The sequence below is a fragment of the Labrus bergylta genome, chromosome 17, assembly GCF_963930695.1.
Source record: "Labrus bergylta chromosome 17, fLabBer1.1, whole genome shotgun sequence".
NCBI classification, from domain to species: domain Eukaryota; kingdom Metazoa; phylum Chordata; class Actinopteri; order Labriformes; family Labridae; genus Labrus; species Labrus bergylta.
In genome coordinates this window covers 5,873,785-5,986,206 of record NC_089211.1, presented here as the reverse complement: position 1 = coordinate 5,986,206, position 112,422 = coordinate 5,873,785, and the positions used below count along the sequence as shown (strand labels likewise).

The 112,422-nt window shown below is 40.8% G+C and overlaps 4 protein-coding genes across 5 annotated transcripts; 1 reads left to right on the top strand and 3 right to left on the bottom strand.

Moving 5' to 3' along the window:
• Nucleotides 1-4,002: 4,002 nt before the first annotated feature.
• Nucleotides 4,003-21,141, bottom strand: fech (ferrochelatase). The gene is made up of 11 exons (XM_020656085.3): nt 20,943-21,141; nt 19,248-19,332; nt 16,587-16,706; nt 15,189-15,337; nt 14,770-14,904; nt 14,029-14,135; nt 13,563-13,661; nt 13,180-13,287; nt 11,011-11,175; nt 10,014-10,073; nt 4,003-7,991 (listed from the first exon to the last, which is right to left on the bottom strand). The coding sequence occupies exons 1-11, from the start codon at nt 20,986-20,988 to the stop codon at nt 7,854-7,856; spliced, it is 1,212 nt and encodes a 403-aa protein (XP_020511741.1). The 5' UTR covers nt 20,989-21,141; the 3' UTR covers nt 4,003-7,853.
• A 3,571-nt stretch (nt 21,142-24,712) lies between these two features.
• Nucleotides 24,713-33,869, bottom strand: nars1 (asparaginyl-tRNA synthetase 1). Of its 2 annotated transcripts, none has more exons than XM_020656082.3 (15): nt 33,689-33,869; nt 31,939-32,021; nt 31,723-31,788; nt 30,853-30,945; nt 30,636-30,725; nt 29,975-30,053; nt 29,798-29,868; nt 29,332-29,418; nt 28,796-29,017; nt 28,328-28,527; nt 27,371-27,506; nt 27,051-27,164; nt 26,777-26,908; nt 26,210-26,341; nt 24,713-25,934 (listed from the first exon to the last, which is right to left on the bottom strand). In XM_020656082.3, the coding sequence occupies exons 1-15, from the start codon at nt 33,729-33,731 to the stop codon at nt 25,803-25,805; spliced, it is 1,680 nt and encodes a 559-aa protein (XP_020511738.2). In that variant the 5' UTR covers nt 33,732-33,869; the 3' UTR covers nt 24,713-25,802. The 2 variants fall into 2 exon arrangements, with proteins under 2 accessions (XP_020511738.2, XP_020511740.2); XM_020656084.3 differs by having other exon boundaries at nt 33,710-33,865.
• Nucleotides 33,870-35,331: 1,462 nt separating this feature from the next.
• txnl1 (thioredoxin-like 1) lies at nt 35,332-40,842 on the bottom strand. The gene is made up of 8 exons (XM_020656079.3): nt 40,569-40,842; nt 39,086-39,182; nt 37,945-38,118; nt 37,304-37,426; nt 37,062-37,131; nt 36,722-36,894; nt 35,727-35,831; nt 35,332-35,626 (listed from the first exon to the last, which is right to left on the bottom strand). The coding sequence occupies exons 1-8, from the start codon at nt 40,664-40,666 to the stop codon at nt 35,597-35,599; spliced, it is 870 nt and encodes a 289-aa protein (XP_020511735.1). The 5' UTR covers nt 40,667-40,842; the 3' UTR covers nt 35,332-35,596.
• A 17,201-nt stretch (nt 40,843-58,043) lies between these two features.
• Nucleotides 58,044-92,945, top strand: atp8b1 (ATPase phospholipid transporting 8B1). The gene is made up of 30 exons (XM_020655815.3): nt 58,044-58,184; nt 72,034-72,218; nt 72,532-72,629; nt 74,929-75,042; nt 75,121-75,219; nt 75,493-75,554; nt 76,368-76,440; nt 77,041-77,111; nt 79,353-79,435; nt 80,102-80,260; nt 80,977-81,065; nt 81,162-81,352; nt 82,422-82,506; nt 82,754-82,877; nt 83,799-83,842; nt 84,462-84,618; nt 84,834-85,022; nt 85,296-85,408; nt 85,524-85,688; nt 86,315-86,426; nt 86,903-86,978; nt 87,075-87,207; nt 87,543-87,671; nt 87,749-87,905; nt 88,008-88,231; nt 88,708-88,791; nt 89,154-89,399; nt 89,709-89,847; nt 90,375-90,505; nt 91,362-92,945. Exons 2-30 carry the CDS (start codon nt 72,053-72,055, stop codon nt 91,596-91,598), a joined length of 3,750 nt encoding a protein of 1,249 aa, XP_020511471.2. The 5' UTR covers nt 58,044-58,184; nt 72,034-72,052; the 3' UTR covers nt 91,599-92,945.
• The last annotated feature ends 19,477 nt before the right edge of the window (nt 92,946-112,422 follow it).

Genomic DNA, 112,422 nt, shown 5'->3' with positions numbered 1-112,422 from the left:
GGAAACCGGAGAGCGACTCACTCTTAAACGTTTGTAAAATGTTGGTCTTCATTAAGGCGAGTGACAGAGCAGCCTGCAGGGGAACATGTTAACTGTGCTAAACTACATTATTCTCACATGCAGGCGTGTAAACGAGCCGTTATTCTGTCTTTATGACGGTGATTATGTTCAGTTTCTGTGACACCATCTGACAGAACCTGAACCCACCCTGAGGCTGTGTGAGAGCCGCCCTTGACATTAGATTTGTCTTTTATATTACATCAATCCCACATCCTTTGTACTCCTTCAAACACTCAGAATCAAACACTGCAAACTCAACAGGATTTATTTCATTTCAGATCCAGCCCAACAATCGCTGTGCAAAGATTTAAGTCTCCCATTGGACAACAACTGGAACCCTAACTACACATAAACATCTTAAACAGAGTTTCCAAAAGGCACAAGTTTAGTGACATGAAATGTGTTTGTGTACGAAAGGCCAAAACACACAGAAAAACAGAAGTTTTCAAAAATACCTGCCTAGGCCTATAATAAAAACCCGCTAGGAACACGAGGGAAACACTAAGAACTGACAACATGAGGGGGAACACACTGGGATTAAATAAACAGACAATTAAAGGATAACGAGACACAGGTGAGGGTAAACAGGGCGGTGCTGATACACAAGGCGGGAACAAGAGGAGCAGGATCTTTAAAGACAGAGACAAGGGTGAGTAAAGGCTACAAAATAAAACAGGAAGTAATGAAAATATACAAAAAAACAAAGAACATGACCTGTTTAATGGAGCGTGTCATCGCCATCATGACGATGGTTATGACTGACAAAGGCAACTCATGAAAATGTCAGGGGCCGACTGTTCTGAAATTTTCAGCACATTTTCAAACATCCTGACTGACAGATCACACTAAGTGGTCGTATTGTCTATATTAAGTCAACACATCATCATATTTTACAAACTTGCGGTCTGTCTCTTCATCCTGCAGAGTTTAAATAGAGCATGTCACTGAGACTGGGGAGACTGACCTCGAACACACTTCATTTTCTCCTGTTGGACCCTCTCTGTGTTTCTTTTCTACCTTTCTTTGCTGAGTAAGCATGAATGCCACATTTCTTACCTTTCCTGTTTTTTTCTCCTCCTTTTTTTCCCCCAACTGTTATAATTTTTCCTCCTTCGATCGCTCACTACTCTACTTCTTCTGCAAATTTACATAATATTTTCTCCATCCTCCCTTTTCTGTTTTTCAACTCCTTTACACTCTCCTCCCCTCATGCATCTTAGCCTGTTCTGTTCCAATTTTTTTCATTTTTAAATGTCTCTCTGACTTCCTCACTCTCTCTCTCTTGTAGAAATCAATGGTCATTCTCTCAATAGGAGGTCACGCGGGTTGCAGGCGCTGACGTCCCAGCTTTTCAATTACAAGCAGCCTGCAGTCAACACACACCTTTCGTCCTGAACAGCAACCCCCCCCTCCCACTTCCCAAGCCGAGCTTCATGGCCACTAGCTTGAGAAGAAAAGAAGAGATCTTTCTCAGGCTGAATGTGAATGACCCGCTCTGAACTTGAGGACTGCGACTACATTCATAAACCTCCGCTACTTAACTATTTAGTTGCCAATGAGAAAATAGATTTGTAATAATAAATGGTGGTAATTAAACGTTAAGGTCCAATAGAGTTATCGCCGCAAGCAGGTAAGAGTCTGCTGAAAGTCCTCATTGAGACCCCCATGGAGGTGGTTTTGACAGCCATCAGAACCTCCAGAGACGAGTCTGAAGGATCAGTGAAGCTTTCTTGTTTGTTTCAGTATTCTCATAAAGATCAACCAATACTACCAATGTATCTTTATCTACTGCATGTTTCCCCACTATAGATGGCAAACGGACATTTTATAATAAAGCCAACTCTGGGACATTTAAAAAAGTTATTTCAAACAGCGACTGTCCGAATGGTTTGCAGAAGTCTGCAGCATGTCCACCCTACTACACTGCGAAGAAATCCATGAGTCAAACCTCACTTTGCATTTTAACCTTCAGAAGGTTTATTTGTCTGAAACGGAGAAACCAAAAGAGACCTCTGTTTCTGTCCGACACTAAACTCAAATTGAAATAAGAAGAAGTCTGGTGCTTAAACTTGACCAAAGACAAATGTGGAGTGGACTCAGTTAGGTTAAGACAACAGAACTAGTCAGTTAGGATCAATGACATCATTTGAATTTGGCTTTAATAATACAACTCTGTTTAGTTTGGCTTCTGGGGACTTGAACCCTGTTCTCTGGATCCAGATTTAGCTCATCTTTATGCCACAGAACAAAATAACAAATACATAAAATCATATGATATTTAATACAATTCAAGCTGTAACATTAGACTTTCAGCTAACACGGGTACGTTTATGTCCGTCTGAATGTTGATTAATGTACCCTGTCCCTCTTCAAATAAAGGATAACATCTCTGATAATGAACAGAGACTGAAACAAAAAACATACAACTTAAAAATACGACTTGACATAAAGGTAACGTTATGATTCTTTAGAGAGCGCCAAATATGTTAACTTACAACGAGCAATGTATACGTTATTTTTCTCCATAGATTTCAGGGGAACAACTGCTGTTTGTGTTGCACTATTTCCTGGTTTAATGTGAAAAAGACAATAAATGGAGCCTAAAGTTATATCAACCCATGTGCCAGTGTTTGACAGAGTTAGAGCTCAAAGAAAGGTGAGACGAGAGGAGGAAAGGAGGCAAGGGGAGGCCTGAGGAAACTTGTAAAAAGGAGGGATTTAAAGAAAGCGATAAGAAAGGTCAGAGGAGAATGAGGAAAGGAGAAAGACCACCGTTGATAGCACATGGAGGAGAAATTAAATGAAGTTAAGAGATGAGGAAGAGACAAAACAAGGAGAAGAAAAATAAAATGAACATGAAAAGAAAAAAGCAGAGATAAAACAGGAAGGAAATTAAGAGAAAACAAGAGGTGAGGAGGGAGGAGAGGAAGAGCAGACGGAAGAGATGAAAGGAGAAAAGGAGGTCAGGGAGGTGGACAAGACAAAAGAGAAGGTAAGGAGAAAATAAAATGAAAGGAGAGATTGTAGCTGGCTCAGATGCAGGGAGGGAGAGAGGAAGAGGGGGAGGAGGCGCCCAGCCTGGCGCCCTCAGGGGTTATTGGGTCGTGGACAGCCAATCTCTCTCAGCTTAATCAACAGCAGCAGAGGTGATTGCAACACCGCAGGGGACTGCTGGGAAAAAAAGATGGAGGGAAGTTGGGAGGAGGAGAGGGGGAAGAGGGGAGAGAACGAGATAGGCATGAATGGGAAGGAGGGGGTAGGGGGGAGGGCTGGAAGATGAGGAGAAGATTGGAAAAGGAGGAAAAATGGGGGTGAGGATGGAGAGGGAGGGGAGGGGGAGGGGGGAGGACAGCAGATTGGAAACGATAAGAGGGAGAGAAAGGTAAGGAGGGGAGAGAAGAGGGAGGGAGGGAGGATAGGTGAAAGGGAAACATGGGACAAACTGAGGAGACATTGTAGTCGCTTGTCAGGAGGTGTCACTTCAGCCTAACCTCTTAAAACTGCTTTGTGTTGTTTTCATGGTTTGGAATATGTAAGCTAGATGATGAAGCCGTTGTCAAACAGAGACGGGCTAACTGGCTTCTTCTTATAACTAAAGGTTTATGTGTGAATTAGTGCCATAAAGCCGAACACACTTCTTGCAGGTTGACCTCTGCATGCTGCTGAAGTTACATAGTGCAGTAAACAAGTGTTTGGTCGCTCTGTGGGCATGAGAGAGACGCCCTTCTCCCCCATGTTGAAAGTTATTTTGCTCATAAATCGACCTCTGAAAGTACTGTTTGAAGGTGGAAAAGTGATATATTGTTGCTTTAAGACTGCGAGGCTACATGCGATTGTAATGTGCAGGCGAAGGTAGATTTAGCAGATTTCTCTTTGGTGCAAACACAGAACAGGAGGTAGGCAAACCGTGTTACGTTTTTCACAAAGAAGACACACAAATACTTTGTTTATCAGTCGCAAATAGTTTTATTTTAGAGGAAGACTCATTATGCGTTATCCCACTGTAAATACAGTGACTCTCAAATATCAAAAAAAGACGTCAAACAGTGGAGATAGATGGTTTGTGTGGTCTGGAACACGTCAAAAAAACATGAATAAATAAATCCAAGAAAAAAATACAAAACAAAAATGAAGTATGCCGAGACTGAAACAAAGCTTTTAGCGACTTTGTAGTATGTACAAACTGAGTTCAATTCACTGCTCACTACACCCCCCCCACACACAGAATTCTTACACATCGTTGTAAAACTGACACACAGAGGATAATCAAGAAATAAATAAGAAACATGTTAATGGAGGAAAAACCCGCCCATCACAGGCATTAGCATGTCTTCCTGCTGTGAGCTAAACATGAAGTCATCCCTGCACTCATTTCCAAATTTTAAATGTATTAAAGGGATCGTTTTGATTCTGGAGGAAAAACATTTTTCTCAACAGTACAGAAACAAAGGTCACATATGATCCTCCTCTCCAACCAGTTTAAATAAGTCTCAGAGCTCCTCAAAACATGTCTGTGAAGTTTCTTGTTCTAAATCCACTCTGATCCTGTATGTGATCATGTCTATAAACCCCTCTATTTCAGCCCTGCTCAGAACAGGTTGTTTCTGTGTCTGTACCTTTAAATATGCAAATGAGCTGTGTCTGACCACACCCCCTCTCTGGAAGGGCTTGGATGTCTTTATTTGCTCCATGTCCTATTGTTTACGGTGAGAAGAAAGACTCAGGACAGAACAAACACCTAGCTGTGGGAGTGTCACCCACCTGGGGGAGGGGTTACTGCCCTTTGTGATGTCATGAAGGGAAACTCTCCAAAAGGCCTGTTTGAGCACACATTTTCTGAAAAGTGGAGCAGGTAAAAGACGGAGAGGATGGACTTTTCTCATAATTGAAGGGTTTGTAGACAGACTAGAGACACATTAGTGTTAGAGAAACATGGTGAAGTGGATTTTGAATAATATGTGACCTTTAAAGTTTAGTCTGGCTTGAGTCCTCACTACGTGTGAGATAAACCAGCCAAAATTAGAGAAATGCTCCTCTAAAATTCATTTAGATCTTCCTCAAAAAATCAAAAGAATCCCTTTTGAAGTCCGTGGAAGAGTTCTGAAAATAATGCTGTTTGTGGTGTATGACAGTTGATAAAAGTGCATTGCTGTATGAATGACACAGTGGAAGAAGAAACTGTACCCCTTAAAAACAACTGTACAACTCATGAAAACATTGTTGGAAATTTTAAATGCTTGTAGGAGGTTTGATGAGGCTACACATGCAAAGTGAAGACTTAGATTTAGGTTTTTAAGTCTTCAAGCTTCACATTAACATGGTGACGTTTAGATGGTGTTCAAAAGCTCGATACAGATCGCCTGTTCAAGGCACGATATTTCACCCCTGTGACTTCCTGCCCTTATTATGAATGTCACAGAGGCCTACCAAGTCATCCCACCTCTGTACCGCCATCAGAGACGCTACAAGGGGTGAAATCACAGACTGGGGCACCAATATCACGCCTTTGCAGAATCAATATGAAAGTACAAAGACGTTATAAATGGTGGATCCTTGTTACAGTGCGTGTTGTGGGAACATAGTCTCAACAAAGGCAACCACGTCCAACAGCACCAAAATCAAGCAACTAGTACCGTGCATGCTCTCTGTGCTGCCATGAAACAAGGATGACCTGAGTGTTAGCAACAAGCTTCATGCCTTTTAATGTCACCAAGATGACACAAAGACAAGAGGGGAATGAGAGACTCTGGTCTTTTTTAGGTCTTGGATGGTGTTGGAACAACTTCAACATCACACCAACAAGAAGTGTATTGGCGTCTTTTTGCTTGCTCTGTATCGTCACTAAAGCGAGCATGAAGACTCAGACTAAAAGTGAAGCAAATGTTTTGCCTTTCTGTCCTTGCACAAAGTTTGTTTGCAGGATTATTCGTCTTTAATTCCCTCGGTCGGTTATGTGTGGACGAGTGAGTTTTCTGAGGTTGGTATGTGGGATCTCAACATAATCTCGAGGCACACAAGGTCCTCTTAATTTGACCAATTTCAAGAACTGTATCTGGATTCACTTTGCTGCCTCTTCAAGCTACCCGAGGATAAACCCAGGGTTTCTCAGGATGTGCGCCTGTTTTCCTTTATCTCGCTGATGAAGGTAAGCTTCTTCGTTTAGCTTCGTTCTGAACACTTCGGTCAGGACCTTTTTTTCACAGCAGGCACATGAAAATTCAGATTTGTGGGAGGATTTTTCCTGTTAATATTTGGCTAAGCACTCTAAAACAAAAAAAATAACATGAAGACACACAACTCCAGTTTTTCTAGTTTAGCCAGTGTTAAAGGCACATTATCGTTGCAAAAAAAAAAAAACAGGACAAAAAGAGTAAAGGGGCAGCAGGATCAGATGTCATAACATACCCATGTAAACGGGTCACATATTTACACATTGTTAGGGAGTCGCATCCAAACCAACAGGACGTGAGATCGGATCAAACCTCCAATGTTTCAGCATTTCTATGGAGGTGTAGCACCTGAATGTGAAACTATGTTAGCATTCTTTAATAACCAAAAGGAGCTGTCAATCAAACGTTTCTCACATTGAGTAACTGCAATGTGATCGAGGAGGTCTGAGTGTACAAAGCAACATGAAGAACTGTATCAGACAGAAGTCTGAAAAAAAAACTAGTTCTACACCTGCCGTCTGCGATGTTTGACACGACTGTGCTACTTAAAAATGTCCGCCTCGCTGAACCTTTGTGCTATTCTTTTTTGCTTATTGTGCAGCTAAACAAAGATGAAGATCTGAATTGTACGAGTGAAATACAATATCATCTTTTAGTCAGCGTGCACGCAGTGATAGAACTTTAAAGGCCTGAAGTCATCGCTGAAGGTTTTACACAGTCCAAAGTGTAGTTTGTGATCCATGCATGGTTTAAGTGGCACTGCTTAAGTCAATTACCTAAAGAAGCCGTGCAATCCTGGCTTCAATCTATAAAGCAGCAGCACTTTAGGAGAACTAACCTCGTCCAATCACATTGCAGGGATTGCAGCAGGATGGCACCGCAGTCATTACGGCCAACTGTTTATTAATTAGCGCCAGCAGTAGGAGCAACAGGGTCTCTGTAGGGGTTTTGCAGGGGCTTAGTGAAAGGAATGTAAGCAGGGAAGCAATATTAAAAAAATAAACTTGTGTAAAGCGTCTTTTTCCTGAAGCTTTGATTCAACGTGGGCTGTTTCTGCAGACCGTCAGCTCATCGAGTTTTACCAAATAGTTTCTGCAAATTCTAACTTTTGTTTAAGTTTTTTTAAATATTATCAATCCATTCAATTTTAGGGGTCTGTCTGAACGATAAATTCATTTTTCAAGTCTGCCTGCAAGACAACAAGGACTCAACCTTTGCAATGCTTGTTTTTTTTAATCTGGTTCAAGTTAAAAGTTTTGATGCAAGTGCAGGATTTTTAAATAATTTCAGTGCTCATTGGTCTCCTCTATTTCTCTCTGAAAGTTCTGACTCAGGACAATCACATCTATGCGCTAAGTATCCACTCCCATACGACCGGAACTAATGTATGAATTAACTTTATCACAGACATGCTGTGATTCTCCAGAGCGACATGAAGGCCGGGTAAAACAAACGTCGACAGGAATTTGCAGAAACTATTTGGACAGTTCTTTGTATTCTTTGTAAACGACAATCTTTCTGGAGAGACTGTGTGCGCTTATTTGTGTGTATGAGTCTTCTGCTTACTCAACAAGGCCTTGAGAGAGAGTGTGTGTGTGTGTGTGTGTGTGTGTGTGTGTGATTCTATGAGAGCGTCTGGTTGGCGAAGAAGGCCTTGGTCTCTCCACAGGTGGGGTTGGTGCACAGCGGGCAGCGAAGGGTCAGCTGGCGGGAACACGGCTGGTTGGACTTCAGGTGGGACTGGACCAGGTCTGCCAAAGCCTGAACAAGAAGAACATCAGATATACTCAATACAGAGACAGAAAACAGCCATGAACACACTGAGCTGAGAGAGACACGACCCTCCCTCGAAGGCCTTGTTTTGAGCAGCTGGTGGTCTGATGCACTTCCTTATAGTGTTTTAACCCCTTGTTTCCTCTGGCTTGAATCATGGACCGATTTGTTACCCTGTTTCATATGTAGGACTTAAATGTGTGATGTGTGAGGACAACACTCTCTGATTGATCAGAAAGTCCTTCATGAATAATCCTGGTAGTCAACATACTACAACAGACAAGACTAGTCGACTCCTGATTGGCTGTTGCTGCTCCAAAGACACTTTACAATTAGTTTTTATATTGTTTGTATTTCATCACTGTAGGCAAAAGATAGTAATAAGTTGGTGTACTGGAGTCACTCAAGGTGCTTATCAAGGCAGTTCAGAAGAAGGAGCATGTGAATCCTCCTGAACCACGACCTGCTCCTCAGCCAAAAGTCTCCACTTTGATTTGTTATCTAACAAACATCACACTACATGATAGTTTGTGCTCGTAAATAACATGACAACATGTTCACAGATAGAACTTGCACGATAATATCAGCGTGATCGATTTAATTACACAAAAAGATAAACTAAGCTGCTATTAAATATAAAAGTTACAGCTTAAACATTACTGCTGATGCATGGAGCGGCCATGTTGGATTTTCTGACACTTCCTTTTGACTGAAATCTGTCAAGAAACTTCTTTAGTTGATTACATAAAGGTTCTCAGAGTTTCCAAGTCAGATTTCAGACTTCAGGGGGCGTTACTGATGACATATCAGACCTGCTACTCTGAATTTTTCAGCTTCCCAGATCAAATGGGACGCACCATAAACCCATGTTGTGTTTTCTTTACGGCAATCAGAAAAAAAGAACAAGTATGTCTAAAAGATGAGTGAAATAAATGGTGTTAGATTATTTTTGATTAAAGGTTGATAAGAACATCAACACGTCTCTGCAGCTAAAATGATTTTGAAAGTAATTTTTACTTCCAGCTTGCAGACGGCAACAGACTGATGCAGCTCAGTGAGAAACTAAAACTACACCGAGGAAACCATCCTTCAGTAACTACCAACTAATCATCCTCTGGATATTGATTTGTACACACACACACACACACACACTCTCTCAGAGACCTGGCGAGGGGTCTCTGAGCGCGGCGGGTTTGACCAGCCAGCCAGCCGGGCGGTTCAGTTCTACTGTAGTCAGCTCTAAAGGTTCCCATTGATCTGCCCCCTTCCTTTAATAAACCCTGCACACACACACTAACACACACTAACACACTCTAACACACACACACACACACACACACACACAGAGCTGTTACAGCTGGAGGAGTTGCCTGTTGTATGAAAGGTTGCTGGGCTGAGGATGAAGGAGAGGAGAGTGGTGGAATGGGAGAGGAAGGAAGAAAGGACACAAGGCAGAGGTGAGGAAGGAAGGAAGGAAGGAAGGAGGAATCTATGTAGTGACCACATCTTGTCTTTCCTCTTTTTGAATTTCACTGTATAGTTTTTTTTTTGTGAGAACTTTATCATCTTCATTTGTCCTAACTTAGTATTTTTCTGTTTGTATTGTTCGGAGTTAAAATCATCTTGTTCACACAAAAGATCAGGTTGAAACAATCCAACCTGATCTGTTTTTAAAGATCCCATATTATACCCTGCAGGGCTGCCAGGAGAGAGCTGCTCCCCAGTGCTGGGAGAAGAGAGCCTATGTAAGAGGTTTCAACAGCTTACAAAGCTTGAAGCCGTTTCATATCGGGGAACTATCACATGATTTTCAGAACAAGAGGTTAAGCACCATCTGCAGACTTGTCCTGGTATGACTCCAACATCCGTTTTCTGAAACTTCGCCCACATTCAGTATGGACATCCAGCATTGTGAGTTTTAAAACAGGGATCAGGATAATAGAATTTGCCAGCAGTAAACATCAATCTTTCTAATGTCTGTAGATTTGATTCAGCTTGGTGTGAACTCACCTTCATAAAAAGAGGGTTTCCATTCAGAGACTCTGCTCTCCTCAGGTTCTCCGCCCCACACTGCACACAGAGGAGGAGGAAGACAGAAAGGGAGAAAGTCAAACATGTAAACCATGATGATAATATGAGGTGAAAAAAGAACCCATGGAGTTTATATGCATTTATAAACAACTTCAGCAGGAAATATTGTTACAGGAAGTTCAACCTTCAGGATCAAGATGTGAAAAAGTTTATTATCTTGTCAGTTAAGAATAAGCATTTCTATCTTTTCTAATTATCTCAAACATCAGTCTGAGTAAAAATTGAAAGTCATTCTGACTGTGGACACAGTGTGTGTGTGTGTGTGTGTGTGTGTGTGTGGTCTGCTTCCTCTGTCTTTGTGAGGACACTTGGTGAATAGTGACGACATGTTAGGATGGTAAGGACATATTTAGAAAATAAGGACACATTTTGAAAGTGAGGACCTTTCAGAGATGACATGTTTGAAAAGTGAACATTTGGGAAAACCAGGATTTCTTTTTTGAAGGATAAATTAAAGGCTTTGGATATAATTGTGGACTATTTCTAAATTTTTCTCACACGTATAGTAGTGCAAGTGTGTGTGTGTGTGTATTTGTGGCACTAGTCACATTGATTAGTGGTCACCTCACCGGTGCCTGCACACAGACAGAGGATGCACACATACACATACACACACCTTTACTAACCTACTAACCCAACACCTCATGCATATAAACAGCCTTTGTTTATATTATTCTGTGCAGAAATACACAATGAGTGATATATTTGGCGGTTGAGAGGAAGCAGGGTCACATGTTCCTTCAGAAAACGATATGTTTAACACTTACATTAGTAAAGAGATGACACTGTAAAATCGACTGAAAGTTCCTCACAGGATCTTTAACATTAACATGGGGGGAAATGGCTGAATGGAACCGATGGACAATCATGCAGACAGAAGCAAATAGAAGAGCCTGGAGGCTTCTCCTCCTCTTACCTCCTCCCCCAGCACCTGTCCGTACTCGATGTCCAGCTCGTGTAAAGTCTCTATGTGGTCGGAGGTGAAGGCGATGGGCACCAGCAGGAGGTTCTTCTTCCCTCGTTCGCACAGACCTTTGATCACGTCGTCTGTCTGGGGGCCGAGCCACGCCATGGGACCCACCTGAAGAACCAAAACACAACATGTGACAACAGTTAGGGTTGATTGTTACAGACAGAACAAAGCCTTTCTGATCCAACCCCTTGAAACAGGCCGAAGTCTCAGCTACTGCCGGAGGCTTCATTAAGGAGAGAGGACGCACAAATGATTGTCAGAGAAAGAAACCCTTCTCTTGTTAGATCATGTTAAGAAGCTAAAACTATACATTTGGTTACAGAAAGCCATCAACCCCTTCCTGTCCTCTTTTATTGTGAGCAGCTGATTGGCTGGGAGATCTACTCATGTGATATTAGTTTTGTAAAGTGTCAGCCTTTGTGACCTGCGGACTAAAAGCTGATTCCTGCTAGAGGCAGCTCTAATATTAGATGGAGAGGTGGCTCCATCTTGTGGTGACATTGGTTACAGCAGCACAGACTAAAGAGGGTTCTTCCAGAATAAACAGGAAACTGCTCTGAAAACTGTTTATGGATGTAGTTACATAGTTAAACAAACTACTGAGAACAGTTTCCACACTGTTGTAAACTTATCTTACAGATTGCTGTGATATACAACACTTCTTTGTGAATACTGGAGGTCTGATTTTGTGATGACTTGGCTGCAAAAGAAACACAACTAACATCCTCACAATGCTCTAAAATACCAGGAAGTACACTTCAGATGTCAGCCATGTACGGTATGAGATAAAAACATTAAAAAAGAAAATGTAAATAATTGAAGATGAAGATAAAAAAATCGACACAAAAAAATGGTTTCAGCAAGAGTTTAGAGATCACTCTGTAAAATTAATGCACAACCAGGAGCAGGAAATGATGTCATCTTTTGTCCTGTAGCTCCTGAGTCTCTATCTTTCACTGTGTCTACTGCTGTATCTGTTGACGTCAGCCAAGCCGACCAACCTGCAGCGTGTGCAGTTACAGTCCTGCAAGATGGCGACAAGGCAGCATCCTGTTTCCTTTCCTTCATGTCTTAAAACTCCAAATCCAGTTAAAAATCATTCTTACTTTGGGGCGCAAGTGGTTAGGTCTCAACCCATGTACAGAGGTTATAGTCACACAAGAGGGCGGCTTGTTCACACCTGACCTGTGACTCCCCCCCCCTCTCTCTACTCTATCCAGTTTCCTATCTAAATAAATGAACAAAACCAAGATTATCCATAAGTAGCAAGAGCCTGTTAGTATTTCACTGTCAGCTTAATGACATAACTAAACTTATTTCCAGATCAGCTCACGGTGCTTTAAGACATGGTCCAACTCTCTGGAATTTTATTTTTTAATGTTTATTTTTGGGGCTTTTTATGTCTTTATCTATAGACAGGACAGAGGGTAGAGTAAGGCATCAGGGAGAGAGCGAGTGCGAGAGAGAGAGAGAGAGAGAAAGAGAAAGAGAAAGAGAAAGAGAAAGAGAGAGAGAGAGAGAGAGAAAGAGAAAGAGAGAGAGGAAAGGAGGCCCAGGTCGGATTCAAACCCGGGCAGGATTTGAGCCTCCATACATGGGGGGCGCGCACATCAACCTCTGGGCTTCCGTCACTCTCTGGAAACACATCTTTACCACATGGACTAAGGTCTGCTACACCTGTGTCTTCATTTAAAGACAGACTTACAGGATCTCTCTTTGCACAAGCTTTTGGCTAAATCCTAAATAACTGGAGTACATCTTGCACTTTATCTGCAACATTTTATTAATATTTAAATATGTATACTCCTTCTTATTGTGTTGCTGTTTCCTGCGTTTTTATCTTGAGTTACCATTGTGTTTTTAAGCACATTGAGTCTATGCTTGTCATATGAAATGTTCCATATGAATAAACTTGATATGAATATGAACTAAATGTGTCACTAGAAGAAGGTAAGCAGCATTTTTACTCATATCAGATTTGAAGTCACTTTGCAGTTTAATCAAACAACCACCAGAGGGCAGCACTGATTTATTTATAACACTGAAGGGACAGGTCAAAGTCTCAGCTCCTGTGTTGTGTGGAGGTGTGTGTGTGTGTGTGTGTGTGCTCACCCTGGACTGCCACACCAGTCTGTAAGGATTACAGTGTCCCAGTCTCTCCATGACTCTCTGAACTGTGGCTCCGACCTCCTGAGGATACGGGTCTCCTCTGTTTACAACCTGCACACAGAAACACAGCAGGAGCACTGTGGGTTATATGACTGAACTGAAGTGACAGCATGTTTATCATACCAGACTAAAATTCAAACATATGTCAAACGAAAACCAGAACACTTAGAACTCAAGTCGAGCAAACCGAGTGCAGATTCTACTTTTTTATGCAGTATCTGTAAATATAGATGAGTATGTATCAAACACATCATCAGCATCTTCAGGAGGAGTAGCAGGCAGCAGTTCTATTATCAGCAGTCCTTGTAGGAGTTCATGGTACTCACAGCCATGGGGAGCGAGTGTGCAGAGAACAGAATGACCACGTCGTCTCTCTTGTCTTCTGGAAACTTGAGCAGCTCGTTACTGATGTGTTCTGCAAAACACTGAACACACACACACACAAAAGTTAGCTTTCAAACATCTTCCTTATTTCCTATTTGACTTTAATTTCACACAACTCGTCTGTGCTTTCCACCAGGGAGACAAGATGCCTTGGTCTAAGAAAAAAAACCAGTAATGCTTCTTGGTTGCTATGATAACCATTCATGGTCACTCTGAGCTCATTAGTTGCTATGACGACTTCTTGCCTTTGTCAATTTATTTTCACAAACCCTGATGTGAACTTTGGTTATACTGTGAGGACATATTTGTGTGTGTGTGTGTGTGTGTGTGTGTGTGTGTGTGTGTGTGTGTGTGTGTGTGTGTGTGTGTGTGTGTGTGTGTGTGTGTGTGTGTGTGTGTGTGTCTAACCTCCACCAGCAGAGGGTGTGTGGGCCATCGGTCAATGACACTCCAGTTCATTTTCGGCCTCTCGCCTCTGTTGCTGTAGTAACGGTAGATGGCGTTCAGACTGCTCCCTGTGTGGATATCAATCAAACACATTAATACATCATATTATCTACACATAGACCTTCCTCTTCCCGCCCACCAAGCTGCCTTGCTCAAAAGCAGGACTGTCAAAGCAAGCAAACATGATGAGTCTATAACTCTTTTTATAACTCGAGTTTTTCTTGCAATTTTAATTAGCGTAGCATTTCTTGGCAATTGCATCAATACAATCTGGGGTAACTTTGAAAACAGCTGACAGAAGCTATTTGAATCAACAAAAAGAAGATGTGCGGTCTGAGTTGTTATTCAAAGATGGATTCTGGACTTGTAAACTAATCCCTACACTCACAGACTTCCTGGTCTGCAGAATCGGTTTGCTTCTTGTTCCAAGAACTCTGCTCATTGTTTTTTTTCCTCCTTTATGACTTTTCCTCTTAATTACTGACAGCAATCTTGCAACACCCTAAAACTGGTTTCTCTGTAAGTTTATCAGAGGGTAACAGGCAAAACGGCGCTCTGGGTGTGGCAACACCAACGGGCTCAGCGATATTGTCTTTCTTGGAAAAAGTGTTAAGTACCTCTGAGCAGCCTTAGGGCAGAAAGTGAGCGTTATAGCTGCTTAAAGGAGCTACACGTTAGATATTTAATGTTTGAGACAGGCACCTGTTGTGGAACAGCTGTACTGAGGATACTGCGTGAAGGCCACAGCTCTCTCCACTCCGTCTTTCTCCATCTCCTCGATGGCTTCCTCCGTCAGAGGGTGAACATACCGGAAACCGATGTAGAACTTGTGAGGCGCTGGAGAGAGAGAGAGATTCATTTATGTAGCATGATTCAAATTCTGGTAAGCAGATGTAGATATGATCAGTTTTCAAACAGCTGCACACTGTTTGTGCTTTTATCAGTGAGGTGTTAGCGGGCGTGTGCAGACACACCCTCACTATCTGAACTTCACACATGTTCCTCTGCTAACAGATGAACTGACCAGTAGGACACAAAGCAGCGTTTTGAAAGCAGCGTTACGCAGCTCTGAGCGCTCACATGTGCAGGATGACCCTCCCTGCCTGTTAAAACCGTCTCACCTGTCTCGGGACTTATCTCGTCCAGCAGCTTCACCATCCCCTCGCCCTGCATGGAGGTCCAGTGTTTGATGGGCGAGCCTCCTCCGATCTTACTGTACTGCTCCTGGATCTTTGGCGTTCGACGTTTTGCGATGAACGGGCCGAGCTTACTGCAGAGCAAAAGGAAGGATCTATTAACTCCTGAGTTTTTGTTATAGCAGATTGATGTGAAGATGAAAGCACCAAAAGAAAAGACTTTGAAGTGGCATCATTATGAGAGTGAAAACTAACACAAAGAGAAATAAATTCCCTAAAGCTTTCAATGAAGTCAAAGATTTAATTTCATCACATTTGTACAAGAAAACGTCTGTCACATGGATGAAGAGATAATACACAGATCAGCGTCTCTCTGGGCTCATCTCTGTGCATTTTGGTAATTGTTTCCACGGTGATGTGTTAGACATGTTACCCATAAGACTCATAAAAAGAAGAAACACTTGAACTGAAAACCAATAGTCTTAAAGCGTGCCTGGTAGCCGCACCTCTTAGCATGTGCTGAGATTACTTCAATGCAAATAAATGTAAGCCAATCAGCATGCTTAAAACAGCTGTGTAAACATGTTAATTGTTGCTGTCTGAATGGGCGTTTTTGAATGGGTGTGTATGTGACTCCCGGCGCTTTTGGGATCAAGCCTCAAGTGGACACTTGAGGAACTGCATGTTTTTTTGCATTTCTGCATATTGAAACAAAAGCGTCTTTGTAGTCATGGTCTCAGCCCCACACGGTGAACTGTGGTCACATAGTTCCTGTTACATCACCGTCAAAATAAAAGCTTCGATCAAATCATAATCTTCTTATTCTTTGGTGAAGTCAGAGTAACAGTGAGGGAAGATAAACGTGTGGGGTTACAAGATGTCTTTGTTCATAGTGCTTAGAAATCACAGCTATGCTAAAGCCATACCACCTGACATGAGGGGGAAAAAGCGAATATTTATTCCTGTCTCGTTTAAAAGCACAGAAAAATCCTGGAAAGAGCTCGGTGTTGTGAAAGGAGGAACCGAGGTGCAACAGGAAACACTTTGTTCGTTCACAGTCAGTTATTGTGAAACAGGCAGAAGAGCAGCAGAGCGCTCTGTGACCCAACAACCTTCACCATCAGCGGACCCCTCGGATCTCTAAAAGCTTTCACATGTGCTTTTCTTTGCCACATTTGCAGCGAGTTCAAGACCAAACATGCTGCATTTGGGCTGAGTACTTTGTGAATATAACACATGCTTAATGACTGGCTGCTGATCACTGGGACGCCTTTTATCATGAAACAAGAAGAGACGTGCAGGTGTTGACTATTATCTACTTGTGCTGAGAGAGTGTGTGTGTGTGTGTGTGTGTGTGTGTGTGTGTGCGTCCATTGTGCATACTTCTGTACAGGGAGTTTCATCAGGTCTGTGTCCATGAAGAGCCGCAGCAGGAAGTCGTGAACATCTTCCAGTTTCTCTGGTCCTCCCATGTTCAGCATCAAGATTCCCGTCTTGGGTTTCCTGCACAGAAAAAGAGATCAGTAACACATTATTCAAGAGAATCTTTGTAAAATATGTTCTGTTGTTGTGTATTATCAAATGTTCATTATTTGTTTATTCTAGACTGTGCTCTCTCTTTCTCTCACGCTGCAGCTTTGGGTTGAATTTGAAAACCGGACGGTCGTTGCTGCTTCCTGTTTGAATTTGAAAGTTCAGATACATTTCTTTGGAAGCTTTTTTATGCATTTGTTTTTCTCTTTTAATAAAAAAAGGAAAAGCAGGGTTTACTACAGATGTGTGTTAGCGTACAAATAGAAGCAACAACAACAGCATTAATTCTGATTTGATTTTTTTTTGAATATATCAGAATCAGTTTCGTTATCGGGAACTGAAAAAAGGGGATGGGCACCTCTACTTTTCTTTAAAGCTTTGGTACTTCTCGTTATGAAAGAAAAGAGAACTGCTACTCTGATGCTCAAATATAATGCTACGTGACTGGTGAATAGCTCTAGTAATATCAGCTCATATCTGCCATAACATTTGCAGATACAATAGTCAGTTGATATGCTAATATCGGGTGATATTATCGGCTGGCTGATTAATCGGTCGGGCTCTAATTATTGTTAGTCCAAGCAGCTCATGTGAAGCTTCATCAGTCATTTGAGCAGCATGTGTGAGCTTGTCCTGTTAATGAAACTCAAGATGGCTCAAGTCCCGAATAAGACCTCGTCTTGCCTTGTTGAGCCAACTTTAGCACAAGCAGCTAATATTAGCTTGTCAGTAAGTTCAGCTGGGTGCTGCACAGGCTTCAGCCGTGCTCCCTGACCTTAACTGTACTCAGAGTGATTATGTGACGACGGCTCTGGCTTTGAACACGTTCGAGCCTCGTTAATGCTCCTGAAGAATCTGCAATCTCATTCATAACTACTGTTTGGCGGCCATCTTCAAAATGACTGATAAGAGAGAAAAAAAGCCAAGAGAGCAGAGAAGAAATCAGCAGAGAGCAGAAGCTACCAACAGACGCCTGGCACAGATCCAGACGGTTACATTTCTAATGAAAAGCAGCAGGAAGGTGAAATCAGGACATCTGTGTGCCGACTGCTCTGCTGTGAGAGCTCCACTCACTGTTTCTTTACAACGTTTTAACAACGTGTTGATACAAACTACAAGGTTCACATCGAAGATTAGGTGAATTAATGAGGAGTTTGGAAAATCACAACTGTATCAACACAGGAAAGCTGCAACTAGAGATTCATTATGTAATTTAACAATCTGCAGATTAAATTCTTCATTGTTGGATTTATTGTTTAGCCAATCAAACATCACTGAGTTTCCACAAAGCACACCACAGTTTATCAGAAGCTGAAGCCTTTAAATTGATTTTTTTGTTGTTGTTGTGTTGAACCAACAATTTAACCTCAAAGACCTTTCATTCACGACGGAGATGACTTTGGGACGTCCCGCCCTCTCTGCCTCTCTGCTTGGGTTTTTGTTGGTTTGGCTTCCTGGCTCAGCAGTCGGCCTTACATCAGGAGTCGGGAAGGACATCAGGAAAGTGTGTACACCCGAGTTCATCAGGCTTCATCTTCTTTGAGTATCTTCCACTCTTAACACTCTAACTTTGGTTTTGTTTCCACTTCACAACACTTTACTCATCCATACACTACATTCATGACTGAGTTCATTATGATTGTTGTCAGTTTAGGTTCTAATTTAGTTTATTTGAATCAGGGAAACTGTACAAACAAAAACATTAGTCTCAGAAGAGAAGAGATGCTTTGTACCAGATTTAGCTAACTAGCTTCCATCTGTTGTAACTGGGCAGATGATAAATGAACCTTCTTCAAACCATGTTTCATGTGTGATACCTATCTTTCCAACTGAAAAGAGAGAGAGGAAATGTTGGGAGGAGAGAGGGGGGGGGGGGGGTTGAAATAAAGCAAAAGGACTAGGTTGGATTCGAACCCACGGCCGCTGCTATGGAGGCTACAGCCACCGTACATGAGGCGTGACAAATAACTGTTTGGCTATCCGGGGCCCAATCTTCAGTTTGAAGTAACTGGTACAGATTGCTTTGTTCCTGACTCAAACGGTCACACTGAGGGATTAACATTTAGCTTTAAAAGTCACCAAACTGATTCAATGACTGTGAAAATATTTGGCCTTTTCTCAACTGTTAAACGTTGCTCAACAGGTTTTAAACCTTAAGCCAAAACCTACTGTCGAAAGTAATCTTCAGAAAGCCCTTTAATTTGATTAATTTAAGTTCCCACAACAGCAGACAAAAAAAACAAGAGACTGACAGTCAGTCACAGACGCTCAACGACGTCAGAACAGCACTCAGACGGCTGAAGGTCAACTGCTGTGTTGTTGTGTCAGGGTTGTTGCATGTGTCATTACAGTACTCTCACAGAATGTATTCATTGATCTCTACTTGTTAGAAAGCTGCCAGTGGGATACCAGACTCACTGTGTGTGTGTGTGTGTGTGTGTGTGTGTGTGTGTGTGTGTGTGTGTGTGTGTGTGTGTGTGTGTGTGTGTGTGTGTGTGATAAGTGCCTCACCTGCTCTCCTGTGTGTCTGGAGTCTGGGCTAAAGCAGCAGCAGTGGATCGTCTCCTCAAACTCAGACTGACGCTGCTCCTGGCGACTAAAGGAAGAGAGAAGATGGGTTATGGTGGACACGCCGTTTGTTTTTCTTCATGAACATTTGTACACTTCATACCTCCTCAAGGCCGGACCCGAGACTCATTTTGAAGGCCTCGGTCTCATCTCGGAATCAGAGCATTTATACTGGGTCTTGTCTCGGTCTCAGACTGGGCGGACTCCAGATTTTGAGAAGTTTGAGACTAAATGAATGTAAAGTTAACTACTCGCCCATCAACATTCGCTACCCTTTGTATTAAGTGTTGATAGCATGTTAGGATGCTATCAACACTTACACATCACAGACAGGAAACAAAACCAGTCTCAGAAATTATCCAACAGTTTTTAGTGAAAAAGGGGAGCTTCAGGGGCTTTCTCAACTCCATGAATGGTTCTTTATTTAATCTTATTTTAGGCAGTGCATTGTGGGAAAACTGTGCGCTTCAGAGAGAACAAAATATGCCCGCACACGAACTGGAATGCCACAAAAAAACATTCTTGCATAATAATAAAAACTTTTCGTGGCATTCGAGGATGCTGGAGAGGACTAACCACTAGGCTACCAGCTGACCTGATTAAAACTTTTTAATTGCATGTGTAGACCTGATACATTTGTAAGCATTAAACTGCACTATAACTTTAATTCAGCAAGTCTAAAAAATGAATGACGTAAAGTCACATGAGAACACACAGTGACCTTACACACACTTTAATAACCAGCAGCCCAGGGATCAAGAACAGGGTGTGAAATAACACTTATGTGTATACAATAAGCTTAAAGGACAAACAGAAGCTAATCAGTACTGAATTATGTGAACCCAGTCACAGTAAATGCATTTAAACATCGTCTGTATCCTCAGATTAACTTTAAACTTGAGCTGCAGTACCGACAGGCGCCACCAGGGGACCCAGCTATTACACAAGTTCACAACATTGGAATTGTGTAACTACGAGACAATGTTAAATTGTTTCTAATACGCTGCGGACACGAACCGTGAACGGATAACGTATTGAATCAACTGCCTGTTAGTTAATTCAGCACAAGTCCTGGATAAGTATATTATGTAACATTAACATTAAACTGTAACAAAGTGTAATGTTGAGGCTGCGGCAAGTCAACGGAAGTTAGCTCATGACTAACTACGGATGTTAAACAAAAATAAAGCAAATCAACGATGTTGCCTTCAGCAAAGGGAGAGTTTTGTCGTCGTCATTTGACAAATAATGACAAAAACAAAAAAACTAGGTGGTTAAAGTGAGCATTAATGGGTTTTCAACGTTTAACATGTCAAATATACACCATATCACGCGTTAAAGATACAGCGCGAGTTTTATTGTGAAAGTCAAGACAGGAAGCTGCCCCACTACATCCTTGTTAACTTAACGATAGGTTTACGAAATCATCCCAATGTCAGCGTGTTGTTGAGTTTACGTTCACGTAACATTACACCAAACAACGCCGACCCGTCACTAGACTCAGCATTTAAACAGTAGTGCACAAACATAGTAGTGCAGCGGCGTGTGAAATGTTCAAATAATACGCGTATTCGTGACAGCGAGATATTTCAGTGCACAGCATTGAGTAGGCTAACTTAGCTGCAGAGTCACACTCACATTGAATCAGGCGACCGGCGCTGCCAAGGACAGCCATCATGGTCATTTCCTGTTTTTACAGCCGATAAAAGACTCTCTTCCCGCTGAAATAGAGGCCAGACTCTTGTGCTCACAGCGGCTGAATCCACGAGTACTTCCCCGGTGTGCGTGTGTGACTCGGTGCCCAGTGAGCCAGATTCCTTCAGCTACCACCGGCTGCCTGTCAAGCGTCATAACGTCAACCTCTACACTTCCGGTTTGCACATTCAAAATAAAACCATCAATGACGAGAGGGTTGGATGCAATGTTTTTAAAGGTGTAGTTTTGGTAAAGACATTTGAAAGTTAGAGAAGTGTACAGATTCTGTGGTAGGCCTATATGTCCATAACTCTAGAAACAAACTGTCCTCAGAGGAAAAGTTGTTCCCTGTAAGACTGAAGATAAAATGCTGTGAGAAGTTATATTGGGGGTCCGCAACAGTGAAACCGTAACGCTCCTGGTAGCTTTTAAGCTCTAAACAGTGTTCCAGGGACCAATTCTTTCTTGGAGTAAGTTTGTGTATTCAGTTTAGAAAATATAACATAGAAGTGTTTCACTTCTTCAACTTTCAAATTTCACTACCAAATCTACATATTGCACCTTTTAAAGAATCATTTATTTACCATTTGTCTGTTTATTTAACATGGACATACAGCACATAAGTGCTGTAAAATTTAACCACACACAAGTCCTAGATGCACTGCTCATAGTCTTTATAGCAAAATTGCTCATTTGCAACACATGTCCCAGGGAAGGTTTTTAGACGTAACAGATGGAAATAAAGAAAGAGAAAAAGGGAAGGCTATACAGCACAGATCATCAAAGAGATAAAATGTCATGCTTTGTCCTTAGGCCAGGGGAAGCCTAATTGACATAATCAAAAGTTCCTCTTAGGAGCTTTACATTTTTAATCTATGAGTCTGAAGTTTGCAGAAAGGTGTTAAAAACATAATAGCAATCTGAGAGGACAAAAATAGAGTTGGTGTGAAACTGTACTTTTATCTTTCATTATATTTTTAAAATATTTATTGAAACTCATTTGAGAAAATTTAGAGATAGGATGAAATGACGTGCTTTTATTTGAGAGACATATTTGACTTCAATTCCGGTCTAGGGCGTGCTAACCTTGAATCTCTTGACGTGGAGCTGGTGTCTTGGTACGACGTCACAACTACGTTGTTATTAAATGATCAGCAAGCCCCGCCCCCTACTCGTGCCGATGACGACCCACGTCATAGAGCCTGCCACTTTAGTAAAGTTTTGTGTGTGTGTGTGTGTGTGTGTGTGTGTGTGTGTGTGTGTGTGTGTGTGTGTGTGTGTGTGTGTGTGTGTGTCATTTTACTGCTTCAGTAAGGATGTGTAAGGTGTAGTTTATAATATTCACCAATAACAGTGATTGTTTAAACCTGTTTAAGATGTAGGACAGAAGCCAGGGAAGGAGAATGGAGGATTAAAAATACATGAGAGTGTTGAAAAGAGGAAAGGATTTTTTTTAAGGAAGAAGGAAAAGAGAAACACAAGCCTACCAAAAAACTATGAATGGAATCTGGCGTGCTCACTGTGTGTCTGAGATTTGTAATACAAGGTGTGCTGTAGGGACAAAACTGGTCCACTGTTGTTGATTTTTTTAAATAGCCTACACATATTTTAAACAGTGCTTATATTTTCATGTTCTACTTCCTGGTTCGTGAAGCAGCTAGACACACCTGTTCACATTACTCTTTATGTGCTATTATTGTGCACACACGTTTGGCCTGGTGGTCATTTATCAGAAATAAATAAAGCACGATGGACAGTCAGTTACATTCAATTACAATAAAATAAAAAGCTAAAGGAAAATTGTAAAAAAAAAAAAAAAAAAAAAGTAATAAACAAAATCCGAACGTTAAAAAAAGATGTAATAGAAATAATATTTGATTCAACATCTGGAAAAAAAAGGTCATGCTATGAAAATAAAAACTTATGCTGAAAAGCTTTAATCAACTGAACGGCTTCAGGATGAAGAAATCTTCTGTCTTTGTTGGATCGTTTCCTTCTCACATTTCATTCAACCCGAACCAGTTTGTCCATAACTCAGGTTGAAAGCATTGTTTCCTTCCCTGTAAAAAACACCTGAGAGTGAGACTGATGCCTAGAGCTCAGAGGAAGCAGAAACTGGACCATATTTAATTCAATATAATTAAAATAAAAACATGAAACAGAAGCCCAAACACAGACAAACATACATGATACACCTTCTATGATAAATATGTTGATAATTTTGATGACTGGTGATGATGTTTGAAAACAACCTAGTGCAGTATGTTATTACACATGTATACAGAGCTTACCCACTTCTTTTTCTGTCTCCATATAGGGTATAAATCCCTTCTGGTTCACAATATTTACTCGTGAGCTTGGCTGTCACTCTCCATCAGCTTCTCTCCCTCATAGTGTGAAATCTATCCATTCAAAGAAAACACTGAACTACTGTAAAGGGAGACGAAAACTGTCCAGAGGCTGTAGTCCTCTAAGCGGCCGGCTCAGGTTTGAGTCCGACCTGTGGCTTTATTCCCGCATGTCATTCCTCACTCTTTATGCCAGATCTCTAACTAAAGACTTAAAAAGCCCCAAAAATAACTTATGAAATAAAGTTTTTTATATGAAGGGCTCTAGTCCTCTTAACTGTTAGTGTTTTTACTCTGTGTCTATATGTTTTGGTTTGTTTCAATAGAGGCAACAAGCTGTCTATTATTAATGTGATTATTCTCTTAGCCACATTTAATTTACACAAATCCAAATGTAATAACTTGTAAACCCTGCTTTTTGTTTTGGAACATGAAACTAAACAATTCATTCAAATCGTTCTCTCTTCCCTAAACAAAAACAAAATCCGTTCCTCTTATAATATAATTATCTAAATCTGTATTTTCTCTGGCTTTGCTGTTGCATAATGTTTATCCCCTAGCATCTGCTATTTTGTCTCGTTCACCCTGCACAGTGCACACATCTGTGGAGGTGAACTTGTGATTTCTATGTGAAATAAAGAAGAGAGAGAGAGGGAAAGAGTGAGATTTTAACCTGGACGCCAGTTTCTTTTACTCCACATTGAAGGAGAGAGTTGAGTTTCCTTCTCTTCATTGTTTACTGCAGACAGAGTTCACGGGGCACCATCTAGCGGCCGTTCGAGGAACTGCAGCCTCACTAATGTCACCACTCGTCTCCTCTTTTTCTCTGCTTGAGTAATAAAAGTGTTGCTAACACACAGTAAGCCTCAAACAGAATTTGAAAAGTCGCTTTTTTCATAAAGGCAAATAATATAACAAATCCTGAATAATAAATGTCTTCCCCTCTGCTGCCAGCCTCATTAATAAGGTCCCTGACCAGCCTCCTAGCCCCGCCCCCCGACATAACACGGACGCTCCTCCATCACACCTTCTGTACATCTTGTTCTTTATATCATGTTTTTAGGAAGTTGCTTTTCATCTTCTGAGCCCTCATGTCTCGTAGGCTCCATGTGATGGTGAGTGGCCTGCTGCTATTGAGGGGACGGTGAAGCCTTTGCAGATAAATTTTATTGCTTTTCTATTAAAAAGCTGCAACATTAACAAACCTGCTTTAAGATGAAGGGATGTACAATCAGGATGATAAACAATTCAAACCTGTGAGCAGTGAGCGACACGTTTGGCTCAGACAGACGAGGCAGGTTGTGTCTGAGAGGAAATGATTGAAATGAGGACGGACTAAAAGACACCCTCGTACACTCTGATTGATTCAGATTCTATTGAAGTGCAGTGTTTATTGAGGCATGAAGAGGCAGAGCACATACACATGATGATTTCTGAACCACCAAAGACTGAACAAATCGTGCGACAGGCCTTCAGCTCCATCTTTGATCTCCAGAGTCCGCTCCGTTGAAGTCAGGTAGGAAGTGTCATGTTCCCAGGTACAAGAAAAGAGCACGAAAGCAGAGCACAGGGGGTCTGTGACTTCAATTTGAACCAAGCAATGTGACCAAGATAAAAATGTAAACACAAGAAGCAAATCGGGGATGTTTTTTTCCGATTTTATATTGATTTTAGAAAAACACTGTACTTTAGCATCTTCAAATTACAGGATCATTTCGTCCTTCAGTTCTTTCTGTCGTCTTCAGACAAATCAAGGTGATCCTTTAATTTTCAGTACAAACTCAGCCTTACTTCACTTTTTAAAAGCAACTTTTTTGTGCAACTTAATTGTATTTGCTCCAAGATTGGATGTGAATTCCTGCGTTTCTTTTCCAAGCATGGTGTGATGTAGAAAACTACAAACGCCCGGCTGTAAATTCAACCTTCTTATTCTTAAGATTTCTTTTGAATGCTTTTTGCAGAGTAACACAGAACATGTGACACTTTACTGAATCTTTTTTAGAAGGGATTTGTAAAAACAGGAACAAGCTGTTGTGTAGAAGCAATCAAGACCACATTTGCAATATTTAGGCTTTTTTTTTTATCAAGACTGGCAGATGTTCTGTACGATCACAGGAAACTACTTCAAGCTGCTTTTTCTTACTATTTAAGTAACGAGCCAAGAGCGCGAGCAGAGGACGAGAATGATCCATGTTCAGGGTTTAAGTGACAGGTCAAACAAGGAGGAAGCTGTGAAGATTTCTAACTTTATGAGATGATGGAGTTCAGCGTGACGATCTGAACTCTGCAGAAAATTAAACAGCTGAAGGAAAAAAAGAATTTGTGGATTAAAAAAAAAGATGGCACACATTTGAGAGGGCACAGAGTGCTGCCACATGCCAGGTCAAAGACATACATACAGAATGTGTGTAACACAATGTGTGTGTGTTTGAGATATTAATGCGCGTGTGTGTGTTCATGGTCGGCAGCGCTGGATGAATCGAGGGTACAGGCAGACGTCTCGGATGTGATGTCTGTTCAGCAGCCAGGTGAGGAAACGCTCCAGACCCAGACCGTAGCCGCCGTGAGGACAAGTGCCGTATTTCCTCTGAAACACACAAACACACACCGTCCTGTTAACACACACACTGACAACAAAGTACGCCAACCCAGGACAGGTTCTCGACAGATTGATGCAATCCTCAATTCAGCAGGGCTTTTGTCCATTCTCAACTTCTGCAAGCACGTGTCTTTTTGTCTTAAGACGGAGCGTGTTCCTTTTAGTGTTTTGCACATAGACTAAATCTGACAACCACTGGTCTATGGTACACTGCATCACAAATTATTTCTTCCTCCACACACACAAGAGCACTTCTCTGTTACCTGGTCGGTGTACCAGTAGTACGGGGTCGGGTCGATCCCTTCCCTCTTGTACCCCTCCAGCAGCTCCTCAGAGTCCCAGATACGCATGGAGCCTCCGACGATCTCACCCACATTTGGCATCAGCACGTCGACCTGCAGCACAGACAAACACATCAGGAGAGATGTTAACACAGCTCATTATTCAGACATCCACGTCTCCTCTCAGTCAGTGATGCTAAGCCTTAACATGCCAAAAGTATCATTACCATCCCGCATACCTGATTGGAAAGTCACACAGGAGTGTGAGAAACAGACATGTTGGTGTGTTTGTAGCTTTATCTCCATGAAAGGTTTACAGAACAGTACCACACACACCCTGATATCAAGTAACATCATTACATGTTTGACCCCTGAGTGACCTGTGTCGGTTCTCAGTCATCCAGGTCATGGTGAATCGCTGCTTGATCCAAAGTCAGCCGGGATAGTTGAAGATCTTGAAGACGTTTCACATTTCAGAGGAGAGGTGGTCTTCAAGATCTTTAACTAGTCCAGCTGCCTTTTGGATCGATATACCCCTGAGGTACGTACCGACTCAGTGAGGCGTCTGTCGTCAGCACAGCGCTGCATGTAGAAGGATTTGATCTCAGCAGGGAAACGGCAGAGCAGGATGGGCTCGTTGATGGCGTCGGTCATCAGCCTCTCTGGAGCCTCGGGGATGTCCTGAGATTCAGACATATGACAAAAACACAGAGGTTTATCTTCCAGAGGAAAAAGAATAAACTAGGGATGTTTGAGAAAATCCCTGTGGACGACTGTTGTCTAACAATGATCTGATTGACACTCTTGTGTGTTTGGTTGTCACCTCTCCAAACTCGTAGTAGGTGCCGTCGTCCTTCTTGATGTCGTGCTCTTTGAGCCACTCGATGGCTTCGGTGTAGTTCATCCTCTTGAACGGCCTCTTGGGGGGTTTGAAGTTCTTCAAAAATATTAAAAAACACATTTAAGAATTTGTTGCCATCCCTGTTAAACATCTTTTAAAAAAAAGCTCCAGAAATATCACTAAATGCTACAAACCTTATCAAGTGTAACTGGTTTGTGTCAGTGTTAATGAGGATGCTACCTCATCACACAGTCTGGATTTAACAAACTGTCAAACTGTCATATTGAGAGAAGGGGACGTACGGGGTTGATGTCGTAGAGCAGCTGAGCAGCAGGAGATTTGAGCACTCGGTCGACCACCTCACACACCAGATCCTCCAGTCTGTTCAGCAGATCCTCGAAAGTCATGAAGGGACACTCGGCCTCGATGTGAGTGTATCTGAACACAGATAACACATTAATCAAACATCAATAAATAAAACAGAAGGCAGGATGATTTGATCGGATGTAACACTGTTTTGTGTTTGTTAGATTTCAAAGAATGTCTCGACAAATTACAGCAAGTGCTTCAGATGATTTCTTTAACTCTCTCTTTTTTTTTTTTTTTTTTAAATGGTAATCGAAATCATCAATAAATAGCTGCATACATTTAAATGCATCATTTAATTATCAGATTTAAGCTGCCGTGCAGTCCACGCTCAGCCCCCATAGAAAAGCATCTTATCGGTCTGCAGATCATTAAAGCTGCACACACATTAGGGCTCTGCTCAAAAAATCGATATGGCAATATATGGTCATGTGCTCCTTGCCCCATGTATCGATGAAGATGTTACAGAATCGCTGTGATGACAGCTCTGAACAATTGACCTACGGCCAGAGCTCTGTATAAATACTCAAATATTTCTGAATCTGAGGACCTGAATTGAAGTGTTTGAGGACCCTTACGCCTCTGCTGTTATTCTCAACAATAAAGAACAGCTGTTGTAGTGAATTCTGTGTAGGACATGGTCATATCCAAAATCACTGTACATCATCATATGTATTGTATGGTGGCCTCTGTATCGTATCCTGGGGTTGAGGGAAATACCCAGTCCTAATACACATTTTAAGTTAGTTCATCCAATGACCTGTAAAAGACTCCGACTTTGATTTGTAAAGTAGCTGGATTGTACAAATACCATCTAGAGCTGAACCTTTAGAAGAACAAAAAAAATGAAGCTTTTTTGGATTTATGGAAAAAAAAGAAAGAAGCATTCTTACTCAGACAGGTGTCTGCGAGTGCGGGACTGCTCGGCCCGGTAAGACTGGGCGATGCAGAAGGTGTCCCCCAGGGCAGGTATGCAGGTCTCCAGGTAGAGCTGAGAGGACTGCGTCAGGTACGCCTCCTCGCCAAAGTAGTTGAGGTTAAAGAGTGTGGAGCCGCCCTCCACCTGAGTCTGCACCAGGGTCGGAGGAGTGATCTACAACCAGAGACAAACAAAAAGTTATAGAGCCAGACGATCCTGTGCGTTGTTGTATGACTCTTATTTTGAAATACATGTTATTGGTCTTCTAATGTTGTTACAGTCTCATCTCTCTACAAACTTTTTAATCTTTGTCTTGTTCTGAACATGAAGCAGGCTGATGGCTTTTAGTGAAATACAAAGGGGGGGGGATAAGGAACCTCATGAGGGAAATCAAAAAGTACACTTTGTACATGCTTCTGTCCTTTCAGTCTGAGTGTTTCACCTCGTAGTATCCGTGGTTGAAGAAGTGGTCCCTGAAGCACTGTGTGACGGTGGATCGCACTCGGAGGATCTTGGAGACGTTCTCCCCTCGGATCAGCATGTGTCGGTTGTTCAGCTGGACGTCCACGTCGGACTCTTCGTTCAGCAGGTTGTCGGCACCGCCTGCTGGAGCCAAACCAATCAGCTCCCAGAAGTCACAGTGCAGCTCGTGGCCTCCGGGCGCCTGGGAGAGGAAGAACTCACTGAAGACCTTCTGCAGGTTTTTACACTATAGCAATCCTACAACATTACTGTGTGCGACTCGTTGAAGTTTAGATTGCACCGTGTGTAACTGGAAGAATATTTTGTGTTTGCTCGTTGATCTTCAAAACAAACTGTCGACAGACGCAGACAGAAAGCTGATAACAGGGAGCAGACTACTACAACTGATTACCCGACAAACCTGACTTCACTGTGTAACCCATTCCGATGTGTGCATGTGGACGTTGGGGAGATGTGCAGGTTTATATAAACATGTTGTGCAGCAGGTGTGTTTACCTGTTTCCCCTCAGGAACTGGAGTGACGGTGCCGTACAGAGCTACGGTGCTCTCTGTGGACAACACCAGGCCGTTGTAGCACTGGCACTGAAGACAGGAACGAGAAAACAAGTTAGATCAAGAATCAGAGATAAGAACATGGTTCATATGGGGCGAGAAAGAGCGGGGAATGACACGTAGGAAAGACGCCGCCGGTTGGATTTGAACCCAGATGGCCTGCCTGGAGGACTATAGTTCTCCAGCTAAATGCTGAAGTGTGTGTGGCATCCGCTCACTGGCTCCATACTCGTCCCGATTTAAATAAGCATGAAATAAATAAATAAAATGATATCAGTGTTTTGCCACACACTAATGAGGAGTAAGAAACACAACCTTGATCAGAGACGAGTGAAGACGTGACTTCAGTTTCACTTTCAGGTAAGTTGCTAAAAATGAAAGCAGAAGATAAGAAAAGTGAGATGTTTACCAGTTTATCAGACAGGACACACTGGAGGAAACCAGTTCCATCTCTGAGCACGATGAACATCAAGTTCTTCCCTGTGTGAGACAAAAACACAAACAGTGAGTCAGTGACGAGCGACGTCAGATACTTTACGACTGTAAAGTTTTCCTTAATATAACTGTCACGTGTCGTGCTGCTCACCCTGCCTCCTGAGGCGATGAACCCATCCAAACACTTTGACTCTCTGACCTCGCTTGGGCTCCAGATGTTGGATTTTAACCTGTAAAAAAATAACACAACAGTTGGGCTTTCACACTTGCAGAAAAACTCCAGAGATCTGAAGGAGGAGCTGTATGTGTGAACTCAAACAGCAACATTTTTTCTTTGAATTATCTACAGTGTAATCTATAATGTAATGTAATGTAATGTAATGTAATGTAATGTAATCTATAATCTGTAATCTGTAATCTAATCTACAGTGTAATTATCTACAGTGTAGTGTATATGTTTAATATGTTAAGCATATTTTAAAATAGCTTTTGACAACTGTATTCAGAGTTTGGTACCCTGTTTGTAAAGTTAAAAATCCTGATTGTTCTGAGAACTATTACAAAGTGATAGTGTATGATATAAACCAAAATTAAAATTGTGATATACTATCATTATTAAAAAAGTATAACTAAAAAAGGCTGCAGCGTTTACAATGTTAAACCACCTTCATCACGGCTGCTTTTTGCACCGCTTTTATCACTAGGCTACCAGCACCGTTTGTTGTTGTTTTAATTAAATTAAAAATATTATTTCAACCCAAATTAAAATGCAGCTTTAAGAGCTGAAACTAAATGACATGTGACAATCTTACAGCATCAGGCTCAGGCAGGCTGGAGTCCTTCTCAATGACGATCTGCTTGGCTTCTTCCAGGTTCTTCTCTCGCCTGTCAGTGTCCTTGGCCTGCACACAAAAACATGGAGCAGGAACATCCAGTCACTGATTACTGGGAGTAAAACCTTTGGCTCCAGAAATGTAATCTTTCTGTTTTATGTTGCTGTCGGAGGAGCTGGCGGCAGAACAAACTCACCTCTTTCTTCTCTTTGGATTCGTTCTTCGACTGCTCCCTGTTGAAGGCCTTCTTTGCATTCTTCATCTGAGTCTTAGAGATCACAGCCCAACGCTGAGGAAGAGGAGAAACACAGAAACATGAGGAGAGAGAAAAATACAGTGAACTGATGTCAAATAAAAAGCCATAATAAGTCACATTTTCCCTGTACGTGGAGATTTAAAATGACATGCAGACTTTTTGGCAGCTCCACTTAGGAGCTGCCAACCCTCTGTTGGACTGACTGCATATTTGATGCATTGTGTCACCCTCTACTGTATTTACTGGAAGAAGTAAGATGACCTGATGTTGTAGCCCAACACTACAGAGGCTTCATGAGGGGAAGAAGAACAACACCAATTGCACCTCCTGTCAACACCTGTGTGACCAATCAAACTTAAAGCTGTTCGTTTGCACTTACTGACATTGCTTGTGTAGTACTTATATAAGGCTAGGTTTTTAATCCACTTTCAATTTCAGTTACGATTTTGGCTTCCCACGACCATGAAAACGAGAAAATCCAGATTAAACCATTACTGTGCCTCAATGTTACACTCGGTTTGTCCACAGGCTTTGTCATGTGTGGTTAATGTGTCCAAGTGTTTGTAGTATGGGCCACAAGAGAACATCAACACTACCTCAAAAACACAGTTTGGACTTTTGCCATAATCGAGCAGCCCTAGTCTCTCCGATGTACGTCACTTTGGACAAAAGGGTCTGCTGCATTAATTGCAGAGCTGTAGAAAAGCCTCTACTTTATAAACTATTAGAAACAGACCCTGCAGCTCTGTTTGAAATAAAATCTGCCAAGTGGATGCTTGTTTATGTAACCGGTAGAAAAGAGAAACCAACCTCTCCTTCCTTCTGTGATTCTACGTAGATGGTGGGGAACGGCTCCTTCCCAACAAACATCAGAGCCTGTGAGGATAAAATCAACAACAAAATGAGATGCTGTCAGACGTATTGGTAAAACTGGATCAACCAGCGGGGATTAGAAAAACAACAATCACATGCCTGAATACAACAACATTACACTTCAGAGGAACATTAAGCTTCATGACTGTTCACCTTCAGAGGAGTTTTGAAGGGCTTCTGCTCCGTGCCGTCTCCGTCCTGGTCGTTGCCACATTTGTCCGACACATAAAGCTCACCTGAGGATCAGAGGCAGAATGAAGAAAAATGAACTCATTATGAACTGGTAAACACTTTCAGACACCTGGATGAACTTACTCCTGTTTGAGTCACATATGATTCATTTAAGCTTTCAGCTGTTTAAAAGAAGTTTTTTATAAAATACTGCCCCCCCCCCCCACCCTACACACAGTCTGACTGTTATCTATGAGAGAAATAGCTTGTACTGCACTGTACCAGGGTTAAGAGGACAAGCTTTGGCAGCTAAAAGGCAGACTTTGTCCAAAAATGCATCAAATTGCGCAAAGGTTACCAAATACATTTGGCCAAATAGTGTACCCTTCTTCAAGTTTTTAACCTCATTTGTTTTGTGTAAAATCTTACAGAATTAAACCTTCAAATTCCTCCATTTGCTTTACTACAGTTAGAGCAACTACCAGCCTTCTGCTATTTTGATTGTGTGCACGATACACAGACTTGATATGTGATTTGTTAAGGATACCAAACAAGCATATCGGTACTGAGAAGTGAGAAACTGAAAGAATATACGTATGATTCCAGCCAAACATGGCATAAATACAGTGATCTGTAGTACACCACTGCCATAATCCAGTCTGTCCTCTGCACCTCCATCACTGTCTGGTTTGGATCTGCAGCCAAACAGGACTGACACAGACTGCAACAGACAATCAATAGACTGCAGAAAAAAAATCACAGCCCTCCCCTTCAGGACTTAAACCAGTCCAGGGTCAGGAAACATCACTGCAGATCTATCACAACCAGGACACAAACTGTTCAACCTCCTCCTCTCAGACTGTCAGTCACCCTGATAAACACTGTGAAATAACCAAACCAATGACTGAAAGAAAATAAGATTATTTACACACATTTTATGGTCACTCACTTAATCATGTAAATACTGTTATCCCTCTCACCTGACGTCATCCTATGCACACTGCCTTAATGTAAAAAACAGTAAAAAGTCTACCTCATGTTACATAATGTGTTATCATTTTAATTTCAGTATTGTGTGCACTCCTCACCACTGCACTAGTGTCTCATGTAGACGTGTACGTATTCCTCTTTCTCTTTTCGTTTTGAATATTTTATGCTCTACATTTGCTCATGGAGAGCACAGGCTTCCTGAGTCAAATACCTCGTACGTGTAACCACACCTGGTCAGTCAAAGCTGATTCTGACACGTTCAGGTGTCACGCAGGGACGAAACTGAAACCACATTAATTACATGGTGACAGGTCACAAATGACTGAAAAATGTGTCAGAACTTGGTCCTGCTGTATATTTTAAACCTTTTTTTTTTTTTTTTTAATAATACAGAGAGTAAAATGACACAGCAAGGTCGGTCTCATACATTTTGTTAGCTGCTGTAATACAACCTGACAGCTGTCATAGCTGAATTATATTCTGATTTTTTAACATTTCGGCTTCTACTTTTTATCCCGGACTTTCATTCATTCAGGGGCCTCACATAGGTTCATTGACTGTGTAAGCTTGCTCATTATAACTCAAACCAACGAATTACACGATCAGAAATAAGCATTAGCCTGCTTGCTAACAGCTAACATCACCTCAAACTGATGCAATATGCAGCTCTCACATGTCTATGGGAGCTAGCTAACAAAGCTAGCTATCAGGCTAGCTCAGACTGAGCCACTTTCTTCCTTACCCACTGAGACCTGTTCCACACCTTTAGCTATCTCCGTCGCCATGTCAGTCCAGGTGATGCGACAGTCCGCTGAGGATGGGAAACTAAAATGTTTACTATTTAAGAAATAGAAACTAAACCACGGGAGCGACTGCCTGCCGGTGGCGACTCTGAAGCCGTGGACATGCAACTTAACGACAGTTCGCCGTCATCCACACAGGGAAGAACAGAGGGCGGGGCAAAGAGCGCTGATTGGCTAGTGTTACTACGTCACTACAGAAACAGTAAATTCCATTGGTGGTCTCTCTTGTCAGTTAACAGGTCGATGGAACAGGAAAAAATATTGAACTTATTGTCCGAGGTCAAACATCTTTGTAGTCAAAGTGATGCAATAATACAATAAATCTGGAATTAAAATAGTTTTAAGAAATCATCTTAAAATAAAGATACAATAAAAAATAAATATATTAAAATAATTAGTAAAAGATAAAGGAAAAACGTAAATAAAAAGGGTTTGTAGCATAGACTGTACATATTACAGTGATGCAATAATAAAATAATGCTGGAAACAGAAGAGTTTTAATGAGAAATGATCAGTTTAAATCAAATAAAGTGATACAATGAAAAATAAAAATATGGAAGTTATTAAATAATATTTGAAGGGAAACAAGTCCTCAAATAGTCATTTAAAGGACAACTAAAAAAAACTAATAGAGCCAATGTCACTACTTCTACTAACACTTTTTGGAGTTTAGGGCCCCATAAGTGGGTCGCAACCCATAAGCGGGTGGCAGGATAAAAACTGTGTCAAAATGCGTTTTTTAAAATGTGTTTTTGTTCTGTTTCTTTGTTCTGTCTGATGTTTCATACCATCTGAGTTCTAAACTACACTATTTTTAATTAAATAAATCTGATTACTACAGAAATATGGTTCAAAACTTTTCATAAAAGAGTTAGTGGTGAGTCCCAAAGGTATACTAGATGAGAACCTTTGGGGGAATTTATCAGGGGGATAACTGATGACTGTATTCATAGCATTCTGGTGTACGTCCCATAGACAAGTCCATGATCCCATCAAACAGGCAGGCAGCAGTAAACTCAGTATAACTTTACCAACTTCCTGATGAAGCCTGTTATAAATCTGCTAAAATAAATGTATAATCAGGTACACCTGGGTTTCAGCAGTCTCACTGGTTGGAGTTTTATACCTGCCATGTACAAACACCTTTGTGAATTCATTTTTCCTTGGTTTGATTTAGTGATTTTGATTGTGGACAGTTATTAGAAGGGGACACACAGTAGGTTACACAAGTGGTGGAAAAGGCACTTTTTTGTGATTACTTCTAGTTAATTGGCTCATCAAATTTTAATGAAAAAGTTTTTAATGTACATGTTCTGCCTTTTCCATGCCCAAGCCTGAACAGCTTGAGTATTCAGAGCATCTGATTGTAAAATTAGTAGAACCCAGAGAGCTGTTAACACCACAGAGAAAATGCAAATATCACATGCAGTTGGTCATACATGAACTTGTGTTTCTGTTTCTGTGCTCTTATGTCATTCTTACTGCTACTTTTGTTTGCCTGTATTATTACAGATGAGGACAGAAATACTACCACTACTCCTCTATGTCAATCAGTTCCCACAGAAGCCAGACTCAACGAATATGCCTTTGAAAAAGGATTGTGTTTTATTTACAGTGATCTTCATTAGAATTACAATACAAACGATTTAAAGGTTGACTCTCCAAGGATGAAGAATTCATTCAGATCTCGAGGAAGTCAACTGGAGGCTGTGTGTGTGTCCGTCTGTGTGCGTGAGTGTAGGTGTGTGTGTGTGAGTGTGTGTGGCAGCTTTGGCAGAGGGAAAGTCTGTGGATGTATCTGCAGCCTCCTATTCCTCTTCTTCTCATTGTGGCATTCGTCGTCTTACTCAGTGACTCTCCCCTTTCTTTCCAACAACCTGCACGGACACACAACATAAAGGATAAAACATCAGTAAAACACATTTCACAAACAATCCTCATCATGAATAAAGCTCAAGTGCTGTGGCTGGTCTTTACCCTCTTGAAGTCGTTCATGTTGGTGGCCTGTACAGGCGTGCCTATGAATGTCAGGTAGTTGATTTTTGTCGTCTCCTCGTCTCCTTGGTTTGACTTGATGAACAACTGGTATGAAAAAAAGAGAAATATCACAAATTAACTAGTTTAAACGGTGTCTATTAAAATATTAGAGGGCATTTCTGGCACAAACAAATGTCAGTATCAAGAATACTTTATTACATTAATGTATATGTCCTTCTGAAGAATTTCTCTGCAGCTCCCAACAGGTCAGGAGTAGTGAAGATCACAGGAAACCAAGTTTAGCATATGAAAAACCCAATCCACTAAAGTCAATCCCCCTTTTCATCTTTTTTTTTTTTAAGGGATTTTTGATGGCAAAGTCTGACTTTGTTTTTAATTTCCCCTAATCAGAAGTTTGAATCAAGTGATCCAACATCATTCCTGCTGGAGGGAGTGTGAAGCCGTGTCCGCAGACGACGTATACATGTTTCAGTCTTAGACATGTTTGGTCATGTCAGCCTTTCTGGAGGTTTGGTTTCTCTTAATTTAAAGGTAAAAGGAATAAAGACAAACTTATAAACATCTTGAACTGCTGCATGACTTGAACATTTAAGATTGGAAATGAGGTGTACATTTAAATGAAAGACAACAGAAAAATCAGCACATTAAATGTCCTTGTATGTATTATCTTGGTCGAATAGCAGCGACAACGGACGTGTTTCATCACAAGACCTTCATCGACGTTCGCCTTGTTGTTGATCTGTTCGCTGTCTGACAATCTGTACGTCCGTTGTTGACCTGTACGCTGCTGCTCTATCCAGATGAAAACTTTAAAAGGACAATTAGTGTGTTGACTTTTTTGTTTTCTTTGTAGTCTTTTTGTAATCGTTTTGAGTGTGCTCCGTTTTTGATATTTTTTAGGTTTAATTGAACCCACAGTCTGTTATATTTGTTAACCATGGCAGAGTTTCAGCTGTTACAAATCTACTTCTTACCGTAACACTCTGAACGTTCTGAAACTTGACGTAGCGCAGAGGGATCAAACAGTCCTCTTTGTAGTCTTCCTCTGAAAGCTCCAGGGCCTGGGTGGCTTCACTCCTCTCAGCGTCATCAAAACCCATCGACCGGGGGAGATTTATGAACACCTTCACCACCTTAGGGGCTTGGGCTGACACAAACAAAGAGGAATAAGCAGGAGGAGGAAGGAAGGAGGAGAAAAGGAAGGATGGATCAAAGGATTGGATGGTTAATTCCAGGGCAATAATTTAGATTGAAATACGTCCAGATGAGAGAGGTTGAATGACTCAGGTGTAGAGCAGTATTAAAAAGACTTACCAAAGTCTGAGGACAGCAGCTTCATAGAGAAGAGCTTCACTGGCTGATTAAAGGCCATGGTTATCAGCAACTGGACAAAATCAAAAGACAGCAACATGTTAAAAATAAATCACACAGCTGAACTCAGAAGGTACAAGAAGATAACATGATAGAGAGTATAAGGTTGGCCTTTGTGTATATTCTTCTCCTTCAATCTCGTGATTTTAAGAAGCCCTATCTTCGTCGAGGGTTGAAGTTCATACCTGTTCATCGCAGTCAGACTCCAGGTAGGTGGAGTCTTTGATTAAGCAGTTATCGAAGCCGCAGTCGTCGCTCTCGTTGAGGCACTCGCAGCCGGCTTTGTTGACGAAAGGCATGAGGTCCATCTGAAATCAAACGAGACAGAAACATCTCAGTCTATTTCAACCACGTTCATCGTTTACATTAAAAACACAAAAACATGTGAAAAGCAACCGCTTGATTCATGTTCTCTACATTCAACATGACAGCTGTGCAGAGTTACTGCTTCATCTGTTTCCTGCATCGTTACATAAACTGTGTTTCTCCTTCCATAAGGTTAACTTTACAAAATGACTGAAGAGCTTTACACCTGGACTGCTTTGAAAAAAGGCTTCTTAAAGATCCCTTCAAGTTTCAATTGCTATGAAGGAACTGAACTCTGTTTAAGAACTACAACTGTGATCAATGTAGGGCAAGTGCAACTAGTCATGACCAGGTGCAATTGAACAAACTTTTATAACTATTCTATTATTATCGTGATGGACAGACATCCCAGAAATATAATGCATGCAGCCATCGCTGTTTCTGCGAATTGATTAAATGCCACTATATACCCATTATACAAAAAAGGGGACACAAACAACCAGAAATATTGATCACTTACATATCCCTTTGGAATGTCGGAGTCCTCACTGTTTCCCGGGTCGTTCTCTGTGTGTTGTTTAATCTTCTCCTCCAGACCCGACGCGTCTGCCCCCTGATACTGATCCACCCTCACTCTGTTCCTGAAGAACAAGAACGTCGGTGTGGCTGAGATGTTGTTAGCTGCTGCTGTCGCCTGAGACAAAGAGAAACAGTTTGAAAAATTAGCTTTGCATCATCAGAACCTCGTGAATGGGAAATGGACTTGAGCTTGCAAAGCGCTTTTCTAGTCTTCTGACTACTCAAAGATCTTTTACACTGCATGTCATACCTACACATTCACACACTGATGGCAGAGGCTGCTATGTAAAGTGTCCATCAGAAGTAACTAATCCCATTCATACACGCACTGCTGACGAAGCAGCGGGAGCGACTTGGTTGGTTAAGTGTCTTTCCCAAGTACACCTTGGACATGTTGCTGCAGGAACTGGGGATCGAATCCCTGACCGTCCAGTTGAGATATGACAGACTCTACCAACTGAGCCACAGCCACCCAAACCAAGTTTTAACTGCAACAGTTTGCATCTACCTGTTTCGTATCTTTCCCAGTATGCTCTGGGGACTTGTGTCAGTTGTATGAATGTCACTGTTTTCACCACACACCACATTCATTATATTAAAAGCCAAATAATGGATCCTAACATCTTGCTGATGTACAGATTTGCTGTGCATTTCAGATCAAGAATAAGTCTCGATAAACTTTGTATTTCTTCTCATGTCCAAATCTTCAAGAAAAAACCCCAACAACAAACATCCTTACAACAAGTAATGGTTGTATGTGTGTGTGTAAGGCCTGATATCTTCTTCCTCTGTGCATTAGAACATCATTATTGGAACACGCAGCTGAATATAGCATCACACATTGCTGCTTTTGGTTGAATAAAAATCTTGAATAAGAAAAAACTCTCCCTTAAAATCTCCACAACCTCCAGATCCCTTTTGCAGGAAGTTTTGTCTACTGGTAGACCAAAGGGCTCATGCTATACCTGGTTTTCTAGATATACAGTATGAAATAAATATTGCTCTTTGTGTATCTTCTCTCAAACTGTAAAAAGACTCTGTGGGATTAAAACATGGTGGTGGAAGCTGCAGCTCAGACTTACTTGACAGACATGAACATCTACTTCAAGGAAGACGACCTGTGGGTACTTGGTGCTCAACATGTTGAAAGCCGGAGAAATTCTGACACAGGGCCGACACCTGAGGAGGCAGAGGAGAGTGTTTTTCATCAGCTCTGGTTTCTTCTGCTAACAATGTCAAACAATGAAACAAATCAATGTACAGAAAAGAAACGGACAACTGTAATCTATACAATGTTTCAGATATTTGAAAATACTTTAACTAAGCTTTATTTAATGCAAAGATTGTCTGCTCATTTCTGTAGCAAATATCACAATTACCAAGTAAACCTACTCTTTATTAAGTAAGTTCTTGTAACTGTACTTTAGATTAGATTAACTGTACATCCGGGAGAAGATAAGACCCAAAAACAAAGAATCTGACCATTTATGTTCTGTTATGGAGTCACAAAAGTACAGGTAATATCTCAATCAATACTGTGGTTTAAAAAGTAAGTGTTTAAAACTACAACACCTCTTTACACCAAACAGAATATTAACATACATTTGGAAAGGCTTTCTTGTAGTTCTCTAACTCGACAGATAAAGGGCAGGACATCTCTGGTGAACAAACTTTCTACTAGTAAAGAATTTTTATTTGAATCAAAAGTGTCCATTTCTTTAACAATATGAGCAAATGTGTGCTCCTTCAGTCACACAGCACAAAGGTGGTCATGTGTCATTGCTGTAACTGGGTATGCAATAAACACAAAGGCAGATTTCACTGTAAGAAAGACTCATATTTCTCCTCTTTAAACAATAGATGTAAAACACTGAAGCAGATCTATAGCTAATATGCACACTTTAAAATGTGTTTATTTACTGCCCTTCGTTTTGTTATTGAAATATTTAACATTTCTGTTTTGAAATATTTAACATTTCTGTTTTGATCTTCAGTGTTTTCTGTATTTTTTTTTGATCAAATCGCAGAGAAGAACGATATCGCAATTCTAGTGTGTTTCTCCAATATGGAGCAGCTGGAGCCCTACTTACATGTCATGTATCAGATAAAGAAATGATTAGCTTACCAGTCCTACACAATCAAATCAAAGTGATGTACCAGGTAAATGCACAAAGATTGACCACACTGAACAGTAAGCTAAGCTACAGCTTGATTTTTTATCTAATTTAAATTAATTGTCAGGATCCTGCTTTTGTTGGTGAAGATTGCTAAGTATATTTGATTGCCAACTCTTCATTTATTTGGTCAACACTTGATTGAATCGCAGGACACCTCAGCACTGTAATAAGTGCTATGTCATCCCAAGCAGGACAGCTAGTGAGCTAACCACAGCTAGCATGCCAAAGAGAGCAGCTCCTGTCAAACACGTAGAAACACTGTTAACAGCCTAAAACAGTTCAACGACGAGCTCAGACTACTTTTCATATCTTCAGTTTTCCTGGAGAAGAGACTTATATCGTAACCACGGAGACTAGCGCGGCCTCGGCGCCGGGTTGTCGAGCTTACCCAGCCATTGTGAACTTCACCACGGCGAGCCTGGAGCCGGCGGCCGCTAGCTCCGGCTGGAAATCCGGGTCGCTCCCGATCACTTTGACACCCACCATGGTACAGTCTGCGGCTGCTGTGTGAGCTGGTAGTCTGGCTGAAGTTCAGGACGACAAACTGTTCTAAATAACAAATAAAAAACGGTTTTGTTTTTAGCTTTCTGTCAGCGTTTAAGCTAACTAGCAGTCCTGTTTTCGAGCCACACAGTTACAGTGAGGTGATTCAGGATGTGGACTCCTGATTGGCCAATACACACCCGGAAAGGCGGGGTTTTCCGGTCTCTTTCTTCTTCTTCTGTAAATTCTGGCAGTTTAGCCGCCTCAACAAGTGTTACTGCACTCCATAGGAGGAACGATAACACCCTCTGACTATCTGTTTGACACTAGGGGTATCTTTTTATTTATTTTTTTAAGATTAGAAAACATATATTGGTCTCATTACATTTGACATTGCAACAAAATGTTATAATTTTATTAGTTTAGTTTATTTTCAGTAGGCCTAAACTTTATTCGGAGTAGAAATGTAAACATAGAATAATACAAGTGACAATAAAAGTACATAAAAATGTGTGTGTGCCTGAGAATATGAGTGAATCTAAGAGCTACAACTATTAATAACAGCCTAACATATTGTCATCATTATGAATATTAAAGTGAATCTCAGAGCTGCTCAGCTTCAACCTCTGTATCGTTAACATAACCAGCTCCCTACTTCATCACCTTTACAGTTTCTAACATTCATATTAGACTGATCAGTCTATTATCACACTTAGCTGTTTCTGCTTACACTACACATATTTTTACCATTATGACTGATATTGTACCTATACATATCTTATTCAATGTTGTTACTTTGTTTGTTTCTATCCTTCTCCTTCTATCCCACTTTCCAAGCCCAGCACAGTGTCAGCAGGCAGCTTTTCATCATGAGTCTGGTTCTGCTCGAGGTTTCTGCCTCTTAAAGGAAGTTTTGCCTTCCCACTGTAACTTTGCTAAATGTTGCTTCGTGCTCATGATGAATTAATGCTGGATCTTAGATAATATAACAAAGAGTAATGTCTATTTACCTTCTCTTTTGTAAAGTGTCTTGAGATAGGCTAACGTTTCTTATGAGCCATAAAGATTGATTGACTGATTGATATGTTAGAAACTATCAAATAAATAATATTAAACAAAAGAAAAGAGGCCAGGGTACAACATAATAAAACACGAGAAGCTACAATTAGAGCACAAATTCACATTTTTAATAGCTTTTACCAATTTACCACCACCCATCCTCTCCACCTTACAGAGGTACAGTGGACAGAGTCAGCTGTATTATAGTGAGCTAATGAGAGGATCATAGGGGTCTGTCTCCCCTCCATCCAGGACATGTTCCAGTTTCACACTGTACCCAGAGCCTCTTTCATTGTGAAGGACCTTTTCCACCCCTTACACACACTGTGTCCCCCCCTCTTATCAGGCAGGAGGTTAGACATGTATTAATTATTTACTTATTTATTCATTTACTTATTCAGTTTTCTAATTTTTCACACTGTGAAATATTTCAGTGACAATGCATATTATTTACATCACCCATTGTATTCATGCTCAACAATAGCCTATATGTTTCACAGCTAGTTGAAATCATTTGGAGCACACCTTGCAGTCTTTTGAGATGAGATGATGAGATGAGATTCAACTTTATTGTCATTACACATATACAAGTATAGAGTAACGAAATGAGGTTTGGCATCTCACCAGAAGTGTAAATAAGCAGAAAGTGCAAGAGTCTGTGCTATGTACAGTAATTCTGTGCTATGTACAGTGATTGCAAAATTTACAGATGTAGACAAAGAAAGTGAATTATTCGGTAAATCTGGATGGCTGGATTAATGGGATGCAATAAATATAAATAAATGCTATAAATAAGTAATCTTCTTTTCTGTTATCTTGTTGTTTTAAAGACATTTATTTGATTTGCACTAAACTCTCTTAGCATCTGGTCTATGAGAAACATCATTAGATTCAGACCGGTTTGGTTTGGACCAGGGAACGTGACGTCACGAATGTAAGGACAAAGGCGTTCTGCACATGCGCTGCTGATCAGCGCCGTGCCATCAATGACGTCATTTTAGACGTCACAGATTTGTCGAACCGAGGTTATGAGTAGAGGCTGTTCAGACCATAAAGTAAGAACTCTGGGACCTTGAGTTCCAGGGGTCAGGGCCTGCTCTGGGGAGTTTGCATGTTCTTGCCTTGCAGGCGTGGGTTCATCCGGGTTCTCCGGTTTCCTCCCACAATATCAAAACATGCTCGTTAGATAGGATGGCTATTTGTTTGTTTGGTCGGATTCGTCGGTCCGTCGGACACAAACATATAGCCTATACGCAGCCGCGCGCGCGCGCACACACAAACATACAAACAAAACAAACAAACAAACATAGTCTATACATACATGTAGGCTAAATTGATATTTACAGAGATAGATAGATTCATTTTGGAGCCATATTGGGCTTTACTTGTTCATTTATCTCTGTTCCAAGGATCCAGGTGTTTGGAGCCAGGTGTGTCAATGCATTGATCTCTGTTTGAGACATCGCTAATATTTTGTATGTAATTCAGAAGTTGAACACTAGGAGGAGTCTTGGTTTAATAAAGCCAAGGCTCCAGGTGGTTGGAGCCAGGTGTGTCAATGCATAGATGACAGACAAACAGACAGACAGACAGACAGACAGACAGACAGACAGACAGACAGACAGACAGACAGACAGACAGACACACACACAGACAGACAGACAGACAGACAGACACACACACACAGACAGACACACAGACACACAGACAGACAGCAGGACTGAATAACACACAGGAAGTGGCTTTTCATAATTACCTTTCTCTCTGACAAAAGATAAGATATGAAAGGTATTCTGGTGTTTTGGCTGTTTATATATCACCTCTTAAGAGCACCTACCTACTTACCTATGGGCTACCTATTTACCTACCTCCCCTTCTCCCTACCTATACTTACCTTCCTCTCTCCTTACCTTCCTCCCTACCTGCCTCGTCTCTGAGCCTCTCTTTGGAAAAGAGTCTTTCAGGGATGAGGTTGGCTCATTACACCTGTTTTGAAGCTGCATATTCTTAAGAAATATACAGGAACAACTACAAAACCCACTTTTCCTGTTTGTCTTAAGAGCCCAAAATGTGTTGAAATAAGGCCCAGGTTAAAAACTGAGGAGTTACCCTTTTCTTTACTACACCCCCTTTGTTAATAAAGTTTCCCTATTTAACAAACTGATTGTCTTGGAAATGTTCAAATCTAGCATTGTGTTTGTTACAATTCCCTTTCTTACCTGGATTTAAACTGAGATTTATTTGTATGTGTAAAAACTTAACGGGTGCTGAACCCTCAAATCAGAGGTCAACTTTCCCTGAAAAACATTTCTTACTTGATTGACACCAAAATATTTACAAGACATCTCCAGACAGTCCACCACAAAAGAAACAGACAGATTGTGTATTTCTCTAAACTGAACCCAATTACTACAGAAGCCCTTAGCAGACATGTGTCAATACATTTGATATAATTCTGTTTTCCCATAGTTACCAGTAACTTTCAGTTGCCCACAGGAGAGAGAGAGTCAGGAGCACTATTAGTCAATGTGCACCTCTCTGGTGACCTCACCTGGTGTCTCTACATTGTCTCTACATTTCAACAGAAGCCCTTGAGAGAGCTCGTGCAGCTTTATTCTGGACCAATTGCAATTTTTTTTACGTTACTTATTGAAATACTTGACCAAATCACAGAGCAATAATCAAGATGAGAGAAAAATAAGGCTTGAATGACTTGTTTAAGTGTTTGTTGTGTCAATTTTTTTGCACACCTTTTGATCATGGACAAAGTATTTCCCATTTTCGTTATTAATTTCTGCACATGTTTGTCACATGAAAGTCTGTTGTCAATGATAACTCCCAACAGTTTGATTTCTTCTACTTATTTTATTATTGTCTGAGTTATACTTAGAACAAGGTTTGGATTAGCACATAAAGAATAATTATTTCCAACCACTAAACTGTTTGTTTTACATACATTTAGAATAAGTTTATTACTACTGATCCAGTCTACAACTGACTTTAATTCTCTCTGTAAATTAGTATTTAATTCATTGATATTTCCATCTGCTAAATATATGGTGGAGTCATCTGCATACATTGAGATACTTGCTCTTTCTAATACTGAGGGAAGATCATTCGTGAAAATTGTGTACAGGGGCGGCCCAAGACAGCTTCCTTGAGGAACTCCATGTTTCACAAGTTTCACATCTGAAAAGCTTCCATTAAAATACACTGACTGCTTTCTATTAGTCAAATAACTTTTCATCCACAGTAATGCAGTTTGAGAAAAAAATTTCCAACATTAACTTATGATCAATAATATCAAAAGCTGCAGAGAAATCAAGCATAATAACACCAATTATTTTCCTGGACTCTATATCATTAAACCAGTCATCAACCATCTGAGTCAGGGCAGTGGCTAGAGAGTACTTTTCTCTGTATGCATGCTGAAAACGTGTCATTAAATTATTATTTGAAAAATAAACCGAAAGTTGTTCATAGACAATTCTTTCCATTATCTTACCTAGAATTGGAAATAAACTTATTGGTTGACTATTGGAACCAGAGAACGGCTTTCTTTTATCTTTAGGTATTGGGACAATTTTTGACATTTTCCATGATAGCAAACATACATTTTCATTAAAACACTTGTTTATAATGTGTGCAACTATAGGAGCAATTATTGAAGCTATAGGTTTTAGCAGCTTGCTGTCAAAATAGTTAATCCCTGGTGGATTATTTTTACAATTTATAAGAAGTAATTCCACTTTAGCAACACTGATATTCTTAAATTCAAAGCTGCATGTTTTACTTTCCATTATCTTATTTTTTTTTTTTTTTGATAGATCAGTCTTCTGTGGCTGTGCTGTATTTTTAAGTTTGTCTATCTTGGTTATGAAATATTAATTTAAATGATTTGCTATGTCTTTTGGTTTAGTTAAATAATCACCTTCACTTTCTAAATAAGCTGGGGTTGATTTAGTATTTCCTCTTAATATATAATTCAAGGTATTCCATAATTGTTTTTTATCGTTTTTCTATTTCTTTAATTTTATTTTCATGAAACAATTTATTTTTCTTCTTATTTGATTTTGTGACAAAATTCCTAAGTTTACAGTATATTTGCCAATCCAACTTAAAATGAGATGAAACTGCTGTTAGTTTGGCTTGATCCCTTTGCTTCATTAGGCCTTTTAATTCTTCATCTAACCACGGGGCACAAACATTTCAAACTGTGAACTTTTTGATCGGTGCATGATAATCAACAATTGTTATCAAAGGTTGATCAAAAACCTGGAACGCTTCCTCTTGTAAGAATACTTCTGACCAGTTATCCTTTTTTACATCATCTACATAACAGGACTGCGTAAACCTCCTGAAGGATCTTTTCATTATGACTTTTGGACCTGCTTTTTGGACAGAAGGAGGAGTTCCAATCTAGGGTCTTACGTTCTGTTGTGTTGCAGTTCCTGAACCACACTATAATACAACTGGCCTGGACTCTGTCCACTGTACCTCTATAAGGTGGAGAGGATGGGTGGTGGTAAACAGGCTCTCATCAGTCTCCCCGGGAGGTGTAGACGTCATAGAGACACCAGGTGAGGTCTTTAAAACAACAAGATAACAGAAAAGACTGCAAGGTGTGCTCCAAATGATTTCAACTAGCTGTGAAACATATAGGCTATTGTTGAGCATGAATACAATGGGTGATGTAAATAATATGCATTGTCACTGAAATATTTCACAGTGTGAAAAATTAGAAAACTGAATAAGTAAATGAATAAATAAGTAAATAATTAATACATGTCTAACCTCCTGCCTGATAAGAGGGGGGGACACAGTGTGTGTAAGGGGTGGAAAAGGTCCTTCACAATGAAAGAGGCTCTGGGTACAGTGTGAAACTGGAACATGTCCTGGATGGAGGGGAGACAGACCCCTATGATCCTCTCATTAGCTCACTATAATACAGCTGACTCTGTCCACTGTACCTCTGTAAGGTGGAGAGGATGGGTGGTGATAAACTGGCTCTCATCAGTCTCCCCGGGAGGTGTAGAGAGACACCAGGTGAGGTCACCAGAGAGGTGCACATTGACTAATAGTGCTCCTGACTCTCTCTCTCCTGTGGGCAACTGAAAGTTACTGGTAACTATGGGAAAACAGAATTATATCAAATGTATTGACACATGTCTGCTAAGGGCTTCTGTAGAAATGGGTTCAGTTTAGAGAAATACACAATCTGTCTGTTTCTTTTGTGGTGGACTGTCTGGAGATGTCTTGTAAATATTTTGGTGTCAATCAAGTAAGAAATGTTTTTCAGGGAAAGTTGACCTCTGATTTGAGGGTTCAGCACCCGTTAAGTTTTTACACATACAAATAAATCTCAGTTTAAATCCAGGTAAGAAAGGGAATTGTAACAAACACAATGCTAGATTGGAACATTTCCAAGACAATCAGTTTGTTAAATAGGGAAACTTTATTAACAAAGGGGGTGTAGTAAAGAAAAGGGTAACTCCTCAGTTTTTAACCTGGGCCTTATTTCAACACATTTTGGGCTCTTAAGACAAACAGGAAAAGTGGGTTTTGTAGTTGTTCCTGTATATTTCTTAAGAATATGCAGCTTCAAAACAGGTGTAATGAGCCAACCTCATCCCTGAAAGACTCTTTTCCAAAGAGAGGCTCAGAGACGAGGCAGGTAGGGAGGAAGGTAAGGAGAGAGGAAGGTAAGTATAGGTAGGGAGAAGGGGAGGTAGGTAAATAGGTAGCCCATAGGTAAGTAGGTAGGTGCTCTTAAGAGGTGATATATAAACAGCCAAAACACCAGAATACCTTTCATATCTTATCTTTTGTCAGAGAGAAAGGTAATTATGAAAAGCCACTTCCTGTGTGTTATTCAGTCCTGCTGTCTGTCTGTGTGTCTGTGTGTCTGTGTGTCTGTGTGTCTGTCTGTCTGTCTGTCTGTCTGTCTGTTTGTCTGTCATCTATGCATTGACACACCTGGCTCCAACCACCTGGAGCCTTGGCTTTATTAAACCAAGACTCCTCCTAGTGTTCAACTTCTGAATTACATACAAAATATTAGCGATGTCTCAAACAGAGATCAATGCATTGACACACCTGGCTCCAAACACCTGGATCCTTGGAACCGAGATAAATGAACAAGTAAAGCCCAATATGGCTCCAAAATGAATCTATCTATCTCTGTAAATATCAATTTAGCCTACATGTATGTATAGACTATGTTTGTTTGTTTGTTTTGTTTGTATGTTTGTGTGTGCGCGCGCGCGGCTGCGTATAGGCTATATGTTTGTGTCCGACGGACCGACGAATCCGACCAAACAAACAAATAGCCATCCTATCTAACGAGCATGTTTTGATATTGTGGGAGGAAACCGGAGAACCCGGATGAACCCACGCCTGCAAGGCAAGAACATGCAAACTCCCCAGAGCAGGCCCTGACCCCTGGAACTCAAGGTCCCAGAGTTCTTACTTTATGGTCTGAACAGCCTCTACTCATAACCTCGGTTCGACAAATCTGTGACGTCTAAAATGACGTCATTGATGGCACGGCGCTGATCAGCAGCGCATGTGCAGAACGCCTTTGTCCTTACATTCGTGACGTCACGTTCCCTGGTCCAAACCAAACCGGTCTGAATCTAATGATGTTTCTCACAGACCAGATGCTAAGAGAGTTTAGTGCAAATCAAATAAATGTCTTTAAAACAACAAGATAACAGAAAAGAAGATTACTTATTTATAGCATTTATTTATATTTATTGCATCCCATTAATCCAGCCATCCAGATTTACCGAATAATTCACTTTCTTTGTCTACATCTGTAAATTTTGCAATCACTGTACATAGCACAGAATTACTGTACATAGCACAGACTCTTGCACTTTCTGCTTATTTACACTTCTGGTGAGATGCCAAACCTCATTTCGTTACTCTATACTTGTATATGTGTAATGACAATAAAGTTGAATCTCATCTCATCATCTCATCTCAAAAGACTGCAAGGTGTGCTCCAAATGATTTCAACTAGCTGTGAAACATATAGGCTATTGTTGAGCATGAATACAATGGGTGATGTAAATAATATGCATTGTCACTGAAATATTTCACAGTGTGAAAAATTAGAAAACTGAATAAGTAAATGAATAAATAAGTAAATAATTAATACATGTCTAACCTCCTGCCTGATAAGAGGGGGGGACACAGTGTGTGTAAGGGGTGGAAAAGGTCCTTCACAATGAAAGAGGCTCTGGGTACAGTGTGAAACTGGAACATGTCCTGGATGGAGGGGAGACAGACCCCTATGATCCTCTCATTAGCTCACTATAATACAGCTGACTCTGTCCACTGTACCTCTGTAAGGTGGAGAGGATGGGTGGTGATAAACTGGCTCTCATCAGTCTCCCCGGGAGGTGTAGAGAGACACCAGGTGAGGTCACCAGAGAGGTGCACATTGACTAATAGTGCTCCTGACTCTCTCTCTCCTGTGGGCAACTGAAAGTTACTGGTAACTATGGGAAAACAGAATTATATCAAATGTATTGACACATGTCTGCTAAGGGCTTCTGTAGAAATGGGTTCAGTTTAGAGAAATACACAATCTGTCTGTTTCTTTTGTGGTGGACTGTCTGGAGATGTCTTGTAAATATTTTGGTGTCAATCAAGGAAGAAATGTTTTTCAGGGAAAGTTGACCTCTGATTTGAGGGTTCAGCACCCGTTAAGTTTTTACACATACAAATAAATCTCAGTTTAAATCCAGGTAAGAAAGGGAATTGTAACAAACACAATGCTAGATTTGAACATTTCCAAGACAATCAGTTTGTTAAATAGGGAAACTTTATTAACAAAGGGGGTGTAGTAAAGAAAAGGGTAACTCCTCAGTTTTTAACCTGGGCCTTATTTCAACACATTTTGGGCTCTTAAGACAAACAGGAAAAGTGGGTTTTGTAGTTGTTCCTGTATATTTCTTAAGAATATGCAGCTTCAAAACAGGTGTAATGAGCCAACCTCATCCCTGAAAGACTCTTTTCCAAAGAGAGGCTCAGAGACGAGGCAGGTAGGGAGGAAGGTAAGGAGAGAGGAAGGTAAGTATAGGTAGGGAGAAGGGGAGGTAGGTAAATAGGTAGCCCATAGGTAAGTAGGTAGGTGCTCTTAAGAGGTGATATATAAACAGCCAAAACACCAGAATACCTTTCATATCTTATCTTTTGTCAGAGAGAAAGGTAATTATGAAAAGCCACTTCCTGTGTGTTATTCAGTCCTGCTGTCTGTCTGTGTGTCTGTGTGTCTGTCTGTCTGTGTGTCTGTCTGTCTGTCTGTCTGTCTGTTTGTCTGTCTGTTTGTCTGTCTGTCTGTCTGTTTGTCTGTCATCTATGCATTGACACACCTGGCTCCAACCACCTGGAGCCTTGGCTTTATTAAACCAAGACTCCTCCTAGTGTTCAACTTCTGAATTACATACAAAATATTAGCGATGTCTCAAACAGAGATCAATGCATTGACACACCTGGCTCCAAACACCTGGATCCTTGGAACAGAGATAAATGAACAAGTAAAGCCCAATATGGCTCCAAAATGAATCTATCTATCTCTGTAAATATCAATTTAGCCTACATGTATGTATAGACTATGTTTGTTTGTTTGTTTTGTTTGTATGTTTGTGTGTGCGCGCGCGCGCGGCTGCGTATAGGCTATATGTTTGTGTCCGACGGACCGACGAATCCGACCAAACAAACAAATAGCCATCCTATCTAACGAGCATGTTTTGATATTGTGGGAGGAAACCGGAGAACCCGGATGAACCCACGCCTGCAAGGCAAGAACATGCAAACTCCCCAGAGCAGGCCCTGACCCCTGGAACTCAAGGTCCCAGAGTTCTTACTTTATGGTCTGAACAGCCTCTACTCATAACCTCGGTTCGACAAATCTGTGACGTCTAAAATGACGTCATTGATGGCACGGCGCTGATCAGCAGCGCATGTGCAGAACGCCTTTGTCCTTACATTCGTGACGTCACGTTCCCTGGTCCAAACCGGTCTGAATCTAATGATGTTTCTCACAGACCAGATGCTAAGAGAGTTTAGTGCAAATCAAATAAATGTCTTTAAAACAACAAGATAACAGAAAAGAAGATTACTTATTTATAGCATTTATTTATATTTATTGCATCCCATTAATCCAGCCATCCAGATTTACCGAATAATTCACTTTCTTTGTCTACATCTGTAAATTTTGCAATCACTGTACATAGCACAGAATTACTGTACATAGCACAGACTCTTGCACTTTCTGCTTATTTACACTTCTGGTGAGATGCCAAACCTCATTTCGTTACTCTATACTTGTATATGTGTAATGACAATAAAGTTGAATCTCATCTCATCATCTCATCTCAAAAGACTGCAAGGTGTGCTCCAAATGATTTCAACTAGCTGTGAAACATATAGGCTATTGTTGAGCATGAATACAATGGGTGATGTAAATAATATGCATTGTCACTGAAATATTTCACAGTGTGAAAAATTAGAAAACTGAATAAGTAAATGAATAAATAAGTAAATAATTAATACATGTCTAACCTCCTGCCTGATAAGAGGGGGGGACACAGTGTGTGTAAGGGGTGGAAAAGGTCCTTCACAATGAAAGAGGCTCTGGGTACAGTGTGAAACTGGAACATGTCCTGGATGGAGGGGAGACAGACCCCTATGATCCTCTCATTAGCTCACTATAATACAGCTGACTCTGTCCACTGTACCTCTGTAAGGTGGAGAGGATGGGTGGTGATAAACTGGCTCTCATCAGTCTCCCCGGGAGGTGTAGAGAGACACCAGGTGAGGTCACCAGAGAGGTGCACATTGACTAATAGTGCTCCTGACTCTCTCTCTCCTGTGGGCAACTGAAAGTTACTGGTAACTATGGGAAAACAGAATTATATCAAATGTATTGACACATGTCTGCTAAGGGCTTCTGTAGAAATGGGTTCAGTTTAGAGAAATACACAATCTGTCTGTTTCTTTTGTGGTGGACTGTCTGGAGATGTCTTGTAAATATTTTGGTGTCAATCAAGGAAGAAATGTTTTTCAGGGAAAGTTGACCTCTGATTTGAGGGTTCAGCACCCGTTAAGTTTTTACACATACAAATAAATCTCAGTTTAAATCCAGGTAAGAAAGGGAATTGTAACAAACACAATGCTAGATTTGAACATTTCCAAGACAATCAGTTTGTTAAATAGGGAAACTTTATTAACAAAGGGGGTGTAGTAAAGAAAAGGGTAACTCCTCAGTTTTTAACCTGGGCCTTATTTCAACACATTTTGGGCTCTTAAGACAAACAGGAAAAGTGGGTTTTGTAGTTGTTCCTGTATATTTCTTAAGAATATGCAGCTTCAAAACAGGTGTAATGAGCCAACCTCATCCCTGAAAGACTCTTTTCCAAAGAGAGGCTCAGAGACGAGGCAGGTAGGGAGGAAGGTAAGGAGAGAGGAAGGTAAGTATAGGTAGGGAGAAGGGGAGGTAGGTAAATAGGTAGCCCATAGGTAAGTAGGTAGGTGCTCTTAAGAGGTGATATATAAACAGCCAAAACACCAGAATACCTTTCATATCTTATCTTTTGTCAGAGAGAAAGGTAATTATGAAAAGCCACTTCCTGTGTGTTATTCAGTCCTGCTGTCTGTCTGTGTGTCTGTGTGTCTGTCTGTCTGTGTGTGTGTCTGTCTGTCTGTCTGTCTGTCTGTTTGTCTGTGTGTCTGTCTGTCTGTCTGTGTGTCTGTCTGTCTGTCTGTCTGTCATCTATGCATTGACACACCTGGCTCCAACCACCTGGAGCCTTGGCTTTATTAAACCAAGACTCCTCCTAGTGTTCAACTTCTGAATTACATACAAAATATTAGCGATGTCTCAAACAGAGATCAATGCATTGACACACCTGGCTCCAAACACCTGGATCCTTGGAACAGAGATAAATGAACAAGTAAAGCCCAATATGGCTCCAAAATGAATCTATCTATCTCTGTAAATATCAATTTAGCCTACATGTATGTATAGACTATGTTTGTTTGTTTGTTTTGTTTGTATGTTTGTGTGTGCGCGCGCGCGCGGGTGCGTATAGGCTATATGTTTGTGTCCGACGGACCGACGAATCCGACCAAACAAACAAATAGCCATCCTATCTAACGAGCATGTTTTGATATTGTGGGAGGAAACCGGAGAACCCGGATGAACCCACGCCTGCAAGGCAAGAACATGCAAACTCCCCAGAGCAGGCCCTGACCCCTGGAACTCAAGGTCCCAGAGTTCTTACTTTATGGTCTGAACAGCCTCTACTCATAACCTCGGTTCGACAAATCTGTGACGTCTAAAATGACGTCATTGATGGCACGGCGCTGATCAGCAGCGCATGTGCAGAACGCCTTTGTCCTTACATTCGTGACGTCACGTTCCCTGGTCCAAACCGGTCTGAATCTAATGATGTTTCTCACAGACCAGATGCTAAGAGAGTTTAGTGCAAATCAAATAAATGTCTTTAAAACAACAAGATAACAGAAAAGAAGATTACTTATTTATAGCATTTATTTATATTTATTGCATCCCATTAATCCAGCCATCCAGATTTACCGAATAATTCACTTTCTTTGTCTACATCTGTAAATTTTGCAATCACTGTACATAGCACAGAATTACTGTACATAGCACAGACTCTTGCACTTTCTGCTTATTTACACTTCTGGTGAGATGCCAAACCTCATTTCGTTACTCTATACTTGTATATGTGTAATGACAATAAAGTTGAATCTCATCTCATCATCTCATCTCAAAAGACTGCAAGGTGTGCTCCAAATGATTTCAACTAGCTGTGAAACATATAGGCTATTGTTGAGCATGAATACAATGGGTGATGTAAATAATATGCATTGTCACTGAAATATTTCACAGTGTGAAAAATTAGAAAACTGAATAAGTAAATGAATAAATAAGTAAATAATTAATACATGTCTAACCTCCTGCCTGATAAGAGGGGGGGACACAGTGTGTGTAAGGGGTGGAAAAGGTCCTTCACAATGAAAGAGGCTCTGGGTACAGTGTGAAACTGGAACATGTCCTGGATGGAGGGGAGACAGACCCCTATGATCCTCTCATTAGCTCACTATAATACAGCTGACTCTGTCCACTGTACCTCTGTAAGGTGGAGAGGATGGGTGGTGATAAACTGGCTCTCATCAGTCTCCCCGGGAGGTGTAGAGAGACACCAGGTGAGGTCACCAGAGAGGTGCACATTGACTAATAGTGCTCCTGACTCTCTCTCTCCTGTGGGCAACTGAAAGTTACTGGTAACTATGGGAAAACAGAATTATATCAAATGTATTGACACATGTCTGCTAAGGGCTTCTGTAGAAATGGGTTCAGTTTAGAGAAATACACAATCTGTCTGTTTCTTTTGTGGTGGACTGTCTGGAGATGTCTTGTAAATATTTTGGTGTCAATCAAGTAAGAAATGTTTTTCAGGGAAAGTTGACCTCTGATTTGAGGGTTCAGCACCCGTTAAGTTTTTACACATACAAATAAATCTCAGTTTAAATCCAGGTAAGAAAGGGAATTGTAACAAACACAATGCTAGATTTGAACATTTCCAAGACAATCAGTTTGTTAAATAGGGAAACTTTATTAACAAAGGGGGTGTAGTAAAGAAAAGGGTAACTCCTCAGTTTTTAACCTGGGCCTTATTTCAACACATTTTGGGCTCTTAAGACAAACAGGAAAAGTGGGTTTTGTAGTTGTTCCTGTATATTTCTTAAGAATATGCAGCTTCAAAACAGGTGTAATGAGCCAACCTCATCCCTGAAAGACTCTTTTCCAAAGAGAGGCTCAGAGACGAGGCAGGTAGGGAGGAAGGTAAGGAGAGAGGAAGGTAAGTATAGGTAGGGAGAAGGGGAGGTAGGTAAATAGGTAGCCCATAGGTAAGTAGGTAGGTGCTCTTAAGAGGTGATATATAAACAGCCAAAACACCAGAATACCTTTCATATCTTATCTTTTGTCAGAGAGAAAGGTAATTATGAAAAGCCACTTCCTGTGTGTTATTCAGTCCTGCTGTCTGTCTGTGTGTCTGTGTGTCTGTCTGTCTGTGTGTCTGTCTGTCTGTTTGTCTGTGTGTCTGTCTGTCTGTCTGTCTGTCTGTCTGTTTGTCTGTCTGTTTGTCTGTCTGTCTGTCTGTCTGTCTGTCTGTCTGTCTGTCTGTCTGTCTGTCTGTTTGTCTGTCATCTATGCATTGACACACCTGGCTCCAACCACCTGGAGCCTTGGCTTTATTAAACCAAGACTCCTCCTAGTGTTCAACTTCTGAATTACATACAAAATATTAGCGATGTCTCAAACAGAGATCAATGCATTGACACACCTGGCTCCAAACACCTGGATCCTTGGAACCGAGATAAATGAACAAGTAAAGCCCAATATGGCTCCAAAATGAATCTATCTATCTCTGTAAATATCAATTTAGCCTACATGTATGTATAGACTATGTTTGTTTGTTTGTTTTGTTTGTATGTTTGTGTGTGCGCGCGCGCGCGGGTGCGTATAGGCTATATGTTTGTGTCCGACGGACCGACGAATCCGACCAAACAAACAAATAGCCATCCTATCTAACGAGCATGTTTTGATATTGTGGGAGGAAACCGGAGAACCCGGATGAACCCACGCCTGCAAGGCAAGAACATGCAAACTCCCCAGAGCAGGCCCTGACCCCTGGAACTCAAGGTCCCAGAGTTCTTACTTTATGGTCTGAACAGCCTCTACTCATAACCTCGGTTCGACAAATCTGTGACGTCTAAAATGACGTCATTGATGGCACGGCGCTGATCAGCAGCGCATGTGCAGAACGCCTTTGTCCTTACATTCGTGACGTCACGTTCCCTGGTCCAAACCGGTCTGAATCTAATGATGTTTCTCACAGACCAGATGCTAAGAGAGTTTAGTGCAAATCAAATAAATGTCTTTAAAACAACAAGATAACAGAAAAGAAGATTACTTATTTATAGCATTTATTTATATTTATTGCATCCCATTAATCCAGCCATCCAGATTTACCGAATAATTCACTTTCTTTGTCTACATCTGTAAATTTTGCAATCACTGTACATAGCACAGAATTACTGTACATAGCACAGACTCTTGCACTTTCTGCTTATTTACACTTCTGGTGAGATGCCAAACCTCATTTCGTTACTCTATACTTGTATATGTGTAATGACAATAAAGTTGAATCTCATCTCATCATCTCATCTCAAAAGACTGCAAGGTGTGCTCCAAATGATTTCAACTAGCTGTGAAACATATAGGCTATTGTTGAGCATGAATACAATGGGTGATGTAAATAATATGCATTGTCACTGAAATATTTCACAGTGTGAAAAATTAGAAAACTGAATAAGTAAATGAATAAATAAGTAAATAATTAATACATGTCTAACCTCCTGCCTGATAAGAGGGGGGGACACAGTGTGTGTAAGGGGTGGAAAAGGTCCTTCACAATGAAAGAGGCTCTGGGTACAGTGTGAAACTGGAACATGTCCTGGATGGAGGGGAGACAGACCCCTATGATCCTCTCATTAGCTCTCATGGTAAACGTCGTAGTGAGACCAGGTGAGGTGGCCAGGGTGGACAGGAGCACATTGAGTAATGTAGTGCTCCTGACTCTGTCTCCTGTGGAGCCACTGAGCAGAGGGTGGTGGTCGGCAGATTTGTCAACACAAGCCAAAGATACATTATTATTAACAGCAATATAACAGCTACTGCATTTGGGGGGGTGGGCTTCCCTCTGCTGGGTCTGGTGGCCCCTCCCTCTCGTGTGCTCACTGAACAGGCCGGGTCCTGCAAGCGACAAGTCCCTTCCTGAGGGTCTGGGGGCTGCTGCTGCAGGACCTGGCCAAAGAAAAAAAAAGAAAAATAATAGCTTTGCCTCTCCCTCCATCCTCCCCTCCAATCAAATAAACGCTCAAACCACCCCCAAAACCCCGGCTGCAGTCAACTTCCGCTAAAACATAATCATTACACAAACTCTCACCTCTCACACCACAACATTGTTTAACATCAACATATTCAACACATACCACTGCTCAACTCTTCAACTCTCTTCCACCTCTCAAGTCCCCCTTACTAAGCACCTTCTCTCCCTCTCCTTCTCTCTCTCTCTCTCTCCCTCTATTGCTTCTTTCACTTTTTGTATCCTTTCTTAGGTATTTCATATAATTTTGTAGTTTTTCTGTTCATAGTATGATGTGTGTCTATTGATGTCTTATTTTGCTGTCTTTATTTGTCTTATTTATTTTCATTTTTTACTGTATTTTGGAGCCGTTGTCCTGACCTTGTCTGTTTGTTTTTTTTGTGCCTCATTTGTATATCACCAGTTTGTCACTTTATTGCACCTAATAAAAAAACATTATTATTATTGTTGTGAATAATCTACCTTAATGATTATCATAAATCAAAAATTAACATCAAACTGGAGGCTTCACAGGAGGTCAAGAGAATTGGCACATGCTGTGCTGCACTCACTAATGACAACAACACAACCACCTGAAACATTCAAATAACTCTACAAATCAAAGTCTTCTCAAACATTTCACAATGTCTTAAGTTCCTCCTGAGATCTAATAAGCCCAAACAGTCATGTGTGGACTTGACAGAAATCTATTCAACTTTTAAGAACTCCTTGATCTGTTAAGCTTTCACTTTCATCTCTTTTATGATATTGTATGTCCTCGTTTTTTTTAAATTTGTAAAATGAAAGAGGCCCAATAAATAGTTTCAAGAATATTAAGAATACAAACAACACATTTATGATCTCCATAATCAACCAACAGAGGTTGTTGCTTGGTTTTATATCTTTATTATGCCATATAGAAGCCTTACATGCCCTGTGGATATACATCCAATTTAAGGACATAAATGTCAGATTGGCTTTCTCGAGATCTTTACTTTATGGGTGGGTGGGGTGGGGGGCTTCCGTAGAATAATTATTAAATGTAACTTAACAATTAAGGGGTTATACAATTGAAAGGTCAAGACGTCAAATAAATATCACATTAGGGGCCATGTTTGTAAGCAGCACTACTTTCTCTGTAAAGCCCACCTGGTTTCATTAAGGATTCAATTACGTGCCTTTACCTGTGCGTCACGTGAGCACCAGAGCACCTAGTCGCTCACTTCCGCAGCTGCTGCAGCCTCCCCGAATGCCACGCGTTGTTGTTTTTTCAGCATCTTATTATTGTTTTAAGCGCTCGACGTGTCGGACCGGTCCGTCAGGTTTGGAGCAGGGGCAGAGCAGGTGAGGCAGCGGGGGCAGGAAGGGCGGGGAGCCGCCGAGCAGCTCTCTACAAGCAGGAAGAAGAGGAAAACATGGTGCGGTGACAACTCGCACGGACACCGACCAACAACAGGATTCACCTTTTAATATCAGACTGCGAAGGAGACGGAGTAAGTCCATTTGAATTTAGACATGTTAACCTGTGTGTGTTGGTATGTTAAGATTTGACATTTTAAGTTTGAAAGTGGTTAAAGTAGGCGACAGGTAAACGCCTCACCTGGGCGGCTGCAGCTCCTCTCGCCTTCTCTCTCTGAAGAAGAGACCTGGCTGCTCCGAGTTTCGGCTTGAAAACGATCACATTTCCTACACATCTTTTGTCAGATTTATCAGTTGTTACGGTCCTGGCTCTTTTTAAATCTTTTGACTAATCCGTGTTATCACAACAGCTCTAAATTGTTTAAAAAACGTAATGCTCAGTCATTCACAGGGACATGTAGCATGTTTTAAAAGGCTAGTTAAAGTGGGAAGAAAAAATAGAGCTCATGTCTTTTGGATTAAATTATGATTGTTGTGGTAGTCTTTGCCTATCATAAAGTAGAGCTAAAGTAAAATAACAAACAAAAAACGGTCGATGGTGAACTTTCTAGGGCTGAATGTTGCAATGTGGGTCAGTTCCCCTCAATTAAACAGTTTTCCACAGTATTTGATTTCGTGAAGCAGCAGGGTTTTATAGCTTCCAGCTTTTATAGTCTTGGAGCTGGTGCATTGTGATATAAGGTCATTTTATCATTTCGTTTGGTATCTCGGAGTGAGATGTCACTCAGAGTCCGTCTCCGTTCAAGGCTGAGTGCCCGTCAGAAATCTTCAAGTTTAAAATCCAAATGTTTATTTAAAAAAAAAATACAGTGTGTAAAGGTGTTAAACAAACTGTTATCATAGAAAATCAACCAAGATAATGTTCAGAAGTAGATTTTGTACAAATAACGTTATCAGATAATGTATATTAAACATAAACCTACATTACAACTACTAGATTCACCAGTTGTGGCAGTCGACACAGTTAACACAAGACAGTTGACTGATGCAAAGTGTATAACTGTAAAACATCCAAAATATGATTGACCAAACATTTGAATAAAAATATATTACAGATTTAAACGTGCTTTCATACAGAGACGAAAATGTAAAGCAAATCTGTGCAGTTGGAGATTAAAATAATTGTTTCATTTGAGCGCCTGCTCCTTCCTGAGTTTTGACATTCCTCACAGACTGCAATTATCATGAATGAGGTGTGAACACCATGCTAACTGATGACTGTGGATTGTAGTCACGCAACACAAACACTGCTGGATGTTAATTTAAGTTTAGTTAATGCTAAATTCTGTGGATATTCCTCGGGGATTTGTTGTGCTTAAGTGGAAACATGCAAATGTAAAGAGGTACGCCTGGTGTTTACGTAACAAGAGAAACAATTAAAGGTGACTCTTCATCAAATATTTAGGGTAAATATGTGGGTCATGTAAGAAGTGGATTGTGCTGTAGAGACATTTTCACACATGCACTCCTGAAGTTTTCTAGAAAATTTCAAGCAGGCTGCCTCGGAAATCTTGCTGAGTGTCAGTGTGACCCTGTCGGATGATACGGGGAACTTAGCAGAAAGACATGACGCAGAGAAACAGCGTGGAAGTGGCAGACAAAGCAATCCAAGTCCTACACTATAATGAGGATTTCTTTCTTTACATCAATGGAACACGTAGTTCCACTTTCTCATAATATCCACAAAAGAGCAGAGAAGAACATACTGGCTAACAGAAAACGGAATGCAGTATTTTACATGCACGGTGATCGAGTCACTTTTCATGGAGAAGTTTCATTTAGCCTTTTACACATTCATATTGATTCCATAACAGCTGATTGTGGTGTTCCAGTTGGTGAATTAGCATTGCATTATGGTGTTGCGGAAGCGCAAAAGAGCACGACACAGCAGTAGCTCCACACACACACACACACACACACACACACACACACACACACACACACACACACACACACACACACACACACACACACACAGTGCTGCTCTCCCCTACTGGCTCCGCCTGTCTGTCTGTGTCGATCCCGTCTTAACCCTGTAACGCCTCTGCTACAACCTCTGAAGATGGTACAGAAACTGAATGGGGGATTACTCCCCCCCCCCCCCCCCCCCCCCTTTACTGGACCATTAAGTGTCCACAAACATTCATATTGAAGGTGGAACCTCACAGGGGCGTAAATATCACGCCTCGAAACGGCAGTCTTGATAGGGGGACTGTCATGGGCCGGTTGCAGAATATAATATAAACAGCACCACCCCCTCCCATTTGCTAGCAATGAATTTACATGAATATTTTCTTCTCTATTCCCATATCAGGTCAACCTGACTTCCCTTGGCAAATTTACTAGAAGGCTGGCTGGAAAAAATTTGGATAAAAGTGTAATGACAAATTTGTCTAAATGAATTCACAAATGCAGCTCACAAATACTTAAAGAAGTTTTGTGTGTGTGTGAAAGCATCTTAGGAGTTGTTTAAGTCGTCTTTGCTCCAAAGCAAACTAGAAGTTCTTTGCAGCCATTTCATGGTCAAAGAATAAGCAATCTTTTCTAGTAAAAAGACTCATACAGAGATTTTTGATGCAGTATCACCTGTCGCACTCCCAGGTGGTTTTAAACCTCCCTCCTGCACACTGTAAGTTGTGCCCGGTGTTGTTTGTGAACACAGTGCACCTGCACGCATGTGTTCCAGCAGCCCGGCTGTTTTTCCACAAACACAAGTGAAGCTCTCCTTCTACAGACGTTGCAGGTTCCTTTGATTATGGAAATGTTTGTCTTCCTGTGAAAATGGTTAACATGGAGGTCGCCGACTGAAGATTTGAATTGTGATTTCAGAGGCAAATATCTTGAAGGTGAAGCCGAGGTGAAGAAGTCAGTGCAGCTGCTTGAAATGTTAAGATGATATAAGACGTCGAGTACTGGATCGCTTTTTGTCTTTATTGTTTTAAAGGGACAGTCAAATGTTTTTACATGTTGTTTTGGTGCGTGTATGGCTCTTAACATGTAACAATAAAGAGCTATGACGTGTAAACCATAGACTGTATTTATTTTACAGTCTATCGTGCAAACCGACCAGGTCACCTGTGTTTGAGCCACTGGGCTGTTTGTCATGAAGCCTCACTAACAATAGAGCTGGATCATGCTGTTGTTTTAGTTTAACTTGTGGAATGGGTTGGGTGATGAGTTCAAACAAAGCACAAGTATCAATCAATTTTAAAAACTATACAACAAAATATATTCTTGGCAGGTGGATTGAAGAGTAAAGGTAGTGTTGGAAGTGTTGTTTTAAAGGAGTGTTCCTATTTCTTTTTATAACACAGGTTGGATATTTGGGTTGTAAATACACTGGGATTGTTGTTTATTTATTCACTCTGAGTGCCAAAGAAACTGCATGGGGATTCTTGTTTGCATATGAGTTGTAAACCAACGTGAGAATTTGTTGGAATAAAATATACGTTAAGTTAATAGAAGAAATATGAGAGAGGGGGAGGGGTATACACGTTTAATTTCTTCTCCCTCCTAAAGGATTCATGCTGATGTTGGATACATGTATATATTTCTTTATTTGTAGAGTTTAAATTGAAAAAAAGCGAATTACATTGAAGCATAACAAACAAACAATAACCACAGGCACCTTACAGCCACAAACACGGCTGATGGAAACATTTTCCACTCGAGGCCCGTGCCCTGCTGAGGTTTATGTACCATATAAGCAAAATAGGATTCAAATAGAATTTGAGTATGTGTGTGCTGTTGAAGGAAAAGGAGGGCTGAATGATTTCACTTTGTAAACAAAGGTGTCATGCATTGAGATTTCAGGTAAAGGTTAAACTTCATATCTGCTGCTGCACAATGAAATGAGAGCAAACTAACAGAGGTAAAGACAAATCTAGACACGTCCAGAGAGGATTTGAACGTCTCCTTCTGGTAGTGCTGGTGCCTTTGCTCGGGTGTTTTGTCTGCAGGTGTCTCAGTGGACTGACTGACTGACTGACTGTGTCTGCTTTCATTGTCTGGACTCCAGCTGTGAGGAAAACACTGAAGACCTGACTCATTAACCTTCATTAAACTCCATTTACAGCCAACACTCACACACTCCTTCTCTAAGTGGACTAATTAACAGGATAATACAACAGGAAATGATTTGATCGGTAAGTCAGAAATCGAACTTAGTCAGCATCTTGCTGTAAATAGGAATAACTGACAGTTTATAGGTTTGTCAACGGCCCCTTTGAGGCCTTGAGTTTAGCATTTTTTGCGATCATCTTTTAATCTCTTGAGCCAGTCGTTAGCTTTTTGTTATGCTGCCTTGCTGTAAAAACCATTTCTCTTTTTTTGCTTCTTTTGAACTTTCTACATGAAAATGAATTTGAAGAATCTGTATTCCTGCGTCTGGATGTTATTAATTAAAGTTTACTAGTTTCCTGCTTTAGTATGTTTGTAGTCAGAGTAGTGTTGACCAATCACATATCAGCAAGCTTTTGTGTATGCAGGTAAAACAATCAGTTGCTGCTACACTATACTTTGGAAGATTTTCTTGAAAAGTTTTTTGCGGTGAGCTAATGTGAAAATGCTGTTGTTTATATTCAGGAAAATTCCCCCTCATGGAGCGTGAGGGGGCTGCTGACATTTATGTCCTGAGAGCAACACATGACCATAGACTGTATGCAGGCAACCAAAGCGCTCCTCATGCATGTAGAGAAACCGCTCTGCTCTTTCTGTTTCTGTTTGCCAGTATGTTCTTCTCCACTCTTATTCAGATATTGTTAATGTGTTGAACACATGCAGAATAGATATATTAAACTTGTTCACACCCGCACCTCACAGTGGGAGACCGGACAGGAGAGGAGGCGTGGCAGGTCACCTCCTGAGGCAAGACATGACGGAGAAAGAATGATATTGAAGTGGCAGAAGAAGCAACAGAGCCTGATATAAAGAGACTATTTGCCTGTATATTAATGCTATATGTGTAATTTGACAGAATCACAATATCAACAAAAAAGCGGAGAACATATTGGCGAGCAGAAAACATGTGCATACAATTCTCCTGATGATATCCTGCTGTGTTCTGACATCAGCTCACTTGAGCTTGAATGAGGAAGAAATGCTAGAGGGCTCGCAGTTTTAAGTCAGAGTGAAAAATGAAGCTGTTTGAGTTTTTCAGGAACTCTGTGCAAGAATGAAAGCACTGGAAAAGTGGTTTTAAGTTCTGATTTTAAAATGGTTATGATCCCATTTTTTTTTTCGAAACATGGAGAAACCATTTCTGTATCAGACTTTGTTTGTAATGCACCTCTCTGGGCAGATGGTTTTTGCTGCTGGTGTAGAATTAGGATGTCCTCAAACTGAGCTTTGCCTTAAAATGATGTGTTTCTATGTATTTACACTCAGCAGGGGCTTTGAATGATTTTTCTCCTTCAGAATTGAGATCACGATTCTCTCACACAATATTTTTTTTTCTTCTTACTTTTAAGTGAAAACTGCGGCTCCAACTTCCCCATGTGAAGTGTCTGCCTCCTTCCCACTGGCCTTCATGTGCCACTGCCTTTTGTGATTACTAAAGTTAAAGGTGACTGACAGTGGAGTGCTATAAATGAGGAAGAGAAATGAGAGGAGACTGAGTTGTATGGTGCAACCATAGGCTAGTCTATGCCCCGATCAATGAATTAAATGTGTTTTTCTTTACATGTAAGAATGACTGATATCGCAACTGGGATTGCAATAAAGCAAATAAGTGACTATTTGTAGTGGATGAGGGTAAAGGGGGGGGGATATAGGCTACTTGGGTGCATATAAATATCCAGAGGTGGCCTGCCAGAGTATGATCTGTGTGGGAAAAGCTGAATGCAGCTTGTTCTGAATGCATGCGGTAAATACGAGCAGGTGAATCTCCACTCACTGGTGCAGAAGGTGATGTTATTGAGAGCAGAGTGGAGGAGAGTTGGTTTATGTTGCTCGTGTTGCAGAGTCATTGTATCATTGTGAATCCAGCAGAGAACAGACCGCCGTTGTTCCTTTTTCTTTTTTGTTCCTCACCTGTTGATTACAGAGATCGGTTCAGAGGGGTTTCCCCTCATGTGCTGAAGAAACCCGACTCCTGCTTACTGATATCATCTTTTCTCGCCCGGCCTGGTCGCCTTAGTAACTGACACCAAAAGCTTCTCCTGCTGTGGTCCAGATCTCTGTCACATCAGGAACTCACCCAGAACATCATAAATAAAATAAAGAACGTTAACTTTTCAGCTGTTGCTTCTAACGGGTATGTCAGTATTATAATTTCTGGACATTAAGATGTTTTTATTTTTGGCACACTCTTAAATATATTCTCTCCTTTTTATGCAAATTTGGTTAAAAGTTTCATCCCAGATGTCGAAAAGTAGAAATCATATTTGGTGGGTTTTAATTTATTAAAAATTAATTTAATTTTAATTTATTAAAAATGTTCCTCCAGTCTTTGCACTGGATCTTTGGGAAGATTTAAGCATTTCCTTGTTTCTTTTTTTTTATAAAGAATAAAAAAAAATAGTTGGTTTTATGCTTCATTAATTCAATAGCATCTGGAAATATACTGAACTTTGGAAACAGCATTTTTGGCTGTGTGGGTTTTTCTTTTATTCCCTCTGCCTGTTTTCTGATTGAAAAGGGATTTATCTTAATTGGGAAATTCCTCATGTTTACCTCTCAGATGTTTTGCAAAGAGCTACTGTTTTCTGGTGAGAAAATGACTCAGATTTTTTCACGTGTTTGCTTGTTTCTGTTCCTGACTGTTGGGAGTCTTGAGGCGAGGACCGAAACTTATTTTAGGGGTGAAAAATGAATCGAATATCAATAATGAGATTAGTCGTTGTTGGCTGGAATATAGACCTTTTCTGAGAGGATATTCTTTGATCCTCTTTGCTGGGGTGCTGGGAGTCTTTGTCAGTATATGCTCTTAGTTCTAGGTTCATGAACGCAAAAGCTGAAATCAAATGATACAATCGTACAGGATAGCTTTTCCTATTGTGGGTGCGCCCTCCCAAGTCTCTGCATTTGTTCTGGACTTTTGCATGTCATTGAAAGAAGCTTACTACAAAATGTGGAGGCATTACATCTGTGACTGCACCACTGCCATTTAAACTAAATGATCATGAAAAGCTGAAAGATAACGGCTCAAATAAATTTTTATTTATTTGTGAACAAAAACATGCACTCAAAAAAAATTCTTATGAAGGATGTCACAACACCAGAAGTTTAGTTGGTTGATTTCTTGTTTTTAATTCACAAACTGCTGCATGCTGTCTAAATAACGCAAATACATCGGTACCAAAGTGAGGCAGTGCTTTCTCTCTTTGGGTGAAAAGTACAACTGAAGAGGTGTATTTTTTTTAATTTTTTTTTTTTACTTTGGCACTATGTGACACTATTGACTGTAAAAATCACAGACTTTATATTGTGTTAAACAGATGGTATCAAATGGTCAGGGGTTTGATCCCCAGCTCCTTGGGCAAGAAACTTTACCCCAATTTGCTCCTTCTGCTTCCTCGGCAGCTTGTGAATGTGTTTGAATGGGATTAGTTAATACTGATGAACTCTTTACATAGCAGCCTCTACCATCAGTGTGTGAATAGATGTGAATGTGTAGGTGTGACCTGCGGTGTAAAAGCACTTTGAGTAGTCAGAAGACTAGAAGAGCAGTAAAATAGCTTAAGTCGATTTATCATTCAGAGAGTTTGACCAAAAGATTAACATTTAAAGATCTCATTGGAAATACTTCCACACATGATTCACAGAGTGTCCGAGCTGACAGAGGAAATAAAAGACTGAACTGTTATATATTTCCACAGATCTACGTTGTCAGTGTTTTGGTTCCTGTTAGAGAAACAGTTTAGTTGGTCTGAATCCTCCTCCACACCTGAGCGAGCGCTGAACCGCCTCCTCCCACTCAGGTTTCACGGTCGTCGCTCAGGTATGTTCTCCCACTCCGTCAAACCCTTCCCCCTTCTCTTTTCTTGACATAACAACGCCATGGGCCAGGCACCAAAACTGGTTTCCAGAGATGAGCGAGGGCTCGCAGCCCTGCTGCTGTTATCTGATTGGTTGATATCTGTGAGTGTTCTCTGGGGGGAAACGACTGAATTTGACTCTTTTTAATGAGGCTTTTTCAGACATCATGTAGATGAATATTTGTTTCTTGTCAAAGTTGCAACTTTATTCACTTCAATATTTTCCCTGAACAGTAAAAACTTGATGTGTTTTACTTCTTCAACAGTTTAATCCTTTAAGATACAATATGTGGAAATTCAACACTAAAGGGTTGGTCATTTTCTCCAGATACACTTTTTAAGATTTTGGTCTAAAACGTCTTTAGGTCCTGACAGAAATTAATAATTCATTCACGTGGTGGTTGGCTGTCGGCTGGAGTCTTTGCGGTGTGTTCAAGTGCAACTTTTTGGCCAGGACAAAAGGCGTCATGAGGCGACGCCACAGTCGACCTTTGTCTCCACTAGTTCTTTGATGTGACATTAAAACAGAGCTTCACAGCTGAGCAGACTGGTGATTCAAACCTGTGCTCAGAGCTGTGGTTTTCATTTTAATACAAACAGACAATGCATCATTAGAAGCTCTAATAGACAAATACAAATTAGGAACAAGATGCAAAATGTGTTAGGGGAAAATGAGTAACTGATTTTAATTTGAATCCACTATGAATCTAACCAAGAAGAGTGAGAAGTTCAGTTCAGTTTTTTTTCTGCCATTTGCAGCATAAAAACCACATTGGAAAACATGTGCAAGAGGTAGACAGTACAATTGGACGAAGACACAGGACAGTAAGTTTAAAAAACAAGCAATATAAATAAAAAGAAGAAGAAAAACAGAGACAGGAAGGACACATGAGAAACATACCAGAGAATCATACAAGTTTCACAGGGAGAGACTATTTGCATGACGGGACAAAGTGCATTTAATAGAGTGATACCGTCTACCTGAGGGAAGAGGAACAAAAAGACTGGCAGCAGCATGTTCCACGGGGTCCCTGGTAATGCTGAGGGCCCGGGACATGAGCCTAGCACTATAAATCTCTTCTAGAGATGGCAGGGTGACACCAATCATCCTACCTGTGCGGCGAAAAACTTTATTTAAGGATTGTTTCTCTCGCGCAGTGAGAGATTTTTTTGTTGTTTGCTAATCATGCTTTTCTAGAGCATTTTCTATAGCTTCAAAATAAAAGCCTCTCCAGAGGTTGTAAGAGGGATGCTTTTGATGTAAAGTAGCTGGAGGAAGTTTCATGTTGTCTGTTTGATGTCATTACATGACTGAAAGTGAAAGTGATGGACTCTACACTGCACACGAGGGTCTTAAATGAAGTGAACCAAAACTCCAAACAGCAGCTGCTCTGATTCAAAGACTCTTCCAAACTACTGCGGTTTCTCGTTTTCTCTAGTTGGCTGTGTTATTACACGTCTATTATTTAAGATAAAATGATTAATCATGCATCGTTAAAATCAGATAATATTGACTTGTTTTCAGATATACGTGTTGAGAGGTGATTTTACACTCTTCAGAGGCATCATCACGTGTTTTTGTGTCTCCGTTTTGCAATCAAGGAAATGTCTTGCAAAGAGAAGTCTTTCAGTGATAACAGGTTTCCAAAAGAGCGTGTGCATGAATGCAGGTGTGACGCAGCACTTTTGTGAAAGGCTGTGTACTCCTTTGGTTTGGCTCGTTGTTTCACTACATGTTGAGGACTTTGAACGAGCATTAATCTTCAGATGAGGGCGTCAGGTGTCAAGGTGTTTTTTTTTTCTTGTTACCGGAAAAAATGACTCAACACCTGAGAAATATTCTACAGGAACTTTAAAATAGTTCCTCATCATGGAAGGAACTACTAGATTATACTTTTAGTTAAGTGTTCAATAGAAAGTCAACCTTACCTTTATTAATTAGGATAGGTGAAGAGTGACAGGAAATATTAGGAGGAGAGAGAGGGGAATGAAATGCAGCAAAGGGCAGAGGTCTGATCTCAATCAATCAATCATTACTTGTAAAGCGACAATTTATAACAACTGTTATCTGGAGACTCTTTACAAAAGAGCAAATGGGATAGTTTGCAGGAAGGATTTCTCCTTTGTATTCCTCGCTTTCCTGTTGTCCACACTTACTTGCTGCTGAGGTGTAGATCGGAGCAGGCCATGCAATAATGAGGACAGCGGTGGTTTTGGTGACAACACAGTCCGATGATGGTGATGGTGGCTGGGCGTCAGGTGGTGGTTGGGACGACACAGTCCGATTTGACCCCATGGTCGCTGCAATGAGGACTATAGCCTCTGTACATGGGGCGCGTAACATAACCGCTAAGCTATCCGGCGCCCCCTGGAGAATAACTTCTAATTGTTACATCAGAACTAGCATTCAAGGAGGATTCTATTTTTTTCTCAACCATGCCAAATATATTTGGGGTCTTAATGACTTGTAGAGTAGGTACAAATATTTTTTTTTACAATTGCTTGAGTAGGTTGCTAAATCCAACTCTTCAGGCAGCAACTTAAACTTAATTTCAAATCCGCCCAATCATATTATGACCATTAAACGTTCCCGTTTTTGTCACTGACAGTCTTAGCCTGTTATTTAAACCTTCTGGAAAGAATCCACACAGAGAAAGACTTTCTTGCTTGAGAAAATTAGATTTTTTATTTTATTTTTTTTAAACCAGAAACTTCAGTTTCATTTCTCCATCCGCAGCCACCAGGCTCCATTGACAGAAATACCGGTTCTGCCTCAGGGAGTTGCTGATCTGCTGCTGCCTGCTGTGGTATTCTTTTGTGTGTTTGTTGGTATTTGTATGTTATTTTAGTTGTATTTGATTAGCCTAACCCTAAGTAATACAAAGACATGAATAAGACGGATAGTTCCAGGTAGGAGTTCACCAGCAGCAACCATGTTCTGAACGGTTAGCTGCTTTTTAAAAGAGTCAACAGTGCCCACAAATCTTAGACCGAGAGTCATAGCGTTCTAAAGTGTTGGAGCTACATCCTCAAATGCACAGTCTCCCTTGGTTCTTGAGCCTGGTGTGTGTGACTACCAGGCCAGCAAACCCCGATCAGAAGACCTCAGAGATCTGCTGGGAGTGTAAGGCTGTCAAAGTTCTGGGACGTAGACCTGTGACTGTCCATGCAGGGCTTTAAAATCAGAACAAGAATCTTGAATTGTATTCTAAAATTGAAAGGAAGCCAGTGTCAAGAAAACAGAACTGGAGTGATAAGTGACCTTTTGGAGGACCTGGTTGATAGTCCAGCTGCAGCATTTTGTACTGATTGTAAACGGTTAAGAAATGTTTTGTTAAGAAAGGTAAAAAGTGAGTTACAGTAATCCAAACGGGAATAAATGAAGGCATGTATAACCATCTCCATCTGAGCTGTGGAAACAGTTAATGACACCTTCTGTCAATAGAGGTTTGTGGATTTGAAGAGAGCAATGTAGGGGCCATTGTGTTTAACAAAGCATTTAACTCTACATAAAGGTTGATGTCTGGAGGGACATTTCTTTCCTCTCTGTAATGTTGTCAGACTCTTACATTCTGAGTGTGTCAGTTGTTAAAACAAACCTTTCTCTCCTATTCTTGTTTCTATATGTGCTCCCCCTCCTCACTCTGATTCATGTGCAGACTTGTGCGATGACGATGCAGAGCTCCTTCAGTCAAACCACAGTTTATTTAAATGAAGACGGATCACATACTTAAGTGTCCTCTGTGCTTGAATATGTTGCTCTGGCTGTTTACTCACAACTTAGAGCAAGTGTGTTTTCCACCCATTGAGTCTTGGACACAACATTTCTGAAGTCAGGGAGCCGCCCATAAGAAAACCACAAACTATATTTAGAGGAGAAACTATTTGGTAATGAATGAACTCTACCTTCCCTCTTTGAGTCCTACAGTCTTCCTGTCCGTTCAGCACTTTAAAGTCTTGTTTGATTTTGGACACAGGACTAATGAACCTTATCAGCGGTGCTAAACGACTCCTCCACATCATTAAACTTTAAGATAAGGGAAGTATAAGGTCCCAACCTAATCTTGGCTCTTGCTAACCCAGAGCTGTCAGGTGGAAATTGCAGTGATTTCCAGTGGAACTGAGGATTTGATGTCTTATCTGTCAGAACTGAAACAGAATCAAAACGATCATCGGACATCTGTGAAGCTAAAAAGTGAATATCTTCAAAACCAGTCATCTATTCCGGGATCTGGGGATCTTTAAGTTAATTTTGGTTGAAGTTGTTCATATCGGCAAGAGACTGGTTATTAAAGGAAATGATCAACAAAAATCAGGAAAATGGATTTGTGACTGAAATGTAGCAGCAATGCAACACGAGGCCAATGACCGCTAAGCAGAGCCTTAAAACGTGCATTCATTTTTAACCTTAACCTTTATTTTAATATACTGAATATTTTGCAGGAGCCATTTAGCCAACAGTTGCCTGAATCCAGAACATCACAAAGGATTTTCCACTTACAAGGCTGTTGTTGTTGTTGTTGTTGTTGGTGTGTAAATAAGACTGACAGTACGTTGGACCCCTTTGATTGGGTTGTTTTTGGTAACAGAAATATTGGAACTATAACAATTAGGATCTTAAATTAAAAAGATAATTGAGGGGGTGCTGGTGGTGCAGTGGTTAGAGCGCGCACCCCATGTATGGAGGCTGTAGTCTCAAGTGGGCGTCCCAGGTTCACATCCCACCTGTGGCTTCTTTCCCGCATGTCATTCCCCACTCTCTTTCCCTGATTTCCGACTTTATCCACTGTCCTATCTATCCATTTAAGGCACAAAAAGCCCAAAATTAAATCTTAAAAAAAAAAAAAGAAAGATAATTGAGGAATGATTTATGGAAAAAAAAAAAAAAAAAACACTGGTAAACCATCGCTCCCACGCGGTACGATGATGCACATAAACTACTGTGTGTGTGTGTGTTCTGGCAGTGAAAAACATGTCACCCTGTGTAACATGTGACTCATTTAATTGTTTTCAAATCCTTTGGCACAGTGGAATCTGCTATCTGGATACAAACAATCATAAAAAATCTGAAGAATCATTCGTCAGTGGTTCATCCGGCTTTTCAAGCCATCCTAACCCTGATTTAAAAATGTTGGGAAACCTGATGAAAGGTTTCCATGGTGATGCGTCCTCTGCATTTACATGTAGAGGTGTTAACTCGGTCCTATGCTTTAAAACCAGACCCCAGGTTCAGTTCCCACACTGACATGTCAGGTGTTTCTTCTAAAAATAGACGATAATGTGGATTGTCTGATTGTAGTGGATCCTGATGACAGGGTGCGGTCGAATTCCTGCATATTCTTTTTAACATGGCACTCAAACATGCAAGACACACTCTGCAACGTCATCATCACACATGCATCATCTGTGTTATTTCTGGAGGATTGTCAGAAACAGTCCTGTCAAATCAGTAAACCTTCAAATACAGTTTTATTACCCTCTGTTTTCTGTACTGATGACAAGGAGAGTCTTTGTGGCGCAATATGTTTAACCTATTTACGAGTGTAAGTACCCTATGAGTGTGTGCAGATTAACCTGACTTTATAACTTTAATGTATAAACGGCTAGAAATGATCGTCTTCCCTTATTCGTCTGATTCCTTTTCCGTTCTGTGCTCCTTCTTGATGGACGCCTCTCGCAGGACATTTCCAGTTTTCTTTGAAGTTCCAAGTCATGTTTTGTTCTTGTCAAACCTGTTGGACTTAATGCCTGTGTGTTTGCTGGTAGCCTTCTATATTTATCTTTCCATTGGCAATCAACTTGACTTCAATTTTCCACCTGTCAGAGTCTGAGGCTGGTTTTATTTTATAGTCAGGGTCCGATCTTCAATCCTTCTGTTTATTGATTTGAAAATAAATGTAATTAACATTTACTTGTAAACTCAAACTCTTTCTTAAACTTTTTCCAGAGATACTTGAGGCGGCAAGATGAGTAGGCGCCGAGTAAACTCCAGTGGGTCCCTGCATCCTGACGATGAGGTCATGCCGTACAGTGACGATGAGACGGACGACGAGCTGGACGCTAGCTCTGAAGAGGAGGAACCAGAGGCGCCGCCAGGAGCCCCACAACCCCCGGTGGAAGTCAAACCCAGTGGTGAGTTAAAAATAAAGATGTACGAGTTAAAATGTTCTTTTATCTCTCTGTTGATTTTATTTTGGGAAACCCCATGTCGTAGTCGACTTTTCAACAGTCCAATGAGAAGATGGAGATCTGTCTTTTTCATTTCAGTGCATCCAACACAGAGAGGTCTAGTCTAGCTTATCACAAAGACTGGAAGTGAATGGAAACTGCTAGCGTGGCTTAATGTTGCAACAGTCACAGATGGTCTGATTGACATTGTACATTGTCAATCAGTGTGTGTTACATCTTAAATTTGAAGTGTTTGAAATAATGATTTATTTTTCAGAGATGGGCTGGAAGGTGAAAGCCAACGACCGACCTTACCACCACCTGCCAGAGTTTCAGAAAAAAGTCTTCCTCTGCTTTAAGAAGAGCAGATACTCTGTAAGTTAACAATTGACATTAAACTGCCTATTTCAAAAAGCCCTTCATCATCTGTTCCTGCAGATCCAACCAATCCTGAGCAGAGCTGAGCATGGCTGACACTCCTTGGACAAATAGTGAAGGAGTGTGTGTGTCGTATGTTTTAAATGAGCCAGTTTTCAAATCATTATTGAACGATTTCTAAGGCTGTCATTCCTTCAATTTCATTTCAAATATTGTACTCAAGCTGTCCAACAACCACTAGAAGGGGCAGTAGCCATAGCTCCAGTTAATGGGTCTTCTGGCTGTACTGCCTGGATGTAAACAGAGTGAACTGATAGCATCTCAGAGGAGCAGGCTGGAGGGTGTTTTGATCTAGAAAATTTTGATAAAAATGTGTGCAAGCTGTGTCAGGTTAAACTGGCATATCTACAGGAGTGATATGTAACCACATGTAGCACGGTCACGTGGATGTTAACCTGCAGGGAGAGCCGAAGACTGGTGGTGCTAACACTGCTAATGTTAGCTTGCCAAACCAAATTACAATGTTTACCCACAGACATAAATTGTGCTTAATTTTGACTGTTTTCTGAGAGTTGTTTTACATGTAGACTAGTTGGTTAGTCTGAATTTTATTTTTAGATATTTTTGTGCCATTTTTGCTTAAGTGTGTTAGAAGATGTTATAATGTTGCAGAATGTGAGCAAAGGGGAACGCTTAGCCAGGCTGATTACGTTATTTTAATTAACTCACAATAAAAAGTGGGTTTAAAATGTAAATCCCAGGTTTATGTACCAGTGAGATACATCACTGTGAAGAGAACAGCTGTGTTGTTGCTTTGTTAGTTTTCCTCATTCCTTATATTCCTCCTAATGTCACCTCTCTGTTTCTGGTAAGTCATTCCTGACTCTGATGTAGCTCCCTGAGTATCTGAGGGGACATATTTTCCAGTCTAATGAGTTATTTCACTCTGACAGCACTGTCATGTTTTACACGATGCTTTTTACATGAGATGTAGATGTATGATAAGATAAAGCTGAAGCATGTAAATGAATGTGAAGTTTTGCACTTGATTTATCGTAAAGCTTTCATAGCTCACATTAGACTTTGGCTTTACTTTGTTTCTGAACATTTTCAGACTATATTTTTAGCCCAGTTCTTACATTCGCCTACCCTTCAAATGAAACCTTTAGATCTTGAAGTACTTTTCTGTGTTTTTAAGTACCAGCTCATAGCTGAAATGTTCAGACTCGCTGGTGTGACATTGTGTTTTTGAGCAGCTGGTGAACAGAGCAGTGTCTTTTGAGTGAAGCTTTGTGTCGTCAGTCTTTGTGGAGGCAGAAACCTGATCAACCGAGCCGACCTGTATCTCACTAATAGACACATTGAACACATCAGCGAGACTCTGTGGGACTGAAACCAGAACATTTTAGAAACAACTCAAAGAGTCCTAGAACTAACAGGGCTCTCAGAGAGAGGAGGAAAAGGTAATGAATGTTTTTAGCAGAGCTTGTTGTCCTGCCGACGAATTGGTCTTTATCTAATCAGATGGTTATCTATAATGAAATGCGGCTCTGTCTTGTTACTGACAGACATACAAACTGGGTCAGTGCCTGCATGGTTAACTAGGACTCAGACTAGATTTGAAACTGGTTCTCAGTTTTCAGAAGAGAAACTCAAATAAACAAGTAAACCAACACCTACACCATCCAACTAGTTCAGTTACAATAAAGGAGAATGTTATTACAACCTCGATATATATGGTACACAATGGTTTAAACATGGTTTTCAGCGGTTTTGGAAGAAAAATGGACGGAGATCAGAGGGTTGACCTTGGCTGAAATACAGCACCCCATCACTCCTGACACCCCTGACAACAGATGGGCACTTACAGATTCAGGATAAACTGCCCCCCTCTGAGGCTACTGTGTCTTATGTTGTTTATAATATCTTCGTCTTTTTTTAATGAAAGCGCCAAAGAGAAACCTGAACTTAGATGCTAACGTTAGCAAATCTAGCATTTAAGAAAAAGCCTGACTTGGAAAACCCCCTGCTGACTATTTCTAGACATTGTCCAGTGTTGAAATGAAAAATTATCCTAATTGGAGTGCTTGCAATCCAGGTTACAGAGATTTTTAGCATAAATGACGGTCAAAATATTGGATCCAACAAATCCTCTCTTTGCACCTCAGTTGTCTTCATTAAACCCAACCTGCCTGGTCAGCACCCAATCCTTCACTATGACATCATCAGTTTTATTTTCTATGATGGTCCATCAGAAAAAAGGTGACATCGCTGTCTGCTTTGTGTTTCTCTTCAGGGAAACGCCATCAAGACGTACAAGTACAACGTCCTCACCTTCATCCCCCTCAACCTGTACGAGCAGTTCAAGAGAGTGGCCAACCTTTACTTTCTGGCGCTATTAATCTTACAGGTACGCCAAAGAAAGACAAAAAAAACTGTTTTAAAATGAACATTAAACCAGAAACTGACATTTGTTTTTGTTTGTCAGATTATTCCAGATATTAGCACACTGCCCTGGTACACCACTCTGATTCCTCTGGTCGTGGTGCTCGGAGTCACCGCCATCAAAGACCTGGTGGACGATCTGGTAAGAGAGGCTCACACACAAGATCAGGTTTTGATTTTGTCAACAGGACTGCTACATTAATGTTAAACCAGTCCGTTTTATCTAACGTCTGCACGTAGCCTTACAAAGTTTCTATATTTTTTAAGGCTGACTCAGATGATGTTGTTTGAGATATTTTTACACTAATTTGAAACTTGTTAATGTTCAACGACAATACAGGAAAGTCAAATTATTGGATATTGTCAACGAAAAATACATGAAGTAATATTCTGATTGAGTTTTATTTTCTTTCAGGCGCGACATAAGATGGATAAAGAGATCAACAACAGGAAGTGTGAGGTCCTGCTAGATGGAAGGTCAGAAGTCACTTTGTTATTAGCTTTGATTTGTTAATAGAAATCAAGTTTATCCTCTGTAAATGTCTCCTGAGTCATGACTGTTGACAATGAGTGAGAGGCGCAAGTCCTGTTGGCTGTGTTGTTGTCAGAGATGTGTTTACATGGACGGGACGGCCAGCTCCTGCCCTTGTGTATGAAAGCTGTTTTAGTCAAGGACTACAGAAAAGAAGAATTACATACTTGCTTATTTGGATTTCACTTAAGTGTTTTTAGATCAAGATCACTCTGTGTCAATTTATGTGCAATGTGAAGCTACGAGCTAACTAAAGAGCGCTAACATTAGCATACTAACACAACAATGCCGGATACAAGCGATGGCAACTCGAGCCGAGGACAATTTTGTCCATTGCTTGTGCTAAACTCCTTCTTGCAAACGTGAGTGGAGAGGGGTTGGAGATGTGTTGCTGGAGAAGAGCAGAGGATTCAGAATAGCGGAGGTGTCGCCAAACAGCAGTTTGTTTTGGTTTCATATTGGTGCTCAAGGGCGACTACTGGATCAAAAAGTCACACATTCTTCCTTTTAAATAATACTTTTGAAAAATTACGTCAATGTCAGTAAGCTAGCTCGTCTTTTTTCCTGATTTATCTACGAAAAGATAGAAAATCTTTTAAAACCATTCATTGCAAACATACAGTATAGATAATGTGCTTTAGCACTCAGCATACTATGGGCTCTATATGAGGCGTATTACTTTACAACTTTAATGTCTGTGTATATCGTTAAAATGATCAAATCACATGTTTAAAACTCTGGTTGGATTTCTGCTGCAGGTTTCAAGAATCAAAGTGGAGGGACATCCAGGTTGGAGATGTGGTCCACCTAAGGAAGAACGACTTCATCCCGGTAAGTGATTAAACCTGACTGACTGGTGCATGTTTGATCTCCTGCATGTGTTCATGATGGTCACATAGAAAATATCAAACAGTTCCCGTATTGCTGTATATCAAGCTAGCGATAACATTGCCCACCATCGCTGCACATCTGTTTTTAGTTTCCTGTTAAGTAAACTTTTTACATCATAGTACCTCAAGTTTAATATTAAGGGTCTCACAAAGTAAATACATGGGTTAGTGTATTTCAGCAAAATGAACAAGTGAAGCGAAGACGTTAACTCTGAACTGAAATATTCTGACGTTTGATGAAATCCAAGGCTGTGCTAAAATCCAGTTACAAATTATTAACTAACTTTAATGAGCAATCTTCAAATACTCTGATAAGCCCAGACAGCAAATTATAGAAAATACAAGGCCAAATTATTTTTGTTTAAGACCATTAAAACAATTTGCTTTAAATATTTAGATGATTGCATTTTTTTTAAATGGGTAGCTCTGAATCAACGACATACCTAAAGCAGGACAGAAATACACCAGAATCCGATGTTTGGTCAGATGTGCTTATTGAATATCATATTTTTTCTGATGCAAATGTTTTTCTGTTCTTCAGGCTGACATCCTGTTGTTATCAAGCTCTGACCCAAACAGCTTGTGCTACGTAGAAACAGCCGAACTCGACGGGTAAGACATACCTTTAAAGAATCTCAATACCACCTAGAGAAGTACTTCAAAGAGGACATATTATCCCCCTTCTCCACCTATTCAAACAGTCCTCTGTGGTCTAAATGAAACATCTGTGCTGTGCTTTGGTCAAAATATAACATGAATCAAGCACCAGAGGAGGTTTGTGACCCTCTATAAACCAGCTCTCTCAGAACGCTTTGTTTTGGTGTGTGTGTCTCTTTAAATGCAATGAGCCCCCCCTGAATTAGACATTAGACATCACTTCGTCACTAACGAGAATAAAAATGGCAGACCTGCTCAAAAGTTTTGCTCTAGGCTGGAGGTGTCCTTGGGTGTAGTTACCAGGGGAGGGGAGGTATTTTTCTTGTAACCAGAATCCCACTGTGACATCACAAGGAGAGCAAATTTGAAAATAGAGCATTTTTCTGTGTTTAGACTTATGGAGACCACAAACAAAGGACTGGATGGGTTTATTTCACATTTTGTGGGTCAGTAGACACTCAGGTTACCAAATATATGTTCAAAAACATTGTCAAAGTGGATTTTTCATATGTCCCCTTTAAATCTTTTGATTTAATAAAAAAATGAAGAAGAGAAGTGGACAGGAAAGCAGATCACAGGATTAAGTCGGGGCGTGTGTGTCTCCTTTTACAAGACAATGTGATTCATGACTGTTCTGGAGATATGTTTGAAGTACAACACCGAGCCAACAGTTGTCTTTCTGATAGTTTAATTCAGGCGTTTGCAAACGGACCTCCGCTCTCTCTAGCATGAGATGGTGAAAAAGGAGGCGGCCCAGAGCAGAGGACATGACAGAATAAATACAGTCCTTTATCTTGACCTTATTCAACTTTGTTTCCTGATAGGACAAATGCAACAACAAAAGATTAATCATAGCATTCATCACAAGGCGCAGTACAATGTGATATGAGAGACGATGTTAATGATAATGTCATGCTTATGAGGAAGACAAGGACGGAGAATTCCCCTTTACCGTAAGGACTGCTATGTTCACATTATATAATGGACTCTATCTGCTACAAGGCGATTCAGGATTTGTGTTATTTGCTCTGATAAGTTTTTGTGTGCTCCGTGGTTTCTCACGAGGTCGGTCAACATCTTACTCATCGATCAGCAGAGAGTAAATGTGGAAAGAGCTAAACGGCCTCTGCAGCAGAACTCGTCCTTGTGGCGTGTGTGAAAGCGATAAATGAGGAACGCCTTTAAATCAAACAGGAATAATAATGAACGTATTTACTTTGTTGCAGCTAAACTGAAACAGAACTCAGTATCACCTGCTGTCTTCACAGAGCTCTGTGGAACATTGAAGTCTGATTTATACGCTTTTAATACATTCGCTTTTACTTACTGCCCGGCGCCGTTTTGGCAGAAGGCTGTTCATCATGCGTCTGGTTCTGCTCGAGGTTTCTGCCTCTTAAAAGGACATTTTTCCTTGCCACTGTATCTTTGCTAAATGTGTGTTCAGTGTGCTCATGATGGATCAACTTTGTGTCTAACATAACACAGTGTAAGTCTTTCACTGGCTTTTTGTAAAGTGTCTTGAGAACATTTTTTATGAATTGGTGCTACACAAATAAAGAATGATGGATTGACTAACTTATCCATAACATGTTAGAAATCTTACTTTTGAAATGATAATTTTCCAAAAGGATTTTTCTAAATCCAGACTCTTATGTATTTAAATTTGTTAAACTCTCACATTAGGCTCGGTTGCTCCGTGCCGTGCTGAAGCATAATTGCCCTCCCTCTCCATTCCAGCGCTGGCGTGCACTCACTCTGCTCCAGGACTAACCGGGCTGAGCACGGTTACCTGTTGTACATAAGGTCGTAATACATCTGCACATCGGAGAACAATACAGAAACATGGCCGCTACTTTACTGACTTTGTGTCTTATTTTGAGTCATTAAAGTCAGATACAGTTATAACTCTCCGGGATTTCTCGTAAATTGAGGGAGGGATCGATTATACTTCATGTCCACGTTGTGTACCCATGCTTGCTTGTGCTCGTGCATGAGCATCTGTACCCGGCCAAAGCACTTCTCTTTCAACCTACCAGAGCTAAGGAAGTAGGAACGTAGCACTCGCACTCAATTCGTCAAACAAACTGGACTTTAAGGTTCAAACATGATTGGTCATGGTACAGATTGCGCCCTTATTTAGTCTCCTTTGGATTTGGTTCTCAGTCCTGTGGGTTTGTTCTTGTCTTTCCTCTGCAGAGAGACGAACCTGAAGTTTAAGATGGGACTGAGAGTGACTGACGAGAGGCTGCAGCATGAACGACAGCTGGCTGAGTTTAACGGTGAGAATATTTCAGACCTACAAGAAAAGTTTGTTTGGAGAAACTTAACTCACTTTTCACCACTCAGACACAAATTCACCTAAAGATAAAAAGGGTTTCTGTTTTAAAATATTTACATTTCATAAAACTGTTTCAATTTATACCCAAAAAAAACATGTTTGGAGAATTCCAGATCAGGTCTTTATTGCTAATGTGCAAGACAAACGAAGCAGTGAAGCATCTCCCTGAGCTGCCTACTGCAAATAGATAAGAACAGTTTATTATAGATAAAAAAGATCATATTATTAGGGTAAAAAACAGAATGGAAAAGGATATTCATCTTAAAGGTGGAGTCAGTAGAAAGGTTTGTTGCAGCTTGTAAATATCAAGGCTCATCGCCCCGAGAAGTGAACGCTCACTGCAGGATGTAATGTGTACGTTAACTGCTTGTACCTACACTGCAAGCTAACGCACGCTAGCACAAGCTAACTGCGAGTGTTTGGCATCTGCTAGTTCAACAGAAGCAGGCCAACTCTGCGTCCCCGGGTTAGGGTCAAACATACACTACAGACAAATAAACAAGAAGTAAAAAAAGCTCACAGAACAAACTCAACACTCACAGAAACAGTTTCCTTTTTTAATGTACATGATGAAAAGTTCTAACGTTCCCTTTCTCCTCTCCTGAAGCTCTGATCGAGTGCGAGGAGCCGAACAATCGCCTGGACAAGTTTGTGGGGACGATGCTGTGGGACAGGGAGCGTTACCCTCTGGACCTCGACAACATGCTGCTCCGAGGCTGCAAGATCAGGAACACGGAGCATTGTCACGGACTCGTCATCTTTGCAGGTTTGCACTCTGAACAACATAGGACTGCTGCAGAACGTATTACTAGAGAAAAGATTGTTTTTGTTCTGACAGTGCAACGATGATCTTCCTGGTTGGCAATGTACAGCTGTAATTTTCCATTTTTAAGATTATATTTTGGGCTTTGATGGCCTTATTGTAGGAGAGGGTAGACGATAAATGGGTCGGAGTTGAACCGGAGTCACCCGCTTCTAGAATGAAGCCTCTGTATGTAACGTGCATTACATAACGGCCTTGCTCTCCGGCGCTCCTTGGACGTCCATTTTAAGTCTCTCTTTACATTGAATAGAGTAGATCAGGTGACGTCACCTGATTTACAGAAAAAAAAAAAAAAATCCCCATAATTTAAATAAAGCAACAAAACATGCCCCAAATTCTCCACCTTTAACTTCCCCAGTGAGAGATTGTATTATATTATTTAAATAATCTTAATTTTTATATCATCTAAAATCAGTGTTTTTGGAATATTTATGTTGTTGGTGCTTCAGAAGAAAACATCTGAAGACTTCTCTCTTTAAGTCTTTGTGACTTTTTGTACATTTTTAGAAAGTTATAATAAAAGTTATCCAATGCCGTCTTCACCAACCCTCATTTCTTACTGGTGTAAAACTCGGTTTGATTGTGTCAGATATTATTAATGATGGCTTATAATGACTTTGGCTAGAATTCAACATTGAGATGAATTTCTTTTTCTGCAGGTGCTGACACTAAAATCATGAAGAACAGTGGAAAGACGAGGTTCAAGAGGACCAAGATCGATGAGCTGATGAACTACATGGTTTACACAGTAAGTCAGAGTCGAGGTCAAACCCCTCCCCTTTGGTATAAAGTCTTTCTCTTGGTTCCCTCCTGTATGACTGTGTCCCTGTCCCCGCTTCTGTAGATCTTCGTGCTGCTGATCCTGGTGGCGGCTGGCCTCGCCATCGGTCACACCTTCTGGTACGAAGAGATCGGCTCGAAGGCCTGGTATCTGTTCGACGGCAAAAACCATAACTCCTCCTACAGAGGCTTCCTCAGCTTCTGGGGATACATCATCGTCCTCAACACCATGGTGCCCATTTCTCTTTATGTCAGGTCAGTAACACCACACACACATATTTGGGGATTTCTCACATTGGCTGTTTTCCAAACCGCCACATAATAAGTATGTACATACCCCATACAACATTCAACAGTAGTATGTAGTTTGACTGCCAGTCAGTGGTTATTTTGCAGTATGCCTAAACTGGTTTCTGGTCTTGGAATGCAGAAATAAACAATAGATCAGCTGACGGAAAATACGCTACACGATAGACATCCACTTGCAGTCTGAAAAAAAGCTCACAGTGATTCATTTTGATTTTCATTATAATGAGAATCAAAAGAGATCATGGGCGGTATCTTTGTGTGGATTGGTCCAGTGTTTCATTTTTTTCCCCTATACGCATCGAGCACCAGTGGTGCATCAGTGTTATACTGTATCACCACTGCTGCTGTTTTTTTTTTTTTTTTCTTTTTTTTTTTAAGTTTCGAAATAAATTATTCATTTTCTTTGGTAAAATTTGGACTCCTCTTGCCATTACGCATAAGCGGGGTTATGACAATGGTGTGGTTGTTGGTTGATTTATTTTTTTCCAACAAATGTTAATAATTATATTAATAACAAGAATTTTTAAAAATTGCTCGCAACTAAAGCATTGTTCCACTTCACCACTGCTTCTACAACTCCAAGCTAGGGGAAACGCTGTGGTCTGATTGTGATTATTTCCCGGTTACGATAGCCGTTGCTGTCCATCATTTTGATCTCTGACCTGGCGCTTTGCATTGTGGGAAACAGTACACGAGGGAGACGGCTCTGATGCATGCTGTAGATTATAACCAAACCAGTATGACTTTTGGATATATCCGGCATACTGCGATCTCGCATTTGTTCACATACTACACTACATTGGCCAACTCAGTACGCACTACTAGTACAGTAGGCAGTTTTAAAAACAGCAGTAGTCTGCCTTCATGAGAGGAAGTAGGGATGTCTTCTTTAAGTAGTCTTACTGATGTGTCTTGGGAGGATATGCTCTTCTGTTAAAAATAAAGATTTTCAGTCTAAGGTCATCTTAACCTCCAAGAACACAACAGAAAGCCTTTCTGTGTGTTTTGTCCTCAGTGTGGAGGTGATCCGTCTGGGTCAGAGTAAATTCATCAACTGGGACCTGCAGATGTACTACGCAGAGAAAGACACACCCGCTAAGGTACGTCACTGCTTTCATCACCTTTACCAGCTTCAGGACTTAGATCCTGATGCAACACACATCAAATCCAATATACAGAAACTTTCTAACTTTCTTTATAGAAAGGATTAAAAACATAAAATCACTTTGTCATCTCATCTCGTAATAATGAAGTCGGACTTGTTCCAGCTAAAGATTAGCAGTCATACTTCTCCCTGTGCGTTCTTCACCACCTTTTCATTAAGTCTCCTGTTGCTCGTCTGTGCAGGCTCGAACCACCACCCTGAACGAGCAGCTGGGTCAGATCGAGTACATCTTCTCCGACAAGACGGGAACTCTGACGCAGAACATCATGCAGTTCAAGAAGTGCACCATTGCTGGACGCACCTATGGTACTGATCGTCTCTATTTCATCAAACATAAGAAACTGAGACTTTTGTAATCCCACTGAGGCTCCGCAGAGTTTTTCTTAAAACAATGAGGAAGTAAACTAGAGACGGTGAATTGTCAAGGTCAAAAATACAACAAGTGAGAGAGCGGCACCTGCTGTCTGTTTTCCATACACCAAAGGTTCCTCTGAATCTTTACATAACACCATAGCTTTCCACATGTACCTGAAGGGTTTGTTTGATCTTTGTCTGAACTGCTTTGTGATATGAGAGAGGAGAGAGTGATGCCTGAATGATCTTTTCAGGAAACTGGAAGAATGCAGCAAGAAGAAGTTTCATATTATTCAAAGCAGAACAAAGTCTAAAAACAGAACTATATTTAACTGTGTCGAGAACTGAAAACTCAGAAAAAAATCTACCTGACATGTTTGTTTGTGCAGAAGGCAAAGTAGTGCGGTAAAAGGATCAAAACTGTGAAAGGATAAAAAATGAAAAAAACATGGAACTGTAGAAAGACAAAATAAAGAAGTGTCTACATTTAACAAGGAAATACAATTCAATAAAAAAAATGCTGTGATTGAAAGAGGAGTAAATAAAAGAATAAGTACATTAATCAAATATGCAGAATGTTTAAAGAGGATTAAATAAAACGTATAAAATTCTAACAAAAGGATTAAGAATGGCATGCTATTTTTTATTTTTTTTAATCTATTTCATAGTTTTTGTCACTTCTAGCTTTACATTTTTCCACTTCTTCACAGATAAAATCTTTAATAAAGCTCATTCTTAACTTCTATACAACAAATAAATAAAAACATGTGCAGAGTACTTCTTTGCTACAGTTCACCTGTAAATACACTTGAATGTATTTGTGTAGATGTTCAGGTTTTTTTCTTTTCTAAGACTTTTGACATTTCTTCGTAGGTGATCCGACCACGGCTGAAGGCGTGACGCTGGACAGAGGAAGGGTAAAGTATAACATAAAGTTACTTTTACAAAGAACGTTTTCTTAGATGAATCGACCAAATATAAGAAGTGGAATTCCTGTAATTAATAGCAGAGGACAACACCAGTGGTTTCAAATTCAAGTCAGATAGACCACAAGAGAATAAGACTACACTCAGCTGACTGAGGACTGGGACTTAATGCACTTTTACACCACATGTCACACACTGATGGTAGAGGCTGATGTGTAAAGGGTCCATCAGTATTAACTCATCCCATTCATACACACTCATGTTGCTGACGCAGCAGCGGGAGCAGTTTGGGGTTCAGTGTTGTGTCTGAGGACTCTTCGATATGTGATGTCAGGAGCTGGGGATCAAACCCCCCTGACCCTCCAGTAATACATATAGACACTCTCGCCCAAATATGGTCACTACTTGCCATTTAAAAAAAAAAAAAAAAAAGCACCATGTTAAAAGATAAACTACATCCACTTCTTATAAACTGTCTGTGTCACTGAACTATTTGCAAAGTTAAAAAAGGAAAACAGTGACACTTTTAATTTATTTTTTGCTCTTTCAACAATTCCTGAATATTTCCACTGTCATTTTGAGAAAACGTTTTCCCTGTTTTTGACTTTAGCCCGTGGACTGGAGCTGGAACCGGCAGGCTGACAAAAAGTTTGATTTTATGGATCACTCTCTGGTTTCCTGTGTGCGATCCAAGAAGGATAAAGACGTCTCCGAGTTCTTCAAGCTGCTCTCCCTCTGCCACACCGTCATGGTGGACAACAAAGACGGTAATCTTTAAAGTCTTGTTTGGAAGCTGATGAGTTTACATGACAGCCACCAGTTTGACAGTTTGTGAACTTTCAGAGGACTCTAACCTGCTTTCAGAGATATTGTCCTGTCGTTAAATCCGACTGCTATATATTAGACAACATAAGGATGTTTTTCTCTGCAAGAAAATTGCAATAAAACAAAACGTATGTATGGCTCCTTCCCCGTCTCTCAGGTGAACTGGTGTACCAGGCAGCTTCTCCTGACGAGGGCGCTCTGGTGACGGCAGCGAGGAACTTTGGTTACGTGTTTCTGTCTCGAACACAGGACACCATCACCATCAATGAGATGGACCAGGAGAGCACCTACGAGATGTTGGCGCTGCTCGACTTCAACTCGGACCGCAAGCGCATGTCCATCATCTGTACGAGCACACACACACACACACACACACACAGACACACAGACACAGACATTTGCATGTACTGGCTATGGTTGTGTGCATAGCCTCTTGATTTTAAGAGTGAAGCAAATATTGGAGCATGTTAAAAACGATGCTTAAACAGGAACGAGAGGTGTGTTAATCATCAGCAGACAGAATCATGATTACTTGTAAAGACTTTTCTTTATGGAGGACTTGATTCAAGAATTTAAAGCAGAGGTTTTGACTCTCTTCGTCCTCTGCTCTCTGTTTCAGTGAAGTTTCCCGATGGTCGAATCCGTCTGTACTGTAAAGGAGCCGACACGGTCATCTATGAGCGACTCTCGCCCGACTCCAGACACAAAGAAACCACACAGGCAGCTCTGGATGTAAGTTCTTAATGCCTGTTTGAAAACCACACCATACAGTTTAAATACATAATTATATGTACGAGGCATGCATGTTGGTTTCTCTGAAAGGGATCATCTCTGTTTTGTTCTTCAGATCTTTGCCAACGCCACATTGAGGACGCTGTGCTTGTGTTACAAAGACATCAGCGCAGCCGAGTACGACGCCTGGTCGAGGAAACACAAAGAGGCTCAGGTCAGCATGTCTGAAAGAGATGTTGCCCTCGACCGAGTGTACGAGCAGATCGAGAGCAACCTGTTGGTGAGTGCAGCTCCACATTAGTGTGACATGAACCCCACCCCTTAGAAGTAGAAATGAAAAAAAATGATAGACACAATGTCCACAGCTCGAAAGGTTTTAGCAGACAGTAATGCTGATCATGTCTGCAGATTAGGCACTGTTCCAGTTTGGGGGTATGGAAAACAAAAGTGGCTATTTGTTGATTTGTATTCTTTTTTTTTTTGTTGCATAATTGTTGGATTTTACCCCCAAAGTTCCTGTGAAACAGCTAGCAGAGTGCTAATTTAATTCCACATATTCACTTGTTTAATGAGAAGAAAAAAAAGAATGGAAGGAGACCTTGGTGAGGATATTTATTGGCTTTACTGTTGCCAAATACACTGAAATGTGTCTTTAAAAAAAAAAAAAAAAAAAAAATCAGGGAGAGCAGCAGGAAGAGGGAATGACAATCAAAGGGTTTGCAACATGGTAGCTAGCCCATAAGTCCTGTCTGTCCATGGGGAAGTAGCAGAATTAATAGTAATGGTGGAGGGTTGTTAAAAAGTGTTTGATATTCTTTCCCTTTACGTAACTTATAACTAAACATCTGTAAAAGCCTGAATCATTGAGCCTTAGCTACATTTAAGACGCTGTATCCCTCCTTCCAGCTGATCGGGGCGACCGCCATCGAGGACAAACTGCAGGACGGAGTGCCAGAGACCATCGCTAAACTGGCCAAGGCCGACATAAAGATCTGGGTCCTCACTGGAGATAAGAAAGGTACCGTCAGTTCAGACCAAGCAGAAACCTCCAGTGTTGGAAAAATAAGTGGGAGTGAAAACTAAAAAATCCACTTGAGGCTGGCTGCAAAAGTCCTGAAAGACACACCCGTTTAAAAATGACAACATCAGAGGCCCAGCGTCATGGCGACTGCCACCGTTGGGCCTCAAGAGTCCCTTCCAATGGGTGACGTCACTGATAGTCCGTCCATGTTTGTACAGTCTGCGGTTCAGTCTGTTATAGCTATGATCATGTTTCTTGTAAACAATGGTTTATTAGATATTTGGATACATGAATAACTTCGCCTCTTAATAACACCTTCAGAATAATGTTGCTGTAAAAGTTAAGGAGCTTCATCCTCCTCGATTTGTTATCAAGATGTGTTAATAAAAGTAATTTAAGATCATGATTCATGTGTTCACAAACTGTACTGTTTGGATTTTGTCTCATGTTCAACATGTTTGATCTTTTCCCAGAAACGGCCGAGAACATCGGATATTCTTGTTCCCTTTTGACTGATGACATGGCGATCCACTACGGAGAAGATGTGAAGTGAGTTGATTTTTAAAGTCTTACTCAGTCAGAGAGGAGCGTGCTGAAGAAGACGCCTGTCTCTAACTCGTGTCTCCGCTGTGTCTCTGTCTCCAGTGAGAAGCTGAGGATTCGTCAGACCCACCGGAGAAATGAACCTCAATCCCTCAACCGCCGGAGGAAGAGACCTACAGAGCCGTTCTTCAACATGCCCGGAAAAAACGCTCTCGTCATCACCGGAGGATGGCTGGTGAGTTCTATACAACACATCAAAAAAAAAGACAAAAAAGTAGTGGACGAAGCAACAGAGACCGCTATACGACGCTATAAAGAGGAATCTTTGCCTTTATATCAACACTTTGTGTTGTTTGATGGAACTATAATGCAGAAGTTAAATGATGTGCACGGAGATCATAGTGGTCACATGCAGACAGTTGATGGTCGCGCTCCGATTGCAGAGAATAATGCATCTCCAACCCCTCCTAATCACTCGAGGAATAAAAAAAAAAAAAGGTGTAATATCTGATTTTCTGACCAGCCAACATGTTGGATTGTGCTCATTTCTTCTTTTTATCTGCATCTCAGAACGAGATTCTTTATGAAAAGAAGAAGAAACGCCGTCGCCTTCGTCTTCGCCGTCTTGGAAGGCGACCACCTCCCGCCATCCCTCAGGACAGCCAGCCGATGGACGACTTGGAGAAGGAGCTGAGACAGGTAAGACTTAACATGAGACATTTAATAAAAGTGAGTTATCGTCGCATGATAACGAATACGCTGACATGTCTCTACAGATCGACTTTGTGGACATGGCCTGCGAGTGCGAGGCGGTCATCTGCTGCCGTGTCACGCCTAAACAGAAAGCTAACGTGGTGAGTTTGGTGAAGAAGTACAAGAAGGCGGTGACGCTCTCCATCGGGGACGGAGCCAACGACGTCAACATGATCAAGAGTAAGGACACAAAGAAACTCTGCTCACGTCTTTTCATCATTAAACACGTTGAGGTTAAATCTAAATGTCCCCGTCCTCTTGTCTCCACCTCTCTCCTTCCAGCTGCAGACATCGGCGTGGGGCTCAGCGGTCAGGAGGGGATGCAGGCCGTCATGTCGAGCGACTACGCCTTCGCTCAGTTCCGTTTCCTGCAGCGCCTCCTGCTGGTGCACGGACGCTGGTCCTACATCCGCATGTGCAAGTTTCTACGTTACTTCTTCTTCAAGAACTTCGCCTTCACACTCGTCCACTTCTGGTACTCCTTCTTCAGCGGATACTCCTCACAGGTCAGCAGCTCAGCAGTGTTTGGCCAATAACTCAGTCGTATGTAAGAACTAATAATGCCCTGATATTAAGATCCTACAGGAAAGTGATCATATGATAGTATGAAGCGATTTACCTTAAAGTTCATGAATCAAAACCATCAGTCGATGGACAACAGGATCAACATCAAGGAAAGCAATAGAAATACAAAACAAGTCTTGATATGACCCTCAAGTCCCCTTTGTTCACAATGTCTCTACAGGCATCCTCAGGTCTCTGACTCTACAAAAACAAACAGACTCTGTGGTTAAAAACACTGAAATAAAGAATGAAGTTTTCTCCAGTGCTTGACCAGGGGTTCACAAACTTTCCCATGCTAAGGACCCTTACATATCATTATCCTCTGGTGGGGAACCACTGTCGTAAAATGTCTTGTACATAACAACAGCTGTTTTCATGGCGCAGCTGATAAACTAAATGATGGTTTCCCTTTCTGCAGATCGCCTACGAAAACTGGTTCATCACTCTCTACAATCTCTGTTACAGCAGCTTACCGGTTCTCCTAGTTGGACTTCTGGACCAGGTAAGAAGCAGGCATAGGAAGATATGTAACAAGAAGACACTGGTTTAAAATAAAGGGATTCCCATCTTGATAAAAAGCGTATTGGTTTGGGGCGGCAGTAGCTTAGTATCCAGGGATTTGATGTTGGTAGCCGCAGGGTCACCGGTCCGAGTCCGCGGAACTGAACCTGCAACTGCTCAAAGCGCGAGTCTCTGTGCGGCCCCCTCACTCTGACATCCCCCCTAAATGCGTGTGTGTAAGTGAAAAGTGTCATTTCCCTCAGGATTAATGAAGTGTAGAAAATTAAAGTTACACTAAATAATACACTAAAGTCCCCTGTTACTCTGAATGAATCCCCCTCTTCGTCCCTTCTCCTCCTGCAGGATGTCAACGATAAACTGAGTCTGAAATTCCCAAAGCTCTACCTGCCCGGCCAGAAGGGGGCGTTGTTTAACTACAGGAATTTCTTCATCAGTTTGTTCCACGGCATCTTCGTCTCGCTCATCATCTTCTTCATCCCGTACGGAGCCTTTCTGCAGACCATGGGGCAGGACGGAGAAGCGCCCTCAGACTACCAGTCCTTGGCCGTCGTCACCGCCTCGACGCTCATTTTCACCGTCAACCTGCAGGTCAGTTTCACGTTAGCAGCAACTAGACTCAGCAAAGACTGAAGAGTTTTGACCTTTTTCCTAGTGCATGAATGAATGACTAAATGAAAGGGAAAAATCAACATGTTCTCGAGTTGTCTTTGAAGTCTTGAATCTGAAAACCAGAGAACATGTGATATTTTTTTCTCGATGAAGATGATCATCTCAACCCTTTAGTAGCTCCAGGGGTAGTATGCATTTTTTAAAGGTCTATAAATATGAATGAAATGTTCGTTGTTGTGTGAATCAGCTGCTGATTTGTGTCCTCTATTCGTCCTCTCGTTTGTTTAGATCTCTCTGGACACCTCCTACTGGACCTTTGTTAACTGCTTTGCCGTTTTGGGCAGCATAGCCATCTACTTTGGCATCGTGTTTGACATCCACAGTGCTGGGATCCACGTCATCTTCCCGTCAGTGTTCACCTTCACCGGTCAGTCATTACACATTCACTGCAGTGCATTGTGGTTAACTGAATTGTCTGACTTTGTAGTCTCTTCCCCAAAATACCAAAACGCTCTGATTTGCTTTCAAGCTGCAGGAAGTAATGAAAGAGTTCAATTGTCTGTCTGTGAAGTTCGCATTTAAAAGTTTCCCTTTGTCCAGGGTTCCATGTTTTGAACATCAGAACAATCTTTTGTTAAGCGTTAAATCTCAACACAAACCTGTGAGTGCACAATTCTAGTTTAACAAATGCAAACACAGTCACTGTTGTATTTTGGATTTCTCCAGAGAGATACTCTGCACCACGTTTTACCATTTTGGCTTCTCTTTCGCTGGAAAACAAAACAAAAAGTCTTGATTTAAATCAAAGCATCTAAGCATGTCATCAGAGGAAAATGGTGCCGTATGAACTTGTTGAATTAACTGCACTTACTCCTACCATACAGCCATTTTTCCCCACCTCAAACTCCGCCCTCCTTCTGACTATCCAAATCTTGATATTTTGTGGTTTTGTAGGTGCAGCGTCGAACGCTCTGCGCCAGCCCTACCTGTGGTTAACCATCATCCTGTCTGTGGGCATCAGCCTGCTGCCCGTCATCTGCATTCAGTTCCTCCATAAAACCATCTGGCCGTCCGTAGGAGACAAGGTGAGACCTCAGAGAGTAAAGTGAACAAACTTCCCCTTAGCCTGCAGAAATCTCCCCGACATGAAGCTGATGGAACAAGAATTCAAAATAGTTAAAGTCAAATGAAAACAAGTGATATTCTGAGGTTATTGTAGAAGTAACAACAGTTACAGAGGTAGTTGAAGGGAAAAATAAATCGTATAAAACAAGACCATTTGGAAGAAGATTAACTGTCATATAGTTATTTTTTTATTTTTTTAAGCCTATCATCTCTGACACGGGGCTGACATCCAATGAGATTACTTCCTGCATGCAGTCAAGAAGTGCAAACAGTTTATGTTCAATTTCAACAGACGAGAATCAGTCAGTGATCTGAGTGGCTGCCAAAAGGAAGCAGGATGAGATTTGAATCAGAAAACAAGACTTTACAAATGTACAGGACAAGATCAGCAAAAAGTTGAAAAAGTGATTTATCCTCAGGGACTTTAGATAAACACAACCAGGACAGTTCCTTACAGTAGCTGTAATGTTTCCCCTTTTTATTTTTGGATTAAAAAAGCAGATGCCGGCTGAAACGCAAGTAGATGATTATAGGTGGACACAAAATTGTATCATTGGCAAACAGATTCTGCGTTTTTGTACAAAATTAGTGAATAGAGTTCACTGAACTAGTGACTTGTTTTGAACCTGTTTTCTGTGCATACATTATTTTTTGGTGGATATCTAATAGATTTGACGACTGTGTGTATTAAGAGTCCAAAAGTTTAATCTGACAATTTGAAACAGAAGTGAGCCTTTATCCTCTTCTTCCATAAGTAAAAAAATGACTCAGTTGTCTTTCACTAATGTCTCCTTCCTTTTTCCCATCGTCCTCCAGGTCCACAGAAACAGGAAGAAGTACGAGATGGAGATGGAAGAGGAGGAGAGGAAGACAAAGCCACCAACCTTCGATCGTGGCCGGCGTTCACGTCGCTCCGCCTATGCCTTCTCTCACTCCCGAGGATACGCTGACCTCATAGCATCGGGGCGGAGCATTCGACGGCGCCCGACACCTGTTGGAGCACCGCCGGGCAGCATCAGAGAGGCCCCCCAGAGAGAGGCTGAGAACATCTAAGGGAGGAGGGGGGGGGCTGAGCAGGAGAGATGGAGTCAGAGGGGGTCGCACGTATTCAGGAAAGTGGACATGTCTTTCTTTTAGTCGTGCAGAAACTCCTGAATTTATTTTTGCTCCTCTCTGTGATCCCGCCTCCTCCGCCCTTTGTGCCTCCTCCGTGCAGACTCTTTAAAATGAAAAAGGAAAAAAAGCTCACCGAAGAGATGACCGCCGTTAAACGGGGTTCGAGGTCATGCAGTGAATGTGTGACTGACTATGTTGTTTATCTCAGGATCTTTTAAAATCCATTATTTTTCTTATTTTTACTTCCTACCCAAAAACTTTTTTTTTTGCAGCTGGATGACGAGTCACAGCGTTGTTTTTTGACATTCCCAGTTTTAGCACAAAGTCTGCAGAGCACTTGACGTGTGAATACAGACCCCAGTCGATTAGTCCGTTAGCTACATGTAATCAAACCAAAGCTTCTTTTACTTTAATTTCCGTCCCTATAAATGCAAATCAACACGTTCTCCTTCAGGTTACAACAATGCGCTTCAACTGAAATGTCAAGATATCCCCTTTTAATGTTTTATTGTTCATGTTGCGATGTTACTGTACGAGGCTATGCAAGGTGGCTGGATGTGATAAAATGTGTGTTAATTTAAGATTTCAGTTGTGAATAGTTCTGTTTTTCTCTTTTGCTTTAATCAAATGTCACAAGTGTCCTCACAGATGGGTTTTGTAGTCACATATTTAAAGGACTACAACTTTTTTTTTCCTGCCTTCAGATCCTGAAAAGGCCTCTTTCAAACCTGGATGCTAACTCTACGTTGTATACCTCACTTTTTGTCATGTAAATACTCTCTATAAGACTTGCATGTCGTCTTCCTTCAGCTGAAAATATTTTTTGTGTTAACAAATCACCAACTGTAAAGTCAAGGGCTCCTTATCTGAACTGGGGAATAAACAACAGGAAGGTTTATCCACATTTAAGGAAATCTTTGAACTCCATTCTTCTCTCTCTTTAATTATCAGCTTCTTAAAAGTTGATTCATAAATGCTAACTAATGAAAATATTATCAATGACGATATTTTGTGTGTGATGATGGTTGTTCAAAGCTAACCCAAGGATGTGTTTTTTGTTCTTTTAACCAGCTTTATGATGCTGCACAGAGATAAGCCAAAGGGGACACATTCCTGTTCTGACTGTTACCGTATGCAGACAATGTCTTTTTATCCCTGAATGAATGGAGGCAGTAGATGAGGACTGTTGTTGTGATTGGTTCAGCAGCAGTGTGCTCTCTGTCTTATGACGGTGTTTTATCAAGTGGTTGTTAATAAAAGCCAGGCACATTTAACAATCTGAAACGTTCTTATTTCTTCATGGTTACGTGTTTTTCTTGATATTTGTATAAACACAGTCATTCTTGTAAACGGTATCACATTTAATGGTGACATACAATTCAAAATACTCTTCACCTAATATGTGTCTCTAGTCTGTCTACAAACCCCCCAATGATGAGAAAAGTCCATCCTCTCTGTCTTTAGCCTGCTCCACTTTTTGTACTCAAACAGGCCGTTTGGAGATTTTCCCTTCATGACATCACAAAGGGCAGTAACCCCTCCCCCAGGTGGGTGACACTCCCACAGCTAGGTGTTTGTTCTGCCCTCTGAGTCTGCCTTCTCACTGTAAACAATAGGACATGGAGCGAGAAAGTCAGAGACACCCAAGCCCTTCAAAAGTTGGCATGGTCAGACACAGCTCATTTACATTTAAAGCTACAGACACAGAAACAGCCTGTTCCAAGCAGGGCTGAAATAGAGGGGTTTATAGTCATGATCAAATACAGGATCAGAGTGGATTTAGAACAAGAAACTTCACAGACATGTTCTTGAGAGCTCTGAGACTTATTTAAACTAGTTGAAATAGAATGCTAGAATATATGTGACCTTTAATACAAGTTTTTAGTGGTATTCAATTACTTGAATTGCCTGCAGGAGTAAATTTAAAGTTATCAGTTTAAAATGTTTGTCGCTGAAATAGAAGATTATTAACTATGAAGAATTCAACCAAAATCTAGGGTTGCAACCTTTTACCCTTTTTTTTTCTCTCATGATATAATTCTAATGAGAATTGAATTTGTTTTTAGTATGCAAATTAAAGAAAAATAATCATACTCTTCCACTTAATCAGCTTTCAGGTTAATTTATATCTATCCAAATATGGTGAAATAATGAGAAGCCTCATCCAGCATTAAAACGGTCATTTCAACAGCAGTGGCCAAAAATGTGCAAAGTTTGCAATGACAGTTGAAATCCTACCTAAATGGGCCCCATCAGCCTGCGCTCACTGATAAAAAGGAAATGACTGAATGCTGCTAGTCTAACCCTAAGTATGGAGGAGAGATAGTTGAATAGTATAACTTCTGCTACATTATGGTGGCTGTTTATGGACATCTTCTGTTAGCAAGGAATGTCAAACGTCAAATTATTGAACTCAGCGGGAAACCTAAAGTCTGTTGGGGCCCAATTAAGGCAAACATTCCCAGGGTGCCTCTCTAACAAGCGTCCATCATCATTATGTTGTTAATAATCTGACACCAACAAAAATAATGAAATGTAAGCATTTATTTCCAAAGTATAAATCTAAAGAGCCTTCAAAATATATAGTTTAAAATATAAATATGAAGACAAATAAAAATGTCCAAGAACAAACACCACGATGTAGCAGAAGTTATGTTATTGAAGTGTCTCTCCTCCATGTTGAGGGTGAGTCTACAAGTATCTTTATGTATGGTGGACTAACACTAAAGAATTACACTTGTCATGCTGTCTTTGAAAGTTCTTTCACGTCATTCATTGCCTAAAAATGTAACCACGTGTGCAAGGGCCATAGCCACTTCAGATCTGTCAGAGTGTCTTAGATGTCCATCTCCTCAGATGTTTGGGGACACCTTGCTGTATGGGTTTTGTCCTTTCTCATGCAGTGGTCATGTCCTGATCAATTGTACTTGTTGTTTGCGATGAACAACTAGAACTACTGATTTGACTTTTCTCATCCTGAAGCGAAAGTTTTCCCAAAGCTTGTGAAAGGCTATCCCATTTGCCCAAACTGTTTGAGATGAACTCGAGCTTTCAGATGTAAATCATTTATATTTTAATCTTTACTCAAAGTTTGAACAGAGAAACATGAATCCCTGTTCAAAGACTTTTGAATCCCACCGTTGAGAAGAGGCATTACTTGTATGAAATGCCTTCTTAATAAAGCAGTACCATTTGTAGCCACTGGGTGTCACTGCAGGACTGTTTCTGTCTCTTTCAGCCCGGCTCTGATTTCTGACTCTCTTCACTCAGTTTATAGTTGAGCTGCAGGAACAGAGCATCGCAGCTCACATACTGTAGCAGCTCACATCTGAACAGGTTGATCACTTTTTATTTTTACTCAGACCTTCAGGCATCTTCACACATGAGTGCAATTTTAGGACTGGATATTGTTCTTGTCACAGCTTTAAATGCACATCTTTACGTGCACTTTAACCAGCCAGTTTCTTCAAATGCATTCATATGTATCAGGTAAAAAGAAATACCTCAACATTTAACTTTGTTTTACTAGAAAAATATGGCAGCTTGGTCTTTAAAATATGAGGGTTCAGGTTTTGTCTCGTTCACTTGAAATGATCCACAATCAAGGAAATAAAAAAAAAAAAGCAACATTTAAGACCTTTAGAATAACGCTTGGAAAATATTGTATCTTATTTCAAGTGATATTTCTTTGTCCTTTTTATCCTTGTTGGATAGGACATTTGAAGAGAGGTAGGAAACTTTTGTAAGGAGAGAGTCGGGGAGTGACATGAAGCAAAGGGCCGAGGCCGGATTCAAACCCAGGGCGGCTTTATCCTCTGTTCATGGGGGACATGTCATAGGCTATCCGCACCCTGAAAATACTCCCTTTTTAATTAAACCCTTTGAACGTGCAACACTAAGTTACACTTGTTCTATGTTGCAAAATAAGTACAGTTTTGTTAGGTTAAAGGTAAAATATGCAACATTTTAAACAGTAATAAAGTGGATATTAAATTGATCCTTTTCAAATATATCATTGTTGAGATTACTTTTTTTTTAAAGAGTGAAGTCAAACTCCCTTCTGCATTTGTTGTGCTGAGCTCTGTGTTCACACTGACGGAGTGGAGCCTTCTTCAGCTCTTTTATGTTTCATTTAGAGGCTCAAACATTTTTCATACATGTTTTGATTGCAGAATGAACTCCTTCCTGTCTGACGCTTAGCCCTGCCACCACTGGGGGGAAGAGAGATAGCCCCGTCCGATTAGGAATGCCGTGTATAGAGGCATAATGGCGGAGTGTAGTTATTGAAAATACTACAACCCAATCATCTTTAGGCTGCATATCAGAATGGAGATCAGTCAGGCTTCACTCGGTTGGATCACTAAAGGAGTGGAGGGGAGGAGGGGAGGATGTGTGCTGAGGGAATTTTGTTTTGGTCTTGGAGACTGCTGCCAAAGTGCAACGTCTACTGGATTAGAAAATGTATATTATATCTTTAAGGATTCAAATTCATTATGATTCAAGTTTCAATACATACAAAATATTTGAATGTTTTTTCGGCTTTAAACAGTCAACATTGTGTAATATTCTCAAACATCAATCAACTCAAGTCTCCTGGGTCAAAGTACTGATTCTTTAAGACAACATCTACCAGGCAAACTTCATCTGTAATATCAGCTCTGAGAGTCTAAAACTGCAGCACATGGGTCAAGATGACTTTGGTTATATCTGGTTCACAGTCATTGCTTTTTGTAGATGTAAAAACAACAACTAAGAGCCTGAAATGAAGAGCAGTCAGGAGCATCAGCAACATTTTAGGTCCTCAAAAGATCCCAAAATATGGTGTTCAAATATTTTCAGTCATGTTGAAACCACCGTCAGAAATGTGTATTTTAAAATCCTGCATGAATGACTCCATCAGGGTTTTTTTTTTATTCCAGAAGTTGAAACTGTATTCGATTCATCCCTACAACCAATAAAATTACGTCTGTAACACTGCTAACAGCATGTTAAATCACCTTTTTTCTTTGGCTGCTATCTCTCAGTCTCTCTGTCAAATCTGCATCAGTTCCACATCGGAGGCCTGCGGGCGGACTCAGATAATGCTCTCCATATTTACAGAGGCAGGAGGATTGGGAGGTTTTTGACTAGATCCCATTTGTGTGAACCTATTAGTGCTGAGCGCCCTGAGCTCCCTCTGATACGCCTCTGAGATTAGGCAATGGTATTACTGTAAGAGGATCGACTCGCCTCGAGGTGAGGGCCGAATGTACGGAGAGAGAGAGAGAGAGAGAGAGAGGGGAACACACACAAAGACAGTAACATGCCCGCATAGATAGGACCACACACTCCTAAAAAAAAAAAAAATCAGGTCCTGGCGGAGGGAGCGGGAAGAGATAGAGGGAACACACAGACACACACACACACAGATGCACACACTCTACAGGGAAAAACAGACGAATGCACTTGCAGTGGTAACTATAATGACAGAGGAAATGTGAGAGAACTAAATGAAACTGAAACTGTTATTTCTTTATTTCAACACTTTTGAACTTGTTTATAAGAGAGGTTAAAATGAGTATCAAAGAAAAGAGATGTCGGGGCGCTGGTGGCACAGTGGGTGGTGCATGCCTCCCCCGTATGGAGGCTGTGGTCCTCCAAGCGGGGCGGCCCAGGTTCGGGTCCAACCTGTGTCTCCTGTCCCGACCCTCTCTCTCTCCTTGATTTCCGACTCTCTCCACTGTCCTATCTCTCCAATAAAGGCACAAAAGCCCAAAAATAAAGAAGATATGCCTGCACGCTTTATCAAATGACGTTTTTATTTCATCACAATCACAAGCAGGTCTTCTTCAGGTGATCATTATGTTGCATGCTCTGAAAACAAGCATATTTAATTGTCCTTGACCTTACAGCTCTGGGATGTTATGACACGACATGTGATAAATGATGGTCAAGCTAAATGTGGCTATAGCTGTTAGCCGGTACACCACTCCCTGTTCTTGTCAGTTGGATTCTTGTATGTTTTCCAGGACATTTTGTAGAAACACATACTGTGGAGTGTGTAGGCAGCTTGATTGCAGATGAGCAGCAGGTTTGGAGGCTTGATTGGTGGCAAGGTGTGTGGATCCACACCCAGCTCAACAGAGAGAATACAGACCTTTACTTCACGTTCATATGCTTATATCGGCCGGACGATTAATCGGTCGGAGTCAAATAAAAAGCAATAAAGTTTCATAATGAAAAAAATGTTTTTCTTGTCATTCAGCCCCAATTTGAAAGTCATTGATTTCAACTGATAGAATATTTTGAGGAACTTAAACTGAAAAAACAAAAATAAGATCAAAGTTGTTTTATAGCAAGATCATTGATGATTTTTTTATTTCTATGGACAATTTTGGAAAGCTTGTGCAATGATTTGCCTCTTCCCTTCTTTAATTTTTCTACAAATGAAAATAGGTATGCGTGTGTGTCTGTGTGTGTGTGTGTGTGTATGTGTGTGTGTGTGTGTGAGACGGTGTACCTTGATCTAGAAGAGGATGGTTGACATGGAGGAAGTCACAGCTCATCCCCCTCTCCTCTCTCGCTCTCAGCAGACGGACAGAGCGCCGTGTCATAATTTATGCCTTAAAAAGCATGAATTTTTCAGCGCACAGTGGCAGGGATGGCACTTCATGTTTACGACAATCATTTCCTTAGTGAATGATTCATGTGGATGTGGCGCTTATGAATCTTTCAGGGAACAAACAGAAACACTGATGCTCAGAGCTTCAGACTCTGAACAAACTGGAGAGTGAGTGTGGGATTGAAACCCTACCTGTCTCCTCCTCACTTAAATATTCTTTTAAATATGACTTGTTGAGGGGCATTTCTGATTAGTACGGCAAGGAAAAAGGCCTAGACCTTTCTCATAGTCATTGAAAGTAAGCTGTCTTACTAATTAACTGCTATTGAAATTAACATTTAACAAAGTCACTTTTTGGGGCTTTTATTTGATAGGACAGAGGATAGGACAGAGGAAACCAGGGAGAGAGAGTGAGGAAAGGAGCCACAGGATGAACTCGACCCGAGCCGTCCGCTTGGAGGACTGCAGCCTCTGTACATGGTGCAACCTAACCGCTAGTTCCATCCGCACCCCACAAAGTCACATCTTTGATTGACTGTGCCCGTCTCTGAGCATTTCCAGCTCCAGGTTAGACTCCTCTTTTTCTTATATTGATCAATGTTATCTGAGCAGCACAAACAGGTTTCAGTAACGTGTGCCTCACCGTTTGTTACTGTAACTTTAACCTCTTTGTCTTCTAGTCCCATAGCGTGCTGGGTCGTAACAATCCTAAACCCTGTGGTCACGGCCTCTTAGCTTTTGCAACAAGACATTGAATCCAGCCCTCTTTGCAGCAGTGTTGCCTCGTTTTATGTGCTGCTGCCAGTCGATCCATATGACTGCGTGTTTCAAGTTTTTGATATTTCACTGATGAGCATGTCAGTAACTAAGAAACTGGGTTATTATTAGTTAAAATAAAAATGTTGGCCGGGCCACTGTCACCCTGATATTCACTGTTGCTCCTCAGCTCAGTGGAAGCATGTCCTCCTTTAAAAAAAATCACATTTATCTGTTGCCTGGAAGCTGCAGTCGCCTGGTGGAAATCTTTCATCTCGTCTGTGTAGTGCCCTTCAGAGGGCCCTGCCGGCTGTTTGGATTTTAGCCAAGGTTACTATAGAAACACACAGAGGGAGAAGTGCGGAGGAACTGGAAAGGGCTGGCTCATGCTAATGGAGAACACGCTAACTGAATCCCACCAAAGAATCATGCACATTTAAAAAAAATGGTAACAAAATATAAACACAAATGGTTTTGGTTTTGTTAGCGTTCAAACAGTTTGCATTATGTCCCCTCATGATACTGAATAAATGAGGTTATTATAAAAGCTAACAGATCCACTGATTGATAGTTTTGCTCACAGAGACTCTCTCTAAAATGTATTTGATACAACAGAAGTGTAATGTCTGTCTCTTTGTGTGGTGATTAAAATTTCATTTAGGATGAAAAATACAAAACAACCCTTTAAAAAAAAACTTCTCAAATCTTTTCACTTTTTAAAAGGTTTGTCTCTAGCTGATGAAAACAAGTGTGATCGAGTCGGATGAATCAAAACATTTACAGCCTGACACTCAGCGGGGGTTAGTGTGTGTGTGTGTGTGTGTGTGTGTGTGTGTGTGTGTGTGTGTGCGTGTGTGGGTTATTCTCTTTGAGGTGAGTTTGATTGTCGTGGCAGACACCTGCACAGATCACAGCTGAAACACTGAAATGGTGTTGACTGGGAGAGTATGGAACCAGAGAACGTACCAACGAAGAGATGAATTCATTAAACTGCTGATCAAACGTATTAATTAAAATGCACTCAGCGTGTATATTAAATATAAAAAACACTTACATGAATATATGCACATATGAGGGAGAGAGATGGAAACCAATGAATGAATGAATGAATAGATTGAGGGATGGATGGGTTAGTATTCTTTTACTGATTTTTATACCTACAGTACAGACAATGTGGCTCTTTATTTCATATGAAACCAACAAAATCATGAGCAAAGTCTGAGGAGTGAGCTGAGGCAGAGGGAGGGAGCGGGGCCAAGATGTGAAACAAGGTCACGCCTGTGTTAGAAAAGAAAAGAAAAAGACCCTCAGTGTACTTTTAAACACGCACTGAAGGAGACTTTAAAGGACTGATCAAGTGTTGAAAGGGAAACCGTCCCATAAAACATATCTAGCGGTGCTTTTAGTCGCTTAATGAAGAGAATCTACCAATCAATCAATCTTTTTTTTTTGTATAGCGCCAAATCATAACAAGTGTTATTTGGAGGAGCTATACAAAAGAGCAGGTAAAAGACATTACTCTTTGCGTTCTGAGAATATATGAGAAACTTAAGGGTACTTTAAAAATCATCTTGGTACTATAATATTTTACTTCTTTCATTTGTTCTCAGAGAAAAAAAAGTTAAACCAGGGTACCTTGAAAAAGACTCTAAACTAACTTTATGTAGACAACTTAAAACAGACACTAATGAGTATCTTAAAATTCACATTTAATGGGGCCTTGAACCTAATATAGATGTTAAAAGGTATTTAAAGACAAATAGAAAAGTAACTTGAAATTAACACCTCATGGTACATAGAAATAGACAAGCTGACCTTTAAAAAAACACCAAACAGTACCTTAATACCTTATAAAGGGGTTCATACAAACCGACCTAAACACTGTGAATGGGAGGAAAAAGGTAGCCCGTTTCGATCAAGCCTTTCAAAACCACTAACGCTGTGTAACAAATGATCCATTTACTGAGTGTGAAACTGGGAGAGAAGTCAGAAACTATCAAGAAACAAACTCATACCTGATAGTTTCAGTCAGTCATTGGATCTCAAGATCATTAAAAAAAATGTAGTTTTTTAACGTCATATTTACAAGAAACAGTAAATCCACATTAGTCTTTGTAGAAACTGTACTGAAGGTTCAACCTGCGGTGTGAAAGCATCAATTACTGTGAGCACAAAGAATAAAATGTTGTGTATGAGGCCTCTTCTTTGTTTCCTCTTTATCTTTAACCTAATTCCTCACAACATTTCAACTCCCATGGTGCACCTCACCCCCCCTGAGATTTATCATTTGACTTTCTATCATATTTATTATTAAACATTTATAATATTATGTCCCATTTAGCTTGCCAAAGTAAGCACTCATTTTGAGCACGTGTGGCCCCACAGGGAATCGAACCCTCGCCCGGGCTGTGTCAGTGCCTTGCTCTGCCGATTAGGAACAACGCAGCAGCAAACTGCCTCACCCAGGGGACCCAAGAAAGAACACATACAAACATAAATAAAGAGACAAAAGGTGTGAATTTGAACCGATAAATCAAACGGATACAGGATCATTATGTAGATTCTGACCTCGCAGGGCAGTTTCACTTAGTACTGATGTAACAGTGTGTGTGTGTGTGTGTGTGTGTGTGTGTGTGTGTGTGTGTGTGTGTGTGTGTGTGTGTGTGTACACACTAATGCATCTCACACATACACACACTCACACAGGAGACATCGTACGTCGTGCCAGCTGAGACCCAAACAATGAAAAAACAACAAATATTAAAACTATTCTCTCTCCTCCTGATCCCTCGAGGACACACTTTCTCTCTCTCTCTCTCTCTCTCTCTCTCTCTCTCTCTCTCTCTCTCTCTTTCTTCATCTTTAAATCCCGCTGTCTCCGATAGTTTCTTTCTGCTCAGTGAGAGAGACCGTGTTTCTTTGTTTGGAACAATGTTTTAGATAAATGTCCTTGGTTCTTTAACAACATCTTAAAAAGCACCTTTTGGTTTTCTTACATTCCTATAAAGAAGAAGAATGGAGGACTGATGAATTTTCAAATATGCAAAGCAAAGCTGGTCATTTTCTAAACAGTGAGAAGTAAACTTGTGATTATTAATATTTCAGACTTGGAGAACAGGTGTTTTGAGACCAAGTGGCAACCTCCGGTCTTGAAGCCAACGCGGAATTGCAAATCTTGCATTTCATCGAGTGTCCAGGCTGTAAACAAAAAAAGTCTGATTAGTTATTTCCCGTTTTGTTTTTATGAACCATACGTGTTATTCTATAGGTGCGTAGCTGAAATGATTGACAGGTGGGAGGCTTAAAACCCGCCTCAGCTCCAGCTCTCAGCCTGTCGTTAGGTTGACTGAAAGTTAGACTGAGACAGGGGGTTGCGTTCGAATTGTCCCTCCTAGCTCCTTTCACTATCCACTTCACCTTAACCCCGGGGAAAACGTCATGAGGTTAAGGAAAGATGTTAGGAGAATTCATAAAGGACTTAGGGAAAGGCCATCTCGTTGCTCTGACAATCCGACCACATTTCCACTAGGCTGCGTGTTGAAACTACAATGTTCAGAAAATGGACTACAAAAAGTGCATCTAAAAAACTTTCCCCTGTGCTTCTTACCGGTGAAATAATCCTGATTACCACAAGGTTGGGATTGAAATAAAATAAATATAGACTACCAGGCTACAAGTAAGAAAAGTGAAACCATCAGCTTCCTGTCCACTCAGAAATCAACATCAACATATTGTATGAAATTAAGAGTTACATTTATGTAAGATATAACCTACACATAATGTTTTAAACATACAAATGTACAACTGCACAGCATTCTTAAGAGAATGAAATATGTTGAATAAAACATCATCTGATAAAAATGTCTCTTATCTTTTATCTCTTACATGATCTGTGTCACTTTACGATCATCGGTCATTTCCGTGAACGGTCGGATGCGCGACTCGCTTTAAATGTTGCGGCCGCAAGGAATTGTGGGGCGTCATATCTCATCTCCTTTGGTAAAGGATGGTCCAGTGTATCCTATGCTAAAGGAGGTTATAAAGGAAGCATTGACCCACCTTTCCTTAACTTTTAGAGAATTCAAACGGCTCTTATCATATCCGCCACTTAAATGCTTCCGGGGTTAAGGTAAAGTGGATAGTGAAAGGAAATAGGAGGGACAATTCGAACACACCCAGGATTTCCAACATGGAGGCTGCTGCTGATGAACCTCCAACGCCCCCTGCAGGAACAGATGGGTGACGTCACTCAGGCTTCATCGATTAATATTTACAGTCTGTGTTTAAGGCTATAAATAACACGTCAAAATAAAGGAGGGTTTTGATTCTTTCGATATTCTTTAGCTCCTGAGGGGAACATTTTTGTTCTTTCAAGGACAAGGAAACGTCTTTCACAGAATGTTTGCTTCACCTTCGTCTTGTTTTTGGTGAAATATTCTGTAAAAATTACACTTTGTTGCAAACTGTAAGAGAAGTAGATTTTTTTTGTATATTGAGGCATTCACACTCCTGCCCAAAACTCCTGAAATCGTCATGAAATTTAGAGTGAACCTAAATGGTCGAGTTTCACTCCGACTTTAAACATAATTCTTCTGTTTGCACTTTTAGCAGCTATCTGGTGAAGAGAGTGTAACGTTGATGATCAAATCTCAGCTGGAGACATGTTGTACTTTGATTACAGTGTGAACACAAACATGACTTTAAAGAAATTATGTTTCTCTGTGTCAGCTGCATGTAGATGTATGTATTAGCACATCCCCAAATAGCCAAAAAAACATAAAGTTTTACATCATTTTCACATTTTCTCAAGGTTGGAATTTCTTTTTTTTGAAAAGGACAAAAAAAAAAAAAATCAATGTAATATTCACAAACTCAGCTTGCCAATAAAGGCCTACTGTGTCTGCAGGTATAAATAATCTATCAGACATTTTTGTTGTTAACTCCACGTATATTTTTCTGCTGAACCAAAGCGCTCTTGTGTGATTTTCTGCTTCATTTGATGCATTTGAGGAGTGACAGACACACCGAGGCGGGATATTGCTGTAAAACTAACCTAATAAAGGACAAATAATATGCAAAGATTTATGGTTCTCATCAATAATAACACTTCAGTCCAAAACGTGCAGAAATTATAGACAGATTCAGTTAGCAGCATCTGTGTTGTCTGCTTTCATCTTTTATTTTCTCTCTCCTGCTCGTGTGTGTCAATGAGAAAATCTCCACTAATGCATCATTTTTGTGTGCGGCTGTTTTGGTTCTTGTTGGTGCAAAATATCGACAGATCATCAACAACTTCAGAATGGACTGAGATACAACCATTTCATTTGATATGTGTTGTGTCCTCTCACTCTACTCACCCTTACAAGAAAAATCTTAGAACTCTATAAATGCTGTCACCTTATCGGTATTATCATGTTTTCATATATACAATATTTTCAAGATGGTGAAATACATGCAAAATGTATAAAAGCAGTGCACACTTACAGATTTTTAAAACCTTTCAGGATTTTAAAGATGTGACGAGAAATCCTGACTCTTTTGTTCTTGTATAGGGCTTTCACACTTGCAGAAAACTCATGAAAAACTCCTAATATTTCCAGGAGGAGCTGTATGTGTGATCGCAAACAGCCACATTTTTCACTCAGAGTTTCTCCTGGTAGCCCTCTAGGATTTATTCCGCAGCAAGTCCAAATGAGCTGATGTGAGAACGAAGCACGATATCATCAGGAGAATGTGACTGGTGCACGGTGTATAGACTGTCTGCACGAGACCACTAATTAACTTCTGCATTACGTTTTCTGTTCATTAGGAAGTTCTTCTGTTCTGTGAGGTGCATGTGTGAACAAACAGATCAGGAGGATTTCAGGGATTGTCCACCTGAAATTATCTCCAAACATTATATAATATGTGAAAACAGCTAAAGTCTCAAATTTAACCGGTTGTTTGCCTGAACAACAACTTGTATGTTCTGTAACAGAGCTGGAAGAAGTGCAACAGATTATTCCAGAAAGTAAGGGTTGATTTCCAGAAGAGAATCATTTCCGTAGTTTTGATGTTTGAATCCAGACTACAAGTCAAACTATGATGAAAGTAGAACTGAAGTGGAGGCATTTCAGAAAATGGGTCTGGTTTAAGATAAACTTTAGAAAACTCTTTCTATTCCTCTTTTTCCTTTTCTTTTCTTCTGAGCACTTGCAGAAGAACAAGGATAACAAATAAACAAATATATCCTGTGTTTCCTGCATCATTTCTCAAAGCACACACCATCGTTAATACTTCCTGCCCAGATATCCAGTGTTTGTAATCTCTCTCTCTCCCACACACACACACACACACACACACACACACACACACACACACACACACACACACACACACACACACACACACACACACACACACACACACACACACACACACACACACATGATCAGTGAAGGATGCAGAAACATGAAGCTCCTCTCTTTCCCTCTTCGGCACGTCAGAAGCATTTTGCCGGGTGATTAATCGCCGCGGCGAGCGTTGGAGCCCCGCGGTTGGCCCGGGGGCGTCGCCACGATCCCTGCACCTGCCACTGTGATCCACACTGACCCCCCTTCCCTTCCCTTCCCTTACACATATACACACACAAACACACATTCAAACACACTTAAAACCTCAGATAAATATACTAACTAACAGAACATCCTTGTCCTCACATTGTGCATGAACGTTTCATAATGTCGACTTACTTCACTAAAAAGACAAAAATGACCACAAACAGACACACTATGTGAAATGTTAATGGATGTTAAATCAAATAAAAATCTTAAAAGGAAGCTGAGGTTAACAGTTCTGTTCTTGAAGCAAAACAACAAGAGAAGATTACTGTAAGTATTTGAATACTCACGCTGCTGATTTACTTTCTGCAGACTGGCCACCATTTTATAGCCTCAAATTTAACATTTTGTGCATCACGATCATGTGTTTTTGGACACAAAGGTAAATATATTTGGTAGACAGGGTGAATGCACATTGCCAAAGGTTGGCTAGGAGGCAACCTGTGATCACAGGTAGCCAATCCCTCAAGCTTAACCAGCTTTATCATTTAACAGTAAAAAGGACAATCACCTTCAGAATGGACTTTTTTATTTTTTTGCACAAACATAGGCCCTAATTACACACCTGTAAAAACAGGACCTGTGGACATGCCTTAGTGGAGAGATGTCAGAGTGGGGCTGCTACACACTGATACACAAGTAGCGCATCAGACCAGCTGGGGGTTGGGTAACTTGCTCAAGGGCATCTTGGCAGTACTCTAGAAGTGACCTGAGACCCCTCCAGCTACCGGACCAACTTCCATATTATGGTCAGCATCAGGACTTGAATCTGCGACATTTACATCATCAGCAATGTGTAACCAGGAACTAAAGTCCCACCTTGAACTTGCAATGTTAAAGAGGCTTAAAGAGGACATATTATACCCCATACTACCTTTTCAAACAGGCCCCCTGTGGTCTAAATAAAACATCTGTGCTGTGCTTTGGTCAAAATATAACATGAATCAAGCACCAGAGGAGGTTTGTGACCCTGTATAAACCAGCTCTCTCAGAATGCTCTGTTTTGGTGTGTGTCTCTTTAAATACAATGACCCCCCCCCCGAGTTTTCCCCGTAGACATCACTCCTTCATTAGCGAGAATAAAAATGGCGGACCTGTGGAAAAGTCTTGCTCTAGTCTTGAGGTGGAGTCCATGGGTGGAGATTTTTTTTACCAGAATCCCACTGTGACATCACAAGTTGAGCAAATCTGAAACGTAGCATTTTTCTCTGTGTTGTAAGAATTATGCAGTCCACAAACAAAGGACTGGATGGGTCTATTTCACATTTTGTGGACAATATGTCCCCTTTAAGGCTATTTCTTAAGGAGCTAAACAAATGACAAGGGACTCAAATATATGCCATGTATACATTAGTTGCATGCTTTTTATACAAATATGCAGTCGTTGCATATTTTGAAAATCTACTCCGATGTTTCCAAAACGCCTTCCTGTCATAGTTTAGAAAATTAAATGATTAATTTAAAAAAATCCAGAAATGCACACTTCAACAAATGATATTCAGTTGTAAAAGCAGAACTTCAGGACCTCTTCTGGACAGAAGTTCCCACGCTCTCTCTCTCTCTCGTTCTCTCTCTCTCTCTCTCTCTCTATGTTACACACTCTGCTCTCTTACCACCTGAGTCGGAGGAGGGCGAGCATGTGTCTCAGGCCCACACTACATCTGTTACACTCCAACGTGTGCGTGTCACACCACCGGTTAGCATGTTCGGTGTTTGTTATATATACTCTTGGTGATAGTGAGGTGGTACATATATGTGTCTGTCTGTGTGTGTGTGTGTGTGTGTGTGTGTGTGTGTGTGTGTGTGTGTGTGTGGCAGCAGATGTCATTTGTTCTGAAATAAGCAGCTGGATCCTAAGTTCCCAGTGGGACCTTTAATGTCTACAAGTCACACACACACACACACACACACACACACACACACACACACACACTCACTCATAGCAAACAGGTTGTGTGTCTTGATGGTTGTGGAGTTTTAGCAGTGATCTGTTTGTGTGTGAGTGCATGTGTGTGTGTTTCTGTAGATATTAGTGGAACTGAACTGCTGACCGTTAACATATGGAGCAGAGTACCTGAATATTTAACACAGCACACACACATAAAGATTTGAATTTCTAAACAAACCTTCGACAAAGTTTTCAGAGTTCAGAAGAAAAAAACAGACAAACTTCACCTGGTAAACTTTTTTCTCCCTTGAATGAAACTGAAGCAGCTGAAAAACTGCCTCAGAGAATTTCTTCCAGGCATGAGAAAGATCTAAGACGAGGAAAGATAAAGACGATTTTTTTTATTATTAGCATTTCAAAACAGAATTAAAATGTTGAGCGTAAAGTCAAACTTTGTTGACTTTGTTCAGATGTAAGAAAAAATAAAATCTTTCCACTTCTGATTTGAAAAGTCCTCCTGATTTATCTTGTCCCATTACTAACCCACAAACACTGAAAGTTTATCCTCCATATGTAGGGGCAGCTGTGGCTCAGTCGTCGTCTCTCAATAGGAAGGTCGAGGGTTCGATCCCCAGCTCCTGCAGCCACATGTCTGATGTTTCCTTGGGCAAGGACCCAAGTTGCTCCCGCTGCTTTGTGGGTGGTGTATGATTGGTAGGAATAGATTAGTTAATACAAAACTCCTGAGAGTGGGGATGACATGCAGCAAAGGGCTGAGGTCGGCCTCAAACCCATGGCCGCTGCGTCGAGGACTACAGCCTCTGTACATGTGGTCCAGGGTAACATGTCATACTGTCTTTCTGAGGTTGGTTTGCTGATCATTCGGGGTCTGTTTTGACGTAATATACCATCAGGAATTTGTGTTTTCATTTGATATTGACCCGATGTTCTGTGCGTTTCCTTGTCTGACTTCCTGCCCGGGTTGATTTTTGTTTAGCTTGACGCGTGCTTACAGCTTACCCAGTGCATATTTGGAGCGAAACGCAGCAGAGTGGCGCTGTTGGCACTCTCTGAAAGATGCACCGCGGCACGGGCTTTTGAAACACAATCATTGATTAGAGTGAGCTAACAGCGCTGTAGTGTACTGCGCCGACTGAACGTGGCGCACGCGGACTATCTGGAAATTGTGGGTAAGATAAATTTGTCAGATTTTGTAGAAAGTATTTTTTTATTTTTGGGCTTTTTTGTGCCTTTAATGGAGAGGAGTCAGAAATCAGGGAGAGAGAGAGAGTAGGGAATGGCATGCTGGAAAGGAGCCACAGGTGGGATTCAAACCTGGAAAATCACAGCCTCCATACATGGGGCGCGCACACTAACCACTGAGCCACCAGTGCCCGTAGAAAGTATTTTTGTTCTGCTTTGCTCTCTGAGAATGAGAGAAAAGTTTAACTGAATATGACATCACCTTGTTACATACTTAAAGAAGTTAAGCAGTGAAGTTACATCTGGGTCAGATGAAATCTGAATAAGTCTGACAGCGTAGAGGTGATTCTGAGATGTCCTTTAAAGGCCACCATACAAAGGAATGTCATTCCTCTCCACATTCATTTTTTAATGTCTAAAAATAGAGAAGCTGTCTCTTTTATTTCTCATCTTTCCCAAAACTCTCTTTTCTGCCATTCATATAAATTTAATTTTCTTTCACAGTGTGGCCGTTTCACAAACATTCACCTTCTCTAAAACGCCCGGGGAGCTCAGCCCCGCAGCCAGGCACCATATGGCCGTCTCATACAGGATCCACCCTCGTCCTGACAATTAGGACCACGGGCTGAAACCCTGCCGGATCTGGAGCGCGGCCAGATGAGAGGAGGACTGAGAGAGAAAGTGAGAGAGACATAAAAAGGAGAGCAGATTCCACATGAAGGCAGTGAGAAGGAAAATAAACCGCAACATAAAGTACAACCGGGAAAGATCTGAGAGAGGCAGACGAGGAGGAGGAAGCAGGCCGGGTGTAATAATAATAAAAGTAATAATACTTATAAAAATAAAAAGAATGAAAGAAGAGGAGGAAAAAGTCACTAAGTGGGCTAAACAATGTTTAGCCAATTAAGCGTTGCAGAGGAATCCATGTGCACAATGAGGCATCCATGACTGAACGCAGAGACAGAGGCAGAGCTGCTTAATTACAGCCCGGAGAGAAGAGAGTCTTCATCAGAGCGGAAACACAGCGAGGGAGGAGGGAGGAGGGAAGAGGGAGGGAAGGGGGGGACTTTAGGATGGAAAGAAGGAAGGATGAAAGGAGTGAAGGAGGAAAGGGAAAGATGGAAATAAAGAATGTTGTGTGAGCTGATGTTACGTCAGGAAAGAGGTTTGTGTAAAAAAAAATCCTCACCTTTTTCTTTCTCTGCTGTCCCTGTGAAAAAGAGAAAAAAAACACACATCACACAAACAGTTACACACACTTGTTAATAAACAGAAAGAAAGGGGAAAAACAATGAATTATATTCATGAAACACAACAAACCCATGAGATTATTCTAAAAAAAACAAACAAAAAAAAAAACATCTCACCTCCGAGGAAAAATATCAGACAGGAAGTAAAACATCAACAACACAGTCGTATTTAAAAAAAGTGATCAAATGTAACAAATGAGAAGAAGTTATGTTTGAAAGCTTTTCTCTTGCATGGAGATATTTCCTGTGCAAAACTGTTTTAACTGTACAAACAGATCTGCAAACATGTAGAGCCGTTTGTAAATGTGTATATAATTATTTAATGGCTGAAAAGTGTTTTTGCTATAAGAGCTAAAAATACAATCAACAAATCAGTTTCAACTGCCCTTTGAGTGTGCTTTATTTATAAGTGACTTTTGCAACACTTCACAATGGGATTTGTGTTTGTTTTTTTCTGAGTTCAGACCTGGATCTGTGTTCAGATCTTTGTAAGAATTTGTAAATCAGATTGCAAACGTAAAAAAAAAAAGTTTTGTACCGATAATATCCCCGTACTGCGAGGGAGTAAAAGGACCACATTAAGGGGAATATTTTTTAGATTCCCGTCTGTAGCCTGGGAACGCCTCGGAATCCCCCAGGAAGGAGCTGGAAAATGTTGCTGGAGAGAGGGAAGTCTAGAGAGACTTACTGCATCTGCTGCCACCACGACCCGACTTTTGATATTGATATTATTTTGATTTACGAGAATAAACTAAATTTATTTTTAAGAAAAAAGTTGTAATCGTAAATTGGTTTACGAATTTCATATCGTAAAATAATGAGTTTATTCTCAACATTAATCCAATTAGCTAAAAACATGTGACGCCTATCATTGTTATCAAAGATGGCTGCTGAGCACATACCCTCAATGACGGTTTGCGCTGTGACCCGTCTTCCTCCCAGGTCGCTGCACACTGACTTATAGACGCACCTCTCTACCTGTGGAGGTCTACGTTCATTACAAATAAAATGCAGAAAAATGAACAAATGATGCAAATAAAATAAACTTAAATGTGGCTCCTGTAATGCTCATGTAAGAACAGATGATATGAAGGAATGTGTCATTAAAGAGCAAACGGAAAATCACAACAAAAGGAGGCTTTAAGAAAACTCAAAGACATCATTAGATCAACAGAGAAGGCTTTATAAACACTTCATGTTGAAGCAGTGCAGAAGTTTGAAGTCAGTTTAACGTCACACATTCAATTCACAGAAACTTCTTGGTTTATTTTCTGCTGTGCTGCCTGGCACACATGTTTCGCCCGGGGGTGACGGCGAGCGAGAAATATTTCTAAAAAACAGGGCGATTCTGGAAAAATCACTGGCAGCGAAAAACTCTCCCCCTCCCATCACTCTCTCTCTCTCTCTCTCTCTCTCTCTCTCTCTCTCTCTCTCCCCCTCGATGTCTTTGGCTGGGTCATTGCATAATCTAGTAATCAACTAAATTAAGGTATGGAGAGATGAACTTGCAGCTCGTGAGCATTCGTGTCAAGTTCATCGGCTTCTGCAGGAGAACTGCGTCCAGGAAGGCGCCACGCTTTAATGAATCTCAAACTGCCTCCGATTTTCATCTGCAGGAGGGACGAGGGAGGGAATTAGCCGGGGCCCCTGCACACACACACACACACACACACACACACACACACACACACACACACACACACACACACACACACACACACACACACACACACACACACACACACACACACAAACACACACACACACACACACAGGAAACAGGCACCATTTGGTGTTTATGTAAATGTGCAAAAACAAAATGGCTGACTGCCAAATCCTGTCAGTAAACAAAGCTGGTTTGAGTGCCATGCAGGCAGAGTGCTGTTAAGGTGGACCGCTCAGGATGGCGTCTGAGCCGGAGGTAACCCGGCGAGGCTGAAACACCTTAAACGAGGTGACCATGTAAAACAGCCATTAACTTGTGATCGGATGCAGAAGTGATGGTCTGCATCTCTAAAACAGGAACATTGTTTCTGGGCCTCCTGTATTTTTGGGGGGGGGGGGAGGTTGGTTGTCATGACAGCTGAACAGCCAATAATGTTTCAGATGCGAACAGTTGATCCGACCTAAATCAAGCAGGAGGTGGTGATTGAAGGTTTCATTCAATCATTCATCCAAAGACAGAAAAGTCATCAGAGTCGTGAAGGGGACGGATGTTTTCTCCCATAATCCTTTGCTCTTTAGGTTATTATATAATATATGCTTGACAATCTGAAATTCAATTAAGTTCAGACGTTGTGTAAAATGCAAATAAAAACAGAATCTGATGATATTCAAAACAAATCATCAGATTTTGCACAGCATCAAAACTTGTTTTGAAATCAGGGTTTTAATATTTAAACTTCTAAATTAATAATAATTGGTAATATCTCAATAGGAGACAGAAATAGTTTGCAAGACATTA

Excerpts from the sequence above, each read along its gene's own strand:
- fech (XM_020656085.3), bottom strand. The coding sequence starts at position 20,988 with ATGACCATGATGGCTGTCCTTGGCAGCGCCGGTCGCCTGATTCAAT. Across the intron at positions 19,333-20,942 it reads CGCCGGTCGCCTGATTCAAT|TCGCCAGGAGCAGCGTCAGT; the intron begins GTGAGTGTGACT and ends CTCTTCCTTTAG. Across the intron at positions 13,662-14,028 it reads CACACCCTCTGCTGGTGGAG|TGTTTTGCAGAACACATCAG; the intron begins GTTAGACACACA and ends GTGTGTGTTCAG.
- nars1 (XM_020656082.3), bottom strand. The coding sequence starts at position 33,731 with ATGGCGACGGAGATAGCTAAAGGTGTGGAACAGGTCTCAGTGG. Across the intron at positions 31,789-31,938 it reads CCTTCAAAACTCCTCTGAAG|GCTCTGATGTTTGTTGGGAA; the intron begins GTGAACAGTCAT and ends TTATCCTCACAG. Across the intron at positions 30,054-30,635 it reads GCCTGCCTGAGCCTGATGCT|GTTAAAATCCAACATCTGGA; the intron begins GTAAGATTGTCA and ends ATTTTTTTACAG.
- txnl1 (XM_020656079.3), bottom strand. The coding sequence starts at position 40,666 with ATGGTGGGTGTCAAAGTGATCGGGAGCGACCCGGATTTCCAGCCGGAG. Across the intron at positions 37,427-37,944 it reads CCGACATTCCAAAGGGATAT|ATGGACCTCATGCCTTTCGT; the intron begins GTAAGTGATCAA and ends GTTTGATTTCAG. Across the intron at positions 35,627-35,726 it reads ACATGAACGACTTCAAGAGG|GTTGTTGGAAAGAAAGGGGA; the intron begins GTAAAGACCAGC and ends GTGTCCGTGCAG.
- atp8b1 (XM_020655815.3), top strand. The coding sequence starts at position 72,053 with ATGAGTAGGCGCCGAGTAAACTCCAGTGGGTCCCTGCATCCTGACGAT. Across the intron at positions 85,023-85,295 it reads CAAGCGCATGTCCATCATCT|TGAAGTTTCCCGATGGTCGA; the intron begins GTACGAGCACAC and ends TCTCTGTTTCAG. Across the intron at positions 87,672-87,748 it reads TGGAGAAGGAGCTGAGACAG|ATCGACTTTGTGGACATGGC; the intron begins GTAAGACTTAAC and ends ATGTCTCTACAG.